At 39.2% G+C, this 141,500-nt stretch overlaps 11 protein-coding genes and 2 long non-coding RNA genes across 24 annotated transcripts in view; 4 read left to right on the top strand and 9 right to left on the bottom strand.

Moving 5' to 3' along the window:
- Nucleotides 1-2,014, bottom strand: part of LOC126409697 (uncharacterized) — a 3,639-nt gene extending 1,625 nt beyond the window's left edge. The window contains exon 1 of the long non-coding RNA XR_007572271.1: nt 1,833-2,014. This is a non-coding gene — a long non-coding RNA (uncharacterized LOC126409697). The remainder of the gene's footprint in view (nt 1-1,832) is intronic.
- A 544-nt stretch (nt 2,015-2,558) lies between these two features.
- Nucleotides 2,559-3,865, top strand: LOC126410471 (uncharacterized). Its single transcript, XR_007574521.1, has 2 exons — nt 2,559-3,422; nt 3,503-3,865. It is a non-coding gene; the product is annotated as an uncharacterized LOC126410471 (long non-coding RNA).
- Nucleotides 3,866-6,218: 2,353 nt separating this feature from the next.
- On the top strand, nt 6,219-13,457 carry LOC116263283 (uncharacterized). 4 transcript variants are annotated; one of them, XM_031642971.2, is made up of 14 exons: nt 6,223-6,517; nt 6,787-7,438; nt 8,023-8,101; nt 8,305-8,361; nt 8,874-8,929; nt 9,753-9,984; nt 10,599-10,685; nt 10,766-10,840; nt 11,102-11,185; nt 11,695-11,759; nt 11,845-12,034; nt 12,103-12,191; nt 12,622-12,736; nt 13,122-13,457. In XM_031642971.2, exons 2-14 carry the CDS (start codon nt 6,804-6,806, stop codon nt 13,161-13,163), a joined length of 1,806 nt encoding a protein of 601 aa, XP_031498831.1. In that variant the 5' UTR covers nt 6,223-6,517; nt 6,787-6,803; the 3' UTR covers nt 13,164-13,457. The 4 variants fall into 4 exon arrangements, 3 of the variants coding, with proteins under 3 accessions (XP_031498839.1, XP_031498831.1, XP_031498825.1); XM_031642979.2 differs by having other exon boundaries at nt 6,221-7,438; nt 11,695-11,746; nt 11,892-12,034; XM_031642965.2 differs by having other exon boundaries at nt 6,223-7,438.
- A 33,012-nt stretch (nt 13,458-46,469) lies between these two features.
- LOC116245894 (probable helicase MAGATAMA 3) lies at nt 46,470-57,579 on the top strand. 3 transcript variants are annotated; one of them, XM_031617498.1, is made up of 20 exons: nt 46,470-46,681; nt 46,777-46,924; nt 47,043-47,176; nt 47,348-47,548; nt 48,321-48,518; nt 48,675-48,710; nt 49,536-49,621; nt 51,628-51,678; nt 52,149-52,260; nt 52,376-52,481; nt 52,607-52,704; nt 52,796-52,912; nt 53,214-53,306; nt 53,385-53,438; nt 55,274-55,332; nt 55,423-55,507; nt 55,585-55,950; nt 56,037-56,159; nt 56,235-56,321; nt 57,107-57,579. In XM_031617498.1, the coding sequence occupies exons 1-20, from the start codon at nt 46,511-46,513 to the stop codon at nt 57,332-57,334; spliced, it is 2,553 nt and encodes an 850-aa protein (XP_031473358.1). In that variant the 5' UTR covers nt 46,470-46,510; the 3' UTR covers nt 57,335-57,579. The 3 variants fall into 3 exon arrangements, with proteins under 3 accessions (XP_031473358.1, XP_031473357.1, XP_031473359.1); XM_031617497.1 differs by having other exon boundaries at nt 52,119-52,260; XM_031617499.2 differs by having other exon boundaries at nt 52,119-52,260; nt 57,136-57,274.
- A 1,653-nt stretch (nt 57,580-59,232) lies between these two features.
- Nucleotides 59,233-67,625, bottom strand: LOC116250074 (cellulose synthase A catalytic subunit 5 [UDP-forming]-like). The gene is made up of 14 exons (XM_031623447.2): nt 66,700-67,625; nt 65,482-65,677; nt 64,877-65,094; nt 64,676-64,778; nt 64,408-64,591; nt 63,815-64,081; nt 63,364-63,709; nt 62,498-62,635; nt 61,791-61,916; nt 61,499-61,711; nt 61,135-61,411; nt 60,785-60,981; nt 60,340-60,690; nt 59,233-60,232 (listed from the first exon to the last, which is right to left on the bottom strand). Exons 1-14 carry the CDS (start codon nt 66,778-66,780, stop codon nt 59,642-59,644), a joined length of 3,288 nt encoding a protein of 1,095 aa, XP_031479307.1. The 5' UTR covers nt 66,781-67,625; the 3' UTR covers nt 59,233-59,641.
- A 9,354-nt stretch (nt 67,626-76,979) lies between these two features.
- On the bottom strand, nt 76,980-81,478 carry LOC116246487 (uncharacterized). Of its 4 annotated transcripts, XR_004170687.2 has the most exons (10): nt 81,040-81,478; nt 80,817-80,919; nt 79,311-79,418; nt 79,099-79,208; nt 78,842-78,949; nt 78,715-78,760; nt 78,058-78,189; nt 77,300-77,547; nt 77,118-77,173; nt 76,980-77,008 (listed from the first exon to the last, which is right to left on the bottom strand). XR_004170687.2 is itself a non-coding variant. In XM_031618391.2 (8 exons), the coding sequence occupies exons 1-8, from the start codon at nt 81,258-81,260 to the stop codon at nt 77,464-77,466; spliced, it is 912 nt and encodes a 303-aa protein (XP_031474251.1). In that variant the 5' UTR covers nt 81,261-81,478; the 3' UTR covers nt 76,980-77,463. The 4 variants fall into 4 exon arrangements, 1 of the variants encoding a protein (XP_031474251.1); XR_007572349.1 differs by having other exon boundaries at nt 77,118-77,547; XR_004170686.2 differs by having other exon boundaries at nt 76,980-77,173.
- A 478-nt stretch (nt 81,479-81,956) lies between these two features.
- LOC116244843 (acyl-coenzyme A oxidase 2, peroxisomal) lies at nt 81,957-86,394 on the bottom strand. Its single transcript, XM_031616683.2, has 7 exons — nt 85,892-86,394; nt 84,225-84,340; nt 83,213-84,093; nt 82,954-83,133; nt 82,679-82,845; nt 82,477-82,600; nt 81,957-82,357 (listed from the first exon to the last, which is right to left on the bottom strand). The coding sequence occupies exons 1-7, from the start codon at nt 86,329-86,331 to the stop codon at nt 82,202-82,204; spliced, it is 2,064 nt and encodes a 687-aa protein (XP_031472543.1). The 5' UTR covers nt 86,332-86,394; the 3' UTR covers nt 81,957-82,201.
- A 2,093-nt stretch (nt 86,395-88,487) lies between these two features.
- LOC116261406 (abscisic stress-ripening protein 2-like) lies at nt 88,488-89,693 on the top strand. Its single transcript, XM_031640145.2, has 2 exons — nt 88,488-88,819; nt 89,297-89,693. Exons 1-2 carry the CDS (start codon nt 88,574-88,576, stop codon nt 89,477-89,479), a joined length of 429 nt encoding a protein of 142 aa, XP_031496005.1. The 5' UTR covers nt 88,488-88,573; the 3' UTR covers nt 89,480-89,693.
- Nucleotides 89,694-93,165: 3,472 nt separating this feature from the next.
- On the bottom strand, nt 93,166-94,293 carry LOC116261415 (egg cell-secreted protein 1.4-like). Its single transcript, XM_031640154.2, has one exon. It carries the CDS (start codon nt 93,740-93,742, stop codon nt 93,365-93,367), a length of 378 nt encoding a protein of 125 aa, XP_031496014.1. The 5' UTR covers nt 93,743-94,293; the 3' UTR covers nt 93,166-93,364.
- A 1,090-nt stretch (nt 94,294-95,383) lies between these two features.
- LOC116261396 (uncharacterized) lies at nt 95,384-99,873 on the bottom strand. The gene is made up of 4 exons (XM_031640135.2): nt 99,607-99,873; nt 97,439-97,527; nt 96,052-96,229; nt 95,384-95,645 (listed from the first exon to the last, which is right to left on the bottom strand). The coding sequence occupies exons 1-4, from the start codon at nt 99,787-99,789 to the stop codon at nt 95,577-95,579; spliced, it is 519 nt and encodes a 172-aa protein (XP_031495995.1). The 5' UTR covers nt 99,790-99,873; the 3' UTR covers nt 95,384-95,576.
- Nucleotides 99,874-103,534: 3,661 nt separating this feature from the next.
- LOC116246438 (protein PHLOEM UNLOADING MODULATOR) lies at nt 103,535-107,609 on the bottom strand. The gene is given in 5 exon segments (XM_031618312.2): nt 103,535-104,058; nt 105,297-105,493; nt 105,607-106,001; nt 107,252-107,423; nt 107,426-107,609. Coding segments are annotated over 5 exon segments (1,290 nt in total). The 5' UTR covers nt 107,556-107,609; the 3' UTR covers nt 103,535-103,662.
- A 1,400-nt stretch (nt 107,610-109,009) lies between these two features.
- LOC116246923 (chaperone protein dnaJ 10-like) lies at nt 109,010-114,331 on the bottom strand. Its single transcript, XM_031618874.2, has 11 exons — nt 113,954-114,331; nt 113,111-113,170; nt 112,899-112,981; nt 112,445-112,604; nt 111,779-111,908; nt 111,540-111,698; nt 111,204-111,382; nt 110,455-110,535; nt 109,994-110,107; nt 109,415-109,609; nt 109,010-109,292 (listed from the first exon to the last, which is right to left on the bottom strand). Exons 1-11 carry the CDS (start codon nt 114,041-114,043, stop codon nt 109,200-109,202), a joined length of 1,344 nt encoding a protein of 447 aa, XP_031474734.1. The 5' UTR covers nt 114,044-114,331; the 3' UTR covers nt 109,010-109,199.
- Nucleotides 114,332-120,694: 6,363 nt separating this feature from the next.
- On the bottom strand, nt 120,695-138,101 carry LOC116253158 (sterol 3-beta-glucosyltransferase UGT80B1). 4 transcript variants are annotated; one of them, XM_031627936.2, is made up of 15 exons: nt 137,812-138,099; nt 136,568-137,045; nt 135,735-135,889; nt 134,810-135,049; nt 133,719-133,830; nt 133,393-133,563; nt 129,465-129,528; nt 128,076-128,133; nt 127,712-127,889; nt 124,878-125,008; nt 123,995-124,097; nt 122,164-122,240; nt 121,870-121,917; nt 121,213-121,362; nt 120,695-121,139 (listed from the first exon to the last, which is right to left on the bottom strand). In XM_031627936.2, exons 2-15 carry the CDS (start codon nt 136,779-136,781, stop codon nt 120,945-120,947), a joined length of 1,896 nt encoding a protein of 631 aa, XP_031483796.1. In that variant the 5' UTR covers nt 136,782-137,045; nt 137,812-138,099; the 3' UTR covers nt 120,695-120,944. The 4 variants fall into 4 exon arrangements, 3 of the variants coding, with proteins under 3 accessions (XP_031483796.1, XP_031483800.1, XP_049933460.1); XM_050077503.1 differs by lacking the exons at nt 120,695-121,139; nt 121,213-121,362; nt 121,870-121,917; nt 122,164-122,240 and adding an exon at nt 122,247-122,742 and having other exon boundaries at nt 137,812-138,100; XM_031627940.2 differs by lacking the exons at nt 134,810-135,049; nt 135,735-135,889; nt 136,568-137,045; nt 137,812-138,099 and having other exon boundaries at nt 133,719-133,836.
- Between the last annotated feature and the right edge of the window lie 3,399 nt (nt 138,102-141,500).

Genomic DNA, 141,500 nt, shown 5'->3' with positions numbered 1-141,500 from the left:
TCTGCCATTTAGACAACACCAAAATTGACCGTCTTGTAGTTGCGGAGAGTCTCATGGAGTGACATGATAGGAGGCCCCTTTGTGAGGCCCCTTTGTCTACAACCCCATCTAGATCCTAGCATATACAAATACAAGGTTTTTTGTTAATTGGCAAAATAATCAAATTCGAACTAATAATCCTTTATTGTTTGTTTTATATGCTTTTACCTCTTTCTCCTTTCATCTGGCTTTTCTTTGATGGCTCTCTGTATTGATTTTTGAAGTGCACTTGCTTACCGCAGTTAAAAGTAAGTACTGGCTTCTTTTGGTTTTACTTCCTACCTTTTTGGTCATCTTTTCTGATATCTACAAAAGGATGTCGTCACTACCAACCGCTCAGTGCTCACCTTTATCATCGAGTGATGATCTCCTCCTAATCTCATTCAAAATGAAAGTGTTCGTAATTTTGATCTTTCTAGTCCCTTTCTCGTAAGTAGTGTGTCCATCAAATGCTCATTTGTTGGAGGCAATGAAGTTAGCAACGTAGCGGCAAAAGAGCTTTGTTCTTGTCTTTAAGCTTAACATCCATACAAGTTAGCAACAATTTGTTCCACACACCAAGGTGGTCAAGAATGGTAGTACCTTCACGCTAAGACCATAAAGTTGCTTCTTCAAATGCAACTTGTTGGATACATTCTTAATCATGTCCAAGCTCTCTAGGCGTAGCCACGACCCTGCCATAATCTTTTCTTCTGTCGCATTGCACGTTACTTCATTTGATAGGCACAATTTCAATCATCGTCTGATATTATCTTAGGCTTCTTTGACTTTCCTACAAAGGATTTTTTGCAAACCTTGTTGTGCTAGCAGAGCTTTGAACTTTCTTTGCCATATAAAAAAGTTCACCTTTCTATCAAATTTTTTAATATCAAACCTAGGGCTACAGTCTTAAAACCCATGTAAATTTTCTAACCACAACTCTGATACCACTTTCTTGAGAATGAATCCCCTCACAAACAGTAACCACCATATTTCTTTCCCATATTACATATATGAAGTCAAGCGTTTATATGCTCATCCTGCAACAACATCTGTAAACGAAAACCTAAAAAAATATCAAGTATTTCCAAACTATACTTGAGGGCTCAGATTCCTGGTATTGAAATGTGAACCATCACTGCAACATCAAATGGCATGTTCTTATAACAGATTCAATGTCATTTTTGTGGACGCCAAGAGCAACTCCCGTTAGCATATGCTGCGGCTCTAGATAATTTTTGCATCAAACTCAACTCTGAAGAGGTATGACTTCTCCAGCGTTTTAAAGCCAAAATAATCGCAAGCAAAGCCCCCACCATGTATGATTTCATTGCCGAGAAGAGACCCATTCTAAAATAAGAATGGTATAATAGCGATGAGCATCTTAATCAATAAACCACGAAAATTATATTTACTTTTCAAAATCATGAAGCAACCCGTGCCGGATTTATTAAAGTATAAATGATGTCAGAGGAGCAATAGAATTATTGAATCCACAGTCTCCATCTATCATATTACAAGAGAATAGGTGATTGGATTTAGGAAGCAGTGTGAAGTTGGAAAGTGAAGTCTAGAAAAGGAAGCAGGTTTCCTGAATAATTCATGATAGATAACCCATGTGATTAAATTCTTTCAAATTCATAAACTCATCAAACCCTTTCTTGTTTTACTAATAATATTGATGGGAGACGAATCAAGTGCACCCATCCAATATGGAGGGAGTCAAAAAGCTAAGCAGTGTGGGAAATACGTCAAATTGAACTAAAAAGTGAAGAAAAGCGACACAAAGGCACGCATAAATTGAACCAACCAACCTTTTTAACGTTCTCATATACGCAATTAGCAATCAAAGGAGCCGTTCCCAGATCTTGGACTCCCACGATTGTACATCTCAAGATCCTGAACAGATGCAAACCAACGAACCGCTATCAGGAGTCCCAATTCCAGCATTTTAAAAAAAGAAGACGAAGTGTAGAATTATACAAGAAACTCACGTCTCCGGAAAAGATTTCCTCGTATTCGTCTGCAGAATGGAAACGGTAACAAATTGTTGGCGGATCGAGAGAGAGAGAGGCGCGGGAAACGCAACGCTCTTTTCAAATTTTTGCTCTTCTTCAATTTCCCGCCACCTCTCCGTGGATTTTGATTGGACCGGATATCTCCACATTTATTCAGTTTATGGGTTTTTCTAGATAAATCCAATTGAATGAACTTAGCTACTAAGGTTGCAAATGGTCCGGGTCTGCACCGTTGCCTGGTCTCACATCGATTTAGATCTCATTCATTCAAGCCCCACCCTATGGATCTAGGATATCCTTGACTCGGATTTGGACCCGGAAATGGTTGGCGTCAGCTAAATTGGTTCCCAGATCCAATAGGGTTATGGCGCGTATACTTGATGTATATACGGTTCATATTTCAGCGGATCTGAATCAGATTACAGAAACTTGGAACTGGCTCCAAGTCCAACTAATCCGATCTGATTGTGGTTTAGCAGGTCCATTTAAATGATTTGGAATGGTTTTGGTTTCCCGCGGGGATAGGGTCGTCATTCGTCAAGCGCACTGGAGATCTTCGGAAACCCTAGCTCTCTCTCTCTCTCTCTCTCTTGTGTGGCGGCGGCTGACGGAAATGGGTTGTTCCCGGCTGACGGAAAACCCTAGCATCTGATCGCTCGACTAGGCCCATTCGTTCCTCTCTCTCTTTTATTTCTCTGCCGTTTCCTTTTCTGCTTTTCGTCCATGGTTGCTTCGCCGTCTTCCTGCTTTTCAGCGGCCTTGGAGGAATGCGGAAATTTGTTTCCTTCTTCTTTTGTTTTTTTCTCTTGATGAATTTTTTTGTGGTGTTTGTTGTATTTGGAAAGTACTAGCTCTAAGGCGTGAGCTCTTTTTTTTTTTTTTCTTGTATCTTCCTTTGCGTTTCAATTGGTTTTCTCAGTGTTAACTCCACCATTATAATTTTTGTGGTTTACAAAAATTTGTTTTAGTTCTTTTTGGCTTCATTTTTTTCCCCTATCGGCGTTCAATTATGATTGGCGATGATTAGAAAGAGAGAGGCTCGAATGGTACTTGACGAATGCATCTTGTGATTGGAGGTGCCGCCCTTTTGGGCTTTTGGTATCTTCTTTCCCTCGACGCCTTCTTCAACCATGATGTTGGAGTCACCCAAAATTACACTTGATATGAGCCATGTTGTTGTGGAGAATACGGCAATTTTCTTCTTCTTTTTGTTTTGTTTTTCTTTTCTTCTCCATTTTCTTCCCTTTCTTTCCTTGATGTTTTAATTCCGACTAGGAAATTGTTTGGAATCATGCGCTTTAACCGAAGCAGAGGGCCAAAGCCAGCCTATCTGAAATAAAATATGATATATTTACTAGACGATCTTGGCGACATCAGGTTAAAACGGTGTATAATCGATCTGAATCTGCTATCTTCTAATTCTTTTGTTAGGTAACAAACACTAACATCTAGGTTGTTATAAACAGGGTCTTTTCGTCACCATTAAGCCAAGTTCTGCAAGGTCGCCATTTACAAAAAGCACCTAGAACGAGGTGTATTACATATTGCAGGTGGCTGCAAGGTAAAGGCAAAGGATCATCTGCAGCTGCTACTTGCTACTATTTTATGTGTCCATCTTCTATTAATATGGCCCTGTCTAAACTTATTTTAGTTATTCAAAGGCAATTGTGATTGCAGGTTATGCCCAGTCAAGTTTATTTTATGACTAATTTGTTCTTTTATAAAGTCATGTGCATTTTGTTGAACCACTTTGATTTATTTCAAGGGGTTAGTCTTTTAAATTCAGTGATGTATATACATTTGTAAACACGGGATTATGTTCGGTCCAACTCTTTCGTGTGCCCCTCATCTCTTTTATGGCAATGTTCCATTGGATTCATTGCAACTCTACGAACGATTGAGCATCTTCCTAACAGCAGGCTTTGTTGCTTTTCTAAGTTTACACACAGCATGGTTGGCATTGGAAATTATACCAACCGCAGCTCCGTATCAACCACATAAAACAGTGAGGCGTTGGTTCAGTTATTGTTTCAAAAAGTTCTTGTGGTTTAGGTCACACACATTCTATATCGTGTACAACTATACCCTATCAAATTAGAGGAGCATGTGTTAGAAACAGCTTGCTGATTGCCTCTCCTTCAACTCAGCCTTTATTCAGTGTGAATCAAAGTTCGAACTTCATGTGCTCTCACCTTCATGTAAGCCAAATTGTATTATTTGCAGAAGAGTGGGGAAATCATTGAAGTTGTGGTTTTCGTGTACAAAATTTAGAAAGGAAAAAAGTTCTTCTGCTGGTGTAACCCAAGAATGCACAGTCCCATAAGTCTGCATTTTTCTTTCCCTTAGAAGTAAGCTTTGCTAAGACAATCTGTGCCTGAAACGTATGAAAATAAATGATATGTTCAAATATATCATACGAGCTGAGAGCTATCCAAGGGCCCGTTGTATCAACTCGCAACCAGTGCTGCAATCAAATTGCGGTGGTATAATCGCCATTGGCAGTTCTATGTCATAACAGACTTTATCATCTGAACAGCTTTCCGACTAAGTCAAAATCGTGAATAAGATTTCAAGTAGAATCTCTAAATGCATCTTATGGCCTGGGTGGTCTTCCGGGCGGGGGAAGTTAAGCAGGGAGACTTGTAGCACGCAGGATTGCTCGAGTCTTCTGCCCAATTTTCAGAGATAGACAGCTGTTCTTTGGGCCAATTTTCAGAGGGAGGCAGCTTGAATACTCTTAACTGTGGAGGACGAAGTGTAGGCAATCTTTTGTTGTTGTCAGGCATTCGAAGGGCGCGGTTGTCTTCTCCATCATCATCTCATTTTTATCAAGTCTTGCTGATGTTTATGAATGTCTTGAACTAACGTGATCGCCTCCCAACTTGGGTTCAATTCAGTAGGTGGAAATAGAGTTGAAGGAGTAGCCTTCTTCGTGGAGGCTATTTTGTTTATTAACAATAAATTGATAGGGATGACCTAGCCGCAGGCCCTTATCTGGCAATCCTCCTGGGCAGCCCAAAGTAAGAAAAAGTGCATCTTAGAGTGGCTTGGTGACTGGCACACCAGTAGAGTCATCCTTCTTTGACCATCTAGGACAAGAAGTTCGGACCTCAATTACTCATAGGCTAACTCCGGCAACTTATTTTTGTCGAAGTACCGTTTGATTTATTGGAACGCTATAATGATAATAAAGCATATGCATGATATGTCTCACGTATGTAGTTTTAAGTGCATGCAATCGATATAATGTACAACTACAATATGTATAAATTGCATGTGAACGAGAGAATAGGCAACGGGTTGAATTTTCCATGCAAAACGAGTTTGGCAATGAAGAGTGAGTTTTCATCACCAGTTGAGCCTAGATGAAGTGGACACACAGCCTTTAACTATGAGCCGTGGCGATTAGGGCTGAAAAATAAGCTTAACGAATTGAACAAGCCAAGGTGAGGCTCATTCAGCAACTTATTTGAGCAGGCTAAGCATCAACCATATGTATGACGAGCAATTAATAACAAAGTTAAGTTATCCAAGCTTATCTCTTGAATTATTTGATTAATAAAATGCTTGGTTTAAACGTGATTTATACTGTAGATTAAAGTCGCAAGGTGATTATATGTGCACAATTTAATCTTAGAATTAAAAGTTGATTTTCGTTCATGGATTTATGCAAATTGGTGTAAACTTAAACGCCGTAAATAAAAATAAACTAACTTATATATATATATATATATATATATATATATATATATATATATATATATATATATATATATATATATATATATATATATATATATATATATATATATATATATATATATATATATATATATATGTGTGTGTGTATATATGTATCTATATATATATATATATATTGTTTAAAAGTATTTTACATACAATATAAACATCTTAATATATTTATAAAGACTATTTTGATAACAAACATGCTTTGTCCAAGTTGTTTTAATGAAAATGTTGATTTTTTTGGGGGCCGTTTATTTTTTCTTAGTATAAAGACACAATGAAAGTCTAACAAATGATCAACTTAGTATATGTTTTACTTCAACTCATCTGTAAAACTCAAAATCAAAAGGTTTTTTATTCCTGACTTAGGTATCCGGTTTATATATATATATACTCGTCCATTCGGTGAAGGAGGAGACGTAAACAAGAGAAATCGGGTGGAGCAGGGCGCGATGAGCCGGGTTCCGCCGGGAAGTTCCCTGTGTTTATTAATTTATTTGGTTCTTAGTGGATCTTCGCTCCGTCCATGTCCAACCCAACCCCCATGGATAAAAGAGAGGTCGTGCTCCCGTCCATGCGACCCTTCCCGCTTGCCCCTTTCCAACGGCCAAGTACCGGGAAGTGAAGCGCAGCAGCCGCAATCCAGGAGGTGAACTATCCACCATCTGCTCCTCTCCTTCATCCTCTCAGTCGCTTGCTTGCGCCCCACACCGACACGCCCAGAAGGAGATAAGGTGTGTGCCAGGCGGGAAAGAGGGTTTCCGTCTGCGAGCTCTTTAACGGACTCTCTTTCTCTTTCCATTATTTGCCGCAATCTTCTTATAGGGTTTAGTTTGCATGGTTGTCGGCGATCGTCTTGGCTTTTTACTGGACACAGATAGCAGCAGTTCGTTTTGCGTCGCATTTTCTAGGGATTTTAGCTGACGACCGGGTTTATTTGGAGTCGATTCGGTGATTTTGCTGGATTCAGCAACGCTTTCCCTTTTCTTCTGTTTCTTTTCAGACAGAAGCGTGAGATAGATGGATTTTGATGAGTATGATTACTTAGAGCAGACCGTTGAGAACCCTGGATTGCATAAGGCGTCCACGGAGGGCGGGAGTGGGAATTCGGGGAAGCGGCAGCAATCGGAGAAGGGTTCCAAGGATAGGGATGATGGGGATGGGGAGATCAAGGAGAGTAGGTTGAAGAAGGAAAGATCAGATAAGCACAATGGAGAGAGGAGCGACAAGAGCGAGAGTCGGCACGCATCAAGACATGGGCAGCCCCGGCATTCTGAGAGGAGCTCGGCACACCGTCGAGGTTTGCCAAGAGGGAGCGAGAAGGATGACCGCAGGAGCAGTAGGAGCAATTATGAACGCGGGTCTCGGTATGGTGAACAAAAGAAGGAGAACAATAAGTCGGACAAGGGGAGGGAGACGCAGCGTGAAAGAGCGAGTGTACAGGAGCGTGATGGTGAAAGAGAGAGGGAAAGAGAGAAGGAGAAGGGCCGTGATAGGTCCCCTGGAAGCGGCAGCCGTTCGGGAAAGCATAGGAGCGAGCAGGAGAGGGATGTCGAGAGACAGATGGAAAGGAGAAACAGGGAAGGAGAGGCAACGGAAAAAGGAGAGAAGCAAAGAGAAAGAGAACCGGAGAGTGAAATTAGAGACAGTAACAGGTACGTTGGTATTTTCTTGGTTTTCTGTTAGATAGAAGCTCCATTCGTAGACTCACAATTTGATTGTCACGCATAGTGGGTCAAGAGTTCCTTTTTTCTTTGTAACTTTTTTTAACATCGTCCCAGAATGTGTGCTTCTATTGAAACCGTCGCTGCATAAGTTCTGCTTGTTAAAAGATGATGTTCTTTGTTCTCTTCGAACACAGAGAGCATATTGTGCTGGATGTCATAGCTTCATCTTTTTCCTAGCGTGCATTTAAAACGTACTTTTATCCATCCTGTAAAGCAAAAGACATTTTTTGAGTTCAATTAGTGAGACGACTCTGCTGTAAGATTGGTTGGGTTTACTTCTACAAGTTTTTCGACAAAGAAAGTTTAGAGTATCTGACGTAAATTCTGTTGCTTTGGCTGTTACAAGTTTCAAGTACTGGAACTTTCTGTTTTTGCTTTTGGATGACTGAGATAAGCGAACTAACCTGTGCTTATCAACATGCAAAAAGTTTCTGAATTTTTGAAGTACTGCTGAATTGTCGAAGATCTGTATCTTTTTTACCAACTGCAAACATCTTTTTGTCTTGATGCAGGAGGCCGAAAGGGAAAAAGGAAGCAGTGGAATCTGAAGCTGATCCTGAGAGGGACCAAAGAACTGTGTTTGCTTACCAGGTATGACTTGTCTATGTGACAATAAGTCCATTCCGATTGCTCATTATGGAAATATTCAAGCGATATCTTATTTGCACTTCCTTAGGTTGTTTCACTGTTGTTCTTTGTATGCTAGTCCTTCGCTTCCATCCTGCATTATAATGTAACACATAGTTTGAGGGTGAATCCTCACAATTATCTGAACTTGTTTCCATTTATTGCAGATGTCTTTGAAGGCAACTGAGAAAGATGTTTATGAGTTTTTCTCGAGAGCTGGCAAGGTCAGTGTGATGATTGTGTGCAGTGTTCATGCTATGATTTTAGGGTCGTGTACATATTGTTTTCTTTCTGACATAAATTACTTTTACTTCTGTGTGTTATTTTCGGAGTTGATTTCATTTAAATCATCCTTGTCAGTTCTTCTGTTACCTATCTATCACTTGTCTAGGATATTCAATAGGACTGTGCATTCCTAATGCATAAAAGGAAATTCAAACTAGTGTGGGTGAAAATCATTGAGATGTATTTGCTTGTTATTGCAGCAAATGCTCCACTGGGTTCAATGATGCGTTTTATAGTGATTTTTTGTGGGCATCGGCATTCTTTGCATGTGGTGAGTGTAAATATGCTCAGCTCATAAAAAGTTAGTCGGTAACACTGCTAAGTGCTAACCATCACTCAAGGTGTTGACATGTGCAGGCACATTATTAAAAGATAAAATAAATTTTTTTCTTGCTTTGAGAATTTCTCCCAATGCGTTGCATATGCTAATGTATCCTTTTGAAATTTTCAGGTGAGGGATGTTCGCCTGATTATGGATCGAAATTCAAGACGATCAAAAGGAGTTGGGTATGTAATTTGTGTTACTTGTGTTTGGAACAGTTGGTTTTTTTAATGCAAGATATTCCTATCAGGGAGTCGTCAATGGGACCAAACGTGTCTCACATTGCCCATAAGGCCATAACAGGCCAGCTGAACCATGCAACCTAATGGCTTCTCTGCACAGAATAGCTTGCTTGATGTTTCAAGGATGCCTAACTGGTCCCTAATGCTCTTTAATGTAGAACCGCAAAGTCTTGTCATGTTTGAGAGCGTTCATGTACAAAGATGCCTTGCAATATCTCATATTTTGTTTAATATGTTAACAAATGCAAAGGACAAGGTTATGACAGCTGAGAAGGGTGATGAAGAGGGGGAACTGAGGGATGAAGCAGCAACATTTACAGCTGATAGTGATCTAGCTGACTCTTTTTCAACAATTACTCATATAATCAATTAGTTTTCTGTGTTTATTTAAAACATGTTTTGGATTATGAATTCTCGGAATCTGCATGCACTCTGCTGGTATTAAAATCCCACATTCCACGCTGCTTTATTTATATTGTTCTTCATGTGTTATAGGCTTTCATATTTCAGGTTTAAAAAATACATATATAAATGCTGAAACATCATGAATCTGAAATATGTGTCTTACCAAGTATATGGTGGAGACAAAATGAATATGCTCCAATCTATAACATACTTAATCGCTACTAAATCGAAAGCTGTTGGTCAAAATGAACTTTTACCCAAGTCCTTGACACTGTTAAATTTGATTACACAATATATTCTTTCTGGAAAACCTTCTGCTCCATTACTCAGAAGTAAACTTATGTTCCTCCTCCCCTTGCAGGTATGTTGAGTTCTATGATGCAATGTCTGTGCCCATGGCAATTGCTCTGTCAGGACAGCCACTTTTTGGTCAGCCTGTAATGGTTAAACCTTCAGAAGCCGAGAAAAATCTTGTTCAATCAACTGCATCTGCTGCAGGAGCAGGTGGTCTTGCAGGACCATATTCAGCTTTCGCTCGGAAACTTTATGTTGGGAACTTACATTTTAATATGACTGAAGATCAACTTAGACAGGTGTGTATGACATTTATTTACATTCCTCTTTCTTTTTGCGACTAGCTTCATTGTAATTTCTCGTATTTTCCTCTTTTGGGATCAGAAGAAACTTTACATGACAGTCAATCATCACATTGAAGGCTACTTTAGAACTTTGTTTGTCTTATGTGCTTCAGAATCTCAAATAAATCCTATCTTTGTTCTATGAGGTTTCTTGTAGGGCACTGTTTACTGATTGCTGCATTTATTGCAAGTTACTTGCCGAATTATGATGCATGTGTAATGTTGTTTGTGAGGAGTGAGGACATGGAAATGCAGCTGGATTCTGGATCCAAATTTGAAGTACTGATGCTTTAAAGTAGAATTGAGAAAAAATTTTCAATAATTCATGTCAAAGTTTTGTCTTTGTGTGTTGTTCTTGAGTAGCTTCTCTTGATCTACATTGCATGTTGATATCAAAGCTTAATCCTAATGGTTTGGACTGGTTGAAACATTCAAGTTTTTGTGATTTTTTGAGACATTGTGTAATTCATTAATCTCTTTTGGACAATCACACCGCTCATCAGAATCTTAGAAGCTCTGTAAATCTTTCACTATGAAGGTTTCATACTGTTCTTTGTTGTAACTTACAGGTATTTGAAGCTTTTGGACCTGTTGAGCTTGTTCAACTGCATGTTGATCAAGATACTGGACATTGCAAAGGCTTTGGATTTGTTCAAGTGCGTGCATTGTCTGACTGTTTGCTTTTATTTTTTTGTTAGTCTTGGCTAATTTTTACCTTTATTCTTTTCTTTAATAGTTTGCCCAATTGGAACATGCAAAAGCAGCTCAGTGTCTAAACGGCAAACTTGAAATTGCAGGGAGGACCATCAAGGTACTGGCTGGGGTTGACTTGTTTTACTGTCGATGTCTGTTGAACTCATTAATGCTACTATTTAACTCATCTCTCTGAGTGGGGAAGAGAAGGCAGAGAGGAAAGGGAACAAGGAAGCGTCAGTATGCATATTGGCATTTTAATTCTCTACTAAAATACTACAACTTGTTCTTTTAAGAAACTTACTTTTTGTTTTCCAGCAGTATTTGTTCTACCCAAAGAAACATCTGAACTTTGATTCCTAATGATCTTATGGTATAGGTTTCTGCAGTCACAGATCATGCTGGATCGCAAGACAATGGGGCAAATGCTGCTGATTTCGATGATGATGATGGAGGTGGTTTGGTAAGTGATAGTATCATGTGGCTGTGGCATCCTATCTGCCATGATCATATGGTGTAGACTGGTACGATATAGTGGATGCTTTATAGGCTAGTTAGTCATTAAATGGGATTTTTACCCAGATACGGAAGGTGGCTATTCATGGAAAGGATAAGAAGGAAAATACATGTCTGTCCTTCATGCTGGAGGGCCAGAGTCCTAATGACGTTGTTGTGATTGAAGCCCTTTCTGATATGGCTCAATGGTGTTAAACTGTTTGGATCACAGATGCCTTGCGGTGAATCCTGTCTGAAAATTCAGGAATTTCATTTATTAATAAAGCATGTGAGCTTTGTGAGTGATTGCACAAAGGATAATCATAATAGCTATACTCTTGGCTGCAACTTTATATAATTTTTCATGGCTTAAAGTAAAATTTTCTCATATTATGTTGACATTCTACTCTCTGTACCATATGTTGTGAGTGAACTTATTGATCGTGTTACTTATGCAATTTAGTTCTTCTCATGCAGTCTCTTAATGCTAGATCAAGGGCAATGCTAATGCAGAAACTGGATCGAACTGGTACAGCTACGAGGTTCATTCTTGGGCTAGCACCAACTTTTCCTATATTTGTTTCCTTCTGATTTTCTTAACAGCAAAATGATATGCATCTGTTATAGTATTGTGGGTTCACTTCGTACTTCCTTGCTCAATGGCACCACTCCAGTGCAACCTCCAATTCTTCCTTTTCAAGAGCTGTCTGCTTTGCCTACCTCTGGAGCGTCTAGTGTGGCTCTCCCTGCAGCTGAACCTATTGGCCTTCCCAGTGAATGCTTGTTGTTGAAGAACATGTTTGATCCAACCAGTGAGGTGTGTGGTCCTTTTTTATATTAATTACATATTCAAATGAGATGACATCGAAAATGTCTGTGTTACAGGCTGATCCTGAATTTGATTTGGACATTAAAGAGGATGTCCAAGAAGAGTGTTCTAATTTTGGTGTGGTGAAGCATATCTTTGTAGACAAGTGAGTATTTCGGTTTTTATCTGGCATTGTGTATCTCTTGTTTTAGAATCATGTTATTTGGACATGCTTGCATAGGCAAGTGAGTTCCTAATTTTGTTTTTGTCCCTCCCTCCCTGTGGCATTGTTATGGTTCAAAGCTGTTGTTTCTGATTGTAAATGGGAGTCAGTTTCCCATAAATTTTTGCCTTTTCTTAGTGGTGCAAAACAAAGGCCAAATTCCAGGTTGCTCGAATTGCAAGTTCCATCTTTGGGGCAACCTTTCATACAGGATTATCATGATCTAATTGCTAGTCTGTATTTTTGCCCCTTTCCTTGTGTGCGCATGAAAATGGTTGCGGCCTACATGCGCAATTCTACCATCATGTTTTCCTACGAACAACTAGCTCTCATCCTTGGTTGCATTCTTCTGTGTTTGGAATTTCTTTTGCAGAAGAAGTCTTGGTCATGTTTATTTGAAGTTTGACAGTGTGGCAGCAGCGTCTAGTGCCCAACGTGCCATGCATGGGAGGTGGTTTGCAGGGAGAATGATAACAGCAATGTTCATGGTAGGTTTTGCTTATGTGCAGTATGTCTATTTATCATTATCATTAATGTTCATGTTCTAGATACATAGGTATATGATCCTTCAGATGTATCCATGTTGGGCACTTTGGTTATTTTTTCGGCCACCTGGTTTCAAAGACTTTTATTGGCTACCGTCCATCTTATTTCCGTTTGCATTTTTACTTCTTTTCGGCAACTTTCACTAGTACATGGTTTGTTGGTTTGTAACGTTGACTTAGTGCAAGCATCTTACATAGTCTACAGTGACGTTTGAATAGATTTACTTTGTGGTAATGAAAGTTTTGTTTTCATAATTTGTTTCTTGTTGCATCCTTCGAGTTTCTCTTTCGTTTTTTCTTCACATTTTATTACTCGGTTTTGCCACAGCCCCCACAACAGTACGATGCAAAATTTGAAGATGGAGCTTAAGTGGTGAGAGGACGGGCTTTGGGCTGCCATCAACTGCGGTATTTGTGTACCTTGTTGCTTCATCGTCGAGCTTTTACGTGCTCATGGCTGAGAACATTGTACTTTTGTCCCTGCACTTGATTAGGACGAGTGGCATAGAAATTTAATTGTAAAAGATCAAATGGTGCCTAACCTAATTGCCATAGGTTAATAGGAAAAGGTATGCTTGTAGAATTTCAGATTGCCAGCTTATTTTTTTGCCAAAGATGCTGACTGTTGATCTGTTGGTGGAATTTACTCTTTGCTTAAGTTGTATCTTGCTCTCACATATGCATGCATGTGTGTGTGTGTGTGTGTGTGTGCGAGACAGAGGGAGAGAGCCTTCCCTGTCAACACTATTGGCTGACCTATTGCAGTAACTGGGTTTTGCGTTTTGTTTTGGCAAATTCTAATCTACGGAGTGTGAAGATGGGGATGGCATCAGAAGCAAAAGAATTTGAACAGCCGAGATGTTTCAATTACGTTTGAAGTCGGTCGTCTATTTCCGATATGGAGTATTGATGGGAAGTAGACGTTGGTCTGTTTGGCAATTTTGAAAATGCTCAATTTCGCTCCACTTTGCTTTGTTCCTAGTACTAGATTCAAGTACTAAATCCGTGTTGAATGATTTCATGAAACTACTTTAAACAGTCTGACACAACGATTAGAATTGCCTCTCTCTCTCTCTATATATATATATATGTGTGTGTGTGTGTGTGTGTGTGTGTGTGTGTGTGTGGATAAATAAATGAGAATTACGTATATTACTAGTTTGAATTCATGTTTTTCCTTTCACTTTTTACACGCTTATCAGAGCAAACTTGTGGGAATCTGAAAATATGTCAGTGTGCCTTATTGAACTCGTCATATGTAGGCCTGTTTTGTTAGAAAGATTGTCCTACATCTCATATGTAGGCCCGTTTAGGTACTTGAGTAGGTTTACAGACCAGTTTCTCGCGGCAAAAATATCTATATATAGTCGTTTTAGTCTGAAGATAATTCATTCTGATGTTTAGGTACTTGAGTAGGTTCACAGGCCAGTTTCGTAGGTGAATAGGCTGTTGTGCAGCTTGAAGTCACCATCTCTGCCCGAGCTCTACACTGCGCCTTATGAGTAGCAAGTTTCAATACCTCTAGTGGTTTTTAAAGCTAACGTGTTTAATGCATATGTAACGTCTTCAAATAAGCCTTCACCCATCTATTATATGATATTGTTGATGTCAATCAAATTGGGCTCCGAATCTGAACGAGTGTTATATCAATCAGCTTAAATGGGCCTATTCAGATAAAATCGATTCGAGACAGCTTCATTTGTCACCGAGTTGGGTTCAGTAGCTGATACAAAAGTACCGTTCGTTAATTTCTTTTTTTTTTTAAAAAAAACTTTTGCATGTTATAAGATTACTTGGTTTTAATTTTTTTATAGTTTAAAAAATAAATAGCTTAATAATTTTGCTGATTTGCCTAATCGTGTGCTGTCAATTCAATTTTAAGACTGATTTTATACCATCATCTCCACAAACTAATTAAATACGAGGTCAGATGATACACTTGTTTGGCTTCAATTTTCATCTTTGATTTCATATTAGGAATAATGGGTGAGGCAATTCGTTTCGTTTCCAGAACCACCACCCCACTCCCCCTCCTCCACTCAACGATTGGAGTTCCGACCCAGTTCAGGAGGACATCAAACTCATTGTCCTGTCTAAGCCGTTCATGTTTTGTTCTAGTTTTGAAACAGATTCATTCTTACATGGCTAATGGCGATGGGAAAAGTTTGAGGTGAGGATGATAGGAGCCAGTCCCATTGAGGCCGGTGAGTGGAATATGCACTTCATCATCCATGTCCTCATCTCCCACAACTACTTCCTTGATGAGCCTTCCTTGTCGTGAAGAGAATAAAAAGTATCAGCATCAGTTTAGTAGCAAATGATATTGGAACTAGGATGGCCTTGTCCTTGTATCTATGCTTCCTGCCTCTTGTCTTAGGATGTTTGTTGTAAAGTAGATGTCTTAATACTCGGCCTGCAGGCAAGAAATCCCCAACTTTCATCACTTTGACATTTTTTTCGTGAAGCAAGTTACTGAGAACGGCGTAATCTGAATGCCTTTTAACTGCAGTTTATCAGTAACCCTCAGTGCTGCTAGGTGCCGGTTAGGTTCGTCTGTTCCGATTAGTCCTGGTGGCTGCGCAGTGAAAACTGACGTATTATTTGACTTGTAAATCGGTCGGATCTGGTTTTCTGGCCCTGCCAAGTAGAATTCTAGTTTGCCCTCAAACGTAGTTTGCTGTCTGGGATTGTGGCGATTTGCATGTAGATCAATGTGTTGACGTTAGCGCTTATGACTTCTGTCTTCTTTGGCAAAGATGGTAGGGATTGATTCCTTTCTTGACAATGTAGTAGCTAGCTTGATTCCTTTCTTTACTATTGGAGCGAAACTTTATGTGCTAGATCCTTTTAGCCGTTTGTTTGCACGTTTTATCTTCCTTTTCTCAAAATTCCATTTCGGAGCTAAGTTCGTTTTGCTGATCTTAAAAATGCACTATTCCGAATTTCCTGATATGAACAATCCTCATGTCAATGTCATCTCACATCAAGTGATTTCCTATAGTTTTCTGCGTCTTCTGTAATTGCTACACAGGTACTGCTAAAGATGCATGTCCTTGTCTGGCAATTTTCCTCAACCGACGGCCTGTATTAAGAAATTATGAAAGGTGAGCCTTCCCTCCCTCTAAAGAATATAACTTTTTAAAAATTTGTGAAGTAGGTAGAGAAAGCTATTTGAGATATGTGCGTGCTAACAAAACCAGTTACCCCTGCAAGCAACAACCTCAGTATAAGTAAGGCTTGCGGCCAACCTTTTGCCTGCAACTTTGCTCCTTCCGAGGGCCCTTCCTCTCTAGGCAACCCTTCGGAAAAATGAGTCTTGCCAAAGCCATTTTCGCCATCATCTTGGCAATTGCCTTGTGCGCGTACTCTGTGCATGGAGCGCAGAGCTTGGTGTCTTACCACCACAAGCTGGATGTTCACCATCCCCACCACCACCACCACCACCATCATCCTCATTATGTTCCCAGACATCCACATGACCATCATCACTACCAGCCTCATCCTCACTATCATGCTGGCAAGCACCATCAACCCAAAGGAAAGCACCACAAGTAATTGCAGCTGCACTGCCGTCATGTAATGTGATAAGAGACATTCCCGACGTTTATATTTTGATCAAATCTCACCGGTTTCCAATAAGAGGAAACAGTTTCGTTGTTTGTGATGTTTCTCAAACTGTTGCTGTTGTATTGATTGTGTATTTTTCGTCACGTTTAGCAATGAATCAGTAGCTTATTGCTTTGCTCAACGAGGAGTAATTAAATGCACTTCTAGAGTTAAAACTAGAGTAGTTGGATGCACATTTCAGAATGAGGTGAGAAGAGGGAGAATTGAACCCAGATCTCGTTAGCTTAACTGCTACTTCTGAGTTCAGATTCTCTGCTCGATCCGAGTTCGAAACAATCAGATTCACTATGTTCTGTGATAAATATGTTAATTGGGTCCAGGTTTGGTGGAAGATTAGATTCTCACCTAAACCATCCACATCTTCACCCAGCACCAGTGGGGCAGTTAGCAAATTTAAATTAGGTCGGGAGCACAAATATGTAAATTTTTAATTGAAGGGGGCAAAAGTATGCACTTATCTGTACATTTTTCTTAAAAAAAAAAAGCCGAGGGATGCATAGGCATGGAGGAGGTTTTCAGAATTTATAGCCAATGTCAGGATGTAAGTAGAAATATTCCATTTTTCTGTGGAAATTCATGATCACCACCACGAGCATCGCGGCCATCGGACGGCCGTGATAATGGCAACAAAGGGCATAACGGAAGCATTGCGTAGAATCTATTCATGTCATTTTTTATTTTTGTGCATAATGTTTTTGTTTGTGCTTATCAGTTTTAGAGTTACCTAGCCATTTAATGGAGATCGATTTAACATGATGAACGATTAAAAGAAAAAGAAAAAAAAACAAAGAAAATGATAGACATTTTCATCATTTAACATTAGACATTAGTTCACTTTTTTTTTTTTGTTCTTTTAACCATATATCTGCATCAGATGGATCGCCTTGGTTTGATGGTTAGGTAACTCTGGATAGTTTGAGTCCACCATTCACTCACTATGCTCTAGCTTTAAAAAGTCATCCAACCATACCATGTTTGTATGATCCAACATGATAGATGGTTAAGAGAAAATATATGAGAAATAGGTGATAAGAATTTCGGTCATCTATTATTAATTCACACCTTTTTCCTATTTTAATGCGTACAGATATAAAATTTGAACTATCCAAAATCTAGTCGAGTATTGAATCTGTTAATTTATCCTCCATCAGAATGTTGATGCAGTCAATTGAGTCGTTGCGTTTTGATGCAAATTGAAATGTCCAAATGAAGAAAAAACCAGAACAGATCCCAATCTGATTTTTAAAACTGCAATCCAGTCCAAGCTGACATGCGATTTTGAAGGTAGACCCGCTACAATGTTTGAACTTAATCATGCATTTTTGTTAATGAACTGGACTGAAGATGCGAAAGGGGGAACTTGGCATACTACATTAAAGATGATAGCCGTTGTTCATTCAAGTACTTGTGAGGAATCAAATCCCAATGCTAGTCTGATTAAATATCGTTTCTCAAATCTAAATCTGCTCCATTGACATCATAAGCGCACGCGCGCGTGTGTCTGTATATATATAATTGAAGAAAGGCAGATCTTGTGGTTCCATGCCCAAATGACAATAACTGGCTAGTAATGGTTATTATGTTAAATATAAAATTTTGTTATATAAACTGGTGACTCTAGCATTTTACAAACATCTGCAGACATTAAATCTGAGACAGAAGATCGGATGACCCAAATCTGTTCACTCCCTCTCCACTTTCTCTCCTCCCTCTCCCGTCTCTCTCAATCCCCCCTCTCTCACATCTTTTGAGGGAGAAGCATGCTGCCGGAAGAGTCCACCGGGGAGCCGCCGCGTGGCTCCTCCCTGCCGTTGCTGGTGGGCTGACTAGTGACTCCTTGATGCCATCCAGCGGGCCCGCCGGCGCTCCTTGCTTGCAAGCTTAGGGACAGAGAGAGATGGGGATGAGGAGCGGGATTCAGGGAAAAGAGAGAGAGAGAGAGATAGAGATTTGAGTCATCTGATTTTAGATCGGATGGCTCAGATTTGATATCCTTAGACTTAAGCTAGAGTCAGCATTCAAGGACTTATAAACTTTGTTTCATAATTTAAAATCATGATGTTTTCGTATCAAATTTTATAGCATTGTGAGCAGTTGGTTTTTTTGGGCGCCGTTGATTTTTCCTTATGTACATTTAAATAATTGCATCAAAATACTTTACATTTGATTATTCAATCAAATGGTCTGAAGGCAGGAAAGTGGAGCACATAAAACGTGATCAGTTCGTAACTTTGGAATATATCCCGATAACAGCTCTGACTTCTCTCTCTCTCTCTCTCCATATATATATATATAAAAGAGTCGGTGGTGTCTATCCTTCTGAGGTCATCATAGGGGAAAAATGAATTACCTGCAGATTAGAAAATGCAAGGTACGTACGTACTACGTACGCAGCCGCATGCTTGGGAGTACTTTTCCGGCCAGAAATTGTGGCAGATAGCATAATGAGAAGAAGTCTAAAAGTGTATATGTTCACACGCTGTGTCTCCATTCTGAAGTAACAATAATTTGCGAGTTTAGATCGATATAACTCTTACTTTTGACGAGTTCGTTCCCATATCTCATGTTGACGTATCCATTCTCAATCTCTTACTTGAGCATCCCCAAGACCATTTCCCTGCTAACTCTCATCTTTGACGGAGCATTCCAAAGATCATTTCCCTCTCAACTCCAGAGATACGGTCTAAAGATCGCGAGGAAAAAGACTTCCAGCCTAAGCTCTCGCGTTTCATTGGAGTCAGATTCCCACACCAAGATCCATGCCTCAAACATGAGAAAGGAAGAAAACAAGTCTCCTCTCATCAACCGCAGAGTGCGATTTGTTCTAACCAAGGCTTTGACTCAGGAGCTTGAGCCAGTGTAACAGTGGATTGAGTTGTTACACTTTTAATATCTGATGAGAGAAATACACTGAAATGTGAAGTTGAGTCAAATTATTATAAGATCCCCATCTGCATGCCTACACACCAAAGGTCCTTGTTCTAAGAAGTGACTGACCAGAAAAAATCCTCACCTAATACGTCGTTTCCAATTGGTGATTGGCTTTCGTGTCGACGGTTCGAATTGGGTCCTTCAATTTAAGATATGGTCGGTCTTCATCAATCTTCTTTATAATAAGATTAGTTAACCCAAACAGTTTGGTGTGTCCCCTCTTTGAGTAGAACAACGTCACAAGAAAAACTCATGATGCTTGACAAATTAATCGCTTATGTCATTGCGGAAAAGCTTTGCCTTTAACGAAGACCTTGGCGCACAGATATTTCGTCAGGCTTGCAAAAGAAAAATGTTCAAATTATGTTTGGTTAGACAGAGTCCACCATTGGATAGTTATGCTGCCACAACGGTGTTTGAGGAGTGTAGACAATGAGTCAGTCATGAGACATACCATATGGGGACAATGCACTGTCAAGTTAGTGTTTTGCTTCATACCAGAATTGAACTAATGAGTTACAGTACGTATACCCGCTTGCCCACAAGATATTACACTCTTTGAGGCGCCGATCCGAAAGAGGGGCAGTAGAGGTTTCATCTGTTGTCCAAAGCCATTGTGTGTAGGTAAAATTTTCTGGAAATTGTGATTTATGAACGTTTCCAAATCTAGAGGGGGATAAATTATTCAACCACTTACATCGACTAAGTAGATAATCACCATCACAAACCCCAAGCCCCTCTATACCAAAGACTCATTTGATTGCAGAAAGACTAACATTTGGATAATGTCATTGTTTCCAACAACTGCGTATAAGGTCGAGTTGGGTTGTGTACACGTAACAAATATACACTGAAGTAAAAAAGAAGAGGGCAGCGACACTCAGATTTTTTGGGAAAGACTTGAAGATTTCAGCTCCTCTTGGTTTGAATTTTTCTTTTTTCCGGGAGAGAAAAGGGGTGGTTATGACTCATGACAGTGACATGCATGGCCCTTGGCGGTGCTTCTTCATTACATTAACTACTCATTCAACGCGTGATTCCTTCATAAATATAATTCATCTCAAAAGTTGCCTGTCTGTCTCCCGTTGAATTGGCCAAACCAAACTTTAAAAGAAAGAATATACTGCTGCTTACTTTAACTTGCCATCTTCAAATTACGTACCACCAGGGCCTTCCCGTGCGTGCGAAATTTCTATATAAGGAGAGGCAATTACCTCCCAACTCCAATCAAGGTCATCTCCAGGATCCCTTAGCTTTCTTGCCACCGGTTTCCTTCTTGTGAGAGAATCAATCACCATGTCCGCTAAGGTCTTCTTTGTTCTCCTGCTGGTAGCGGTTCTCTCCATGTATGCTGTGCACGGATCAAGAGTGCTGCTCAGTGAGACGCAGGGTGGTGGCCATGGCTACCACCATGGACATGGCCACTACTACCATGGCGGCCACGGAGGCCATGGCGGCCACGGAGGCCATGGTGGCCATGGCCACCACTGAAGGGTGGTAGATGGCATGGAAATAAAGCACGGGTCAACTCTCATGGCATCGTTTTCTTCACTACGTTGTTGCTGTTGTCTACTTCTTTTCTGTCCTTTGTTTATGTGTCGATTAATCGCAAGTTATAAAGCAGCGGCAGGAGTTCTCACAGGGAGCCCCACGCTGCCATACACCATCTATTTCCTTAGTTCCATGTATCGTGGATGTACGTTTAAAATAAAATAAAGCCATGAGAAACAGCTCCTATTGATCTCTCGCTCTTTCTCTCTCTCTACTGTGTGGAAGTTAATGAAAAGTGCAGCTCTGTTTGTTGCAATTTCCGGCAGAAGCACAGACGAGCACCTTTAAACAGTGAAGTACATCTTTCGTCTCTTGCCGTGGGGTTTAATGTCATGAATGGGAACAGATGGACAGATATACCTCTTGTGTACTGATCCGATTCAAATCCAATATACCATTAACTACATCCGTTTTTCTCGGGAATCTAACGCATATTTGAAAACCAACAAATAAGTCATATCCGATTCCAAAATCCAAATCAAATCCGAATGGCCATTCATCCATGGTTTTTTAAACCTAAGAGCATTGAATATATGATATTTATTTAAAACTAAATCTAGTTTGAATCCGAACCAATATCTGAATCTGAGTATGCGAATGTCATTTCTCTGAATCTGATTTCTTGATCAAATATATATATATATATATATTTTTAATATCAAATTTATTCGGCAGGGTTCAGTTACAAATCCAATTCAAAATTAGAACATCCTCAAAGGGATACGGGCATCCTAGTAGTAGGTTGAACCAGTGTTTGACGCGATTGCTATGAAACAGATGACTGTGTTCTTCAAAATTCGAAGACGTTTATAAAACTAGTAAAAAGTGATTAGTGGTTGAGTGGAAGAGAACGTTGAAGAGTAAAGATGAATTTAAAAACCAAAACAGGGAGATCGAACATCTCTTTTTCTCTCATATATATCTCGTTTGCACGTGTATGTACAGTCTCCAACTTGTAAAAAGGCGAATCATCTTTCCAATGTAGAAGAAGCATTATAACTTAAGAATAAATACATAGTTCAAACTTTACCTCTGACAATTGAGATCATATATATCTAGAAATTGGGAAAAGAAAAAGGAAATTTTGTTCCTGATACTATACGTAAGTGCTGAAATTGTTGATACATGGATTACATTTTATGAGCCACCGTTAAAAAAAATAGCATTTTATAAGGCTTAAATTTGCAAGTAAACTTTTGTAATTTTTTTCAATCTTATGGTTTCGGACATACTAAGTACATCCAGAAAGAACTTTAAGGGTGGGGCAGAAGGGCAAGAAGACACTCTATAGTCTATACAGCATATCCTACATTGTTTTCATTATCGTTATACAAAGTAAACTAAGTGCAGTTTTCTTGATGGTTTCAAAGCATTTTTTCAAACACACGGCTCAGGTACTGCGGTATCTGCCTCATTATCTTAACTTTTCATTAAAGTTAAGAGGGCGTGACTTTCTCATCTTAACTTAATTGTGTGAGTTGGTTTTTTGAGGCAAAACCAACTTTTGATATTGTAATCTAATCATCCCCTAAGCATAATTTGATGCCTATGTTACCTTTTAAATTCATAATTTGAGTCCAAATCTAAATGTAATAATATTGGCAAATCGTTAAATCCTACATAGATGAAAGGGGCACTCATTAACAGGAAAATTGTGTTCGTTGAGGAGTTGTTTTGATAAGAGACACTTTTTATGTGTTTCGTCGTAAAAATTGAAGTAGATTCATTGAACACCTGAACTATCTATTGTTTCACAAACCTGTTTCAATCTTTCTACCCATAAGCATTGCATTTTTGTTGTCAAACGCTAATGTATCATGCAAATGTCAAGCCCCACATGAAAATCATGTCATGATGATAAGAACCAGCATAAATTTCCTCAAGTCCAACCATGACGAAATTATTATTTGAACAATTTTTAAGCTCGAAACAAGCGGTTGCACGCATACATCAAGCCCATACCCGCCAAGCACGAGCGCCGGTTAGTGTACCATGAGACGACATCAACATGGGTAGGGATGATGATGCCCTTTGGAGGGGATTACGGCCTGGTGGAGATCACGGCCACAAGGGTCATGCTGACCTTCGCTGTGGTCGCCATGATCGTACCAACAGTCATGGTGGTCATCATGGTCTAGCCAATGGTCGCGGTCACCATGGTCGAGCCACCGGTCATGGTAGCCATCATTATGGTCGAACCAGCCGTGGCGGTCATCATCATGGCGGCTCCATTCATCATCATCATGATCATAATGGAGGACGTGATCGGCTGCAGAGAGGGGAGCGGTAGGATTGATCCCATCCTTGACCACTTTGACGTCCATATCTTGGACCTTGGTTGCTTCAACAAGCAGCCTTGCACTTTCCGCAGGGAAGAAGAAACACATGGAAATGGCTGCAATGAGAGTCAAAAACAACAGGACGGACTTCATCTTTCCTGGAAATTGAGAAGTGAAGAGTGACAGAAGAAGACGATGGATGGATCATGGAAGAAGGGACGGAGAGCATGATTGATTATATAATGGGAAAGAGAGCACACAAAAAAGTTGACATCCGATAAACATTTCAACGGTTGGTGTAACCATCTTCACTAGCAGTCTTGACTCTTGAACTCATTCTAAATGAAGGGAATTTTTCATTTAGACCAGTAAGAAATTGCTAAATAGGGAACTGCCCAGCTGGGTTGAAGTTCCTCATATTGGAGGGCCTATTTTTCTTTTAAATCTTGTAGACATGAAAAATAGTATTTTATTATTTTTTATATTGGCACATCATTTTTTTTTTTCACTTTAACCGCGGTTACCAACTTAACTAGTCATCAGTTTGCCGCATTATGATCCTGTAAGAATTTTTTGGGTGCAGTCTTAAATGATCTTATTCCCCTTTTCTTTTTAGTTACTTATCATGATGTACGTTTTCATTAATGATTGGAAGAAAAATAGTCTTCTTGGCAGCTGTACTTCACATGATTAAGTTTGTAAGGTCAGAGTAAATTAACAAGCTTATAAGGTGAAAAGAACCTTCATTCATACTACCGGCGGAATGTCCGGCAGGGATTTCCGGGCGCCTGGTTCGGTTTATTTGAGACTAATTAACTTATTAGTAGACAATAAGTTTACATCTTTGATTGGTAGTTTAGCAAAAATAGAAAATATTGAAGCCGTATGAATGAAAGTTTCTCAGAAAGAGGGAGAAAGAAAAAATATTGGTCACTATGTATCGATGACTGAAAAGGATGAAGATTGATTTTGTATATAACGTGGAAACTGTGGGCGTGAGAATGCATGAAGACTATTCTGCATGCATGAAGACTATTCTGCCTGATTTGCTATATAAATATATGAACTTGACATATATGCAGAGCAAATCTCTTTTTATCTTCCCTTCTATCCAAGTGACGGCCAAGAAGATACCAAAAGGGCCTCGGCGTTCAGTTCTATAAAAAAGCCACAGTGAGCTCTAAACTCTTGACGTGAGCAAGCTTTGTCTTAAAAATTTTATCTATATACCTGCTTTTTGAATTTATAATAAACCATTCGTACTGATTATGGTAGCTGATTTAGTTTCTTTAGTCAAGATGGACCATCACGAATCCATTTGTATGGTTTGACTTAATTGAAATTGATACAATTATTAGATTATAATATAAGCGGAGGTGCTAAAATCTTTTGGGGATGTCAATGAATGAAACTCAATACAATGCCCACTCAAGCCTATAGCTGATTGCTTGGGCATTTTTGTATATGAGTAAAGACAAAGTTTTGAGCTAAACCAAAATTCTGCCCTGATTGCATATAAATAGATTTAATACTGGTTGGATCCAGATTGGGGTTTGGATTGACAGAGGCTTTTATCTAACTTTATTGCTGGCAGACGGAACTCTTTCATATGAGTGGGGTTGATCCACCCCTCAACAAAGAGTCAAATCTTCTACTCAATCTTTTATTTTTTTGAGGTGCTTTTTGTTTATGTAAAAAAACTAAAAATATATAAAAAAAATAAAAAAGAATGATTATTTTCCACTGTTTCCATTTTTAAAGTGTCTCCGCCCATCAAATGTTGGATATTGGTTCCAATAAAGCTCAACCGGCTAAAACAAATAAGTGATCATTTTAGAAAATAGCATCCTAGTCCCAGTTTCAGCTTAAGATTCTGGAATTCGCATTACATTCCATCGTCTTGATTCTAGGGGAGATATTGTCCACAAACGGCCCTTCCGTGTTGAAAAATGTGTGCTATTCGTATTTTCCAAATCGCTAGAGAGAATTCACTTACAAAACTGCATGATGGAATTGTCACCAAGTACAAATGCCCAAAAAAGAAAAACAAAGAAAGGAAAGAGCGAGGTGAACACTGCTCCCCAGCAAATGGATGGCAGCTAGTTTCAAGAATCATCCTCTGTTATTTCGCTCTTCCCAGACTCCCCGCCTGTAACTAACGAGTCAAGAAAGCCAAAGGGGATGGCAAGAAGAGGAGTAACCGGCGGGGGGTGGTAGATAGGCCGGCGGTGACGGGGAGGAGGGAAGGACCATAAGACAAAAAGGTGGAGATGGGTTTCTGCGGCAGAAAGACGGAGAGCAAGCAATGTGAGTCAGAGAGAGAGAGATGGTACACCTTGGATACTTTAAATTTTGATGAAGCTCATCTCCTTTGATCTGAAAAGTGAATAAATTAAGAGATTTCAGCCGGTACTACATAGAGTCTCGAGGCTTTTCTTTTATTCATGCATGAACTTCGAAAGGGGCATCTTCTGATTTTGATTGTCTGAATATAATTGAAAAGAAGTAAACAAAGAAAGAACAAAACAAAAGTGTTTTCTTTTTTCGGTTTTGTCCAACCAACATGCACCAGAAGTATTTATCTATCTCTGCAATTTATTATGCATTGCATGCTTTGAATTTTGATCGGCATTGCTTCATGAACATACGTAAGAGTAGTAGGTAAGGATTGTCTCGAACAAGCCTGACAATTTGTCTCATTAGTCCACTTGGCTTATCCCCCCCTTATGTCACGTTTGCATTGCTTAATGGAGAAGGGAAATGTCATTTTTCCTTTACTTAATTTTCATCTAAGAGTAGTATGCAGGGAAGAAACAACTGGGAAATAGATTGGTGCATTCTTGAGAAATATATAAATATAAATCCCATCTTCTCTTTGCTCATGAAGTAAATGGAGTTAGTGGTGATAATGCACCAACTTCTAGTTGAATAATCTATTAATATTAGCCAGTGCCTTCGGCTATATTACATTACATGATTGAGAACTCACACCCGATGGCCATTTTGTAGTGCCTTTTTTTTTTCTTCTTATATTCAATGCCTTGTTCGAGTAAATGCGTGCATTAGAGGTTAACTAAGGAAGCATGAAGAAGGATCGATCGTCGAAATCCAACTTGGAGCGTTGCCATTGTTCTAAGGAGTTTCTCTTCACCAAGTCCAGCTAATCAGATATGGATTCTGCAGGTTAATTTGGACTTGGATCTCACGCTAGGACGGACCGGCTTAAGACATGTAAATGAATCATCATATCATTGTGGGATTTCAGACCGAAACCTGAAGCTGCATGCTGAATATGAATCCAATTAATAACTAGATCTTGCAGTTGCTCCTCTTAACTAGTTCACCAGCAGATGGCGCATTAACGGGTTAGATTCATTCCAAAATAGTCATTGTTATATTCGCTTAATTGGACAGAGAATCAGCTTCAGGTTTGAATGCAAACAGATTTCAGTGCAAAAGAGACAAATTTGGATCCGGTTTCAAGAATGAGAATGATAATTCTAAAATTCCACTGGTGCCAAGCAAATCAAACGCCCCAAAGATAAATTCTCAAGTTTTCATATACATGGATTTCTTCAAAGATGTCAGTTCTCTTGTTAACCAGAATATGCAATCCATGCATCTTTAATTCATCAGCCCGCCAACCTTTCTTTACAGATCTATATGTGGATCCGGGGACAAAATTAGGGATTCCAAATTCATGGTTCTAAAATCTATAGTGTTGTATAGGACGAGACCATACCATCTATAAGGGATTCTGCATTAAATCTGGTTTACCGGTTCTCATATTTGAGGTAATTTAATCAAACGCCCTTTTGTAGTTCTAGAGCAGAATCCTCTCATGGAGCCTCCTCAACGCATATATTCTCACTTATCTCCTCCTTAGCTTGAGAAGGCAGCGCGTGCCAACCTGAGATTCTATTAGGTGTGTCCAGGAAGCCTCAGCTATTATTAATCATGTTCATGTTCACCTTCTACTCAGCAAGACAAATGGGCCGATCCTAGGCTCACCCTGCCCTAGTTGATACCAAGAATTTTTCACAAGTGGGAGTTTTTAATCAGGGCCGTAAGTTTCTTGAGAACTTAACATGCATTAATATTGTTTGTCACTTTGCTTGTTTAATTAGTAATCATTATCAATGTCACGGGTTCATTTCTTCGGCACGTGCGGCCCGGCGATAGCTCCTTCGTTGTAAGCCTAAAGGGGCTCAAGAGTGTGCGGACGACTTGAAAATAGCGAGGGCGCATGGAAATCAAAGATTGCAACAAAATGGAGGGATGCTCTTCCACCGAGCATAAATTGCATTTATCACAATAAGCAAAAAAGATTTGAAAAGAAATCTCAACTTTGCTCATATAAGACGGCCGAGGCCTCTTACAATAATTCAAATGTCGATCACTCCAAACACAGAATCCCCAACATACACTGGGGTCGGTGTGTGGGTGCTCAGTTGTAAGTAAACAAAAGCATAAACCAAAGACATCATAAGCAAAAAAAGAAAGTAAGGAATACAGATTCAGAAACAAGGGAACAAACAATACATGTACAGTACTTTGGGGTTTGTGTGCTACTAATTAAACTTTTTTATAGCTATGTCACAGGGGCCTTAGCCTCCTAAAGGACATGCTGTTTGTTCCCGACTTTGGGATGCGACACATGATTGTATGTAGATTGAAGTGTCCATGTGATATAAAGTCCATCGTCACGGCACCAAGGCCACGGTCGCCCACACAACCTGACCCAGATGAAGACTAAAAGAAAGTTTGGAGACTAGCTCCTTAGAGAAACGTTGCCTTTACAATGTATGTTCAAAAGCAAAGGTTAAGTGCAACACTTGGCGAGAAATTTTGCATGCATCATTGATGAAATCAGCGTCCATTTTCATATTGATGGTCATTATTTTGTGCATAATCCTTTGCCTTGCTTATGTGAACTGATAATGACATGCACAATTTGGTTTATTGCATCAACATCAAGGCCCGCACATACCCAACTAAAAAACTGCCAATTTGGTTTGTGCTGCCGACCCAGATTACGTGGGGCCAGTAAAATGGATCTTCCATCCATCTTAAACCTTAATCAAAGCTTATTTTAAGATAAATGAAACTATCTTAATTCGGAGTCGGTCAGATCATGAAGCAGCGTCTGCAATAATGTGCAAAAACTTTCGTCTGTTTGTTCTTAGAATTAGGCTAATTGCTTTACATTTACTCGTATCGGTTTCAGTGGCAGAACTAGAAATTTTTAGCTAAAGGACAATTTAAATTTTAAACTTCAACAAGTACTCATATATAAAAAACTGAAAATTAATAAAGTTTATATATGTAAGTAAAATAAATTTTAAGGACTAATGTGGGCAATTACTCACACCAGCTACAATGTGGCTCCGCCGGCTGATTGGTTCACTTGAGTTAGCTAGCAAGTTGAGCCAAGCCGTAGCTAAAGGGATGTCACACTACTCGAGTTGAGCCAAGCCTTGTGAGGGGTGTTTTTGTCTTTTACAAAAAAAAAATTTATTCCCAATTTTGTTCCCATAATAAGGAGAACTTCAGTTTTTGGAAGTTCAATAAAAGGGCATTTTAGTCATTTGATCACCAAACACGTTATTCCCCGATCATTTAATCTCTCACAGCAAATGGGTAGTCATAGATGAACTTCCAATTAATTAGAATATATCACTCCTTACAAAAGCTATCAGTATAAAGGATGAGAAGTTATATAAGGAATTTACGATTGTTCCTTAGAAGGCTCAGGTCTGGTTTTTGTCCTTTTAAAGTTTTTTTAATATTGAGGAATGACAAAATGAAGAGATAGCCTACTAACACCTAGTGCACCATGGTATATAGTTATTTTTTTAGTTTGTGTCATTAAAAACCATCAGGAAAGGTGCACTTTATCGTTAAAAGCTATGACTAAACAATTTGCTGTCATGAATACACTTTTTTCAACCGTGTTTAGTAGCATCACAAATTGGAAAAAATAACCTTTCGGCCTAAAGATAGGAGGCAGCTGATCTCAATTCTGATATATATCATGTTGTTAGTACCAGTGTTGGTAGTATTGTATGGAATAGACAGTCGCCAAAACATTGCATAGTACTGTCGGAAAGAACAGTGGGAAAGAAGGCAAAATTTATACAAGGGGCGGAGGCCCAGAAAAAAAAAATTATATGTAAAAAATCAAATTTTTTTAGTTTATTCCGACCAGTCGCTCTTCTTGACCTTACCGTCGCTCCCGCGGATGGTTTGGCCTGACCCGTGGATGGTTTGGCCCATTCCTAAAAAAAATCCTGGCTCTGCCATACGCTGTACCATTCGGCAAACTGATACGGAGATTGACAACACTCGTTCAAACAGAGAATCGTTACCATTCGGCAAACTGATACGGAGATTGACAACACTGGTTCAAACAGACAATGTTAGAGTGCAGCTGCAGGCTGGAGCCGCCACTAAATCCGTCTTTGCAGGAAATATTTTACTTGGCTTCTCAAAGAAGTTTTTCTGGTACCTTTGTATTGCGACAATGAAAATCAGTTTTGAGGGCAATAGGTCGAGTGTCGTCCTTCCTTTCATCAATGGCAACAATTTTGACAAGGACTTCGACATCCATTAATGGTGATCAACTTATTTTATATTTACTCAGTCAACAATTCATACATAATTTGCCATTTTCTATTGCATTTTTATTGGCTACCAGTATTGCAACAGTAAAGCAAAAGAAAACCAACAAGTTTAGTTTCTTCCTATAAAACCAAGCAAACTCCTCTGGTCTCTTCACTCGTGCTTGTTCATACCTTCCATTAGTGAAACAATGAAGTCCTCTGTGCTTCTTTTCTCTCTTCTTCTAGCCATCTCCTTCCTAAGTGTGGTGAATGGAGGGAGAGAACTGAAGGAGACACAAGTGCCCACTGCACATGTGAACCTCACCAACATGACCAAGACCGCTCACGTGGCTAAAGATGGCAAGCCTCTGCTGCATCCAAATGAAGGGCATTATGAAGAGGGCGATGACTTCGAGCATGAAGAACACCACCACTATGAATGCGAAGACGACTGCGACGACGACGACCATGGCGATCGCTGTGATGACTGCGACGAAGGTGAGCACGACCATGACTGCGACGACTGCGAGGAACACGAGCACGATCATGACTGTGATGACTGCGACGAGAAGTTGCAACACGGGGACAAGCATGCTCTCAAGAATCAAAAAATGCGTAAGAGCAAGAATCAAACAGTTGCAAAACCATGAACGAAAACGTAGCAACGATCTCCGTCGCCAAATTCCTGCCACGAATAAGACTCCACGGAGTCTTTACCAATGACCTTCTTCCCTGCAGAACGGAAGTCTTGATTAGGTTCTTTCTTTCTTGGTTTTTCTGGTCTTCTGTGTTGCTAATGCATGTGATGGATGCGAGTGTGTGATGGTATTATGTATGTGGAGTGGTTTATGGACTTGCATATTACTTATGTACTGTTTGTAATATGGTATTATGTATGTGGAATCGTTTATGAACTTACATGTTACTTATGTACTATTCATAATAAAGTGAAATTAAATTAAATCTGTTCTATGTCTTGTTCTACGAATGTGGTTGTTTGGTCTGTTGGGGCTCACTCGAGAGTCGAGAGGTAGAGAGTCGATCGGCTATCGCTATTGATAGGGGCTGAATGAGCTTCCAGATCATATGGACATTAACAAATTACATGAAAAATGCAAATTTTTATTTTTTTTAAACACTGCCAGTTGAATAACATAAAAATATAATGAAGAACCAAGCAATGAAGAAAAGCGAGAGAAGTTGATCCCATTCTGGTTTAAGACGGGCCGACTTTTAGAGAGAGATGTGCAATCAAATTACTGAAGTGAGATGTCCAAGTCCGACCAAACTATTATAGTTAATAAATAAAATCATTCAAGAGAGAGATGTATATCCAAGTTCTAATCTAAGACTATATATATATATACATAAATGAGAGAAAGAGAGATCTATGTTCAATCAAAATTAGCGGTGCATGTCAGAAGCATTATTAATTGTAGACAAATAGAAATTGATCTTTTATTTTCTTTCATTTGTATAGTTAGACAAATATTTCTTTTCTTTTCCTTCTTATGTAAACAAGCTTTTATAATAGTTTCTTTCATTTTATTTCTTTTCTCATTTTTCTGTATCCATCACTAATCATTCATTTTCTTTTCATTTTTATCTCTTTCATCCTTTTATCCTTTCCTTTCCTCTATTCAAATAGAATGTTGACTTTTACTTGGGAGTTCATTTTTCTTGTTTGCTTTCAAAGTGGTCATGTCTAAGATACCTAGTTATGTGTGCCACTCTCGCGTACCTAACGAGCGTACGACCCTACTACCAACATATACATTTACTTTCATGCTCAAACATTACATATGCATGTGTGTGAGATAACAAATAGTATGAAGTAAAAAATAAGTATGACTTGGTGTTTATGAGATAACAAAAGATTTATGAGATAATGAGATAACAAACGGACGGATGTATGAGATAATGTCAAACATAAGTATGAGATAATAATGTTTACGATATAACAAAAAGTTATGAGATAATGAGTTAACAGACAGATGCATGAGATGATGCTAAATATACGTATGAGATAATACAATATTTATGAGGTAATGGAAAAATGTATAAGAGAACACTGAGTATAAATATGAGATAATAAAATATCTATGAGATATTGAGATAATGTTATAAGCAGGGCAAAAAAAAAAACAAAAACATTTTTTTACTACTTAAAGGGATATATTGGTTATAACGATATGCATATACGGACTGACAAATTTTACCTTTATTGAATCCCAAAAACTTCTTTTTGTGGTTCTTTTTTTTATCCATACAATTTTTTTTATTCATCATGGGCTTTTTTTGTCATTCTTAAAATAGCACAAAAAAATTACATACGTGGAGGTGGCGTATATAACCAGCTTTACATGTATAAGGGCACTAAAACTCGAGATCCAAATTAAACCTACAATTTCTAAAGCAGTGTGATGAAATTCTTTGAGATTTAGCAGTATTTTTTGAGGGGCACTAAAACTTGAGATCCAAATTAAACCTACAAATTCTAGAAGAGCGTGATGAAATTCTTTGAGATTTAACAGTATTTTTTGAGGTGCTTCTCCTTATCGGGATTCCTTCATGAATAAAGAGATAATCTACTGTTCATGTATAAATTGTGGATTAAGTTTGTGGATCTGATCAGGCATATATTCTGTCGAAAGAAGAAAGACAAAAGATATTTTCTGCCTTTTCGTACAAAGTGTGCATTCTAAAATTATGGTGCGTACATATTCCGCCATATGTATGGCAATTCAACTCATTTTATACAATGAAAAAATCTACTCACCTATAGTGGTTGTGGAGGTTATGTCAAAAACCGGAACGCCGGGTATGGAAAGCAACGATACGGCACATCGGCAACTAAGGACCAGCCCGTATCGGTGCCATGATAAACATAAATCCCTCCTTTTTTTTCAAGTTTATTTCTTCAATTCTGTATATGAGAACATTAATGAGGCGACCATCATCCCAAAAAATGTGAAAAAAAGTGCCCCACCCATGAATATTTGCTCAAATCAATTTTAAACGAATAGCACATACATAATTAGGTATAATGTTTGGGATTTTTTGAAATGGTACCAGATTAGACCAAATCTTACTTCTCAACATTTTTTTTGTAATATTTAATTTTGTATGTATCTGAATCATTTAAGTTTCATCAATGAATGAAGTATCTGCCTGGCCGATGCCCGTCTACTTTTTAGCGTATGAAACACTCATGTCTTGTATGGTGTCATCCTGGTAGGAAATCATGCATGTTGCATGCTATATATTGTCAAAATCTTTATCATAATTAGTTAATGTTCTTGCGTTATTTGAAGAACTGGCAAAAAGATTACATTAGATTTTGTTTTATCAAAAAATATTTACGGCTTGTCAACAAGAGTTCCATGTTCTACCTATTATAGTCTCGTAGTTAAGATGCAGAATGTGAAGAGTTCAATGCTGATGAGGGTGTCTCTATCGATCGGCATTATCTCATGACAGTTATTCTTTTAAAGGGCCTTCATTCATTCATTCATATATATATATACTCACGATTTCACCTCCTATAAGTACACGTTTCCTCCTCATTCTTCTATGTGGCTGCAGTGCACTAGACTACAACACTACACCCTACCTTAGATAACACCAAAAAAATACTTTATTAAATTACACAATGACCGCTTGTTAAACAAACTTTATCAGCATTATAGAATGTTTTGTGTTTATGGGTGAGACGTATGTTGAGTGTTGCATCTTCTTTTTATCTCCAATGCAATGCAATTCCTTGAGAGCGGCCTCGTCATCCATTATATTAGTAAATCTACCAATCCTCCCCTGCCCAATTGTCAGTAAAATACAAAATAATATACATTTCTCAGTTGCACTCATATGGAAAACCAGTGCAACAACCATTGACAAATGACAACCACAAGGAAGAACACCAACTCGGCCACAGATTCCTATAAAACCAGGCTCTATCCCTTTTCCTTTCCCCACTCATTTCCTTGATCAGTACAGCTTAGCTCTTGCAGTGAACAATGAAGTTCCTTGTGCCTCTTCTTTCTCTCTTGCTAGCTATTGCCTGCTTCTTTTGTGCAGTGGATGGAGGCAGAGAAATGAAGCATCCCCAAGTGCACATGGCTCATGTTAACATTACCAACATGACGGAAACCGTCGATGGTACTGCCGGAGTTGGTGATCCCATTCACCCTGATAAACTTCATTTTGAAGCTGATAAGAAGTGCGAAGAAGAGGAGGAGGAGGAGGAGGAGGAGGAAGAAGAGGAGTGTGAAGAATGCGAGGAAGAAGATCATGAGTGCGAGGAATGCGATGAAGAGAAGCTTGTGCTGGAGCATGGCTTGGTCGGACATCATCTGCTTCATGGCGAGCCAAAAGGCCTCCACAAGAACAACGTCCCTCTGAAGAAGGTGCCATAGATTAGTGTTACCACTGGATGGCCTTTCCACCTCCCTTTCACTTCTATCTTAATTGATGCTTTGATATTTCATATATGGAGAGTATGTATCTCTGGCACCACATACACACACACACACACACATGTGTGTGTGTGTGTGTGTGTGAGGTGAAATATTTAAAGAATCCATTTTATATAATTTGTTGTTTGAGCATGTCTGGTTGGCTCTAGTTTCAAAACTACCAACTTTTTGGAATTACTTATATTGCCAAGGATCTTGTCAAAATTGAACCAGAACTTCCAAGAAGCAGCTCCAAATGCATCGAGATCTTCTTTCCTGCCTAAGACCAAATTAATAAATTTTTTGCCCGTCCTTCCAAGGAAAGTGGGTCTCGTTTCCTTGAAGACCCCATAAATTGATAGTGCTCAAGTCATGGAACTATTAAAGTAGTATAAATCTCATGTGCGTTTGCGTTTTTTTGTTCCTTGCAGATTATAGTTTATGTAATTTATTCAATATGGAATAGTTTTTAAAGTATAACTTAAGATGTGGTCCGTCCTTAAGAGGAGGTGTAACGGGAAAGATGGGGCAACATCTTCCATTCTCAACCCAATAGAGATCGTTTGACAATGTAATAATTTGTCAATTTTTCATGACAACTAGTTCTACTATTTCATGAATTTGCTTCAAAATTCATAAAAATGATAACAAAGTATTTTGGTGACAAACATATCTCCCCAAATAAGTTTGGGCATCCGGCCAGGCCAACCCGATGTTAGAAACTCAAACTTGGCCCCATTATAATAAAAAATATTTTTAAAAATATAAAATGTTTTTTTAATATAAAGTATATTTTTAATAATAAAATATATATTATTAATAAAATAATATAATATTTAAATTTTATGGGCTGAATCGGGCCACCATCGAACCGATCAAAACCGGTTTTTTTGGGCCCAAACTAGAATGAGGACCCGATCGAGCCGAATATTGGGTACTCGTTGGGTACTCGACCTGATGCCCACCTCTATTGCCAACCCTCACGGTGAGCGTGTGTGACATAAGAAGGAGGCTTGGTTTAGTGACTCCCTCCCTCACTCACCCCCTAGAATTTGAAAACGGCAAAAAAAAAAAAGCTATAATTTTTAAAAATTTTAAGTTGGCTTTTGCAAAAAGTTTTGAAAATTATCGTTTGGCCCCTGTAAAAAAAATTGAAAAATATAAGAAAGAATTTCAAAAATAACATATACCAAAGTTTTTAGAGGGTTTTCAAAAAAAAAAAAAAAAGAAAGGGCATCATTTTGTAGCTCAATAGTTCCACACTTTGGACATCACCGAACGTGGGCGGCCATCTGGGCGAATTCCATTAATTTATAAAGTGCAAACTTCAATAGCTAAAGAGTCAACATTTAAATGAAAATTGCATTGAAAATTAACAATATGATCATCTTGCTATATTGCTTCTTAGAGAACATATCTTAAAAACAGGGGGCTGACCTTGTTCAAGTCTGGGCCCTATGTTTTCAACAAGGTCCGAGTTCGAGTTAGATCAGCTTGGGCACTTTACGAACTCTGCTAGTATGCCACCAAGTAAGCCCGGGCAATGAGCTCCGACGTGTACTCTGTACTCGCCTCGGGTCGACTCGATCAGATCCAAACCTGAAAAAACCAAGCCGGTTCGACTCGATGCGGCCGATTCCTCCGAGCCGGACCGATGCCCGCGCCAAGGGACAAAGTTCGAAAATAGGCATATTGTGGAGGGCAAATGACGACTTTTGCCCTTACTAGGGTTTCTTTATTAAAGCGTTTTAAATCGAGGTCTTCCAGGACGCGACGCAGAACGGCAGAAAAGCAGGGAGAGAGAGAGAGGAGAGATTTCTTGGGTCTTGTTTTCTGGTTCTGGAATGGGAAAAGGTGAGGGCGGGTTCTTCTTCTTCTTTGATCGTTGATTCGTGGTTGAGTTTCATCGAGTCGGTTCTTCAATGGGTCTCTTCTTGGGCCAATCTCCTTCATTCTTGCCATCATTGCATTTGTCTTGGCCGAGTCGTGTAACTGGGTGATGAAAATCCTTTCTGGAGGCACAGCGTCCCTCTTCTGGTTGGGGCGCGATGAGTGTCATATTCCACACACGAGATTTCTGACTGTTACCGACTCGGGAACCAGCTAACGTATACAAGTGGCGTTGATCTCAGGGGTTCAGTTCTACTGAGACTCGATGGAGAAATTTGGTCTTCAGATTTGAGGATTGTTTATGGATCTCGCTCATGAGTTTCTAAAGCGGCTCCCGATTTTTGCAGGGGAAAAAGAGAGGTGAAAATATTTTCTAAGTGTTGAACTACATTAGAAAATAATTCATTCACTATATTTTACAATCAGATTTAAGCTCGCACGGTGGTAGTACTGTTGCCTTGGATTCAATTTGGGAGCTTCAGTGACTCTTTTTCATGGTTTTACAACTGATTCCAGGTGAAATCTGACCGGTTACCAATCTTGCCTTTTATTTCTTCCTTCAATCTACGGATTTGAAGTTCTAAAGCCAATGTTCCATATCGTTCTGCAAAATGGTAGAAAAATGGGTTGTACCAAATTGCTTCATTGTACAAAAACGCTCTGTTTTAATGTTTAATCATTATAAAACCAATCTTAAAGTGACTTGTAGCTGCCTTTTCAACATAGTGAAACGCCCAAGTGAAGGCCCCTAAACTCCAGAAATTTTTGAGAGGGTACAATGAGATTGAAACTCATCAGCAATCATCTAACAGATTGTGTTTGTTGGTAGCTCTGTGCTTTAATTTGAAGTTAAAGGGAACCAACTTTTTATGTTACTCATAATTTTGGGAAGCAAGAAATACAAAGATTAGTTGAGAGTATGATTGCTGAAATGGATTCTCGTGGCAATGTCCACGGATTCAGACCAACAATATTTACAATTGTAAATTTTGTACATGGAGCCTCCTTTTGTCTCTGTTTTAGAAGAAGTTGGCAAGTGCAGCTTATATGCATGTATAGTTCATACATCGTGCAAGGCAGTCCCTTAGTTGTTGTTCGCTTAAACGTTCGGCAACTTTTTGTAATTCTTTCTTATAAATTATTTGCATGACCAAAAGTTCACGCATCATAATTACTCAAAATTAAAGGATAAAACCTGCTTTAAATAAATTTGAAATAATATCCGATCGAGCACCAACAATGTAAAAGAAAGCAATCTGAAAACCGGAAACCAGGCAAACTCAAAAGTTTAATTCAATTTGAGTCGATTTTAAAATAAATGCCTCGTAGTTTTCGTTTTCTTCCTCTTCTTGAAGATCTATGACCAGGGATGTCAACACAACTATTCCACGAGTCAATCATAAGGATTAGAGATTCATGAAGTCATGTGTTAATATTCATCGTCCTAACCCCAAATGCATGAAGTCCTGTGTTAATATTCCTCGTCCTAACCCCAAATGACGCATCTCAATCCGTGACGATATATTCATTCTTTTATCTTCAGTTCAGCCCAATAAACTGGGGGAGAACCCACTTATTGTACGTTAATGCCTGTTACTGTATCCTTGAAATTTTTTTATGATTGCATAGAAGTTTTTAAAAAATAATTAATTATCATGTATACTGAAATAATTGTGACAAGACAAGATAAAACCCTTGTTTTGTTTTGAGTCAAAGTTAGGACTTCTAGATTAATACAAATAAGCGTACATTGGGCACAAGTTGTAAGGTCACGTGATGCTTAATCATGCATATGCTGGTAGTCACTCAGACTCGACTAGAAAATAAACTGCCTCAAAATTATAAAAAGCTTAAATGTCATAGGATCCCTATTTTTTCTCCCAAATCATCAACTTATAAATTGAGTTGAGAGATCTGACCACCTTCACTTGGGTAGTAGTTTTGGTTGGTTTTGTGTAGAAAAGGAAACTTCCTTCTCCTTAGTTGTTGGGCCATTCGTCCCGAATTCATTTACAATGTTAAACGTGAGCATATCATGCTTGAAAATGTCATTTTCAACGTTACTCGTGCCAAAATGATGATCATATAAGCCTACAATCTCAGTTTTTTTTTCTCCAGCACCTTTGTATTAGTTTAGCTAAACAATGTCTCATTTATCTCATCGTGGCTAAGTCTCGAATTCACATTTTTACTTTTTGTCAAATTTTTTATAATGTTTTTGCCTATGCATTGTCTTTGTTACTAGTCTTTCTGACCTGCCTTCCATTCACTTTTTTTTCCTCTATTGTCTTTCTCCCATCTGTTCTTTTATTGGGGTCATGTCTGGAGGTTGTGACTCATATCCTCTTAGTGGTGTATTTGGGAGGAGCACAACAATAGTGTCTTCAAGAGCACCTTCTCATCGTCTGATTCTGTGGCATGCCTTGTGCAGAGGGAAGTCCACTTTGATATTTGGCTACAGCGCTATCCTTCGTTTGTGGTTGGGTGCCTCTCCGCTCCGCCTATCCACACTCTCTCCACCCCTCTTATTTTGTTTTGTTGGGCTGTTGTCTTGTGTAATTTATTCTTTTTATTTTATTTTTGTGGTTTGTTCTTGTACGTAGGAGACTCCTTGTTATGCATTTTCATTTTATATATATATAGTGGTGATACCCTCTCCTTTCACCCGCCTCATGAGTTGCACTGGGATGCAATCTTCAGCTTCATCGAGTTACATTGCATTGGGCGGTATATGAGAGAGAGAGAGTCTGCAGCAAGCTGCGTAGAGAGAGAAGGGGAGGCTTGCATTTTAAAAGTTTGACGTGGAACCTTGACGAGCAAATGCCATCGCATGTTTCATCTTTAAAAAATATATATATCAAAAAGATGATCATGCGCTTCTTTTTGGGTAGGGTACGGAAAGCATGGATAAGCATGGAGTCCTGCTATAAGGAGGGAATTCCTCTCTTTGATGGCTGTCATTTTAATTGCTGAAAGAGAAAGTACTCTTTTTAACACCCTGAATCAGCAAGCGATCTCAATGGACTCTTTTCCCTGCTAAATCACGATTGAGCAAGAAAATTCATTAAGAAATGGCTCGTGGGGGCATCATGGGGAGCCAAGCTGAGCTCAGTTTCAGCCTCTACGAATGCAGCATGAGCCCAGTTGTTATATCAAAACGTTCAATTTTTAAATTTTCTTTTCTAGATTTTGATATCATCTGCATAAAAGCTTATTGCGTGCATGTATATAATATGCGTATTATTCTTACATGCTGTGCACAATGTACGTAGGAAATACAGAACATTATATTAACAGCACAACATCCTAACATGGGCCTAGTGCCCAATGTGCTGGTAAATGTTCGCTTATGACAATCGTGTCTCTTTTTTCTTTTTCTTTTTTTTACACAAGGAAACCACGCCTTGAAATATGATCCGGCTCATCGGTCGTATCATCGTGCAGGTGCTTGTGTCGATGAGATTTTGAACTCTGACTGCTTTGCTAAAATCTGACTCCCTGAACCAAGAACATGTGGAGATTTATGATTACTACTCTGATTATTTGTGGAAGGAATCAACCAAGTGGAGCCTTTACAGTATTCGTGTTGAGTACAGTTGTGATTAAAGAGATGGCTCTGTTTATTCTCTTATCTTTGAGCACTATCATAGTGCAATTTGACATAGCCATTCCCAGCCTCTCCTCCTTCTGTGTGGTTGGCAATAACTGTGTCGAAGGTGGCAAGCTTTTGATGGGCAGGAACTTGTTTGATACGCACGATTAAGCAGATGGGTCTATTGAGTAGAGATTGCTTTCTTCTTTTAGCTTTTGTAAATTGCACAGTTGTACTTGGTCATGATCAAGGAAATTAATTTGCGCAGTAGGAATTCCGCATGTTTCAGTTATATGATTCCAACACCAAACCATCAGTTGCTTCGAGTAGATGAAATTGGTTGCTGCAATGCATGAAACTTAATTGGTAGCTCATAAGTTCAGTTAACATTTCATGAAAATACACAGTAAAAGGTTTGTTTTTTTCTAAAAAGCAGAGAGACCTCTCTTAGATCAGTGAAAGAACTGGTGTTTTGGTTTAACCAGAAGCTGTGCTTTTGAACTTTTGTAGGATTCAGTCCACATGATTTTCGCCTTGCTTTTGATTCAAAAATGTTTTGCAGGCCTAATATTTTATCTACATAAAATGTATAGTCTAAACAGCTTCTAGAGTTAGGATACTATTCAATTACGTCCAGCACCAAACTTTCCTCCCAATGCCAAATGGTTTGGTCCTTCGAACACGCACAGATAAACCTCACTAATACCTTTACTTCCTGCAGATGTGCTTTGTATGAACATGTGGATGCATTTATTATTTCTTTTCTTCGTGTTTTCATTTTCAAATGCAGCAAATTTATGTTGCGGTGAGACAAATTAAAATGTGTAGTGGATACTGTTATGGATTTTATTACTTCACGAAGCATTCGTCGTTTGTATATATTAGAAACATATCAAACATGGGTTTTATAGAACCGAAAAGGATTAACATTGACCTATTTTCCTTTTTTTTTAAGATTATTTCCAGTCATTTTCTTTAAGAAATTGAAACAAGAAAAAATGCTAGGCACTCTGCTGCAGGAAATTGTACATTGAGAAGTTGAAAATATGAGATAAAGGAGTTGAGAAAGGTTTGGATGTTATTAGTGGCACTATATTGCTAATCTACACCCTGAAATCTTTACAAGATTGAGATTAGCATCATAAGGCATGAGATTCAGCGGTCGTACAGGGTTCTCAAGGACTAAGCTTGAAGGTTAATTTCCTAAGCATGGTTTTTGTTTTTTCAGAAAAAAGAAGGATAGAAAAAAAATTAATACAGTTACGTACTCTAAATGGCTAAGCATGCGGAATCATATTACAAGCTTTCAGAGCCATCATGCACAACGCTATCGCAACTTTTTGCACCAACTTTATATGCAGAATCAAAAAAAAAAAAAAAAGGAAGAAGAAAGCACGCAGAAAAAAATGGAAATTATCATGTAAAGCTAAACGGAGAATCTTCGAGAGCCTTCTTTTTGACCAAGCATAGCAGGCTGCTGGTTAATTAGTTCTCTCCACGCTCAGATATCCAATTTTTTGGTTTTTTCTTTTTTCCATCAACTTATTCTTGTATTATGTTCGACGGAGTTTGGTGGTCCACAAGATGGCGAAGCCACCCATTTCTCTCCTGCCTTCTAGACCATGCGGCAAATCATCATTTAATTAAATTAAAGTGTCATGCATGTCACTATTTGCAGCTCAAATCAATAATTGTTAGCACTTAAACCAAACCAACTATGCTTCGCCCCTCAAAGCAAAGGAATTTTGTGTAGTGGGTCATGCAAACAACAAAACAACAACATGGGTAATTCAAATCTTCATATTGCCACCACCTTTTGCCACATTTTCCCAGATATAGCAAATAAGGGATATATATATATATATATATATATTGCTATATCTGGGAAAATGTGAGGTTTAGTCGCAAAAGGTGGTGGCAATATGAAGAGAGAGAGAGATCAACTATTAAAAGCCATAAGATGGAGACAATGTTGTTTGCTAGAATATTATGCAAGAAATAGAATCAGAAGCTACTCTCCAAGCTGGTGGCCACGCCCACGTGTAGCATTTTCTTCCCTAAACTGAAAGGACCTGATATGAATGTCCACGTGGAATACGGCTATAGCTGCGTCTCCAAATTCCCTTGGACGCCATCGCTGCCGTCGCTCCTAAATTAATGTTGCTGAATCTTGATAATGGCGAGGTTCAATTAAGTGCAAGCCCCCTCCTCAGCAAGCTAACTCCACGAGAATATATATAATGTATAAAATCGTTACTGTTCATTTGGATTCTCGATAATCAAGAAATGCTTAACTTTTCAGCATATTCCACCAATTTGTTTGATTTCACAGGGGCGCCTTGAGACCCGGTGTTTGGAAGCATGGGAAACGATTTCCAATGGGAACTCAATTCACCAAACAGACGTGGAGTCGAGAGAGAGAGAGAGATCAGACGTTGTTGGGTCATAACATGGAGGCTTTGGTACCAACTCAGAGGGAACAAATTCTTCCCGACGTGGAGTTCTACGGCAGCGGACAGGGCGCTTGTGACCCTGAAAAGGCGTAAAATCCAAAAAGAACGGTTATTTTTCCGCTGCAGAAGTTTTGGTGGAGAGGGCGGAGCAGGAAAACCAAATCCCCATGAGGAAATCTCTCGTCTCGCTCCACCAAACGGGCAGCTTGGTGCCTGGTGGAAATCAAAGTTTATTTGCAGAAGATATCGACATGATCTATGCCCCTCATCTTTATTCGCCATGAAAGAGAGAAAGAGATTTCTATCGAATATGGAGACTGATGGCTATTCGATCATTCTTCAGAGAACAAGAGGGAGAAAGCTATTTCCATCAAATATGAACAACAGATGGCTACACGATCATTCTTCAGAGAACAAGAGGGAGAAACCTATTTCCATCAAATATGAACACAGATGGCTACACGATCATTGTCAGAGAGAGAGGGAGATAAAGAGAGCAACGACGAATATGTTTTGCATTCTGTATACGACGGCTTGGGTTCTATACAAAAAGGAGGAAGATCAAACGGCAGGGTGAGCTTACTTGCCGGAATCCGGAGGAGAAAACCTGAGAGCGTGCGGCTGAAGGGCGGAAAATTGCTTCTCTTCTCTTCGATGCTTGCGCGTTGAGAAAGGGAGGACGGGGGAGAGGGGACCGAGAAGTTCAACGCGGACTACCTCCCCGGACCTTCAAGGGCTTGGTCCGAGCGTAGATGGAGGAGATCGACGCGAACCGGCGTTTCCGGCGAGGAGCGAGCGCTGGGGCAGCGGCATCGGACTCGTCGCCCTTCGGCGTGCCGCCGGCTAACGCGGTACTGCCGTTGGTTGTGGCGGTGGTTGTGGGTGCCTCCTCTCGTTCCCTCTGGAGTTGGTCTTGATGATCGGGAGGCAGGAGGGTGGCACCGTCCGCGTCGCCTTCGCTGCTCAGCTGGACCAGTTGTTGTGCCGCGGCCACGTCCGGGTCCGACGGAGAGACGGTCGGTTTGGCCGCCTGCGAGGCGGAGGGAAGGTGGCGGCGGTGGCCGCCTGTGATGGTGGTGAAGATCATGGGAGGGTTTTGAACGACTTGCGTCGGTAGCTGCTTCATTGGATCCGCTGACACCAAAGCTCCTAGCGCCATCACACTCATTCAGACGCACAGAAGGGGGCGCGGCGCAGAGCTTTATGCTAAAAACGGAGGGACGCCAGGAAAGATGATTCCTAACTAACGGCGAAGATGGAATTCAAGGAATAGGGAGAGAAAGAGGAGTACTCAGAGAGGGAGAGAGAGATGCGTTTCTCAGAGGCAAGGAGGATGAAGGAGAAACGAAGAGGGCGTGTTTCTGCCGCTCTAATGGAGGAGGAGGAAGGATACGGCTGCCCTTGGAGGAGATTCTAAACCAATACAATAAAATAATATGAAATGTTCTAGTGAGAGAAAGAGGGAGAGAGCATTTGGAGTACGACCATTCTAGAGAGAGAACCCATTCAGATCTCATATAATGGACATGGACACATGGAAGCTGACGTTAAGCGTTTTGGGAGGGAAAACTGGAGAGAGAGAGAGAGAGAGAAATGCCTGGTGGTTGCCAGGAAACAGCTAGGAAATTTAGAGAGAGAAAGGGATGACTAAGAAGAACTGGGCTGCGACATGAAGAAGTTCCATGGATTGATAAAAACGAAAGAAAGAAAGAAAGAAAGAAAAGAAGAGGACCCTCTTTCTGTCTCTTCTAAGGAGTACCATTCTTACCGAGTTTAGGCGCTTCCACGCGGAAGACTCAGACCCGACGGTTTCCAAACGAACCGGTCAACCAACTGGACCGTATGTCCTTTCAGATCTCTTTCACTTAACATTATCAATCGATTATACATGTATTGCATCCAAAACCAATCTATGGAACATTCTTGTATGTATATATATATATATATATATCTCACACATGCAGCCTAAATACAATGTCTCTTATGTGTGAGAAGCCGCAGGATTTGTATGGTTATAAATTTTTAGAAAGTTGATGTTTCTGATCACTTGAATTCTTTATTGTTACTAGAAATCACATCTGGATCTCAAATTACAAAAGAACACTCTTTGCTGTTAATAGTTTTGCTAATCCCAACTAAAGAATGTTAGAGTATATATAATGCTAAAAAGAGTTTTCCACTGGATAGCCATAGGAGGATCATAGTTCTTGGCTGGTATCATGAAGCAAATCCATGGTTTAGATACAAACCCAACTTAGATCCGATGTTTCAAAATCCATCCACGTCCGTATTTGATCACTAGACCACCCGAACCCGATCCAAAGATACTCTAAAACGACTCAACCGAGTTTTTCTTCATTAACCAAACTACTGGGAGTGTTTGACGGAATAAACTAAAAGTTATGTTTTCTTCTAAATATTGAAATTTTGCAGTTACAACAAATTATCTCTTTCTGGTTTTACCCGTGTTTGTTTTGGAAAAAACAATTAACCCATTATGTTCACACAATAAAACATCCTTCTTGTAGAAAATATATTTGCTTTTCAAGATTGAATGTCCGTAGACTTACTTTCCACTTTTCTAAGTTCTTTTGGGAATTCTTGTGAAGAAAAGGGCGCAAGTTTGACTCGAATTGGTGTAAGGGTTTTGTCATTTCTTATTGTTTGTTACGCTAAAACCGATTCGGTCTTGACCTCTGATGTATTTAGTTGTCTCAAATCCAACTCATTTGCCACCTTGATGTGAACCATTGAAGCCTGATTTAGAGTCCCTAAATTCATGGTTCTAACAAACTTTTGATTTTAAAAACAGTAGACTAATTATGATTTTCGTCAAGTCAAATATTCATGGATCTCATAGAGAAATGGAAGGGGTTGTTACCTTCAGATCCATAAATTGTAAGATTCATGATAAAATTCATTCATCTTGCCAAGAAAAAACTTTGATCTTCACTTTTATTGCTTCGTAAGAATTAAGATCTATGGATCTGATGTGGTATTCTTTTTGTTAATGCGATAAAAGATCTATAGTAGAATCCATGGTTCGTCAAACTAAATATTTCAGGTCAAACCTAAGATCCACACTTGAAATCCATATTTTTCCTCTAAAAAATGTAGAAAAAGTCCAATTCAAGGGTCCGAACTAAATCTCAAAATCTAGAGGATCTTTGATCAGAGGCAATCAAACATAGCAAAGTGGTATAGATCATTTGGGTTTCAAATGGAAATATATATACATAAAATGTATAAGAAATTAAAATTTTAAGTAAAATTGCAAAATATTCGAAAATAAAGAAAAATAAACGGTGCACCACAGACAGTAGCCTTGGATAATCCGATCAATCAAATTAATTTGCCAAAATCGCTTAGTTCGTGTTGCTTTTTTTTGCAACATCAGATACAGGTCGGTTTTCTCTTATCCTTTCCCGGGAAGGATTCTCCTGACAACATTGGTGGCTGCCATTAAACCTTCCAAGAATCAAGCACCGCTGGTTTGTCTTTTCAGATTCTGTCAGTGTCTGCTGAGCTCACTTTCAGGCTTCCTGCATGGCCTTCTTCTTAAGAATGGTTCTAGTCCATGGGAGGGAAAACTAAATCATTTTACGCGTTTGAAAAGACGATAAAATTATTCTCATCTGCTGCAAAACAGGACGGGACGGAGGGAAAAGAAAATTGATACGTCAATCTTGGGGAAAGAACGGTGATTGTGTTCGGTTTCATGACTTTCTTCAAACACTCTTTCAACTTATAGTAGTTTGAATATAACTCCATCTAAAAGGGTGACGTATTTTTGTTTTAGAGTTAACATTTGCTTTTATATTCTTTCTTTAATAAACATATGAGCACTGAGATTGGAACCTACGTCCAGTTATCTTCTACCCAAAACCTGGGGACTTGTTTACGTCGGATTTGAGATCTAAAATGACATGATATCACTGAGAGGATCTCAGATCGAAGGATATGAAGTCAGACCCATCCAAAAAAAAGAAAGAAAAAAAAAGGAAAACCTTTGAATGAATGAGAAAATAGTCCCAATTTGAGGTTCAATTAAAATAAATACGCCTTGCCCCTACTAGGGCTTGTTGGATTGGATCCGGATTTATTTAAATCCAAAAGGTTGGTCAGTAGTCTTAAATGGTCATGAGCGATACAAGTCAATGACAATATGACTAAAAGTGGTTCGGGTTGGGTTCCACAACGACCCGGACCATATGAGACCCGCCCGCTTCGTCCTCATGCCATGGGTAGAAACAAGAAGCAAGAAATAGAATGCTTCCCCTCGCGATCTCCCTCCATTTCTCGCCTCACTTGCTCACTCGTAGTTTGAGAGAGAGCGAGATGGTGGCGGTGGCGGGAGGAGGCGGAGGAGGGCTTGGGGGAGAGAGCGAGAGGGAGAAGGCGGCGTTGGAGAAGGTCGTACAGGGAGCCTTCCATATCTCCCGCTTCCACAAGATCGTCCTCTCCTGGGACTTCATCCAACTCCTCTCCGAATCCTCAGATGCCTCCTCTGTAACCCCTCCCTCAAATCTCCGTTTCACTTCTTCTTCGTCTGTGTCTTGCTGCATGTGTTGAAAATTTATGCGTTTGTCATGATGGGATTGCAGAAGAAGAGGAAGAAGGGGGACGGGGGCGGTTTGGTGCTCCAGAAGGTAAAACATACTTTCAGGGACGTTGACGAGTACATGCGCATCTTCGAGCCTCTCCTTTTCGAGGAAGTTAAGGCCCAGATCACCCAAGGGTCCGATGAAGAAGGTGAGATGAGTTTTTTCTATAAAAAGTTGTCGTCAATCTCTTATCGGTTTGTTTTTCTTTCCCCCGTTCGAGTTGTAGAATGTGTACTGATTGAGCGATTTCGGTCGTCTTGAGGCAGCGGGAGGATGGGACGTCGGTGTCGTGGTGGCCATTGAGGAGTCGAATGGGTTCCATATTTTGTCGTTCGTCGTCAAGCCTGAATTCGGCGAAGACGTGTCTGACAATGATCTCGTTCTTCTCTCGAGGGAGAAGGTGCTCTTTTGCATTTCTATGTTTCTGATTTCGAACATAGGAGCGTATGATTCTTCATGTTGACTCTTGCGAATTGCGACAGTTTGCCTATGGTTGATTGTTCTGCGACAGTTTTCATGTTAGCCCTCTCTCTCTCTCTCTCTCTCATTTTCTTTAAATGTTTGTTTCAAGTTTGAAGGTGCAAAAACATTGCCCGCCACTTATGCTTTTGCAATTGTGGATGGCCGTGATGGTGGAACCAAGCTCAAGCTAAGAACGTTTCTCGGTGGAGAGGTCAAACAACTAAACGTTGAGGAGGTTGAGAGCAATCCTAGGCTCTCGAGAATGCTCTCTGTATTTCAGATGAAGAACATTCCTATCAACATACGAAAGGTAAAATGCGTTTCCTTCTCATTGATGTCCGTTTCCCATCCCTTTAAGTGAACAGATATTTCTTCCCTTAAAATAAATATGGACTAGGATGATCACTGACCGGATATGTCCTTTTTATCCATTGGTAATCTTACATTCGTCTAAGGTAATTTTGGTTTAAAAATTAAAATTTGTAAATTGTTTGAATGGATGGTGATCATTATATCTTAAATGTAATCAGCAAGTGAACTTTTTCAATATTTTACAGGGTGCACCCGTAGTACTTATTTCCTCCATGTGCTATTTGGTGTTACATTACGTATACCTTATTCTGCGTGGATTCATGTGTAGTTTTGGTCACTTTGAACCTGAGAATCCTGATTTAAAGTGTTATGATTTCCTTAACAAGGTCTAATTTATATTGTTCACATTTGCAGAGGTAACAGTTGAAGACACTGAGAATTATTGTGTCTTTTACTATTTATGCTAGCAATTTAGTATTAACTTAATGGTGGCACACAAATTCATATCAGAAATGCATGTAGGATCTGTATCAATGTGCTTCTGAATTTTTGTAACAATTTTGGTTTGTTACAATTGGCCTTCCTTGTATACAGGCAAGTTTATAATGACCAGAAAATGTAGCCAATTCCAAAACATTAATTTGAGTTCATACACTCCTATTTCATGTTGAATGGAGGGAATATCAAAACATCTTGTGTAGATAGCCACATAAGTCATTACACACTACATGGTTTCCAACTTTCCATTTAAATTTGCCAAAGCATTACAGGTATGCAGTTTATCAACTATCATGCGTGAATATGCTGCTCTCCATGCTGTTGGTACCCTTCCCTTCTCAGATCTGATATTATCTGCGACGGCAAAGATGCAAAATGGTGATCTTAGAGATCATGCATGGAATGTTCCAAGACCTCTCATGGAGTTTTTAGAGAATAATCATAACAAGTCACAGTTAGAAGCCATACAGGTTAGATTTTGGCATTAGTTAAGTTTTCTGTCCATATGAACATAAGAACATACACGTATGTGTGTGTTTAAAAAATATGACTGCAGTATCAATCTCACTTTCTCTTTTAATAGTTTAATACAAATGACGTAATACTTTTCCTTGTGTATGCTGCAGGCTGGTCTTTCGCGTCAACCTGTCACCTTAATACAGGTATGTTTGAGAGCTGAACCATGCTGTCTGATAGAGTTCTGGAGGTGATTTTCTTTGGATTTTGATTGTTTGTATGCTCAGTGCTCGTCAGAAAACCTATTTGTGTCCTGTCTGAATTTTCAGCATCAGAGTTCTTAAATTAGTCAATATCTTAAGTATTCAAATTTGTCAAATGCACACTATGAAGTATGAACTACTCTTTTTAGAGATCATTTTTCACAAAATATGACTCGCAACTGCCTCTCTTACACACACATAAAAATAGGTCTCGTTATGCTGCAGTTTACCTCTTCCCGTGTTTTGGATTAATAGGTGCGTGATCTTGGTACCAGTTACATGTGTGCAGTTTGAAGTTTGAATCCTTGATTTTTCGCATAGTATTTCTTGTTATTCATGCTTGAGGGTGGTAGGTGGATGAAACCATCTAGGAAGAAAATCCAGGGTACTTTATACAATCTAAGTATGCTAATTATTTGTTGGCTGGACCAGGATCTTGTTGAATTGTTTTATGATTACAAAAATAAGTATAAGCTTATATTCAGTAATTTGTACTATCAGTGGGAAACAGTAGAACTAGATTACTTATGTTGCTGTTATAATGGTAAAAGTTCTAAACTTCAACCTCCTAGATAGTCATGGCTGAAACTACATAGGGAGAACTTTTTCCCCTTCTGATTACCTGGAAATATGCTGGTGTATTCTAACTTTTTCTTTTCAGGCAACACAAAATGACTTGCACATATTTGTTTTCCAAATTGCACATTTGCTTCTTAAACTATTAGGATCTTACTGCCTAACTCATGCATGCAGACAATTGTTCTGTAGGGCCCTCCTGGAACAGGAAAGACACAAACAATTCTTGGACTGCTTAGCGCAATTCTGCATTCAACTCCTTTAAGGGTCCAGGCAAAGTATGTAATTTTTATGTCTTTTTGTTGTTCGCTGTTTTAATAGTGATTTTTGATAAAAAGGTTTGACTAGTATATGACACTTTTTTTTCCTTATAAAGAAATATAGTAAACAAAATTAACATCAGTTTGTGATGCAAACTTGGAGCCAGATCCTTCTCCCAAATTAGAGGTCTAGATCCAGCTAGTCATGGGGGTTGAAGAGGTTGATGAAACTAAATTTTCATTGACTATGATGTTTCCTCAGTCACTACGTTGATAGGCATTTCAGTTTTTTTTTTCCTTGTATCATTTAGATCAATTGGGCAGACTAAGGTTTTACATCCAATTATTCGATCATAAGGTTTTGCATCTCAATCATAACACCAAAGAACTAAAGGTTAAAACCTGTACAAGTAAGATCTATTTTGAAGTGCACAAATATGCAATGATTGTAATAATAACCACATCCACATACAACACATGCACATGCCCCTGCAGAGAAAAACAAATGGGAAATCTATGCAGGGTGATTCCATTTGCCTGAAGTGATTCTCAATATGCCATGACCCTTGAGAGAACCCTGCTGGAAATGTTTTTGGTCTTTATCTGAGTGCAGGAATACTTGTATACTTCTGAGGAAGTACTTGGAAGTGGAAGCCAAAGCCAGGATATTAGATTTTCCCACGTGTAAAAATATAAATGTTTAGACTTTAGAGTTTTCATAGTTCAGTATTTCAACCTCATTGCTTAACCAAATTCAGCAGGCAAAGCATAAACCAGTGGTTGGACCTTATACCAGTTGGAAACTTTCCCAGCTCTTCCATTTTCTTCATCCATAGGTTGTGGCTTCTGCAAACCCTCTCATTCATTCTCACTCCAACACTTGTCCCATTGTGGATGGACAATTGTTGGTGGGGTTGGAACTGATCCAACTTGGAATCAGCTTTGCTGTGTTAATCTTGCCAAGTGTTGAATTGTGTCATCGTCCCAACTCCCTATCATTTCCATCTGAAGGCCCTATGATGGAACCTGAATTGACATTGTTTGCTATAGTATGATCCAAACCCACTCAGCTATTGCTATCAGAATTAAATTGACCTAAAAGCAATTCTGGAGCCAACATGAGTTTCAAGCACTTTTTACTCCATGTTCTTGTTCATCTGCATGGAGAGCATCAGATACTACTGAATCACCAAGAGTCTCAACCCATGTCTCAAATCCTTGGTGCAAATGCAACAGGCCAGAATTCCATGAAAATCCGATCCTGTTTCTGCTTAACTCAAAATGAGCATTAACTGACATTGCTTTTATAATGAGCAGGCCTAATAAAAATTAGCAACTGACAAAGTATGCTGCATTTGATTTATAGTCTTCAATATGAGGTCATGCAAGACTGGCTAATTGGAGCAAGGTCGACATGCTTACCATGCCTAGCATTGATTAAGAACATTGGACCCACCAAATTTTGATATACAAAAATTAGTTCAATATGAACTGCTGAACATTTAGAGAGTTTTTGACGTGATCTTTATAGCTTATCAAAATTTTAGGATATCTTCCAACGTGAGAAGCACATGGCCAACATCTCTCTGTTATCATGTCATCCTTTTCCAATTGAAGGTGTATAACAGAATGGAATATAGATCCAGCTATATATAGTGCATTACGTTATATCCTTTGTATCTGCTCTTCCTATAGTGGGATCTTTGCAAGGAACATCTGACCAAGCATATTCGGTGTCTATTTTCCAGATTCTGTATATGGTAAGACCATAGCCATATTTCATGTCTTCTGAAAATATTTAATTGTAGTTGGAGATCAGTTGAAAGTTAAACCAATTGGAACTGTTTCTGTTTTCCAGCTTTTGGCTCAAATTTACATTCTTCAGAGCTAGACAATGTTCAACTAGTTCATTAACTTTAGTTTCTGAGATACCATTGATATGCATGGATTAGTTGAAAAAGCTCTAATTCATCAATGTAAATCTGATTTGCTCTTTAATTGCTGTTGTCTATTATTTTATGCAGGGGCGTGTCATTTGCTTTACAGAGCAGACCAGTATTGTCTTTCACAGACAAGTATGCCCAACTCTACTGTTTATTCTTGACATTTCTTGCAGTTTTATTTGATCAATTTCATGTTCTGAATGAAAGTTCACCATATTTTTACTGTAGTTATTTTGTTAAAGTTGATTTCCATCACTTTGCGCTTAAGAAATGGATGCCCGGTCTGGTCAGAAAAGCAACAATTTATGTTAGCTTGCCCTCGTAGTTCTTACTGAACCGGCTTCACTTTTTTTTCCTTTGTTCCTCAACATACTGTCCATGAGTAATGTGGTATGGTTTGTGGATCATGACTCATGATAAATATGTGGTGCCATATTCATTAAATATGATATTCTCTTCTTTGCATTTGCTTGTCATCTTAAAGTCATTTAACCTTTTTTTTTTTTTACTTTGAAGCAAGTCTCAATCGGTTCATTTATGCAATATTTTCCTGAGTTGTTTTTCTTTCATAGATATGTCAATTGGCTTGTTTTCTTTCATAGATATGTCAATTGGGTGAAAGCATCACCATGGTTAACTGGAACAAATCCAAGAGATGCAATCATGCCAGAAGATGGTGATGATGGTTTCTTTCCATTAACAGGAAATGAATTAGTAAGTTTATACCAGATAAGTAGCTCATTGTTTGTATGCTGGTTTTGTTAGACATAAGTTGAAAATGAAACTGTTTCCCTTATGGATTTTAGTTTCTTTGTTAATTTTCTCACAGAAACCTGAAGTTGTTGCTAGCAAGCGAAAATACCGTGCCCATGTGTTGGTATGTGCTCCATCAAATTCTGCACTAGATGAGATTGTTGTCCGCTTGTTGAACACAGGTGCTTCATGTCTTTGAGGTTATGTCAACCTAACAATTGGATATTAAGAACTTATGTGTTGAAACTTAAAGCCTTTTTGTTTCTGAAATCTACTAATCTCTGTGATGTGTTGAACTGTGTTGCAGGTATTGTGGACGAAAATAGCCATCAGTATCATCCAAAAATTGTCAGAATTGGTTTGAATCCTCACCATTCTATTCAAGCAGTCTCAATGGATTACCTGGTATGTATTTTGACCATAAAAAGACAGCAAATGGAACTGATTATTCCATTAGTTGTGGTATCCAATTATCTGCGTCTTTTCATGCTGGCAGGTGGATCAAAGGCTTGCAAGTATGGATTTTTCAACAGGTGGTGCAGGAAAAAATATGGGTCCTTCATCATTGCAGCGGGATCATATACGTGCTTCAATAATTGATGAATCAGCCATTGTATAAAATGCTTCTCAGAGACTTAAGTGCTTTAATAGTTGATGAATCAGCTAATCTGTAAAAAAAAATATATCTTTCTTTTCTAGAAACAGCGAAAGTGCTAATTTGTCCTTTCCTGTACCATGTGATTGTTGCCAACAAGAGCTGTGTACATCTGGGTGGACAATTAGCTTAAAACTTTCAAGTTGGAAGTCAAAAGTTCAAAAATTAGGGTGCATCTTGAAGCATAATCTGATAAAGGACCAGTGTTTTGTTGTGTCAAATGAAGTAATGGTTGTCTTAATAGTTCTTTGAATTGCAGGTTTTCTCAACCTTAAGTTTTAGCGGATCAGGCCTTTTCAGTCGAATGAACCGTATATTTGATGTTGTTGTCATTGATGAAGCTGCTCAAGCTGTAAGCAACAATCTTTTCTGGTTTCTATACGTCTCATGCCAACTGTATATTTAATATTCTGTTTGTGTTGTATTTCAGGTAGAACCAGCAACTCTTATACCATTGGCTCATGGATGCAAGCAGTTGTTTCTGGTACATTGTCTGGCTTTTTGGCTCTTCTTTACATGTAAATCCTTATTAGCTTTTGAATCACTAAATTTGCATTTAACGCAAATATGTTTGTTACACTTCCTGTGAAGAATGCAACTTGCCATAATGTTTGAACACTGAAGAAGTTTAACTGCAAACATCCATTGTAAACAATCTCTCTTGCAATTGCAATGGCTAGTATCTGGTTTAGGCAGAAACATCAAATGGACATGCATGTGTCCTTCTATGGTTTGTTAGTCATAAAGGTGCCCCTCCTACATACTGTGAATGTACCAACCTCTTCAGGTAAGCAAGTCAAAGGCTTTTGCTTTTCAATTGGTTGAGAGACCAAATATGTACCTTGGGTTACCTCATCTAGCATATCACCTACTGTAGTAAACTGATTTAAAAACCAAGAAGCGTCCAACCATTCTAGCCATCTAGGTTAAGGTTTGTTACAGACTTCAATCAAGCACATCATTTCGAGGAAACTGCTTAAGGATCTTTATCTACTGAAGACATGTTGGAGAATTTCTTTAGAAGGCGATGCATGATTAGATTAACTTGCTCAAATTATGCAAAAGGCACCAGATTCAACTACATAATGTTAATTAGGAAGTCTAGGATGTAGATTAGCTATGGTACATTTGCATGTTGATTACATGGGTTGCCTTGCAAGGGGGGAACTATGTATCTCATTTCTCTTGGTCTTTACAGTTGAACTCCCTTTATGGATGCATAGCCTGATACTTACCTGAGGAATATAATATGATTTTGAGGTGTGAAGAGGCCATGTTGTCGTGTATTGTTCCTGGTATCTGTCTCAGTAGATAAGCTGTCAGTATCATTATCAACCTAAAATATGCAAGATCATGGACCTTTGTGAGTGCCCTTGTGCTTTAGACATTCGGAAGTCTAGAATAGGAGAAACCACCTCTTAGCATCATGCGATCTTGTTTTTGCACATGTGAAGCCTTTATTCAACTCCTAATTCTGTTTGTGTATATCTTGCTTGGTTAACTTCTAGAATTACCATGGCCTTCATCATATATTCTTTTCTATTGATTTTTGCCTCCCACGAGAAATCACAAGAAGAGACATCCAAATGGACATCAATATTTGAAGAATTATGGTTGATGACTTTTCTTCTTTGGGTTGCTATCTAATTCTGGAATTTGCAAGGGAATAATGTGGAGATCTTCTTTGTGTCACTTTCTTTTTCCAAAAAAGAAAAAAAAAGGGTGGGGGGAGGGGGTGTTGGCTGGTTTGGGTTTTTTGAGTTATTGTGCCAAAATTTCCCTTCTTTTCCAAGTTAATGTCTCAAACATACCATGGTTCATTGCTCCTAGAAATAGTGTTTAATGTTTGCACCTCAATGATCCATACTTCTAATACAGTGATACATAGCATAAAGGTGATTCTATACTAATACTTTCTAGTAAAAGGTTGGGGTGCTCCATTTTCTGTTGCTAAAGTATCAAGTTTTTCCTGCACATTCAGCCTCTACTTGTCAGCTGCTGACTTGCTTTAATAGGGAATGGCAGTTATTTCATGGAGATGGCCATATTTACATTTCTGTTCTTGGATTTAACTAATGTTTCTTCTAGAGATTTCAATACGTAACAATTCTTTTCTCTATAATGTTCAGTTGGAGTTTTTTCTGATTTGCAGAAGATTCTTCTACTGGATATTTTATGAGATTAATTTATCTACTGTTGCTAATGGGACTACAGTTGAATGGAATTTGAATTGTGCTATTAAGTTGAGATATGTGTTGATTCTGTTGCTTGAGTTGGTGAAGTTACTTATCCATGGATTCCACCACTATGTTAACTCAGGTTGGTGACCCCCTTCAGTTGCCTGCCACTGTGATTTCTTCGACTGCTGAGAGATTTGGGTGAACATAATGTCCTCTCAATGCTATTTTTCTTATGGTATTCTTTTGTCTTATGATCTATATAAGGAAGCTATGTTCTGCACCTGCCAGGTATGGGATGAGCCTATTTAAAAGATTTCAGCTGGCTGGCTATCCGGTGCATATGCTAAAGACCCAGTATCGCATGCACCCTGAGGTTGAACTAACTCCTGCAGCTAGACTTCAACAAGTGAAGTTCATAGTTGTGATTTGTAATTTTGATTGTATGTGCAGATACGAAGCTTTCCATCAAAAGAATTTTATGCTGAATCCTTGGATGATGGCCCCAATGTTCTACTTGGTACAATGCGTGCATGGCATGTGTACCGTTGCTTTGGGCCATTTTGTTTTTTTGATATAGATGGCATTGAGTCCCAGCCCTCTGGAAGTGGCTCATGGGTAAACATTGAAGAAGTGGAATTTATCCTCCTTATGTTTCATAATTTGGTCTCCAGATATCCTGAACTCAACTCGAGTTCCCAAATAGCAGTCATTTCTCCTTATAGACACCAAGTGAAACTTATTCGTGAGCGCTTTCGTGCTGAACTTGGAGCACAGGCTGGTCAGTTAATAGATGTAAATACAGTAGATGGTTTCCAGGTAAGTCTTTTTTGCTGGTATTTGAGCTGGAGTTATCAATGTGATTGTAAAGTGTTGTAAGTTTTAAATGTTCTGATGTTGGTTAGGGGCGAGAAAAGGATGTAGCAATTTTTTCATGTGTGCGTTCCAACACTGAAAAAAGGATTGGTTTTGTAGCTGACTTCCGGCGGATGAATGTGGGAATTACAAGAGCGAGATCATCAATCCTGGTATCTTTGTGTAACTTTTTTTGTGCAAGGGGTTATATTTCTCTATGTAATAGCTAACGTTGTGAGGATTGGTAGGTGGTTGGCTCCGCATCTACACTAGCACACGACAAGCATTGGCACGGCCTTGTGGAAAATGCTAAAGAAAGAAAATGTTATTTTAAGGTATGGGACGAATGGCTGCTCTAATCAACGGACAGCTTTGCTCTGCATGGGTTGACATTATAGTGGCTTGTTGGTTGGTTTCATCCACCTGATTGCGATGGAATGAAATGGTTTAATAGCCATTTTACCCAAAGTTTGATCTCTAGAGTCCAACTCTCTCTTTTCAAATCTACAATTGCCGAAGTTGTAAAGTTATGTACTTATTTTTTGGTTGATTTGATAATTCTCTATCCTAACGAGAGAGCATTTCATTGGTAAATTTAGAAATTGTTTTATATAAACTTGTTTATGAAATCTTAGCATGTTAATGGGGTTATGAAAAGCTCAAAAAAAGCAGAAATGACCAATTGATTGGGTCTAATAATGTTGTCATCATCCACTCCACTAGTGCAGTTTACAGTTGACTGGCAACACTTGATTATGCAACTTGTGGACTAGATGATGCCTATAATTTCAAGTTTGTGGAAAATGGTGTATGTGTTATGGATGGTTTTACAGTCGGGTTAGTGCATGGGAGATTCCTAAAGCTAGGACCAAGCACACCTGATGGATTGTGCTTTCATTTGTTCAGATACGAACTAATGTGTACCACTTGTTCTGGTGTATTGTTATGTCTGTGGAAATTGTTGAATCTTGTGCTATTCTGGAATCAAGGAAAGTAGATGTCCATCATTGTCAACTGAAAGACTGGAAATATCATGTTTCTAGCACTTGAAAGTTTGAATCTACTTTATTCATTTGTTGGGATTTACGAGGTTGTTGGTTTTCCTTTTTTTTTCTCCCAGGTGTCGAAACCCTACTCTTCATTTTTCAGTGAAGCGAACTTAAAGTCTATGAGGACGTCTGCGGAGAGAGTAGGATATTCGGATGAAGACAGCAAGGAAATTCTTAAAAGGCCTGTAGTGGATCTGGCTGCAGGCTATAAAGAAGAGACTGAAATGGATGCTGCAGTTTACGAGGCGGATGCTGATGATGGTACCATCGATGAAGATTACGGTGGTTTTGATGATTAAAATTTTTCTTTTTTTCGACCCCCAGGCTGCAGTAACAAGTCCTGAGATAGGCATCATGTATTTATTATGTATTAGAAGAGTGTAGGTAAATGTTACGGGATTCTTATACCATGTAATAGAATCTGCAGGGCCGTTGTCAACTAGTTTTTAAGGCAATATATCTTTTCCACATTATTTTTGTATCCAGTGTACTCGTTTTTGCGGCAAATGTTAATGTAAAAAGTTTTTAGTGTTTTTCTTACTCGTATCTTTCTTGTTGATCAGTGATCTAACCTACTAGATTAAATGACAGCTTTAATAGTTGATTCCATTTCTTGAATTCATGCACTTCCTCCTTGGACACTTCCTCTTTAGGGGCGTCACCCCGCCAACGTTGGAAAGGAGAGATCGTGAATCCGAAGAGGCATCCTCTTATTGCACGAACCGTGTGAATGTAATGATCTAAATGACGTAAAAGGCCATCTAGTGGTCGTGCAGGAGGTTCTTGACGCTACTTGGATTGTGCTTCACAGTCGCCGGAGATGATGGATATTATATTGTTTACGTTGGGGTAAGGTGATGGATCCGCAATAATGGTAAGACGAAGAACAATGTGCTCCTACGTTGGTTTTCAGCATCCTTCGGCGACAGATCACAGGATACGCTAGATGTTTAAATTTTTAATAATGCACAGGTATGAAGCCGCATGTTTCATTTGCAGTCGTATTGGCTTTACCGCCAAAGAATAGGGGAAGAGAGAGAAATGAGGGAAGGAGAGCGTGAGAGAAAGCATGTGGCCGGTCTTCTTTGCGATAGGCCAGCTACTTAAAGGGGGAAAAAAGAAGGGGGGCGGCAGAAATCTTGCGGCTGACTGATTCTTTATCGTAGAATAAAAAACTTATCGGCCAACATTCAAAACTGGAAGGTTCTGGTCCATTGTTCGAGATTCGTGTAAGTATATGCTCCAATTCCTTCAATCTTTGGACTGAACATATGTTTGTAAGGCCATTCTAGCAAGCGGGAATTCCTGCGACTAGCAACTCGAGCCTTTGTTGTCAATTTCGATGTACTTTGGCAAATAGCCGTGTGGAGGCCGATATGGACCCCCTAGAATTCGGCTGGTATGAGGCTGGTGGCCGATACACATCGATATATCAATATTATATTGATTAAAAAATTCATTTACATTTTTTAGAACCGGTGATATGCGTCGACTTTCTCAGATTCTGATACAAGACGGAAACTAAAATCACGAATGATCAATAAAGTAGTATGTTTCGGGACTTGGCTAGAGATGCACAAAATCATGTGGAAAATGATGATATCTTCCCAAACTTGTAAGGCCAAACTTTGGACAAAAATTCTAATCTTCCTACCCTAGAAAAGGCTACGAATTAGATTCATTCTCAACCGAACCGTCTGATTCAAAATCTATAGATCACATTAAGCTCCATTTGCTCATAATCTTTGGATCGATAATCATGTTGGGAACAATGTAGGTCTTTGCACCATGAGACTTCAGGTCCACATACTTGACGGGCAAGCTGATATTAGTGCAGTGTCTGAAATACCAAACAAAACTGCTCAGTGTTCTCTACCAAAAGCATATGATGGGTAACCTTGTCATTCTTTTTTATTATTTGGCCAGAGAATGGGTCAGAAGCCATATCAGATATCTGCCGTAAAAGGAGATCTACCTTCCAATTTCTCTCAAACAGATCGGATCTGGCCTTGCCAAGTTAGGAATAGATTCGAAACACTAAAAGAACTGTGAAAATCCTCGAATCAGATCTGAACCACTTGCAACCCTGTTGTTTGCGTTTGGGCATCTTGTAGGGCCTCATGCAATTTGGCAATCCCGTCACTTTCGATAAAGTCGGCAGGGAATTACTTTGGATCAAACATGCGGAGCAGAAAAATACCATCGAATCAAAACAGAGATCATGAAATAGATATAAGCCACCCCTTCAGTGGAAGGGGGAAAAATGACATGGTCCGACACAAGTTTTATCTAGTCCAACAACTCTTTTGAATACATACTCCCCTGAAACCAACAATAACAGGAAGATAAAAATTTGAAAAATGAAAAGAGATTTTAACACGTATGCATGGAAAGAATGGATAAACAGCGGGTAATCATAAAAAATATGGCAGACCAGATTTTTTTTTTTTTTTTTATCTACAAAGGTCTCCATGGCTCCCTTCAGTCAGCACACGGCTTATGATAAAAAATAAACCATTGGTCAATTCAGCATCCTGAGGAAGTAGCATTCTTCTGCAGGCTCCCCACATGCCCCATAATCGTCCCATCCAACGCAGAGCTGTAGCTTAGCTATAATCACAGTCCAACCCACAGAGTTCTAGTACAGGTCCAGTTGATTTGCTCACAAATGGATTGACTCGTACCCATACAAGTGAAAAAATCGAGGCCAGGAGAATAGACCAAACAATTATTATGGTTGGCGTTCTGTTCTGCTTGCCCATCAAGCCTTTGAGGAATGGATAGAGATGAACAATGACCCAGAAGGCAAAGAAGAACTTCCCAAAGAGGGGACCCCATGAGTCGTAACCATTGTTGATGGCGTTGGCTATCCCCGAGACAACACCAATTATGTTGATGATCAGTAGCGTCAATGGAGCAATTAACAGTGATGTCCACTTGAAAACGTAGAGCTCTGAGAATTCACCATCATCCCCACTCTTTGATGTAACCGTGAAACTAGTATCGACTCCTGCGAGCACTTTCAGCAGGCCTTGGAAAAGAGCAAAGAGATGAGCAGAAACACCACCAATCACCCAAAACTGCTCGTTTCTCCACCAGTCATCAATGCCGACTTTACCCCACTGCATCTCAAGCACACCAGTTGCTATAATACACACAAATAGTGCGATAAATATGATGCTCGCGTAGTTGCTAATCTGTAGCATAAAAGGACATGGGCAGGCATCAGTAATAGAAGAACAAGCAACAAAGAACCGAATATAAGACAGTTTTACGAATTGGGCATATATTGGGTTTAGTATACCTCAGGAACGATGAATTTCCCAGACAGAAGGCAAATTGCTGGCAATGTACAGTATGCAACCAGTGGCACAGCAGTCAATGGATAAACGACAGAGTTGATATAGGAAAATCTCTCGAGCCACTTTAGGCCACCTCCATAGCCGTACCAGATTGGACAATGCTTGCTTAAAAGAATCTCTACAGAACCAAGTGCCCACCGCAAAACTTGGTGAAGACGGTCGGAGAGGTTGATGGGAGCAGACCCCTTAAATGCTGGTCGTTTGGGCATGCAGTAGACAGAGCGCCAACCATGGCAGTGCATCTTGAACCCGGTCAAAATATCCTCAGTTACAGAGCCATATATCCAGCCAACCTGCCAAAAGAGACAAAGCTTTGCTACATTAACATAAAGGCCAGGTAAGGTCAACAAATTCAGAACGGGTAAACTGCAAGCAAGACTTGTTCACCTCTTTTCCCCATTCTGTTTTGTCTTCATAGCCACAGCTTATAACATGAATGGCTTCTTTCAGAAGTGACGCACTATCAGCAGCATGGATTGTTCCACCGTTTTCCCTGAGAGTTGATGCTACAAAAACAGGTGATTGTCCAAACCTTTTCTCCAGCTTCGTCTGAGGTAATAGGGAATTTTTGACACCACTGCTTGCTGAAGAGGAAATAGAAGAATCAAAGAATACTTGCCGTCAGTCATCGACACACTAAACAACAATCTGAAATTCTTCGTATGTTAAAAATGATCCTTGTTTCCTGCATATAATTACATTAGAATTTAGACTTTACAGTATACAAGAAGCATCACCTTCAAGTCCATCCCCACTATCATCTAATGCATGTATCTGCGAAGAAGCCTCTCTTGTCTTCAACTTTTTGTTCTTCTTCTCCTTAGTCTTTGCTTTCCTGTTCTTTCGTCTTGCGCCACAACATAAGCAGCACCACTTTGGCCAACAGTTGCACGTCTTTCCTGGAGGTTTCTCTCTTACGGGAGCATTGTATCCATAAAGGGCTCGCCTTCTGAAGACGCAGCCTGTTCCGACATATATTGGCCCTTGAATGCCATCCAAACCTTTCATGTTAATCTGTTAAAGATATACGGGATGAAAGGGTTAAACTCCAAGAAACAATAAAGGTCACATCATTGTACAAACAAGAATTCTATGACATACATCAAAGAAAACGATATTTCTATTTGCATATCTGTCATGACGATCAATCCCATCAAATCTTTGAGGAAATTGCACATAGCACACTTTGTGACCAGACGTAGGATCCATCATGAAGCACATGGCTTCTCGCAGAGCTTTGCTGTTGTTTATGTAGTGATCACAATCGACATTAAGAAGATAGGGTGCATTTGAGAGAACGGCAGACACTCGCACCTTGAGTCACAAAAAACAATTCAGTAAGTGCATTTGATCCAGTAGCTGCACAAAGTCCAGATAAGGAAGTGTTACTTACAAGAGCGTTCATAGCACCAGCTTTCTTGTGATGATCAAATCCAGGTCTTTTCTCACGAGAAACATACACTAAGCGGGGTAGCTCACAACCCTCCACATCAAGCACACCATCAGGCCCAAGAAAAACCTGTCAGGCAATCAACATCAGGTGACTCGAGTCCTATGAAGGTCATAAAACAGGTTAATCCTTAAGTGACAGTACATCCAACATCAGAACCAATCAAGAAACTGGTTCACCTAAAACCTGTAGCATGCAGTAACATGAACCAAAGAGACGTAGTAGCAACATATCTCTATGGCATAAGCTTAATCAAAGATTTTCAATCCAAACCAACATAAAAATCCAGAATAAACAACTCGGATATTATAAATTATGCCAACTCTAGTGCAGCCATCCCATTAAAATCATTTGGAAGAGACAAGAAACATGGACAGGCAGCTAAAAGTCGGAGCAGAAGATTATTATACATATATAGATATAAACTTCAGTTGAAGTGCGATATACAGCTATAGCATGTGCAAGACCTTCAGACAAAGTGAAGAAAATCTATATATTTGTAAGACAAAAAAGAATGAGACACTCGTTTAGAGTAACATAATTGTGAAGGGCAACCTGACTAGGATACACCCAATGATTCACATATAATAAGAAATCAGATATAAGACATACTTTTCCTGAACCAACTACCAACTGTGGCAAACTCTTACCTGTATCATTCCTGGATGATCCCGTACATTGTTTCCAGGCCATGGAGTCCCGTCTTGCATGGTCCAACCCTCTTCAGGGACCTTCTGTGCTTGTGCAACTAGCCCATTTATGCGAACCTTAAACTCCTCATATTCTCTCTGAAAAACAAACAAAATGCTGACACAACTTTACTTCTGGGATTAACAGTATCTACACACTGACAAGCCAAAAGAGCAAAGACTACTAATTGAGGAAGTACTTCAAGCCTTCAAATGTGTTTAGAAAAGGATGATATGCAAGATACCCACCATGCAAAAAGTTTGAAGTTTGAACTACAGTTCAAATTCTCATATTTTCTTCAGCCAGAAGCAAGCCAATTAACACTATACATGCTCAACCACTGTCCAAGTAATGCAACATAAAGACCTAATCTTAAATACAACTAAATGAATTACTTCACCACTAAGTCACATGGATAGGGCACAGGAACAGCGATTTTAAAAAATTTGGGTACGGGGGTACGGCAGAGTGTATGTGTAATTATATACATTATATATATAATAATCCACAAGAATTCTCAAAATTAAAGAAAGATGAGAGGAAAATGGAGAATCTTGGTGGAAGGGAAATAGAAAAGAAAGGAATATCAAAATTAAAGAAAAAAATTATGTTTGAAAATATAAACTTTTGAGTTTTAAATACAACCATACTCCTATATGATGTACCCATGTTGCCATACATGCATACCAACACGGGTACTTGGGCAGATCACATGTACCCGTGTGACTTAGCTTCACAGACTTATGTCATCTGAAATTAACTTACTTATCGGATGGCGGACAAAATCTTAAGAGTAATAAATATGTAATACAGCAAAAAGACATACCTTCATTGCACGTCGTTCGCGGATAAAATCTGGATGAATTTTGTCCTTAAGATAATCAATTTTCTGAGCAAAGTACCATTCTGGAGCCCGAGGTTCGATGTTGAATTTTTTGCAGAAAGGGACCCATTTTCTAGCAAACTCAGATGTTTCAGAAAGTGCTTCAAATGTAAGCATGGCTGCACCATCATCCGAGACATAACAAGCAACCTTCTCAACAGGGTAATCGACAGCCAGAATGGACAAAACAGTATTTGCAGTAATTAGTGGAGGTTCCTTCATGGGATCCACTGTGCTGACAAAGATGTCAATATCAGCAAGTTCTGACGGTTTGCCATCTCTCTCATACCTAAAGAAAAGTTACCATTTAATAGAGGGAAACCATCCATATGCTGATGATGGCATAAGAGAAAAAAAAGTGTGAAAAATTTAGAGAAGTTAATGTATACACTACCTCAATGACAGTCGATCCAAGTATGTCTCTCGTTCGATAGGGTACCATTTTGGAAATTGATCCAGAATCCAAGAGAGAGCAAACCATATCTCACAAATAACTGAAGTAAGCCACAGCCCATATGCATTTTCGACAGGATGAAGTAGTCTGTAATGGAAAAAGAAGCCAAGGACCACAAGCCGCAACACAATGATCAATCTGTATGGACTGATTTTGCTTGAAGGAATGGGAACTTTCCTAGACAATGGCTGCCTTCCTTCATCATTCCTGAAAAATTAGAACGCCACAGTTTTTCAAATGATTGAAAAAAAATGTAAATCATAGTTAACACAAGAACAAGTCAACATACTTTATTGACTATTTATATTTGATCACTCAAACAGTATAATTAAAGTGTAAAATTATATGAGATACGACAATGAATTTTATGCTTTCATGCAAATTGCAGGATTATTTATCAAACCAAATGGGTAAGACTAGTTACCGAACTAAATGTATGTCAATATGAATCACCTTTATTGCTCGTTATAATGAAATGCAAATATAGAATTTCACAAAACATAAGTCAACAATGTGTTATAACAACTACATACGTGGGCAAATCTGGATCACCAGGTCCATCACCATCTGGATTTCCACCATTTTCACCCTGATGTTTAACCATCTGCAGTTTATTCTGCCGCTTTTTCCACTCGTCAACTCTATCTTTCCATGCCACACTTCCGTATCCATAGACAGCCAAGTCTTTCTTGGGATCCAGTGGTCTAGGCTGCACGGCTGCAATCCAGAAACTTTACTATAAGAAAAGAAACATCGAAAAACATAAATAAATAGCACTAGTCCACCCTCCAAGCAGCTTACAAGACAATGAAGAATCTGGAAATGGCATTGGATGAACACGCTTGCCACCCCCCATAAATGGAGGTACAATAAGAGCATGGCTATCAGGAGAAACCCCAACATCCTGCAAGTGCAGAAAACAAAATGAAAACTGAACATAGATAGAATTCTGTCAAGATGGGTCCAAGAAAACACGTGAGGATAATCAGTACAATTGAGCACCTCGCCTCTATATGTGAGAAGTGGAATGTCAGAGATGGATGAGCCCTGAGTTCCAAGGACTTCTCTAGAATCCTCGTGACCAACATGAAGATGGCCATTCAACATTGACTCCACAAGATGGTGAGAACCTCGTTGATCTCCATGATTTGTAAAACCAAATTCATTCTCCAAATCATCAACATCATCTTCCTCCTCATCCCCTTCAACTCTAGGGCTGCCTGAAAAGGACACGTTCATGAAATCTCAATAATTATTCAGCAAACAAGGGAGAAAACAACATTGTTTTTAAATAATCCATAACTTTTACAAGGACAAAAGGCTATTTCTTCTGGTTATGCAAGTAAACTTTCTAAACAATCTTCCGCAATTGCCTACTATTCTTATTTTTCTTAGGCAAAGTGAAACACTCAGGGCCTTGTATCATCCTACACCTCTGCATTTCCAGCAGCAAAGGGAACTGATTTTTCTCATTAACTTTGCTTACTGGACTTACGCATGTTCTTCGAGGATCAGAATAACATATAAATCAGTGAAACTTATTTCAAGAAGGCAACATATCAGAAGAACATATAAGCTGAAGAAAAGGCAAACTAATAGAAACTTACCCTTATGACGTTTGTATCTAGTCCTGCACTGCGGGCACGCCTGAGTACCCTCTCTCCTTTCATACTCATAGCAAGTCCTACAGACGGGGAAGGCACATTCATTACAGGCCACAAAAGGCTCTCCATCCACTGTTTTCTCAATCCCATCACCACATATCTGACATATTTGCCCACTCAATTCTTTCCCTTCATTGTGCTGCAAAACGAAAAGAAAAACACAATCCAGGTCATCGAAGGTGGAAAATAATAAGAAGAAAAGATTAGCTGCAGAAATATGTCCGCACGATCCAAATGAGAACCCAATGTATCACTACGATTTGGCAAATACTGTGTGAGGCAGAGAAATCGACTATTAAACCCACTGAATAAGTAATCAGATGGGAAAATTCTCAACAATGGTTCACCTTATATTATTGACAGATAATGATTACGGATGAAGACAGAAACATCCATCCACACCACAGAGACAAACATATCTATCCAATACTGGATGAGAAGACGTGATTAAGGTCATGAATGAAAGAAGGCCACCAGAAAACAACATTTAAAACAAGAGAAAAATCATAAACTAAGAGTAACCTGATATATCAGAGAGAGAAAATGAGATGAAAATACAAAGAGAAAAAAGAGAATCTACTGACCTTCGAAATAAATAAAAAAAACAGAATAACAAGAAGGAAAAAGTTTCAGAAAACTAAAATATGCTAATTAAAAGGAGGAAAAGTAAGCTCGACACGCTTGAAAACAACTCCTAAGCAATAGGGAGCAGGAACGAACATTTTACAAATAAAGCAGGATTATCGAAGAATACAGCAGTTAACACAACGCTGGATCCACTGCAGAGAATGATGATCGCAAAAATATCAAATGGGTACCCTTCAGGGATCGTGTAGAAACAGGGAAAAAACACAATTTTTACCATTACAAGAACGGAAAGCAAACGGGAAAACTAAAAGCACCTAAATGCGTGGAACAGGAAGAGCAGAAGCAGAGGAGCTTCAAAAGGACAATCGATCAGAAAGCAACAGGAGGAGGAGAGGAAAAGAAGTCATCGACTGAAGAAGCAAAAAACAGTCAAACCAGATAGGCATTCGATCAACAGCAGAAGAAACAAGATCAGATGTGAGAGTGTGTCGTGTGTGTGTGTGTGAGAGAGAGAGAGAGAGAGAAACGAAGGGGCAGGGAGAGAGAGAGAAGATGGAATTTTGATGCGCATACCCTGCTTAGTTCCTCGGCATTGATCAAGATGAACTCGTTCCTGTTGTGAGAGCCAGCAATAAGCCGGCCATTGGTAGCCATAAACCCTAGAGAAGAAACCAGCGGAGGAGGAACGGAGCAATCTCTCTCTCCTCTTTCTCCCCCTCCCTCCTCCCCTAAATGTTGAAATCCCAACACCCACTTAAAAATGATTGTACAGAAACCTTAATCTTGAGAGATAATCAATAACCCCAAAAAGATGAACCATTAAAAAACCCACATTGAAGTAAATATTAAAAAACAAGGTAAAGAAGACCCAAGAAACCCAAAAAGAAAACGAAAAAATCAATGTTAGCCTGCCATTCCCTCCTCTTTTCTCCCCTCTTGCTTCCTCCTTCCTTCCTTCCTCCACGGCTGGTCCCCTCTGTTTTGACTCCACCGACACCGGATGAATCGATTTCAGAGATGGGGAATCGGCTCAGCGAGAGTCTGGTAGTGGGCAGTGGACAATGGGTAATGGTGAAGTCGAGGGAGGAGTAAACGAGGCGAGGGACGGGCCCATGTGGGGAGGACGGACCGCAGGAATATGGGAAATTATTAAAATATATATGCACCTTTCTATACACGCCGCGCAGATAGAAAGAGAGGGAAGGAGAGGCTGGCTGGCTGCACTTGCACCAATTTTCACGCGTAAACGAATCAGAAAATGGGGGTTTGTTTTACCCTGTGGGCCCTCGATTCCCTTTCTTATTTGTTAAACAAGCGACAGTCACCGTCGGCTTTCGGCACACAGACAGCGCAGAGAGAACCGAGAGAGAGGGGCAGAGAGGTCGACCGGTAAAAATCCACCTTCTTCCCCCCTCCTCCCCCCTGGCTGAGTGTATGAGCGAAGTCTACACGTTAGATCCACAGAGATTGAGAGAACCATCCAAGTCTGAATCCATGTGAGGAAAGGAGAGAGAAGATACGGGTAGATTTGGCCTAAGCCTCCGATCTCTCTCTCCCTGCACCACAATGAGACAGACAGGTGTGCTCAATCAAAAACAAGGTGAGGATCTAGAGATACGACTGTAAATGGGCAGACTTTGCAGTGATGGAGGTGGGGACTCGTAGGAAGAGAATGCACCTCCTTCTCGTGATCATAGCAGGGAAGTAATCACATGAGGCATGTGTTCATTCACTTGAGGGTGCCTCCAAAGATCCGGGCGTCCATCTCCAGATCATCTCCTTCTTAATCCTCGCCTTTCAGATCACGTCAGAGCAGCCACACAACCCTTAGGTGCGGCCCTCACCGCAAGGACACTGTATACAAGAAAAAGACGAAACTATCCTTCCAGAGTCCAGACCCTTCTTCACGAAGCCCCCCCCCACCGTCCACCAACCCGCCGGTGGCCCTTGGTCCCCACCATACGGATCGGGTCCCCAGGCTTGACCCGTTTTCTTCTCCTATTTTATAATTTGGCGCCCGTAGATGCCAGCCAGTAAGATGAAGACCAAACCAAAAGGGGACAAAGTTGAGTAGAACTAGAAGAGCCCACATTCCTCTGTACTCCACTAATGCAACACCGCCTTCACATTCATCTCAGATCTTTGTTCAACCCTTGATGATTATGCGGATGAGTTTATGAAATTGGTATTTGCTAATAGTTTTGTGTTTTAGATCTTATATATCATTTTTAGGATTTTTTTTCTTATTGATCTTTTTTTGTCGTATTTTTAGTTCGTAGCATTTTCGATAATGAAAACCAAAAGCTGGCTGTAGATCAAGTTAGAATGACCAGACACTTTAGTTGTTGTATTATAATTGAGTTCAAAATTTGGACCTATTCAAACATGAGATCTCACATCATATTAGAAGAATTATGCCATTTGCTGTGTGGTTCAAAAGGAGGTGATTGAGACACATAGTTTTATGTCCAAGATTTTTTCAAACGTTCCAAAAAGTCTTTATAAGTTAGAGTGAGCTAAGGGGCATCTGCATCAACCCCTAATACTAAGTCAGTTTGGACCGGGTCGTTCTATTACCCAAAAAAAACCAGATCTGGTCCGTCTTCCACGAGACCGTGACCACAACCCTTGAAAAGGACGCCAGAGGCCGTCATTCTCCTGTGGTTCGCCACTAAAGTTAAAGAGTACGGCGTCGTCCGTGGTGTTTAAAGTGGGCACAAAATGTGAACGAGTTCTTGATTTCCTGATTTTTAAGTCTTGGAAATACTAAAGTTCAGGAACACGGATCGCAGCCAAACGGGCATCTTGTGCCGTGAGGTGGAACTTGTTCTGATGGGGGAAGTTTTTTGGTTTCCACTGGATTGCATGTGACGTGAAATTATATCTCAAAGGACGTCGATGACATTTCTGCCTTGAATTTATTTCTCCTCCTTCACTGCGATCGGTTTGCGTAGGACATGGACCACATGCTACTCGGCACTCGCAATAAAACCTATTAAAAGACCAAGCAAAAGAAAATCACCACCGATGATGTCACGGTAAAATTTTGGCGGTAACTTATCATCTATCTATCTATACATATATTTTTTAATGTTTTACAATGACAGAAGGAAGGCAGATCCGATCACCCGGTGGCTGCCACTTCTAAGGTGAAGCACCAAGCGAAACTCTTATTTTTCCCCTGAGAAATGTATCAAGAGAAACGAAAACTAGTGAAAGGCCGCATGAATGATCAAACATAACATAGCTGGTCGAACTGACAAACACGTAAAAGCTCAATGATCAGCTTGACTAAGTTGTGGAAGGCGCCACACTAAGCTGAAGGTTACACTGTCTTTACATCGGCCCTGGCGCGATCCTGGACACTAGGAACAACACTACTTTACTTTGTAGGTTTAGTATAGACAGACTTAACAGATCCACTATTTCTACAGTTAGGAACAAATTCATGTGCGTCCATGTCAGGCCATTAACAAGCATGATATAAGTCCCTTTCAATGTGGAAGAGGGGAACTATAAAAGAAGCGCTAATATTTTCCGCTTTGATTTTGCCTGCAAAACAAAAAGTCTATATAGCGGTAGGGACACGATGCTGCCCGACCCATGTTTGGAATTGACTTTTCATGATTTTGATATTAACTAGCCGTTGGCAAAGGAGGGGGCAAAGTTTCTACAACGCATCGGATCCCCTCATCAACTTGACCTTGACAATACCATAATTTTTAATTCATGCAGTTGCTGCTGCAATTCTCAAATCATTATTTATAAATAATAGGATCTCCCAGGTCAATCCTCTCTACTCTTCACATATATATATATATATATATAAGAGAGAGAGAGAGAGAGAGGAAGAGATAGTTGTGTCATCGTAGAAGTTCAGTATTTTTGCTTAGAACCAGATCTAAGTTCATGAAATTGGCCATGTTTTATGAGAAGTGTCTGCCTTACGCATGAAATAAACAACCGAAGAGGGAGAAATAGAAACCGTTCGGTGTTGTACAGAACACACAACCTTCCAATTTTAAAGGGATTTTATCACTGTTCCTAATGAAGAGTTCAAACTTGGGTTGCCTTCTAAAATGATGTAAAAAATTACCCACTTTATTTTTATTCATTTACTCTCGCGGTGACATTGAGGCAAAAATAGCCAAAGAATAAAATAATGAAATGAACAAAGTAAGTAAGATTCAATCGCCCAGGACAGCCAATTGGGAAATTTTGTATAATAAATGAAAAAAAAAAAAAAAAAACTACTGTTTGTAAAAATCAAGAGGCGATATTTTCCGGGGCATGCAGTTTTTGCGTGGAAAGGAAATAAAAAAAAAGGGTTTGCCTTTTCCGTCTCCCTACGCTTCCAGAAAAGGTACAAGAAGAATCATTCTCTTTTGCTTGGACTTGGGCCACCTCTGCCCAGATTGACTTGCATTTATTAGGTGTATGGACCACCGCTTTTCTCTTTCTTTTCTTTTTTTTTGGTATTTTTTTGCTTCCATAATAAAAAAATATATCAACATATCAAAACATTATTATAAATTTTCTTTCAGGAGACTTTCTAGCCCTTCTTGAATTTACAAACTCATGCAAACTAACAATAAGAACATAAAAGATATTTTGAGGGGCTGGTGTCGGCAATTGCATGCACTCGCTAATATATAATAGCTCTGCCATTGGCTTTCAGCATTCCAGGATATTATGATTCAACTTATATATCGGTATTTTTTTTTTAAGCTTCTTATACATGTATAGAAAGAAACGCTTCCTCAACATGTTCATTAACAAATGATATACTTGAAAAATCAACGATGCGAATCGATGGCGAATGGCTGTCGGCAAGAGAATTGACATCAAATTAAGACTTCAAATCAAACAAGAGTTGTTGTAGCAAGCTCGTTTAAGCTAGCCATTTCCCCATCTACAGTCATAGTCTTGGACTGATTTTCCTCGCCATCGGCTTCTTTCACACGGGCGTGGGAATATTCCTTGTGACCCATCCACACCTTGTGGAAAGCAATCGGAAAATGGTGCTTTCCAACCAAACAAACAAGAAAACAAAAGCATTTTTCTTTGGCTCCACGTGCCGGCTCGCTGGCGTGGAAAAAATTTCCTATGACAAGCAAACACGGATTACAGGGTGCCATTTTCCACCTGGCCTTGGGCCATGGTGATGATGATAGTTGGATAATGGAATGTCTTGCATCAGACTCAATTGCACTTGTAACCTTTTCCTTACCACAAATGGATAGTATCTTCATTGATAGTTACCATCACTAATTTAAATTTTAAAAACAAGGGTATCAGTAATAATGGTGATTATAAAAGATGGTCTATGAATCATTCTTTGCCTTTTGAGTCATGCATCTCATGAATGAGTCCCATGTGTGCCTACAGACCTAAGTCTTAGAGTGAACATAAATGGGCAGGTTAATAAGGTGCTTCTTAAATATTTGGTGTAGCTGCCACTAAAATGTACCAATTTTGGATTAACAAAATTAGTAACAATGTGAGCAAAACAGTTGCCTTTTCATATAAAAAGTAGCGGCAAAATGAGATGCAACACGAGGACTTTTTTAAGATCACTAATAATACGAAAAACGCTTGTGTAACCAACTTAATCTATAATTACAAAATAACTTATTTCAACAAAAAAACATAGAGATTGAATTTGAAACTTTTTTTTTATTACTTATTGGTGTCCTTTCAATATTTTCATATGTATATACGAAAGAAATTTGAAGGGTCCTAAATCAAATTACCATGCCCCCTTAACAAAAAATTTCTGACTCTGCTACTTAGAGTGTTGCGGCTTGTTTGATTATGAAGATGATATTTAGATAAAAATGTCTCAAAAACACATCTTGAGACACCACTCACCTAATCAGCTAGCAAGTAGCAGCGAGGTAGCTCACATTCAAAGGGTCAAACATTTGAATTCTATGGGATGTTATGCTTCATGATGTTTACTCATTTAGACTGCTGCAAATAAGAGCAAGTGCGACGTATGAGTTAATTTAAATGACATATCAATAGAAAATGTGTATAACTACCCGTATTCTAGTAGCGGTTCTAGAACTCAGAACATGTCATAAAAAAATGACAAATGAGGCAGTAATTTGTGCCAATAAAAGCTAGGCAGCTCGTATCGTCTCGTGTTCGTATTCTAAAAACGTAGCGTACCGTCCATATCAATTAACTAGCAAACAAATTTTTGTTGGTGGGCATTTCTTCTTAATAATATTTTATGTGCTACCAGCTCAACTAAACCATCACGATCATCCGAATCTCATGAAAGCCAAAACTCGCAAGGAACGGATTTTTTTTTTTTTTCTTCCTTCGTCGCGCTATAGTTATGTTTCTAATATATATAACTCGAATTAGGTCTAAATTTTATGTGTGCACGTTCCGTCCGGTTTAGTCAAAGTCCTCAATGCACGTTAGACCTAATTAACGCACCAACTTCTTGAGTCCATAATTAAAGGCTCAAGGGAGCACTAAGTTCTGGAATGAACACCAAAATATGAGTGTATTGAACGCGTTTGTTAAGCATAACAAGCCGCATTATCTCTAGCTACGAACTTGTGACGTCATCGTCAAACAAATTATGATTTCGCCCTTATATTTAATCACAAGTACAGTGAATATTATCGCGTCAATAATAGTGATTGCATCCTTAAAACGACATCAAGAGTCATAATCACAGCCCATTATGGATCCGAAGGAAAAAAAACCGAAAATCCAAAGGACCCACCACGAGCTGCGGCCCGCTCGATCCGCTGGGACCCACTATAATTTCAGGGTGCTACCTAAGGTGCTCGTGCCACGTCAGCCTCAAACGGCGCCGACGAGCCTTCCCGGGTAGTGAACTGATGATCTTGGCCACGAAGACACGTGTTGGATGACGTGGCAGGCCGACTGAGGCCAGCTGGAGAGCACTTGTTCCTTGACGTGAAAGAAACGCGGATTTGTGGGGCCCGCCGTGGTACCGAACTGGACATTTATTTTGATCCGACGGTCCATATGAGTCCATGTGGCGATTCTCATGTCCTTTGATGAGTTCATCATGTGCCAGCTCAGCAGAGGAGACGCGTTTCTGGGGCAGCGTGCCAGGCTGTACATCACTCAGGCGTCATCTCAACGTGCTACGTTCGACGAGCCACGTGGGATGTCAGGTGGAGAAATTAGTTGCCTGACGTCGCTTTCACCTAAGCATCAAGCCCCGCTTGTAAGTTGGAAAATATCGGCATCCAAAATAACGGGATATTTCGACGACTTTTTTGGTTGAGAAACGTTGAATACGATCTATTTTGTTATTATATAAGTAAAAGCTTTCTTAAACTTCTTGTTTGTTGTAGTTCAAGAAAACACATGCAGTCAGAGTGCATTGGGATATATAAGTTTTTAAATAATGGACGACTATAAACTTTTCATGATTTTTTTACACTAATATAAAACTATGTGGCTATTTAGTATGATGGGACACAATAGTGGACGTGAAATTTGAAGTTTTATGTAATTGTCATGCAATCAGAGCTAACAAGCTCCTTATTGAGCTGAAAGGTAGCTTTGCTTGTAATGTAGACAATACATAAGAGTTATTAGATTTAGGTATAATTAAATATCCATATAGTGACCCCTAAAAATAGCCTTGTCAAATTGGACTATATAAATGTGTGCAACTGCTTCTTCTAATGAGCCAAAATAAGAGAAATTGGTTCCACCAACCATTCATACACTGCGTGACAGTTGTGAAATTTTAATGCCTCTTATTCAAATAAGGGTTTGTAGTTGTATTTAGCATGATCACTTTTCCAGGAACCAGCTATTACATTTTGTCTTCTTTGGATGAACAACAACAACTTTTAAAGTATTGAAAATATAGAAAACTGTAAGATGTTGAATTTCAAGTTCTGCTCTCAAACAATTGGCTTGGATCACACACATATGATCAAAATCAACAAGGAAAAAAAAAAAAAAGTACAACACTAAGATGGGCCATTCCTTGCCTACAGTTGAAACCAAATTCATATCCCATATAATTTCAAAGTTTTTTTTTTTTTTTTTTTAAAGTTGTGTTCATTGGTAACGTGGTTGTAATCTACATGTTTCAGTTTATTGAGATTGAGTCAACCAATGAATTACGTTACTTAATAAAAATATGTATTTTTGGTTAAGAAAATCACATCTTATTTTGTGTTTCAATATCTGATGAACTCAAAGCTTTTGAATGCTATCAGTTCTTACCATTTGAGGCTCGAATCTATTAAAATCCACAAGATGGGAGACAAAAGGTGAAATTTATTCCAAGACAAGTTGCAGTGGAAGGCTCTAATGGCACCTGCACTGCACATGAAGTCCTTGTCATTCATCAACTGCAGCCAACGCTTTTGCTTGCTTAGCTTGGGCGGTTGTTGGAACCCATTTAATGAATCCAAATGCGCCTTAAAAGAAGTATGCGCAGGAGAAGTTTTATTTATCCCAGACTTTTTATCATGGTATGCAACTCAGTTTTCAAGGCCAAGCTTTTACACGTGGCAAGGAGGCGTTGGTGGAACTTGTTGTTTAGATTCACCTGCAAGGTGAAGCTCTGATATGAAAGCGAGGACAATGGATCGTGTCGTTTCTGTTGGCTGAAAATACGGACCCTACCGTAATGTTTCGGAAAGGAGAGGGAAGAGAGAAAAAGGCGGGGGAGGGAACTCAGATTCCCGGAAAATTTTCACTAGAAAAAAGAACCCTTTTCAAATCTCCCGCCCCTTAAGAGTTAAGATAAGAAACAAGGAAAAAGGAAAAGAAAAGGGTTACCATCGATCGGATCTGGCGCTAACGTTGGTTTGGAAAGGTCGGATCTAATCCACTTCCTCCCCTCAGTTATATCTATGTAAGGTTTTTATATCTATACTCGTCTTGAAAGTGGGTACTTGGACATCGAAACTAATCAAAACTACATAATTCTATTTATTTGATTGAGTTTGTTTGCAATTATGTTTTTTAGAATTATTATCCATTACCATACCCCTCATTTTGTAAAGTTATATCATATCTACATATAAATATTGGTATCCAAACTCCTACGCGTGCCCATTTAACTACTTGTTATCGGAACCAGGACGGCACTTGGTTGGAATTTGGAAGCGATAAAAGCAATGACAGCAATTGAGAACGTCTTCCAAAGTTGGTGCTTTCTCAAGACAGCTGGCCGAAAATGTTTCTTCAGACGCCAAACTGAACGGTCATGTTTGACGTGACGCGTGACGTTAAGGCCTCATTAATTCATCTTTTAAATGTGCCAATACATGCATGCAATATTTACTCGTATTCCAGTTTTTTTTTTCTGGCATAAGTGTTCAATATTTGCAAAGGAAAGGCCTCTGTTATAATTTAGAAGTTTTTTTTTTTTTTAAAAAAAACCCATAGAAAATATTGAAAGTTTTCAACGTAAAGCTGTCAACAGTTCAGCAGGTTTGCCTGCCTTCAATCGTCTTCATGATGAACAAAACTCAATGGCGCAACAGCCTTTCCCATTTGTTAGCCCATTCCGAAGTGTAAGTTTCTTCTTACATGAATTTGTATTGCAAAAAGACCGACCTACACTTGCAGAACAAAACTAAATAAATGGGGTCGGATTGTTGGTTGGATCTATTTGGGTGGAGATTTAACATATGCTGATACAGGGGCAATTAGTCAATATATGTGTTTAATGTATTAAGGAGAGAGACAGAGAGAAATGAATGCATAGCATCTAGCAAAGTTGGAGGAGAAAGAGAGAGATGATTGTAACAGCTAGCAATTAAGTGCCATCACTCTCTAAGGCTTTGAATAATGGAAACTGTGGTCAATATGCATTTAGAAGTGTTTATGGACGGTAATGCAAGATGACATCATGCTAGCCCATTCTTTGAAATGGGGATGTGAACAGTTTTAACACTGACGAAATCTAGCCTTAAATAAATTCGACAAGTTGATCAAGATTTGAACTTTTTTTTTTATTAAAAAAAAAGCGGTATTCAACTTTAGCTATCATAACATCCGAGAGTTGCTTGTAATTGAGTAGCATGTTCATCAAAACCTAATCCATTATGAAACTGCATACCCGATCCAAATATAATCAGTAACCAGCTCTACCTCTACTTGTTGGGTTCGACTAAACAGATTTGAAATCGAATTAGTAGTTGGGCACCTCTGATCCATGCCCCCACTATGAAACCTTATTTTAAGTTCACATGCCAAAAGAAGATGAAAAAAGGTTAGAAAAAGTTAAATTATGATTAAGGCCACACACAAGCAAGATTATCGTGTTCAAACTTTGCGTTAGCTGGGTTAGTGCGTTCAAACTCTCTTTTCGAGATAAACGATCTTGGAGATCCATTCAGGCCTGCGATCATTTAAGTAGGTGAGGGAGCTCAACCTGAGACACCAAGAAGCAGACGACTCCCTCAACACTCATAATCAGTAACCACTTCAATGCAAAAGGGAAGCAAAGCACTGGACGAACAATAATCTCTGTCTTAAATTTGAATACAGCGTATTCAAGTTTATCAGGTTTGGACTCACGGATCCTTCTTAACCACTACCAAGTTGAACGCATCGGCAGTTCAAACCCTCATAGAAGGCATCAGTTGCTGCAAGCCACCTAAGCTCAGCGTTCTCCCTGCTGCGGTGGGCACTAGGCTGGAAAAACTGAGGTCTGTGAGACGCGCAACCACGAACAACATGCACACACATATACACAAACAAACAGAGATGCTGTATGTTACATACACACAAACAACAAAGGTGCTGAACGTGGCCCAGTTCGTTAAACCACTTAACCAGGAAAAATCCAGAATGATGTAACGTGCATTATGTCCTGTTCCAGATTGTCAATGCAGTGTCCTGAGATGAATTCCTGAGAAAATTTAAACGCATGTTCATTTTGGACGCATATCTGACTAGTCAGACTATCTTCAGATTCAAATTAAATCAACATCAGCATTTTCTGTTGGAGCCATGTCTACCTTTAGGTGAAATATAATCTGTTGCATATTTTCATGTCAGAGGGACAGTGAACCTTCTGAGAACAAAAAGAGATTCCATTAATGAGCATCGCATCAATGAACATGGGGACACGTTCTTGTTTTCTGCTTGCCGTGGCCACGCGTGATGGATCCTTTGAATAGAAACAAAAACCACAGCTCACCAGTTAAGCGCTTCTGTGGACGGTTGCAGACTAGTAGGATCATATGAGTGCTTCACTGTCTACTGAATGTAGCCTCAGTTGATGGACACCAGCGGTTGAATGCATCGATCTGTCTTTGAATAGGAATGTTCCTTCGCTGGTGAAGAAACAGAGGCATGTTGCAGTTAAGCTTTCCAAACACGAACAGTGCCATCAATGGATGATGTTATCATACAAGCATCCTTTGGATGATAACTCACACTTGTCACCTAATTAAATAAGAAAAGACAAAGTAAATGTACTCGCATTGTTTCAAATACCAAAATGCAACGGGTAACGCGCCAATATCGATTCACAGTTCTAAAAATCTACATCACTTTTAAGGCTACTGCTGCTGTTGTTGGTAACAGCAAACAACTATTTTAGTAGATAAAATTTTATTACCCGCAAGGGCACATATATTGTTTCAAGGGAAAAAGAGGCCTTCCATGGCAGACAAGAGAGGAACAGGACAGAGTAATAAAAAATGCCACCTGGAGTGGCAAGTTTCACTTTCCTGTTTCTCAAACACTTGATTTTGTTTTATAACCAAGTTTTAACTACATTATCTGCAACTAACTGAAAGGGGAACAAACTGAGAATAATCCCTTGCAAAAGGCAAGAGGACGGCAAAGGCCGTGTCCCCTTCTCGCAAGCACCTCATCACTAAGCATCATCAGAGATAAAGACATGAAAAAGAAAAAATAGATTTAATATGAAATACACAAAAGCTCATTTACCACTGAGGCATGTGCTCGAAAGCTTGAAACAACAGATGCCTCAACCAAATCCCAAAGGAAGACCTTGCCATCTTCAGATCCTCCAGCTACATGTGCATCAGTGTTGGTAAGGCAACAATCCAACTTGTAAGACTGATTCAAATAAAACATAATCACGTTAAAATCACATCATGCACAGAAATATTCTGGATGCAAGACATAAGACATGAAGTAGGTGCATTGATATATGAGAAGGATGTGTTATCTGTAATCCTGCCACTACTAATCTATCATACTGTCATTATCTTAAGATGAAGACATGACATAGCAATATAGTAAACACCACTGTAACTGGCAACAAGGGTGACATAATCTGTACGATCCCATTCGATCCTTGTATCGATATTGTATACAATGTATTTCATGTGTACATAAGCATATGTGTGATTATGAGTTTCCAAGTCAAGCATCATCAGACCTAAGGTTACATTTACAGGTAATGCTTGTAATATCACACTTGGACATGTTTGAAGGTTGATGTGATTGTTGTAAAAGATTTTCTTGACTATAACAACTAAAATTGCATGATCAGATACCCTTCTTCATTGCAATCCCCACAGGAGTAGCTCATTAATTGGGTATTTGATGAAAAGCCAACATGATGTTCTCAACACCCACCTTACAAGTATGACCCTTGTATTCTTGCAAAAGTTCGCCTGTTGACCTGTCGTGCGAGCAGCATGAGAAACAAACAGGAACAACTAAAAGATTCAGCAACAAAAGTGTTTCTATTTCGTGATGCTACCTGTCTAGGAGGCGCAAAGACGAATCCAAGCAACTAGCTAGCACACAGTTACCATCATTTGATACTGCAATACAGTTCACAGGCTGTCCGAGTTCATCAACGATCTCCCTGGTTTACAATCAAATGAGAATTATTTGGAAGAGTTACTAGGGAAAACTAAAGGGAAGGACAAATCATTAGCAACTTGTGTTTATTTGCAAGTGCAACAAAAGGCAAGCAAGCAAGTTAATGATAATCACCAACAAGATGCTACATACCTACCAATGCGAATGTCAAACGTGCGCACAGTTCCGTCAACACTTCCAGCAATGATTTCAGTCTTAGTTAACCATAGGGACATCACACTGTCTGAAAATGTGTCAATAATCTGCCAAACAATTAATGAGGACAAAATAGAGCTGATAACCAGAGAAGAATGAGAAGTTTGGGCATCAATTTTCATGCTTCAACTGCTAAAGCAGCTTTCTACCTGAACTGGCTCAGTGCTTTGTGATCTGCAATCCCATGCCCTCACTGAACGATCATTACCAGCTGATATTAGTGCAGCACCATACTCATTGAACTTGACAGCATTTACCTGTGATTCATAAATGTCAAGATTTCTTTGTGAGACTGGAAACTATATGCGGACATGAAGTAGTTGACTTTCAGTATTCACAGAGCTTTACTATTTCAGGTTTAAACATGTAGAAATGTGTCATTCTCCGCAATCTATTAGAAAGAAAGCATCTGAGGAGATTTTCTCAATAACTTGCTTTTTGATCAAGCTTATTTGAGTAAAAAGAATTTTACTTTTCAGTTTCTATTTTTTCCTGAGCAAAATGTGATATTAAAGACATATAGTTTCAGTCATGACGTCCGAGACATCTAACGCATGATTCTATTTCAGACACGACAAAGGACTCTAGTGTCTAGACAGATATCATCATGCTACTGGAATCAAAACCCAATTTCTTTTTCTCTGAATAGAATTATTCCCTTAAATTTGCTTTTTTAATTCCAGAAACCATCCAGATGAGAATGCCCCTAATATTGAAACTATGTAAAATCTAAATTTAAAGAAGTCCAACATTATTAAATAGTATCCAGAAAAAGATTCAGATTCTGACTCAGAAGTTCGTTTCAAGTTTTGTCCTCTCAAAACCTTAATCATGTCTTTGCTATCTGAAGTTACCCAGGGCCCTTGCCCCTCCATTCGTTTAACTTTTGGGTGCATCAAAACACGTCAAGAAACTCATTCTTTTACTGGTTCTCAGAAGTGCAGGTATTTTTTCTTTTTCACATTTTTTGGCGGAAATAAATTACCAGTTGTGCTTCTCGCATTAGAAGCTTCCAAGTACTCCCCAATTGTTTAAATTGCATGACATCACATGCTCCCTAAAAGTTATTATCTACGGTTTGGAGGCTTAGATTACATCATACATGAGCTGATGATAGATTATTTATACATTAGCAAATTCAGTGACACGAACAAACTAAATTCTGAATGATCCTGGGGCAGTATTTCAAAACATTCGGTAACTCAAAGTACCATACTAACCCCTTTTTACTCTATCTCCAAGCGTTCCAACCAGAACTATTGGCTTACAACAATCGCGGCAAAAGAGATACATGAACAAGAATGTGCACCATCAAAATGACAAACATGAACTTCGTTCAAACACAACTTAACGCATTGACCCACGAAAAGTAAAAGCATGTAATTCCTAAATTTATTCATTGCGAAACTCATACGATAATCAATTCTAACGGCAAGCAGTGTGGAAACACAATCAATGCATGCCTATCCCCAATCAAATTATTATATCAAACGACCAGTAATCCCAGCCGCATCACAGATCAAGAAGACCTTGCAACTAATAAAATCACATATATAAGCTGATCCTCAACCCTAATTTCCTCATCGAACAACAAGAACAAGCAGAAGAAACTGAAAAGAACCATTACACTAAAGAAGAAACAAACAGCCGCATACATCACTATCGTGGCCTCGAAATTTCCGGATTACGCGACCTGTTGCTACATCCCAATAGAATACCTGCCGATCGCCACCACATGAACACAATTTCGCGTTATCCCTGAACGTAATAACACAACAGCAAGAATTACAACAATCATAAGAAGAAATAATAACGACGACAATGGAACGAAGAAGAAGGGCGTCATATTCGGATCAGGGTTTAGTGGGGAGACCATACAGAGTGACATGGACGTCGCGGACGTCGCGAGCGTGGGCCTTGTAGGTCTTGATGTGGAGGGAGCGGTGAGGGTTCCACAGCCGAATGGTCCGGTCCTTGCCGCAGCTCAGGCAGTAGTTGCCGTCGGAGTTGAAGCGCGCGGCCAGCACCGCCCCTTCATGACCCTTCAGCACCGCAACCTCCTTCCTGGGCAACTGCTCTCCACCTCCAGACGTCGCCATCCCCTCCTTGATTTTCTGCTTCTTTCCCTTCGCCCTCTCTTTCAGAATGAATGGGAGCGATCAGCAACAAAAAACAACGCAGAGAAACACCGGAGGAGGCTTCCCGCTACCGCCGTCGGTTCGAATGGGAGGAAAACGTGGCGTGGAAAGTTTGAGAATCAACAAATAAACTTCCGGCCATTTATTGAAAAATCGACTGCCTTTGGGAGAGGAGCTATCATGTAATTGGATTCAGGATGCCTCTGAAAATCTGATATGGATCGGATTTGATAAGAAAACTCTCCATCAAACTCAGTTTATTATTATTTTTCGTTTTATGAACAACCCGCTTTGGTTGTTTTTTCCTCTTCTTGGATCGATTGAGGTTTGAATTAAATATGGAATTGTCCCACCAACCATTTAAGTTGTATATACCGTAAAACTAAAGTTCCGGCATGCTGGTTGGTTTTAACTCCAAGATCTGATTTCAATCCGATCTCTGAACATATTTTTCTGTCCCCAAACCAATCCGTTTGCAACCATAGGATCGGAGTCCAATCGGTAACTGGGTATGGATTTAAGAATACACATTTGCTTCCCAATCCAAACTGTAAAGCATCAACATACCAAACATCGAACATCGGGTTTGCACCAGAATATTGGAATTTGTGAATATCGTTGCATGAAATGACTAATGCAATCCAAGAAGAAAGAAGAAACCACACAACATAGTAAGGCCATAATTATATTATACTTATTAGATGAAAGTTGTCACCTAGTTTGTACAGTCAATGTACAGCCAAGAGGCAAAGAAGGGAGGCATTTGAAGCTCTTGGATCAAACTTCCAAGCGTCTAAAAGCAATCGCCTGAATGTAAGCGTGCTTCCGGTTTATACTGGTGCACTCCACAAATTATTTACAGTAGAAATTTCTCCACAACTTGTACGTCTGCTTTGATCTGCTTAAAATCCTACAAACTGTGTATATTGGTTGTATGGCTCAGACTGCAAAGCAATTGGTGCGCGAACGACCTCATCAGGAATATCAAATGCTCCCACGAGTTCTTTGGCGACATTCTTCACTTGGAAACTCAGGTATTCTGTGAGCTTGTGGATTGCCTGCAAACAATCCCAGATGTGCAACATTAGAGGCAATAAACAGTACTTGTATAGGCATAGTGACAGAATGTTTGTGGGCATCAGTCATCCTACTACAAGTAGGCCATGTTCGTTCTTACCTTTGCCTTATTAGGAGCCACATAGTCTACATTACGAAAAGTACCAATGTCCTTCCATATGCGATCCAAGGCGTAAAGGTCACAGACAAGCTTCAGAACAGATCGGGTGCTGCTGTCCTTGCAGCTGCAACATAACTTAATTCAGCAAATTGTAATTGTAATTTATATTCAGAGAACAGCAGCCATCCATATTGAACCTTACCTTTCAACAGCTTCTATAAATTTTGCCAAAATGACCGATTCAATGTGGGACTCTGCAAGAGTCAACAAATGATTTAAACACCTGTTCCATGCACCAAAGCCTCCAAGGGTCTTAGAATGCTTGCGCAGGCGGATTGCGACCGTGTGAAGCAACCGAGATGTTCGGTACTGCAAGAAAATAATGAATAGTGAAATTTCATTGGACTACCAAACGGTGATAGTAACTAATGGACAGTTAAAATATGGCTATGGCTAAAACTGTGCCTTTTCACCTACCCTGAAAGCATCCAACTGGAAGCTAGGATCCCTCAGGTGCTCTTCTCCTTCACGGCGAATAGTTACAGGATTTGGTTGAGAGAGGTAAGCACCCATTGATTCCCTTAAATAGTTCCATGTTACAGTTAATGTTCCACCTTTGAATTTTTCTTGGTATTGCTTCAAAAGATATGCTGATACCTGTATACAAGGATTACTAGGTTATATCATGGATAAACAGTGAAGAGAACAAAAGAAAGAGGCTATATTCATGCATTACCTGCTGAAGAAGCACAGTGTTATCTCCTTCAAAGGTTTGAAATATATCATGGTCATTACGTAAATCACCAAACCTATTGACAGCAGCATATCCATGTCCACCACAAGCTTCCCGGCATGTGCTCAAGGACCTGGCAGTATATGATGTAATATATGCTTTGAGACCAGAAGAAAGAGTATGAACATCACCAATCACCTCTTCATCCTGAGTCTTCTTCATCTCAGCATACTCATCAACCAGACACTTTGATGCAAAGTGGAAGGCATATGCAGATGCAAGCATTGGCATGAGTTTATGTTGCTGGGATTGATAATCCAGTATACTGATTTCTGGCTGCTTTGGGGGTCCGAATTGCTGCCGAAGGAGAGAATATCGTATTGCTATGGTCAATGACAACTTAAGTACCGCGACAGAAGAATAAGCAATGGCCACTCTCCCACCAACTAGCTCCCCCAGAGTTGCAGCGAATCTTTTATTAATTGTAGGTAGGCTGCTTGTATATTTTCCATCACGTGAAACATCACCAAACCGATTAAGCAGATTATCACGTGGGATCCTCACATTTGTGAATTTTAGTGCCCCATTGTCAACCCCATTAAGGCCAATCTTATGTCCACAATCACGGATTTCGATGCCAGGAAGGACACAGTGTGTCTCCACATCTCTTATTGGAACAATGAATGCATGGACTCCCATATCGGCACCATCTTTTGATTCAGGCGATGGCAAGATCAGTTTGGCGAAGACAGTTGCAAACTTCCCATGAAGCGCAGCATTTCCAATCCACCACTTTATTGCTCCATCATTAGGTGTGTTAATGACAAATTCATCAGTTGCAGGATCAAAGATTGCTACAGTTTGAATGCCTTGAACATTTGAACCTTGTGGCAGAAAGATGAAGAAATGCAATTAGATCTTCAGCTATAAAAGAAACTTCCCACAAGACAGAAGTATAATCACAAACAAAAGAAAAGTCCTAATCTAGCTGATTCAAAGGATATAGAGTACCTACCATGATGGAGTTCTGTCATTGCGAAACAACCGGGATAATTTAAATTGTCTATCTCATTAAAGTACTTGTCTCTGTGCTTTTTGGTCCCCAGATTGATCACTGAGCCACCCCAAAGGCTGCCAAAAGCACAAAAAATAGTTCACTAACTGAATAAAAAATTAGATATACTGATCAATAGAAAATGCAAAATAATTGAAAACTTCTAAAAGCATGATCCATGCAACTAAGAAAACTCCGACATCAGACAAAGCTTAAGGGCTGCTAGAAAACTATAAGGATAGAATGTGAAGACAGATAAGGCATGTAATTAGCTTCAAATCACAACCCATTTCACCAAGACATAGACTCGAGGCATGCTAGATATCCACCGGCTTAGCAAAAGGAAAAAGAACTAAATGTCTTAAGTGACAGGCCCAGTAATAGTTGATCATCCACCTGCTTTTGGAGTAGCCAGCCTTTGTGGCTAATTAAAGAGATTATTCAATTTAGCAGGTCAAGGTTGGGGACTGCACTTCAACCTTTTTTTACCCTTCAGCTGCCCGTTGAGAGTGAACAGATGGGAACCTACTCTGCGGAGCTATTGCTGTTAGAGAGTCCGTACTTTAGTTTCTAAATCTAAAAGCCTGTTAAGCATTAGCATTTCTGCCAAACTGCTACGGCTTCTTAGGAAGCAAATAATAGTGGAGATCATTAGTTTAACGTTGTTTGTATGTCCTCATTCTCTATTTTAGCGCTTCTTTACTCTACACAGTTTTACCACAGTTCTGCGTAAACTTTGTGACAGCATAGCATTGTCACCTAGCCGGATCGTTTGAGCAGCCTCCACTACTACCTCTCTTAACTGCAAACTGATCACTTGTCTCCTTCCACTTGAACCATTAAAGTGCACCATCATTCTATTGAATGCCAATACGCCATATCGAAATTTTCATTACTTACAAATTTGCATTTTGAGCTGCAAATCAATGCCTCAGTTCAAAACTACAGCTACCGATCACGACAAAAAAGAAACATGAACACGTCTCAAACGGAGTTGCTTTCACACACAAGCTACCTCCGTACACGATGCCTCTGATGAACAAAACTTGTTCCGGGACCAAATCTTTCAATTACAGGAAACGGGGTTCTAAATGCACAAACCAAGCACGCCGCAAGAAAGAAGACAAAATAAAACGAACAGGAAGCAAAAAGGCTAAAAGACAGGCAACAACCAGTACATCGGAATAATTCCACACTAAAAAGCAAAAACCCTTAGTTCCTCAAACACGTCAAGCGGTCGTTACGTACAGCCGCTTATCCGATAATCCAGGATGTTCCTTGCTTGTCCTCCGTTTCTAGATAATTGGGTGCGTCCAAACAATGTATCTTCGAGCACTCTATTCGTCCGGATAGGAAATGAATAGATATATTGGGCAGAATATCCCAAATTATCCTTACTTTTCCAGACAACTTTCCGCCCTTAAACATAATCGAAGGAAAAATAGAAAATGGGGAAAAATTCTCCGGTCCCACCAAAACGTGCTTACAGTGCCAGAAGACCAGAGAGAATCCTAAACTGAAACTTCGCAATTCGAAAACCAAACATGCTCACAATCCTCATTTCCAGGAAAAGGAAAAAGCAGGGCAAGTGAATAAATAAAAGGGGAGGAGAAAGCCAGGGCGATGACCTGTACTGGACGCCAAATTTGACTCCGAGAGACATGTCGACAGCACCGGCGGCCTCCACCACGGCAAAGTACTGAGCAGGATCGTCGGAGATGAGTCGGAGAGGCTTGATCCCGACTCCGCGGACCAGGCCAATAAGCTGCTTCATGCAGAGCTCCCGGTGGTCGTCCCTCCCGATCTCAAGCGGCGTATGCAGCTCCGGCCGGGAGATGAAGTATCGAAACACGCGCTCCTGCACGTCCCGATGCCTCCCGCGGAGGTACGCGGAGAGAAGGGAGGGGTCCGGCAGCGCGGGCATCACTCTGGCGCAGGGTGACCGGTAGAGGAGGAGCTGACTATCCGTCGCCGGCGCCGGGGCGAGGTGTGACCTCAGCCGTTGAATCCGGCGGGTAGACACGTCAATGGAGTCCTCATCACCGTCGATTCGAGGGTTCGCTGCCATCTTCCGGTGGAGAAAAGACGGGGGAGGAAGAAGAAGGATCGAAACCGACGGCTTTACGGATTGGAGAGGCCTTCCATAAAAACGTGAAGAGGTTCCCGCGTCACGCAATTACACGTGGCAACAGATAAGATCACCACGTCGGAATATTGGGCTGCATTGACTTCTTATTGGGTCCCACTTATTGCGTGCAAATCGGGTCCGCCCTAATCAGATTCCGCGGCTCCCCGCTTGCGTCTCGCAATACTTGCCTTTAAATAAATAGGTTTTTATCGGGAAATTATCGGACATACAGCGGTAAGCAAGTATATTTACGAGAAACGGCGTTCACGTTTAATGATGATAACGTGAAACATTCTTCAAAAATTTTTAGTCGCTTAATGTATTTTTTAGATTTGGGTTTGTCCTCCACGAATAAGTTCGTAAGAACGTTTGACCCGCCCCTAAAAACAGTCTTGGCTTCGCCCCTATGCTTAGGAATTGGAGCCGAGAGTAGAACGTGGTCAGATCAAAAACGGAAAGAGTCATTGTTGAGGTGCGGATAAGGGTTCAAGTTATCATCTTTAAATTAAATAGGCATAAGATAAAATCGCTTTATCACCAAAAAAACTAAAAAAAAAAAAAGTGAACCTGATCTTAAGTAAAAAAAACACGTTCATGATCTTAAAAATCAGTTATTACACAACATGTTTAAAAAAATGTGTGATACTATGTTTTTATTAAAAGAACATGAATTTAATAAGAGGACATTGTGTTTCGAAAAAAAAAAAAAAAAACTACTACGTTCTTATTTCAAACTCGGACTTTGATTTTTGAATTAAAAGAAACTTACACATGTACACCACAATTCCTAAAACAAAAACTTGATGTTTCTAAAACATGTAGTTCTAAAACACAATGTTACTTTTTTTCTCTCTCTCTCTCTTTATATATATATATATATATATATATATAATATCCATTAATTTCATGTAATTTTTGTTGTTGATTGTAATTGGATGAATGGGTGCAATGAAATTTTACTAATAGAAAAGAAAGCAGACCGAACCGGTATCATCAATACGCCGACGGCGAGACGGAGTGCATCATAATGTGACGACGTAGACGAATCTACCTTTTCCTTTCCGTGGTGTCTCATTTTCCTATCCTTTACTTCTCCCATTTGCCATCACCCATACATATCAAACTGAAAGAAAAAAGATTTTTTTTTTTTTGGGGTTAAAATTTGTTATAGAAATTGACCCGATCTTAGCCCAAAAAGGATGATAAAACCGGTTCAATTCAACGGCTAATAGAAAGGTGCCGTCTATTGGCTTTTTAAACTAAAAACGTGTATGACTAAAATGTGACTTCAAATTAATATTCTTCTAGAAAAAAGGTGGCCTAAAAATAAATAAATAAAATGAATAAATTGATAAAAAAAATAAAAGGAGAATTGTGGGATCCACGTAAAGAAGATAATAAGATCTGGATTGGGCCCTCCCCTCGTGCTGCCGACACCGAACAAGTTCTCAACTGCTAGCCAACGATCCCAATTCTTATTTTTGCCCTCATGTTGTTGTGAATCTTACATACAATGTCTACCATCACATATAACACAAAACACAATATTTTGCTTTTTTTTCCTTTTTTTTTTTTTTTAACATTGAGAGTAGGATGTCAACAGATTATATTCAAATTAGATATATCTTTAATCATATTTATTTTTTTGGATATTAACATATTCAGATTCAAATTCAAATAAAAAAAAGTCATATCTGAATCTGAATCTAAAATCCAATTTATAAGTAATTTTTCCTTTTCAATCTGCGCCCTAACAGGCTGCCAGATATCTGTCCCTAACAGGTATTTAAGTCTTCATAAAATCCCAAATATTAGGAGGACGTGATTATTTCGTCAACAAGGTTAACTTTGTAAAGATCCGCATAGTGGCAAATTCAGTAAAATTTGTGCAATGTCGGGCCAGATTCATAACCCTAAATTTATCTCATCTGGGCCAGCATGTTTGGGATATCTTGATGATTAATAAATGGTCCAAAGCTATGATACCGACTAAGGATTGATCTCAACCGTCCATGTCATCCTTCATCTAAGGCTTAATTGAACCCTCCCACCACTTCTCCTCCCTCCTTCTTGGCCTATAAATGACTCCCTTCTTCTCCATCCTTCTCCATCATCTCCTCTACTCTTCCTTCCTGAACTAACCAGCAGTTTCCCTACATCCTTCTGTTTTTTTGCTATAAACATGGCTGAGGAGCACCACCACCGCCACCACCTCTTCCACCACAAGGAGGAGAACGAGCGGCCCTCCGAGGTCGTCTACTCTGAATCTGGCTATGTTCAGTCTGGGGAGGGGTTCGGCGCCTACTCGCAGACCGCTGAGGTCTTCGAGAGCGAGCCGCCCGTCGACTATGAGAAAGAGGAGAAGGAGCACAAGCACAAGGAGCACCTCGGCGAGATGGGAGCCATCGCCGCTGGTGCTTTTGCTCTGGTAATTATCAACCATGCATACTTGACCTATGCCTCCTTCATCTTTTTTAGTTTGGGTCCCATGCAAACCACATCCAGGTCGAGAGACTTTGTCGCTAACCCGATAACATAGTACCTTTATAAATTGAAAGACAAACTAATTAACCTTTTTCATATAATTATTGATACAACTAATTATTATAAGTATTGACATAAGTATAGCCATAATCATCACTGGTTATTTTGCATTATCATAATCTAGATCACAAATTGATGGATCACAAAAGGTACTAACCACACATCAGCAAAAAGCCTGAGCCTAGCGATGCTTCATGTGATGCGATTAATGGGCTATGACTTGAATCAAATCTTGTCCTTGCCTGGCCTAGACTTGGTCCACTGGGCTCGAGCCTAGTCTGCAAATTAGCCCACTTCCATGGGTATTTAGAATTCTCAAAGGCGTACCTAGATTTGAAGCTTCTAATTTGACTTTATGCAGCACGAGAAGCACAAGGCAAAGAAGGACCCAGAGCATGCTCACAGGCACAAGCTGGAAGAGGAGATCGCCGCGGCGGCCGCAGTTGGTGCCGGCGGGTATGCCTTCCATGAGCACCACGAGAAGAAGGAGGCGAAGCATGAGGCTGAGGAGGCGGAAGGAAAGAAGCACCACCATCTCTTTTAAGTTATTAGTCTTGGGTTTTCATGTGAACTAATAACAGTTGTTGGTGTGTTCTGGTTGTCATGTGTGTCCCGGTGCTGCTGCTGCTTTAGGGTTCTGCTTCTAATAAGCAAGTTCCGGTGTTCTCTCTTTTTGTTTTTTTTCCTTTGCCTCTCTTACTCTTATCTTTGTTGCCTTGGTGCAAGTGAATAATATAAATGATGCATTTCATAACTAATTTCTCACTTGAAAACGCGATCCATTTATGTATATATATATATATATATTGCATCCCAGTTCTACTTTGCTTTTTATGCGTTTTGGAGCTAAAAAAAGGATGTCAAAACTGCTTTTGTAAATCCAATCATGTACAAATGGAATCAAAATGTGCAAACTTTAATAAAAGATCATAAAAGAAATCAAAAGCAATAGTTTTTTTTTTTATTTATAAAATTCAATTTAGATATCATATTTATTTTAACGGCTTAACAACACTGATAAGGTGGCATTTAATGTATAAAATGGTGCAGATCGTCATAACAGGTCTGGTAAACGGTGGCATTTATGAATATGATTAGATTATTACTTTGCTGTTAATGAGATCATAGGTTCGAGCCTGGAGGTAGTTGCTATTAGTACCTTCCCCAGTACGCCCCTCCCCAGTAACGTGAAAATTTGGGGCCACAAATGAGTATGATCCGATGCACGAGAGGCACGTTGAAACGTAACTGAGTCTTTAAATATTAATCATGTTCTTGGCAATTGTACAGTGTGGACAAGTTCATGAAATTGTCCATTTTGTTCTAGTTCAAGAACTTTGAAGTTCTGCCTGCACAAGGCGATGTTTGGCATCGGTTAGATGTGGACGAATTCAGTAAAATCTTGATCGTATTAAAAGATCGTGAAGATGTGGCCAAGTTCATGAAATCCGAACTCTCCATTATGCAGTTCGTTTTAGTTCAAGAATTTTTCTAGCTCTGCCTGCACAAAGGGACCTTTTCGCATCAGTTAGTTTGCGAACAAGCAAAGTAAAATCTAGATCACAAGAAACATGTCCCATTCCACGAACCACGATCATTTTTTTGAACACATAAATCTATCGAAGTTCATGAAAATATTCTCGGAAGGGATCGTGATATTCTTCTTGAAGGCAACCAAGTTCATGAACTAGGACACGTTTCGATTGCTTGGAAGAACTCAGGATAAACCATCCAATTGATCCCCAAAGATGTTTTGGACATGGAACAAGACATTTTTTTTTTTTTTTACTGAAAGTAACATAAATCAAGAACCTGGTCATGTTTGGGTTCTTTATGCCATCCTTGGCTCAATATCATGAACTTTGTCCCGTTCTTCACATGAATGCCATCCATAAAGGAAGGGTCGTATAATGGATCATGTGGTGGCGCCCACATTAAAGGTTGACCACAAGAATCGATTTACTCAAATCTGAAAGTGAAACCAGAAGCTTTTCAATTAATTGTTCAATATGTAGATATATGAACTGATTCCCCTAATATTCCTTGAGATATTCTAATGCGTAATGCCAGTGCAATTATGATATAATGTTGACAAGCCCATGGGTCCAAGGCATTGATTCCAAAGTCTATCAACATCACTCTCACCTAAATATTTGTAAATATCAGTTAAGAATTAATGCTAGTTACAAACAATTTAGAAATACCCATATCCCTGTCTGTGTTTTGTGTAATTTGTACATTGAATTTACTCAAATTCTTTTGAATCCTGCCCTGATCTTACTTACATCTATGAAGATCTTTTTTGGTGATTCAGATGGTTATCTAAATTTATAGTACAGATCGCTAAAGAAACTAGATAGTGAATTCTGCTAAATGGTGGCAAAAGTGGTTATCACTCTCTCATCAATGAAGAGAGAGGTAAAAAGTCAAATATTAGGATGGTCGACATTGAATTGGTAAAAATTATGATCAAATTTTTGTGTGTGCGTAAGAGGTATAAGCCAAAAGATAGTTATATATATATATATTTATTGAGTGAACCAATGACTATGATTAAATAGAGTTACTCAACTATCTAAATAAAGTCATTCATCTAAATATGATTAAATAGAGTTACTCAACTATCTAAATAAAGTCATTCATCTAAAGCAGATAGATGATTGAAGAAAAAACCAACAGAAAAATGTGTAAACAAATATTAGATGATAAAAATGTTATCTTCATTTTTCTCTTCTCTTAACCGTTCATCATGTTGAATCGATTGGATCGAACAATGCAGATTAAATGGTCTTAGAGTTACAATTCAATTTTTTTTATATATATATATTTGAAATATGAAATATATTTGGCATCGTTTAGCTTGCCTTGAACCATTGTCGGCAACAAACGATCAACGAATAGCAACGTTGGCATATTTGTTGGTTAGCTTTATTATGAAAAAATAGGTAACGTGGGGAAAGGGTGGTCGCTTTTCTGGAATTCTATGAAGTCTATCAGCTTGCCTTTAAAAACTGTTTTATTGGATCGAACAGTGCACCGACTTTTTACAGGTGTCTCCTTAAAGACCTCATATTTTTATATCTTTCAAACACGAATTGGTAAGCTTATTATATTTATATGAATAAATGAAAATGTGATTGCACGTTAAACAAGATTTAATTTTTGGTCTCGTTGATTGAAAAGGTGGTTACCACTAATTCCTAATTTAAGCAACAAAGTGACTAAAGGAGTCCAACTCGAACTTGCTCGGTAAGTTTGGCTCGAGCTGGACTAGTTTAGTAAACGACTTGAGAGTTCGAGTTGAGAAATGAACTTAGTTAAAAGTTGAGTTCGAGCTAGGCAAGATCGAGTAATTTGAACATGTTATAATATGTTTTACAATATTTTCTGAAAAGAAATGTAAGTCATAAAATCTATACTTGCTTCATTGTGCAAGTATAATTGATGCTTTTAACTGTCCCGATTAATGAGGCAGATGAAGAGAAAGATGGTAGTGATTGGTAACCAATATCAATCTTTAGTACTTTCTGATTGAGAAAAAGTTTATTGCAGTAGGTTTCCATCGTTGTCCATATGAGAAAGGCAAAATACAAGCTTGTTAGGTGGGGTTGCTCAAACTCTGACGATTGAAGGACAAATGAAAGTCCGATGCTGGTTTCCAACTCGTATCGGAAACCTAAACAAGAGACCGTATCAGCCGATACACATCGTCTTTTCACGTTTGTTTTTCTTCCTGTAAAATTTTTTGACAAATTCTAGGGGCCCTTTTGAAAACTGAACTTTATTTATTTGTGAAGAATATCTTCTAAGCATATGCCTTGACAGGTTGCAAGATGCCCTATATTGCCTTTGGAAGGCCAAGTCTGACAACTTGAAACCCAAGTCTGAAACTTTTTTCTCTATTATTATTTCTTTAGGGCCCTAAAACGCTGTTGCCATCTTCTTCATTCATCGACTTTTCTTTGTATGTCAACATGTCAAATGCGGAAATTTATTAAAAGCTAATCTTTAAAGTGAATGAGTGGTAGGGGAAACGCGTATAAGCTACGGCCTACTGGTGTCGGCTCCCTCTAACTTTCCAAAAAATATTTTAGATATAATATCGAGACACCCCACAACCTAAAGCAACGTCTCTGTTCATGCTATTTATCGGAATGTATAGAGATGCGTCCACAAAATGCCACTCTTCTTATCGCTAGAGATCATTTAGAGGGAGAGAGAGATGGAAGATCGAAACAACCATAAAATCTCAACACAGTGACGAGACAAACAGCGACAAGTAAGATCTCGACGCACCAAGAAAGCGGACAAATGTACGTAGATACTTAAGACACGCAGACGCGACATAACCCACACAAGAGCACAGACTCAAGACACCGAACGTGAATCCCAAGAAGCATAGAGATTGCAACTTTAAGAAAACAACCACTTAGATGCCACCGTCACCAACGTGAGGCGGGGCCGCCCCTTCGTCGCCTGATTCCGGCGGTTCCGCGACCACGGCGTCGCAGAAGCCCCTGAGTATGTCGCCCTCCTGGGCGGTGAAGCCGAAGGCAGTGAGGAGGGAGGGCCAGCACTCGTGGGTGATGATCTGAATGGCGTTGCAGCAGCCCGGGCCGAGGTAGGCCTCCCCATTGAGGAAGAAGAGGATGATCTCCCCGCTGCAGGCCTTCAGCTCCGCCAGCGCGTCCCAGCATTGCATGAGGCCGCCGTCCTTTTGGACAACCGCCAGCCGGAATGGCGATTCTCGGCCGGACGCAGCTGACATGATGCTGGCAATCAGCAGGATGACGGTGAACTTAGCCATGGTCAATTGATCGGCGATGTCTTCTTATCTCCTCTATCTCTTACGAATCAGGTACTGGTTTAGGGGTGGTGGTGGTGGCGGTATTTGTAGGATGGTAGAGGCGGGCGAACCATGGACGTTATGCATGCGTTATTTGGGGGGAAGCCCATGAGGTAGATGGTACAAACGCAATTGCCATTGATGGCTTCCGTTCGTTATAATGCTCATCTCTCTCCGCGTGGCGGCGGCGGCGGTGGTGGTAGAAGTGGTGGAGGAAGTGGGGAAGGAGTGTTGTAGCGACGGATTAGTCGTGAGGGAGGCCATGCGGCAAAGGTTCATCGGATTTAATTTGGATGCGGACAGAATTTCGACATTTCTATAAAGTTGGAATCGGTTTAAAATATGGAACGATATCCAGTTCAAAGATAACCTTCCCATGTGAACTACGTTCTCCTTACTTATTTCAGGCATATATTGTTCAGTTTTTTTTATTAGTGCATGAAGAATTTCAGATTATAATTTGGGTGATAATAGTCAAGACAGTTTCGGATACCGATGCGGTACCCGATTTACTAGTCGCGTTCAGCATCCGGGTATAGATAAAGTAAACCGTAAGAATATGATCCATTTACACCCTCAGATGACGCCCAGAAAAAATTAGTTATTTAAAAAATAAATTATTTATTTTCAAAATAGCGGTACCAAGTATTATTTTCACGTTACATAAACAGCAACAAAGTATTGGTTTCTTATGCTATACATGAAAACGTTGGTTTATTCTTGAGATTTTCTTTGGTAACAAAGATAAACATAAATAAAATCTCCACCCAACCCAATTTAAGTTTTTCCTTGTTTTTCTTACATAGAAAAAATTTATGATTCAACCCGAGTGTAGTGTTTGCTATAAGCTAAAAATACCCCACCGTGGTACTTTTATGCTTTTAAGTTTTTCTTCTTTTTTTCCTTTTTTTTGCGTTAAATAGATTTATGCGTTAAGTTAAATAGATTTATGATACACTTTTCAACCGGAGTGCACGCTATAACTTGTAGGAGTAATGCACTATAAGAGTGAGTAATGCACTGGTGCAATGATAGGATATTAGAGCTACCAGATTCAAACCTCAAAACCCCTTTGATATGAACCACTATGCTATGCCCTCGACGCGACCATGAGTATCAAATCAATTTGAGTTAATTCTAGTGTCTTAGGTAAGGTCAATACTCACAAGAAATCAGCCAAACAAAGATTGTTTACCGAATGACCCATCACTGCCCTTTATTTTTGTTGATGAGATATACTTTATTTTAAATTTGGATAACCAATATGAACATCAATATCGCTGATTATGTGTTTCTCATTCTAGCCTAACACAGTGGTCCCTTTCAGCTTCAAGAAGCATAGCCAGCTGGTGGCGCCGTTGACACCGTTGATGCCGACAACCCAAAACCAGGGCGCTCAGTGTCTTGCTGAGCTCCCGTCCAGCAAGGGATCTCTGTGCAAAGCAACAAGACGGGGAGCCTGAAGGCCTATCCTTGCAGGTGATTTCCGGAACTTTAGAAACCCAAACCCAGAAAGGGAACCAACATCAGCCCGTTTGATCTCTACAAGGATATCAATGTTCACCATGACAAACTATTAAAAAGGCATGCAAAAGAATGTGATTGAACAAAATTTGCTTAAAGTTTATCATAATCATAAAGAAAAGAACAGACTGAAAGTTTATAACAGTAGAAGCCTTCATAGATTTTATTCATCTGTATTTTCCAAATGAAAAAATTGCCCCTGGTGAGCTATATACTACAAACTGATACTATACACTGGTTGCCCGAAGTCATAATCAATTTCAAAAAGGCATCAAACAGCAACAGTGTCAAGTGCATTGTTTATCCACTGCATCAGCTGATCAGCAGGCAGTGCACCTTCCTGTTTGAGAACAACAGTTAGTATGGTGCATATTTTGAAATAACTTTAGCATATAACAAAATCAAATTTTGGAGCTATGTAGAGAGGGAGAGAGAGATTTTCCCAAGTAAAGCCAATATCCAGAAATTCCACCAGAAGAAGAATGTATTTAGATGTTAGTCGCATCAGGTAGATCAAGATCCACCAATTGAAGGTGGTCAGAAATTGAGGAATCATTTTCCAATTTTGACACCTAGACCAAATTGTTTCCGAATTTCATGGTTGCTAATCCCAAAAGGCACTTCTTGGGTTATAGAAGCCTTTCAGTGACCAGGATCAAGGACGACAGGCAAAAATGGCCGTCTCTCTCTCACACACACAGGTGCGCATGAATTGTAATGGAAGGTAGAGAACAGATGTGACTTACAAATCTAGCTGATGGCTTTCCGTCCCTGAAAATGATTAAAGTAGGCAACGCCTCGACCCTGTAGCGATTGGCAATGCTCGGATATTTTTCAGTATCAACTTTCACCACATCGATGGCATCCTTCATTGCATGGCCAACTTCATTGAGAACAGAAACCATATATTGGCATGGACCGCACCTGGTAAAGGAATAACCAATTATGCTGCTAGGAATAGAAAAGGTCATAGGAACCAATTTCAACAATATGTAGAAGTGGTACCCTCCTCTTATTCTGTTCATGATTAAAAGTAGAAGAACAAACGAGGTGGCAGAAGGGAGCAGTGTGAATGCCGATGAATATCTACATGTATATAAGAGCATGGATGCTAATGACTGAGATGATGGGTGCAAGCGATTTTCAGTTATGAAAGAACACGATATAACATCTTCTATCACAATATTCACATAATTTACTTTCAATTTTCAAAAGGATAACCAAACTGTCCAAGAAAAGCCATCGCTGATGGTGGTTAAAGGTCCTTGTGGATGAAAGAAGCAAATGAAGAACTTGTCAACTAATTAGCATCCTGAAACACTTGTTCTGAACCACTAGGACTGTAAAATCAAATGTGACAGAGATCAATCTTTTCATTATTGTTGAACTTTTAAAAAACATTTGATGACAAAGAAGTAAACACACCCAACGCTCGGGTTACCGGTCTTGATAGAATACCCATAGGAGTCATTGAGATCAATGAATTCCTAGACATTGTCAAGTAGTCAGTTTACCCTTCCAAAATCTTCAAAGCATAAATACAGACTACTACTAGAATATCGGGAACCTTGAAAATTCATTAAGAAAGTTCCGCCTTGTTTCATTGACAATAACTTAAACTGACAGCCCTTACAGTTTCCCATTGGACATTGTAAAATAGTGAATTTCCCTTCCCAGAACCTTGAAAAGAATAAATACAAACCGATTCTAGAAATCTGGAGCCTTGAAAATGCATTAACAACTGTTTCATTCACTTTGAAAATCCATTAACAATTGTTTCACCGCCAATCACTATAAAAGGACAGTGATTTCCTTTAGACCAATGGTTGGACAGAGCACAACCAGCTTATGCTAAAGTTGCATTCGCATCCCCATAACTGAACTCTTGACTCCCTTCAAATGGAAGATCTTTAAGTGGGCCCACAAAGGATATAACGTCAATACTGTAAGAAATAATAGAATGAACCAACAATGGCCAACCTCGGACACAATTTAAAGCATTAGAAACAAAATGGCAGACAGCATGCACTCAAAAAGAAAATTGCCCAAGATTTTGTTAAATGCAAGGTAAGGAGCAAGAAATGACACTTAAAATGAACAATGATTACTGACAGAGAAAGCATCACAACTTACCAAGTCGCATAGAAGTCAACCAATACAGGCTTGTCGGACCCTGCTATCAAATCATCAAATGAAGAAAATGTCTGCTTCTTCGCATTAATCTGAAAAGGAAATGAAGAAACAAATCTAGCCTATGAGACAACTAACAAGAACTAAAGTGAAAGCCAAAGACTAAGACAAGTGCCAAAAACTGATGGGCTATAAGGATGAAAATATGAAAGCACAATTCATACTCTCATGCTGAATGTTCAAAGTGAGATATGTCTTGAACATTTATTAAGACAGCTCAAAGCAGCAAGACAAAGGAATTGTTGAAAAAGAAAACACCAGCATGTACATCTACACAATTGTCATTCTTTTACACAATCAAGTAATTAATATAATTTTTTTACTACTTACTAAGACTACTGTGCCATTCTAACCCTTACTAATTTATTGGAACCATTACGGCTCTGAACCATGATACCCTAAGGCGCTACTCTATTTCATTAGATGATGCATGCTGCTCACCTAAACATTGACTTAATCTCGTGGATGTATTCAACACGGTCTAGGTCTGACTATTATTGGTATATCAAAAGAATATTTACAAGTTAGTGGAACATCAAAAGCGTATGGTTTATGGGGACAAGATATGCCAAGCATGGTTGACGGATTTTTTTTCTCTCTTTTCTGTTGCCTTTGGAAATTAAATTATAGCATTAAGATGCGCACCAGAATAGCAGACATCAAATTTTGGTTCTAAGCACTCGTCTAGCACCTGGGTGTTAGAGTCTACAACACTTAAGAATGTTTCTAACCATGCCATGTTCACCAGTGCTGTTTTCTGAAAAGCTTTCACTCGAGCTTTTTCTTCGAAAGAGTTGCCCGTTTCTAGGAAAATTGCAGGAACTTATGGAAGAAACAAATAAAGAAAAAAACAATATCGAAGAAACAAAAACAGGCTTCGTGGCATTTTCTTGTAAAGGCTCCTTGTCTGGTTGAACGCTAATATTTTGCCATGACAAAACTTTTATCAAGCACTTGCTTTTTGCCTTCAACAAGAAGGAAAAACTTTAGCCTAGACGTTTACTTGGGAAAGTTATCAGATAGATTTGCCTAGGAACGTATGCTCAACACATAAATGGAATCATTCTCAAAACCATGAAAACAGGTATTGCAATATCATCACCAACTTTTTTCTCTCTTTGTGCAAATCTTGTGCATTTAACAACTCCTGCCTTCAAAACAGCAAGGAAAACACATTAAGGAAATTGCTAAGATCGCTATAAGCCAAATCGCATGGTTCTTTCATGGCTTGAATGTGGACAGTGTTCTTCTGCCGAGCTAATCTTTAACGAAACAGCGTGCTACTACACACAATGCAGATGATTCAAGAGATACCTCCATCATTCCTTCCAATCAAAGTCATATAATAAGAGACATCAAATTCAATCCGTCCCCTTCACCACTTACCATCTTACTCTTGCTCCTCTTTGATTTTCAATAATAACGTGGTTTATATACTTTCCAGACTGCGAGCCCTCGCACCTCCCCACTATCTTCTGTCATCTGTCGTCCATTGGGAACATTAGTGACCAGGAAACAGAAGTGGAAAATCTGTTGATATCTTGAGATGTTTCCGTTTGTTGATACCTTGAGTTGTTTCCGTTTGTTGATCTTGAGATGTTTCCTTTTGCTTCAATTTTCACTAGTTCAATAGCTCACGCATTAGGAAGACCAATATTGACAGAGATTGCTATGGATTGGAGATTGTAAACCATCGAAGACAGACTCCTTTGCTAGGAAACGGAAAGACCCGCATGGCTCCCCAGAACTCCAAAGACTACAGCTTCTTCCATAGATTCTTCCACGAAGTTATACACTTAAAAACTATCCATCTGTTCTCCTACCTAACCAGGCTCACCTGCCGGAATCCAACGACCGTTTCATCGCCTATTCACCACACACAGCAGAAGGACCTGATAAATCTTATATCTAGATGGAAATTACCATCAATAAGGCCCTCAAATTCGACACACCAAACCTAAAATCTCGCGACAAATAGCTAACGATTTTATCATAATCAATCCGAGGCAAATCCATAAAGAAAAAAACACATCCGAAGCAACCAAAAATGGAAAAAACAACATAAGAAAGAAAACACGAATCCAAAAGCGAGAAAAGGTAGACGGAGTTACCCGACGGACAGTGCGACGGCGGTGCGGCAGGACCGTCCGAGAAATGAGCGGGAAACCTCGAGTTCTGCCGCGGGAGGACAAGAAAGAGACAGAGGAAGAAGCAGAGAGCTTCGTTGGAGCCAGAACAGAGGAAGGATTGGGGTTAGCTGAAACAGAAGCAGAGACGCCGAAGATTGTCGCCATCTTTTAACGATGTCCTCCTTCGAACTCCGGGACCAGGAAGCCGAGAGAAAGAGGGCGTGTGCTTCGCAACGGAAACGAGGACGATAGTCGATATATATACAATCTTCCTCTTCTTTTTATTTATTTTTAACGTCCGAACGATGTTTCTTTTCCTATTCTTGAACATGCGGCTGCTTTGGTTCCCTCGTCGTTCCTTTTGCAAATGAAAAATACTTTGGTACTAAAGAAAATCTCTTCCTAAAAAAAAATAGAACTAACTAACGTTTTAGGACAATATATACAAACCTAATAAAATCCGAAAAGTTTAGATAGATACGTTATGGTCCAAAAACAACTGAAGGATTTGTTGGAAAAAATTGCAAAGCGATAACAAAAGATGCCAACCACAGACTAATTATTGTCTTTTTTGAAAAATATGGCAAATCATTCATGAGATTAAAAGATTCAAGAGGTGTTCATGGGATTAAAAGAAAAAAGTAGGTGAACGAACACTTTTGTTAATGCAGAAACAAACAAGTTGGAAAGGGACGGTATTGTGAATATGTGAGAAATTGGGAGGTCGGCTGCAATTAGATTCTTTTCCAATTATCAAAAGGTAAAGGTTCTCCAGATTTCTGGGGCCGCGTGGAGCATAATCCGCCACCTAACCACACATGCTCCTCCTCGTCTTGTTCTGTTTCGGTGGAGATCGTGTTTGATGTTTTCTGAGTTCGAGATATTTGTTCCCCTTGAAAGCAGATCGGCGTAGGTCCGGATCCATTTTCAAATCTAAGCACTCTCGACTTCTACCGGATCAGAGTCCGATGAATTGAATGAGCACTAAATCTAGAACACTAAAGAGTTTACTCGGATCTGTCATCACTTCAGACTTTAGTTGGATTTGAATTCGAAACCGGATTTGCTGGATCTGCCACCCATTTTGGTAACCAAAACCAACTGAAGTGAATCAGATATTTCTACATGAATCCAAGATTCGCGTCTTCACCGTTCCATTGAGTAAGCGACACGTCGTGGTCTTTATCCACAGATTCTGTCCTGGCCCAGCCTACTCTAGTTGGATAAGGTCCAATGAAAAGCTTGGGCCTGTTCAGAATGCTTGCACATATATGAACTAGTAGAAGGAGCAAATTCAGTGAGTGTCCAAGAATTCTACAAGAACACACTCAACTTTTTTGAAGTGCAACAAAAAGACACGCTTGAATTTGAATAACTTTCATGTTTGAATTTCTGGATTAGATATAAAACTAAGTGGAAGAAGGTTAAACTTAAACACATGGGTTACACCATGTTCAAAACTTCACATTTTTGAATGGATCTCAAGTCATTTCTAAAATATTTCGTTGAACGAACTCCAAAATCTAAACTTAAAACACATTTGGTGAGCGGCCAATCCTTTCATCATGGTTTCTGAAGGCCAAAAAATATGGCCAAGATTCATGCATAAGCTTGAGAAAAACAAACGGACATTCGTTTAGGATATACTGACAGAAACTGGTCGCTAATGTTTCTTGGATTTAAATCGATAGTGTTGGTTCCACTGAAGGCTGCCTGCCCAAGATAGCTGAACCTGAAAGGCAAGGTAGCTGCCACTACCGTTCTCTACTGTATCGTTGAATTGTAGCTAATACCAAACTTTATAAATAGCCATGCTTCCTGCAACCCTTGAAGGTTAGACGGGCCTTTTCTTTCAGGCTTTGTCTGTGGGCAAACGATTATGAAGCTATCTAACAGTCATGGTCACTCCATTAATGGCACCTTTCAGTCACCTTGTATGAGAATCGTCGGTTGATGGGCAGCAGCTTGGGTATTAACTTTTATTAAGCAACTCTTATTCACTCATTTTCCTTGAAGCAATTTCAAGAAACTGCACTTCAGTCGAGTAAGGAAGCAAAGTTCTTCCCACTCGATTCCTGATCATTTCCTATGAATTGGATTTCTTTTTTTGTGAAAAAAGATTAATTGGTTTCAAGGAAGAGAAACTTATGACAAGTTATTTACGTTTTTTTATTTTATGTTTCCGAGCGCGGACCGAAGTAAGGTCCTTTTACTTCGTCACCATCTATTTACTGGTCTATGTTTGGACAGCCAACACGTTTATTTATTGAAAAAGTCTACGACGGCCATGGAAATGTTGAACGTGGATTTATTCTGACGACATTTTTATGTTTCCGTCTCCCACATGGCTTCTATCTACCACTCTTCTATGCTTAGAATATTGATTGTTGATTGTTCAAAGCATAATTTCTTTCGATGCGTAGAACAACTCAGATGCCAATTGGGCTTTCTCTTGGTGTCGTCTCTTCTTATCAGAATTCACCCTCAATTCAAAAGGGAAAAAAATTGTTTTAAGGTAGAGTTTGGATGACACCTTGCAAAAGTGGATTTTGTTAAAACCTGGTTTTGTAAAAACCAATTCGTTTAAACAAAAAATGATCTGTATGTTTGGTTGGGCACGACAAAAACCAGGTTTTGAGTGCCCGGAAGCAGGTCAAACTCAAACCTTACAGCTCGAGCTCAGCTTGGTCAAGCTCAACAAAACTCGAACTCGTCTCAACCGAGCTCCAGCCAAGCCAGCTATGAGTTGAATAGTTTTTTGGGAGACATCCGATAAAATTGGAACGATACAGCTATGAATTGAATACAAAAAAGCACATTCGAAACGGAGAACATGGTGAGATCTCAAGCCGAATACCCAAGAGAATGCTCGTTAGACCAGAAAAAATTTCTGTTATCATTCTGTAATATATATCTGATGTTCATATCAATTCTAATCGAGCTCACACGAGTTGCGTAATACAACTTATGCTCAACCCATTTAATATGTCAACTTAACCTAATTGGCTTGAACTCAACTTGCTTAATAAACGAATCGTCTATGCTCATGGTGAAGGCCTGAACTAATGCCGGTCGACCTAAGTGCTAATCTAGTATCTATTTTAGTGCAAAAGACGTAAAAAAAAAGGCGATAGAGAGCAGCGGAGGTGGATACGTGTTCAAGTTATCACCTTGTCTTAGTTTTCTCACGGTTTCGTCTTACTAAGGCGGAGCATTGTCTTCAAAAAGCTATAACAGAAAATAATAGTTCCCTACAAGCCTGATTTGGCCTACCATTTTCTTGCATACAGGACCCAATTATGAGGAGAACTGTGCCCATATAATAAAAATTTCTCGACCAGAAAGGCCTGTATGGCAATGGGAACAGTAACACAATGTTTCATATATCTGCCCTGAAAATTAAGGCAGATTCACGAAACACTACTCCATGAATCTGTTCAAATTTATTGGGTAAAACCATGGGACGGTAAGTTCGTGTTCTCATTAACAAATGGGCCCTACAGTTTGACAGAATGCAGCCTAACCTTCATTGGGAAGAGAAAAAAGCACTCGACATTTCAAAAGTTTTCATTAAGATGCCATTTTGGGTGACATGTACCTTCATTTTAAGCAACTAAATGTAAAATATTCAAACAATATGACCGATTTTGCTGTTCCTTCAAAAGTTCGGAATGTCTTAGTGAAATACTATTTTATGTTAATGCAATTAACAGTATTTCCCACCATGGTGATTTAAGGTTTAAACCTTTTCATTTTCGTTGTTCACGCGTGCTGATAATATGATTGATTTGCGCAAGCATTCCAAACTGATAGTGGGATTCGAGCATCTTCCTGCCATGCAACATAGCTGCAGGTGGGGAGTCTGCAGGCGGTCTTTTATAATATCTAAAGCAAAACAATGGAAACGATATACTGCAAAAGCATGACATACGAATCCTTCAATTTTGAAGCTTTTTAAAAGAGAAGATGATCAACAATACATAAGGGTAACTAGAACAAGCGATTCTCTTTCCGCAAGTATACAGTAGTGGTAATTTCTTACCCATCTGTTGTCCATGTGAAGGCAAGGAGGCCAAGTCCAAGGGAGATGATGATGGTGAAAGAGGCAAAAGCCCATATCATCCGCTTGGAAGATTTTCTTCCATCCTGACCCGCACGCTCAACCTCTTCTATTAACTCCCTGATCTCACCCAAGTCTGCATCCTTGGCAGCTTGAATCAGCCTACCTTGGACCTCGTCAAGCTTAGCCAATCTTTTCAGTCTCGCTGCATCTTTGGCAGACCAGATAAATCCTGTCAACCTCCATAAGAGAACACCCACATAGATGGCAACGATACAATCAACACTATAGTGATGTCGCTCTCGAATTTCTCTTTGTGCGCTGTGCAGCACTAGCATCCAGATAATGGCAGATGTCCATCCTCCATATGCTTCCTGTCAATAAGAGTAGCAACACCAGACAAAATATATAGTTACCAATAAACCTTAGATAGATGTCCAAAGCACAAAGTAAATGTATCCGTTCGACTCCAACGACTGCTGCAATTTTGTTACGAATACTACAAGAAGAAAACACTCCACAGTTGGACGCAAATCACACTTATCTGATTTAAAATTTCAAATGCAACATTGAAATTTGCAAATGCTTGTGGATATGCTATGCCCTGAATATGATTTGTCAAAAGGCTTATCATATCAGGTTAAATCAAGAGGAAGCAATTAAGCATCTTTCAGAATGAGAAGAATAAACTAATGCAGCAGGAGAAATGACCCCTTTGACATCGAAACATCTTTTCCACCTCATCAAAATTTTCTTTCAGACACATGAACAACCATAGCATAAAAAATTTCTATGTTATACTGGACCCTTCTTTCAATGGATAAAGCCGATTGTTCAAGTGAAACCATTGTCACAAATATCATTTTCGGAAAAAAATCGCCAGAGCTTTCTTTAGTAATTTTCAGTGAAGTTACTCTTCTCGGGAAAGTCTCAGCAAAATCTTGGCAAATTTTTAAAAATTAAAAAATCCTAAAAATCATTAAAAAAATCCTAAAAATTAAAAAACCTCGAAACACTTGGAAAAATCATGAAAAAATTGCTAGATTTTTCCTTCGGCGAAGATTTTGCCATTCTCCTCGTAAATATCATGAGATTATCGAAAATCTCGCGATATCTACGACAGTGAGTGAAACTCAAATCATAAAGTTTAGCTTGACTAGAAGATGCTTATAACCCCAATGCAGATAGAAATCCATATTCATGGAAAATTCCTTGGACACCGTCTACCAGTATATTTTAATCTTAACACACCTCAGATTCTTCTTTTTTTTTTTTTTTTTCTTTTGGGCATGACAAAGGGATCACTTTTATGTTTAATCTTTAAATAAAAAGAACGAACTCTACCTTGCCAAACAAAACAGAAATGCGGGAAACAAAAAATCATGTCACCACGGCATGATACTGAAGGGGGCCTCAATCATACAAACTAGGGTTTTGGACACTTCAGTTGACCAAGTGTAGTTTGGGCTACATTCACAAGAACTTGGTGACTGAACATCGTATTACTATTACATACATGATATCACAATCACCAGCCCTTGGCACGCCAAATTGCTTAGCTACATCAGCTTTAGAAATTAAAATTTGCAGAAGTAATGAACAAAATACGTACTGTCCATGTCATTGCAGTCAGCACGGCAATAAACATGTGGCCACTATAAACAAGGTCATTGCAGCCACCTCCTGCTCTCTTGAGGGTGCTGAACCATGATGTGCCTTCCGCAGCAGCAGTTGGCCTCAATATATCAATCAGGAAGCTCATTGATCCCCAATTTGGTCGGTAATCGGGCGGGTACTCACCAGCTTGTGCTGAGAAAGGAAATGCAAGGAGGCAAAGGAAGAGAAAGAACATGCATCATCGTCTGAAAGGAAGAAAAAGAAAAGAACCGTCTGTAAAACCTATGGTCAACTCTCAAGCTTACCCTGGTTTGTGTCAGTATACAGTAGTTGACGAATAGCATTTGCGTCAGAGGCATATGGTACATAATATTTTTGGGCCCACGGATGAGGATGACGAGGGACTCTGAAGCGAGCGGAAGCACACCAAGGGCGTGCTGAAGGAAGAATTGTGGAGATAAATGTCAACACACGTATAAGCCGACCGACAGCCATCGTGAACATATATCTAGCACCAATTCCCAGGCCAGGAGCTTTAACAGATTCAAATAAGACAGAGAATGCTAGCATCAAGAACAGCATCAAGTAATGGTGTAGACCAATGATGTGAGCTCTTAATATTTCCACAACAAAAGGAGGAAGCTTCTCATTCAGTGCCAGAAACAGCCACTGGCCTGTGTCAGGAAGAGGAGCGGCAGTCCTGTCAATTGAGAAAATCTATGTCACTGTCGTCACCTTCTATTTTTTCACATCAAGAACGGAAACAAAAAATGTTTAGGCCTACAGTACATACAATATTTTCAAATTCACAGTTCAGAGAAAAAAATGAACATGATGTCTTCGATCACAAGCAAGATTGATTCATGATCCACAAAAGTCAAGCTCGGGACTTCAACTCAGATCATTAGGCTTACATTCTGGCTCAAGCACAAGCAGGATAAAATGAGCTCAGACTGGCTTGTTGAAAAGAAAGTTCAACGAGCCTCTGTTTCAACCAAGAACCTGAATGACGTGTCAGATTACTGCTAATCTCCCATCACCAACGCCTGTCAAACAACTGATATTGGGCGTTTATGAGCCGGACCCGAGGTGTACGTGTGTCATGTGTGGTGATCAATAATTCAAGACCGCCGTTGACCAACGCCATAACCATTAATACCACTTCTAAGTGTATGTCTGTGTTGGTGTACTGGAAATCTGTAGAATGATTCGAAGGTCAATGTGATGATTTAAAGAGATGAAGACCGTAGCTCCAACTTGTGAACCACGCTCTGAATACTTAACAAGTGAGGTTTCTGGTTTCATCCTAACCAACCAACCTCGGCCAGGATCAAAAGGAAAGGCGGGAAGCAAAAGGATAGAAGGGCAAAAGGCAGATCTAACATGGTCATGAACTGAAGATTGCCAGCTCGAATATGAATCCTGTCCTCGCCTAAGAAAAAATCTGTGACCTATTGTCATCTAATTATACGAAGTTTGCCCAGAAATCGTCCATTTTCGAGTTCTCATTAACACCCGCACTTAAGTTAGCTCGCATCTAGATCGACGGGCAAAAAGAAATACGAAGCCCAGTAGAAATCTTGCCTAACTGCACCCACATTTCGAAATCCATTACAAGCAATGACAGGGAACTACCGAAAAGCTCGTCTAACTTTCGAATTCGCCGAACCAAGGAGTTCATTCAATTCATTCCCCAAAATCACGCTTCCTAGAGTCGAGTCTTAGCCAATGACAACCACATTCTGTGAAAAAAGGCCAATTGGAAACCCTAACCCCAGTCCACAAGTATGCTTTTTTGTTTTTTCCATTTCCTATGGTACACAAACTTCTTGCGATTCACAGCACGAAACCTTTTGACCCACGGAGAAGTTCCCATTTCCACTGATGGAACGCGTGATCATCCAATTTTTCCCTGAGCGCGCGCGCGCGAGAGAGAGAGAGAGAGAGAACCTGTGCCAATCAAGGCCGAGGACGGCGGTGACGAACTGCACAGCGAAGGCCTCCACGAGAAGAGATGAGAGCATAAACAGGAGGGACGCGACGAATGGGATCGCCGCCCGGAGCTCTGCGTCCCAGTGACGGTAGAAGGGCACGCGGACCACGGCTGCCAGCGCCAGCGCCCCCATAGCAGCGGCTGCAGCGTCGAGTGCAACGACGGTGACACCTCCCGGAGGTAATCCACCGTCACATACGCAATCGCCGCTAGCCCCAGCCCGTATCCGCCGCCGCGGGGCGACGGTGGCGCTGTCGCCATTTTCGCCGGACAGCGACCCGAGCGATCCCGCGATCTAGGGGATGGAAGGGGCTGGGGCTTTCACTTTTTCCCGCTTCCATGGTTCGGATCCGGGTGTGTAATTTACATGATTCAGAACCGATCTGTTTCTCTTTTCTAACTCAAATGAGTCAGACTCGCCAAGCAATGCCATGGAAAATTGTTGGAGGGGGAAACCCATTAAACTCGAACCAGCACAGAGAATCCAGTGAAGGATCTCCGACCAGCGGGGCAACTCATCTAATATGGCAAGGGGCTATCACAAGAGAGACAGGGTGTGTGTGTGTGTCCCTCACCCATTTTAAGAGAAACTCAAGCTGCGCTTAAAATTTTTCCTCCAAAGGAACATGCCCAATTGCCCATGGACCAGAGTTTTCTGTTATGTTTGTTTTACCGCGAATTTCAGATAGGAGGTGATCTTAGGATCTTAGATCCATGAATTTAAGATCAAACCACCTTTTTATTAGGAAAAACTTGGACGAAATTCTTAGCTTCTCAGACGTATTGGCGTGGTTAGTTTAATGGAGAATACAATTGATTACTAGAGCTAATGAGCTAAAATCTTGATGAGGTCTTTAATGCCCAGAATGTTGATCAGATACATTAAAAGAAAAAAGTCACAAATGTGAGGGTTCGTTAAAAGTTATGGCAAATTTGGAACTTTTAAGGCTTAAACTAAAAATACTTCCTTCACCGATTATTGGGAATGATCAATCTCATGAAGAAATGAACGCGAGAACTTGTTTGGTGAGAAAGCATCTGCAAGAAAAAGTAGGCGCTTTCATCAGATGGAGCTGTCAAATTGCATGCAGAAGATCGAGGTGGGAACCCTGACTGCTTCAAGTGTTAGGCACAAAGTGGCAGTCGCAATTACATGAAATCTCGATGGAGGAACGTAAGCATTTTCGATCGGTAATATGCATATCTATGTAATCTTGTCGGAAAAATATTATCCTTGACGTAAATAAATAAAGCTTAACAATTAATTGGCACTTTAAAAATATGGTTATTTAGTTTAACAGGTTGTTTAACTTTATTATTCACAATCCTCAAACCAAACTTTGCGTTTTCTTGATTTTTTTTTAAGATTTTCCAGAAAAAAGTTAATCTCAACAACCAAAGGCCAGCTTTATTTCCACAGTAGCGGACTCTCCCCAGAAGTGAACAACAGATGATTGAGTCAACGTGATGCATGATGTTGGTGTAGGAATGATAGCAAGTCCCTTCATAGTTGGAATTGGGAAGTTTGAAAAATATTCCATATTTTCTATGTTAGTAATGATCTTGGCATTAATTCTTTATTAACTTGACGAATAAATCATGCCCAAGCAACAAACGTGGATTCTGTCTAGGGAACCAAACTCAACACCTTTACGTTAAAGGAGATCAAAGGTTCAAAGAGAAAAGGTTCCAGTCAAGGTTCAGTAGAAGTCATGAGAAGAAAAGGACAGCTTTCATTTGATTGATGAGAATGTTATAGAATAATAATAGATATACATCTGATTGATAGAACAGCAACTCTACAGACATCTGCGTAAAGAAAAAATTTTAACATGAAGAGGTGCCTCAACAATGGAAAGATGCTGGGTCACCCAGTAGCTTGGACCCATGGTTCTGATTTTATCTTCATGTCATCCACCTTCTTTCAAACTCGAAAGATAACGCCCTCTCATCAAGCACACTCGCTCCACACAAGCAACTTAGAGCTCCACCAAGTTTCTGTTATTTAAAGGCAATTAGTTAAAAGATCCAGTTAATTTATTGAGAGCTTGACTGGGATGTCTGCTTCTCATATATATACAAATGCATGTGTCAACTTAGACAAAGAAGGTAAAATGGACCTGAATGGGGGGATCGCTTCTGGGAGGTGAGGGCTTAGGAGAAGTCTTTGGACTCCTGAAACTGCGGAAACACCCAGGGCTTCTGCTGCCTTCAGCATTTACTCTGTCTTCATATGGACTTCTAGTTCCAGGGGAGGTCCAACAATCAGGGCCTGGGGAAGCCCCAGTATCAGATCGAGGAGTCCCAAATTCACTCTAAAAGAAATAAATAAGGTCAGACTTTATATAAAAAAAAGACACAAGATGGACATATTAACTCTAAAATATATCCCAGAATTCCTCAGCATTATATTGCAGACAAATGTATTTCACTACATGGACATATTTAATGAGATGGCAGACTACAGTAACGTTATTCCAGAGTTGACATGGAAAGATGGGACGTAAGTCACGTAACTTAATCAAGCCTTTCAATAAAGCGTCCAAAGGTCCAGCACATATAGGAGTAGATGGAGACAACCATGAAGACCATTTTCATGGGAAATTGTGTACAGTATTTCCATCATTTTCTTAAAGAAACAAACAGAAAATATAATGAGTGTATGAAAAGCATAAATCTGAGCATTAGATGTTACTTACTAATGGACTGTAGCAAGGAGAGTTGAAAACCCTTGGTGGTGTTCTTGATATGGCATAGCCATTGTCGAATTCAAGCCCATGCATGTTTCTGTGCTCGTCAGGACGCCTTGCATTCTACCGAAAGTATCAAAAAGCAAAATGGTTTAATAAATTCAAACATCCACAGTACGTAGTCGAACAAATCACAATGGAATTCCAACTAAAAGAACTGAACATATTAGATAAGTCTAACTACCAACATCTGATGGAACTATATAAGGTCGACTTTCTCAAAAGCTTTTCCGTTTTTAGTTCGTTCAGTATAAAGGCTCATGTAAGGAAGCGCAGCAGCCTTTAACCAGATACAATCAGAACCCCCAAATTATTCACAACACCTTTGCAAATACGATGAAAATGATGGAGTAGTGGAAGTTGGTCAGAAACATTCTGAAAAAAAAACTAAAATAGGACATCTCAAGTACCTGAAATATCTTCCCCAATATCTTTAGTCCCTTAGCTCTTGCTCTTGATTCATCCTTCCGTATGGAATTATCTTGTAAAACCTTCCATAGGAAAATAGGTCAGAGAATAGATTTGACTTTATAAAAAAAAAATAGTTATCAACTTAGACGAACACAAACCATCATGTAAAGTATGCACAATCAGAAATTATATATGACGTCATCAATCTTGTTTCATGAAAAAAAAAAATTAAGGTGTTGGGACTTATGCTCTTAAAACAGATAGCACATCGAGGAATATTAGCGAAAGCATTCTTGCTGTTCAACTGTATGTAGTACCTCTTACCATAACAAAGCATTTGACAATGTGATTTTGTTCCTCCATGCATTGTACCTTCTATATTTGGATCTTAGTTTAACTAGTGAGATTAGCTTTGCTGACCGTGCTATCTTTAAGAGGATATATGCCGTGCTATCTTTAAGAGGATATGTGCTTAACAGTTTATTAAAAGCAATGGTCTTCGATAGAGTGACTAAATGAAACCGCAAATTACTGTTGCACTTGAGCCCATATTGCCCATTTTTTGCCAAATAGATATGTATTTCCATCCTTCCCAATGGTGTAAGTGCAACGCAACCATTTCTTTTGTGTTACATTTCATTCCTATCCATGGTATTAGCAGTAAGTTTACATTATGCTGAAAGGTGCACAGGAATTCCCACCATACAGATTCCTTAAAAATGGAAATTTGAGAGATGGGAAACCATACCATTTCACATACGTGTGTTAATGTAGCTTCAATGTCAATAACATTAAGCTTCCAAAGTGAGCTGATCATCAGTCCCTTCTTAGACATAAGAAAAGCTTGAATATCATCCTCAGTACAGTTCTCTTCAGTACTAAATTGCTTTTTGATGTCTTCTTGCAGTTTAAACAATGCAAAAGCACCTGACGAGAAAATTCAGTTATAATAGGCTATCAAGTTATTACAACAAAGGGCAATCAAAATCAACTGATTGTGTGTGTGTGTGTGAGAGAGAGAGAGAGAGAGAGAGAGAGAGATTAGCAAAGTGCATCTAAAGAATCTCGTGAAAATCAAATATACCACTCGCTGCTGTGACCTGTGACTTCAAAAGATGACCTTTGTTCCTGAACCATTCAGCCAAAAATGGAACCCCAAGATAAATTGCTTTCTTGCCTAGCTCTTTCGCTGCTTGTCTTACATATATATAGCCAATTGTACGCAGTATCTCGATACCAAAGGCTGCAAAAGTAAATAAATAAGTAATCAGTGATCACAAGTAATCAACCTTCATGCTAAATGTTATAAAGATGGACTCTTACCAGCAAATTTCAACCTTTCAACTTCGGACTCTGCATGATTGATGAAACTTTCTATATCACCATTCACATATGGACGAAGAAAGTCTATTAATGCACATGCAAGTTTTTCTTCCCTTTCGCCTTGGATAGCCTGAAATAAGCAAAAACTCAACTTGATACAAGGAGAAGTACATCGAGGTATCAGGTAAGTACCCTTTTTTTTTTTGGTGGGCGGTGGGGGTTGGTGGGGAGGGGAGGGGATGGGGGATCAAAGTTGACATAAAACAACATATATACCAGAAAAAACAGGATTTAATCAATGTCAGGTGTAAACAGACAAAGGTACAATACAAACATGAGATGTGAATGCAAAATTTAAATGAAAAAAGTGTAATAGAAACACTCAATACAATTTAATATTTAATTTATAAATTATTATTGGATGACAATTATATAGGAAAAGTATGCTAGACTCAAGTTCCTCACTAACAACACCCAAAAGGAAACATTTAAGAAAAACTTTAATGATGCTATGCAACAATCAGCACAACAATTAGTCCATCATTATATAGGAAAAGTATGCTAGACTCAAGTTCCTCACTAACAACACCCAAAAGGAAACATTTAAGAAAAACTTTAATGATGCTATGCAACAATCAGCACAACAATTAGTCCATCATCATATACCTTCATTTGCTCCTGAATTTTCTTGATATCAATATTTTCTCCTTCATCGAACATCTCAAATGATGCCATTGAAGCCATTGCAAGCTGTCCAATGTAATCATGGAATTCTTCACTCCCAAATAGTACAGTAAATATTGTTGCTGGATCAAGCATACCCTCCCTAATAGGAAAATAATCTCATTTAAAATGTGATCTTGAAACAACCACAGAATGTAAGCTTCCCTTGTACTTAGCACAATATTTGAAACTATATAAAATACACAATTATGATAACAGCCTAACTGACAAAGGATATGCACGTGTATGTTATCAAGATTTGCAACAATGGGCCATTGGTTTTTTCCAACTTCAATCTGTGCGACTGTCACATATTTGAACATACAAAGCTGTGGGTGTTTGCGAGTGTAAGTATGCAAAAGAAACATAGTCTTAGTTACCCGAGTACGGATCTTACTTGGATATGCTAGACTTTCCAAAGCTATCATATATATCTCGTTTCGTTGGATCACTCAAGACTTGATAAGCTTCTCCTAGTGCCTGAATGCAGAAAGGTTCCAAAACATGAACCACAGTTGCTACACAATAATATGATAGCAGTACTATTACAAAATTCAACTGATAATTCAAGTCCTTAGGACAAGCCAGGCGGTTGTAACTACAACTTACCTGGAACTTCTCAGCTGCCTCAGGATCGTTTGGATTTTTGTCCGGATGGACTTTCCTTGCCTGCTTTCATAGGCAAATACAACTTTTAGTAAGTCGAGCAAAGACTTGTCCAATTAAAGCAATATCTATAGAATCAACCAAACAATGTACGAAACGGGCATAACCCATTCTTTCGGTGCTGGAAAAAATTGCAGATGAAAAATTGAGGACTGCTATAAACTAAAAGAGGTGCAGGATAGCTGCTTTTGCCTAATTTCTCAATCCCCCAATAAACAAGTAAAAATTGTCAAACAACAGAAAGACCTCGCAGAGAATGATTAAATTTCTCCAGACAGTGAATTTCTCAATACTTTTACATTTCTCAATCGTAGCATGAGTAATCTTATAAACAGACTCTAGCCTTATAGCATTCAACATGGTGCTGGAGTAACAGTAGTTTGGACCTTGCAAATCATTTTCGAAGAAGGAAATTCAGAAAACCAGCCGAGTTCATCCATACTGTATTCTCCTCCTTTAAATAACAATAGTTGATGGAGCTCAGATCCATGTTAAATTTCCAAAATTCAAGTTACACCTACAGTAAAGAATTTGACGAATAATTCCACACAACGTCGCATCTCCATCAAAACCAAAAACTCAACAACAGTCCCTCAGAATATTTGTTACCCAGAAATCCAAGCCAGGTTTGTGGTCTCCGGGCCATAAAGCAACGGAGAAAAAGAAGGCCAACAACTCAAAGTAGCAAGAAACGCCAGAACGCCAAACTGAAATTACAAAAACCAACCGCCACTGAATCGAAGAAAGGGCAGGGGTGAAAAACAATAAATAAGAAGCCCCCTTCACCTTGATGTAGTATGCCTTCTTGATCTCCGCCTCCGTGGCGGTTCTTGAGACGCCGAGAATTTCATAGTAGTCGAGCTCCTTTGCTACCATCTCGCAGGTGTCTTCTTAGTTAGGAAGAAAGCAAGAAGGATTTAGTTTCTCTCTTTCTTCCCCCACGGTTGAACAAGGAAAATAAAGACGTGTGGAGGCGAAAGGAGGAGAGAGAGAGAGAGCGAGAGAGAGAAATATTTCGAAATTTGATGGTACCGCGGGGTTTGGTGAATGGGAGTGAAAAGTCCAGGAAAGGTGCCCTTCGAAGCAAGGACATCGATGATGACGTCCTCGACCTCCTCAGACATCGTCACCATGGTGGGGTGGGAGAAAGAGGGAGAGCAAGCAACGATCGGTGTCGAGGACGTGGTCAGGAAAATGTTCCTTCAGAAATTCATTTAGATATGTGCCTCACATTCTCAAATTTCTATAGCACTGGAATTTTAGTAATTTACTGTAAACTTCCAAGGAAGAACTTTATAAAATAACTACATAATAGTCCCAGTTTGAAAAAATTAAGAAAACCAGATACCCATTATTAGTTTATCGTAAAAAAGACTAATAAGTATTTTCGAAGAACGTTTTCTTCCTCTAAGCAACAGCATGCTTTTATAGTTAAATGACATGTTCTTTCATTAAAATGCAATAAAGACACCGGAATTCTTTAGTTAAAAATTGAAAAAAGAAAGGTCCGCATATGATGGCTGAGTCGGCAAGGAATCAAAAGTTTGCAAGCCACATAAGACTCATGGTGTGTATATATATATATCTATATATATATATATATATATATATAGAGAGAGAGAGAGAGAGAGAGAGAGAGAGAGAGAAAAAGGGGTGCCCTTTTATCTTAAAGAGAGGTATTATTTGTCCTTTAAGTTGTAACAAAAAAGTAGCAAATGCACCGGAAAACAACATAGATGAATGGGGCCATCAGCAAATGGTTTTAGACTCACCGGAAAACAACATGGACGAATGGGTCCATCGGCAAAGAGGACGGTGCCAACAATGGTGGCATTTTTCTGATTCATTTCTTTTAGGATTTGGGGTTGAATTTAGCTTTGAATAAAGATGGGCAGTTAAGAATATAAATGTTATGAATCCGAATTGGGAACCATTTGGCTGTGCCTCATAAAGAAATTCATATTTATTTATTAATCAGAATTGAGATGCAGTACCTTATCTGAATTTGAATTTGTGTCGAATATTCAATTGGATTCCTATAAAGCTCCACTTCTACCTGGTCAAATATAAGCTTCGGATCTTACGTTCTGATACAGCGTGTTGACCGATACAGCGCCAATACCAATACTTTTAACATTGAATGGCGACATGGCTGGTTAATTCCAGTTTCAATATAAATAACCATGTATTTTAATGTATATGCTTAAAATTTAAAGTGTAAGCTTGAGTCTGACTGCATTCGTGTATAGTTTATCTCACGTTATAAGAGTTATACTATAAGTTCTTAATATATTAATGTGGGACTCAAGAAAGCAACTACAGACAATTTGACCTTTTAAAGTAGAAATGGTGGTGAGGAACCTGACCACGTCCAATTTGACCATTTTTTAACTATTCAAACTATGTTGGCAATAATGACGAACTCAAAATAGCGCGTATATGTATAATATAGTTTTTAAAGTTTTGTGGGTTGAGGGGAAGATGGTGATATCTCAGTGAGGCTAAACTTCAGCACCCTCGAAGTTGAAAACTGCAGTGCGACCTGAGTAGGAAGTGAGACACTCTTTAACTAAGCGTTGAAAACTGCGACCTGGTAGGAAGTGAGACACTCTTTAACTAAGCGTACTGCGACCTGAGTAGGAAGTGAGACACTCTTTAACTAAGCGTCATGCTCACTGTTTTCAATTTAATGAACGTAGTTCCCATGAGAATAAAACCGACGACCAGCCTTATATTACTTCCCCAGTTCGAGTTCAACCAGCTACTATGCTTCTTGACATAGTTTTTTAAAGTGAAAATGGATCACACTACTTCATTCATAGAGGTAATGGCGCTCAAGATATGAGACTTGGAACCATTTTGAGAGTCAAAAGTAAGACCTTCGTTGGGGATTAAAGAAAGACCTGCAATAAAATGCACCTTTTCCCCACTTCTGTAATCTTTTTTGTTCCAACTAAAAAGCAGATGACAAAAAGGAAGCAAGCGGAAAAAGTGATATTTCTTTTATAATTCTTTCTTAGTCATGATGATGTGTTAAAGAACGAAGAACACCTCGGAAACAAGTAAGCAGTTGCTCAATTATGATGCTCTAAAGTTGAAATAGTATAAAAGAAGAACTGGGTAGCAATGGAGTCAGCCAATTAGTGATGAACGATGATCTGGCTCACCTAACAGTCTAACCAAAACCCTAGTTTTTTTTTTTTTTCCTTCTTCTCACTGAAGAAGAGAAGGACTTCGCTTTATATGTGGGGTCTAATGGCGACTCGACCAAAGCTTACATTATTCTCCTTTTTCCCTTTCGGTAAGCAAGCTGAACGAATGACAAAGCTGGATTGCTTCAAGTTGCATTATCATAAGAAGTGCTGCTAAAATCAATTTGAATTGACCCAATTAGGCGGGTCGGAGATTGAAGCGATGGAATGCTTCCATTGATTAAGCCTGGTAGTTTCTCATTTATCTCAAAGTAAACTGTTATTTTTCTTATATTTTTCTCGCGTTACCGTGTGCATTTTTTAATTCAATCTTTTGAATTGTTCTGATCTGAGACAGTTTCTGATTTGTTATGGGGCAGTTTTACGCCTTTGAGGGACAATAAAACTAGAAAGCAAACAAGCATTTCCAGCATCGATGACAACCAAAGATTTTAGGTCGAATTTTGTAATTTTAAAAGGTTTTAATATGTCTATTAAACTAATTATAGATATATTTTCTGTATCTTAAAATGTTAAACTTCTTAAAACGGTCTCCATATATTGGAAATCTCCATATGTAGAAACCTGTGCTGCCTAAGTCCATAAGCCATCTTGGTCCAATTTTAGCTTGAACAGCAGATTTTTTCATGGCTTTTTTCTAGCAGGAATTCAAACACTAGGTATGTGGTTTTCAGATTTTTTTGGTTTTCCCTCTACCAAGTTCGATTTCCCACGTAATTAAACAGTCTGAATCCAAATTGTTCACATCTTTCTCTTCCCTCTCTCTCTCTTTCTTTCTTGCGGCATTTGGATGTTGGGTTTATCTGCATATGCTTCAAGTTTCATGAATGATGCCAAAAAATGGTCTTTCTTGTTCCGTTTTTTTTTTTTTTCTTTTTGACAGAAAATTTGAAGTTTTTATCTTTTGACCAAGTTTGGTTTGTCAATTTTGCTGAATCAATCTGGAAAAGGTTTCAACAAAGCCGCTCATTTTCCATTGGAGTTGCCAGCGAATTTGGTCTTTGTAACTGCACAAGCAAACAACTTGAAGTTGCATTGTGAATTTGAATTCCATACTGCAGCTACCAACATTGGATTTAGATCGATGTCGTAGATCTGGAAATGTGGCAGCTGCGGCACTGAAGATATCTTTTAAGTTTGAAGTGGAAAATGTTGAGTCTGAGGACTTCTTTATTCAATTATGGGACCGATTGTGACAAGGTTATAATCCGATACATGTTTCAATATTATACCAAATTACCTATATGCAGAAAAATGTATCGGTTCCATTTCAGACTTGGTATAAAACATATCACTTTTAGTTTTTGCACCTCCAAAATGACGATCGAGAAAAAATACATGCTGGTCGATACATGCTTATATTTGTTTTCATTATTTAGGCAATTTAAAATGCTTTTAACTAATTTTTAAATCAATAACGTGGACTGTGCATATCATTGAGCAAACGGATATGGTGCTGATTATCGATATTTAACATTTTGGTCAACCATATGTAGGTGACTTAGCCTGATCATTCATGGTCTCTTCAATATTTGAGCAAATTGAAATCAAATGTTTTTATAAAACAACCGAATAGTTTGGTAAAGTTGGACCTAAGATGCCAGCAATCACTGGAAGTATGTTTGAAAATGTGTCTTTGCCTCAATAGAATAAGATAAAATGAAGCTCAAATTATTGAAGTTCAAAGGAAATAAGCCGGAATCTCCCGCAAGTTTTGGAAATCTGATGACATCTGCATGGGTGCAAGAAAGTCAAGTTTGCTCGTACAATTCAATTTTTTTTGGGTCTGGTCTTCGCTTGACCGAGTATTTAAGTTCACAATCTTAGCTTGGAATTTGCAGTGCTAGTGCTAATTAGGTCAAAGGAATACAGGGCAGCCAAGGGGCTAGCCTAACCCGGACTCGAACCCGAATGGCAGTCCGCATCTGAGTCCTTACTCACCAACAGCCTGACCTGAGCTATTTGGGTTCGGTTTCAGCTAGGGACTGAGTGAGTCCAGATCAGGACTACCCAGAGCGAACCTGGTCAGGCTTCAGTTGGCCTATAGGTTAGTCCCTACTGATGGGTGCGGTCAAGTTTATCTTCCTGGTTGCTCTGAGCCGGGCCTTATTGGGTTCCGAGCTGCGGACCCGTCTAAAAGAAATCCATTGAGACATACCAGACCTATTGCCCTCTCCTACACAGTGCCCATGATGATCTAATAGCATCATCAGATTGGTTCATTTGAAATTCAAATCCCTCACAAAATAACCAGACTGTAAGCCATTTCAATGCATTTTTCTTGTGAATCTTGTGGAACCCGCAAGTACCAACCTCGCAGATTCATAACCACCGCAGGTCCAGATCCAGATCTGGCTAACTGCCTCAAAAAATTTTGACCAGTACTGGTCAATCGAGATCCAGCTGACTCGCAGATCCCCAGTGGATAAGCAGGTAGACATGAAAGAAAACCTCAAGACTTAACCGAAATCTCTCACTTATAAATCAACGATGGTAGTTAAGCGTTCACGAATTTCAAACATGAAGAACATTATATATATATATATATAGCATTATAATGTTAGGAAAATGCACCGTGCAGCATTCTGTAACAATTCAAGAGAAACTCAAAAATAATAATAAAAAAAAAAATCAAGCTTAAAGATAACAAATATTTTCAGCTTCACAACGAAATTGTCGTGCATTGGTAGGTGATACACCGTCAAATTTCAAAGGGGAGCTCCTTTCGGAGCCGCTATGTTGAAAAATTTAGGAGAAAGTCATCATCATATAGGCCACTTGCTAAGGCCGCATTCATGGCCAAGATAGGATCTGATGTATTGTTTTCTCTTGAACTTATTATAAAACATTAAGGGACTTTAATTTTCAGAAACATGATCAAGAGGCATTCAAAGTATGTTTGAAATCTAAATATGACTAACTTTGGTCTAATTATATCTCTACAGTACTAAGGCTATAGAAAATAATAACAATTAAAAGCTTTTTGACGGTTTTATTCTACTAGCCTATTAGCTTGTAAATTTCATTTATTGAGGCATTTCAAATGTCGGAACGATATTTTGAAGGCATGACCAACTTCAAGTTTGGTTATGATATTAAGAGCGCAAAGATATTTTAAAACATTTTATTTATTTCTTTTAGCAGACAGAGGTTACGCGGATCCAAACTACAAAGAGAAGGCTAATGACAATTGATCTTTGCTTTCTTACTCAATATTTTCTAAAGAGTAGTATTAAGACTTTTGTTGTAGAAATTTCTTAGTTACCTTAGCCTTTTTTATTAATAAGCTGAGATTAGGCATATCAGTTTATTCCAAGAAATGCACTTCAAAATTTGAATACGACCTCCATTACATGGAAAATCTTACGTCCAAGCACCCAGCCAGGTAGTTATATTGGTTCATTAATTTACCATTATATGGAGCGTTCGGGCCTGAAGTACTTTTTATTGTTCTTGTTAAGGATGCCTAATGGATCGGATTGAATTCAAATGTCTTCTTAACCATATCGAGCTCCGATCCAACTATGAACGAAGAAAAGTTTATACCCATCAAAATCCGAAATCACACAATATGAATCATATCCGAATCGAATTTTTAAATTCACATCTGATTCTGAATCCGACATTTACACCAAACCAATACTGCAGTAAAACATATTGTGAGTGGACTTTCAAAATGTAGACATTGAATATGGGGCAATTATTTAAAATGAAATTTCATTTAAATGAAATCGAATCGCGTGTAATTTCTCAAATCCAAATCATATCCCATTTCTTAATTGGATGTTAAAATTTTTTCTACATTTGACTTTTTTCTTAAAGCTATCGAATATTGGATCTAAACAATATTTATTGACATCCCTAATTTATGTGCAAGCTTGAAAAGCTCCTTGATTAAACACCTCCCAATGCCAACACAGTCCATAACCAAAAGGAGGACAATTCTTCTGCCACCAAATTGTATTTGCAAACTAAAGAGAGAGGCAAAAAGGGACACGGCAAAAGCAATGCTGGCCGGTACTAAAGTTAACTTCTGCCACCAAATTGTATTTGCAAACTAAAGAGAGAGGCAAAAAGAGACACAGCAAAAGCAATGCTGGCCGGTACTAAAGTTAACTACCAAGCAGTTTTTCTTTCGTTCTATTAGGTGTTTCATAAATAAAATAAAGGGAGGATAACCCTCATAATTATAGGCAACAATTCCATATCAATCAGCAACCCCTGCAATGTCCATACTCATTCGGACAATGATGCTTGCGCCAACTACTGACATCGAATATGAAATTCAATAAAAATTTGAAACCCACCCCAGAAGTGACACAACTTTCAATAGCGGAAACAATATCATGAATCATTTTCAGGCCAGTATCTACATTCTTTTACATCATAGCAGAAACAAAAGGAGAAATTTTTCTATAATTGAAATTCTTGACAAGAAGCACCTAGGAGCTTCCATGTTTATTGTGACAAACTCCATACAAATACATATACAAAAAACCTTCAAAACCAGGTGATGAAAGAACAACAAAAGAATACATACCAAATTCTTCAAATCAAGAACACAGCTAAGAGATACAAGGCAGGCAACACCACTTCTCCAAGGCCAGCATTATCGACTGTAAGGGATTTCCCGTTTCCTCCAAGGCAACGGGTGGCAATGGCAATTCTGGTGGCAAATGATGGTGAAAAGCATTTACGGCTTCGGCAACACCATCTTCATTTCCAATGTCTTTTGCCAGTTCCAATGCTAGTTGTTTTACCTGCAACACAACACCGAGGTCAACATAAATAAGGTGCAGCAACCAAGATAGGGAGAGTGTCCTCTTATATTACCTCCGGATCAAGCATAAATTTGATTGCACTTGACAGCCGTTCCACAGAAAGCTCAAAAATAGGTATTGGTGCAGGTCCGACTCCTTTCTCATGGACTCTATCAGCCCAGAAGTACTGGTCACCAAAAAATGGCACAATAGTTGTAGGGCACTGTAAAGAAAATAAACTAGGTGAAATAAATGGCCCATCATATAAACTATCAAATCCAGTACTGAAAGCTAGACAGAATATTTTGAGTGTATATTGACACAGCATTCTAGAGAATGAATGAAAAGGTTCCAATCATGGGATGATTAAACAGATAAAAGTCCAACTCCGTTACCAAGATGATATCACCACATTGGAAAGTTTTTTGATAGAATGAAGCTTGCTAGAGAAAATGAAAAATAGCACGTGTGGAGATCATGAGTTTGAAGTGATTTATCCTGTCCTCAGTCATAATCTCCAATACTTGGTGTAGTGAATTTTAATAATTAATCGATCATATGTTTATGTTTGTCATGTTCTTTGTGATCTCTCTGCCTTCATAATCGGTTCAAGCTTTCTCATTTGGATTACATTCAATTAACAGTTTTTGAACTTTGGCTTGAAACACCTCAGTTAGATGCATTTCAGCAGGCTCAAAAGTCAAAACAAAGTTCTTAAAGTTGCTCTCACCCCTGCTCTTAATCCTGCAGCTGTCGTGCCTGCACCTCCATGATGGACCTACAAGTTTAAATGAACAGATTTCAGAAAACAGGAAGGTGTAAATGTTGTTTGAGGTAAATGGATAGTATTTCACAAGATCATAGGACAACTAAAGACTAATGTCATAGATGGTGAACCTCAATACGTACAGGTCATGCATCTATCTTAACAATAAATAACAGGACTTCACTGCACGTGTTTTCCTTAATCACAGTTGCAAATTGCAACTTATCTGAAAGTGAACGTGAAAGCAAAGCATCTCACCACTGCAGCACACTGAGGGAATAACCAATCATGTGGGCAGTCTTCAAGAAAAAAAACATTGTCTGGAACTTCTGGAGCTGAAAAAAGAGTATAAACGAATATGGATTGATTTAAGGAAACCTCATACAAAACAACATGAATTCATGAAGCATTAAGACCAACATGGAATTTAACAACATGACCATTAAAGTGAATAAATAATTCCATTTGAAATTGATATACGAAAACAGGACAATAAAACACGGTTGCGAAATAGCTTCTTGAACAAAATTGTCCCAGATCAATTATGCTGGCAGTCTGTTCAACAACCATGACCAATTTTTGTTGAGGAAATAATAGAAGACTCAGAACACTAGAAGCAATGTTGTGAACCTCAGTTTCTTGAATCATATCAGACGCCCTCAAAACAGATGTGCATCAGCGATATACATCCGTCCATATCAGCCTTCAACAATTAAGCTATTTTTCAATTATTTTTTCATTAGTTCACCTTTCCCATGCAGGCTTTATTAACTGATATGGGCTGATGGCCTCCTATCAGCTTATCCTGGAAGGGGGCCATATTACTGCATCAACAGCCTGCAAATACAACGCATAATAGCTGATATGGGCCAATATGCACCAATATTAACAACAGCGTCCAGAAGTGTCCAGAAGTGATCTTATCCAAATGCTAACGTTGCTCATAAAATATCTACACCACCAGTAGTTTCAGAAACAGCATGGCAATGTAATGCAACATGAAACTCTGTAAGCAATGCATTTATACTAATGACAGTCCCATGGCTGCATAAAGGTTGAGGTTGGAGTTATTAGCTATCAACTTCAAAACCTAGACGTCAGTCTTTGGTACTCATGAAGCTGGACCCATCAAGTTGAGGATAACGCTTGATCCTGGTGGCTTGATGCATTAATAGCCACAATGTCTAGGTGTTTCAGTTATTCTGTAAGGAGTAAGAAATCAAGGGTTGAAGAGTGTGCATGGATAACGATCAGTCAGAATTGTGTCTAGGATCATATTCTTCCAAACACAATAACTATAATCCTTGTGTCACCTCCCTGGACAATAATCGAAATTCATGAACTCAGGAGGATCACAAGAATCATTCAGATATGATATTTCTATAAAACACTAAAATATCACTACTACACAGCACATTGTCTAGAAATCCATGCTAACATTCTGTTTGTACCTACATCGGACAGAGGATACAGTGCACGTTCAATGTATAGATATATGAATATTCCAACCTTTCAATGTCCAATATCCATCAAAGAACCCAAGTCATAACTTACATATTAGAAAAATATGCAATAAAAGAGGTTCTTGTACATATGAGAACTTACATACAATGCCTTTTGCAGAAATCAAACATGAAACCCTTGAAGCACAATGTACTTTTGTTTCAGAAGAAATGTTTTCAAGGCAATAATATCCATTATGGTATCTATAGGCATTTTCCAGATTTGAAATTAAAGAATGATGCATTAACAAGAAAAACACATAAATGACAAACTAAAGATTTCAATGGTAATTTCTGACTCTTAGATTACGATGCATGGGATGAACAGATGGTGTATCAGTCCATGCAAGTTCTTATGATCAGTAACTGATAAACCTATCTTTTGAACAGCATAACAGTCACACTTAAGTTAGGACTCATTCCGAAATAAGCACCAGCTCAAGCCCTTTAAAGGATTCATGAGAAAGCCATTGCCTCAAAGAAGGCCATTCACAAAGCAAATGTCTCAAAAGAAAATCTATGACTGCTAAATCCACGTAAATCAACAGGGCAACACTTGAGAGACAAAATAACTAAAAAAAACTTACTATTGCCAAGGCCGCCCCATCCTCTATCAATTAATCCCCTTTGTTCTGTATCCTTAAGGGCTTCAAGAATGATACTTGTTGTCTTTGTTGCATCTTCAAGTGGCTTCACAACAGAAACAAACAGTTACAATGCATCTACGAGTTGTTTAATGAATGTGCTATGTAATTTGTTTCACAAGAGCCTCTTATAAGTAAATAGAAAATGACATAAAAGGAAGCAACTTGGGCACACTACACACATTATTGGATATTGTTCTTTAGGGCACGTACATTTGTGCTGGACACGTCTGCGACACCCCCATCAATGCCCTGTACATGACAGGGCATCAACATTTCCCAGAGTTTGTGCAACAGAAATTTTAGAGAATATGTTGTAATTGCTGAAAAAATGGATTAAGGGGCTCCACTCTTTGTAAAAGACACTGTCCTGCCAAAACAACACAACCCTTCTCATGGTTCTCTAATGGTGTTAAGGGATTTCACCTTTTAAATGTGCAATCATGATCTCACTCAATTTTCTTAACCACATAGAAATAAGCATCCCATGTTTTCCTAATTTCTCTCTCTATTTTGTACATGATTATAGATAAACATGCTGAAAATTTTTCCAATATAGTAAGTGTTGGCGGTTTGTACTGTGAACACATTAATCTGTTCTACAATCACATATGATCATGAAATCAAAAATTAAAACACAGTGCACCTGAAAGCAATATCTGGATATCAGACTAATCAAGAAGAAACAGTACCAAAAAAAAAAATCATAATTAGATATTGGGCTACTAATAAAGAACATCATTTCTTGTGACACCATCACAATAGATTCACATTAACTGTACGTGTTCATCTAATGAAATTTGACTTGTTTAAAAAACAATCCTACCATGCTACCAAACCCTATATATATTGGTCTTGTGCCTGCTTGTATCCACTGTAAAAGCTCTTCCCGCGGCTGATAGTTGAGGCTATGATTTAAGAAACAGTATCCAACAACATCCACTTGGGTACCCCAATCTGCACATAGAGTTGAAGCAATAAATGCATAAAATAACAAGAATAAGCTTTAATATTTTGACTAATCACTCACACACACAAATGGTGGGGAAACAATTAATATATAGCAAGCAACCAACCACCAATTGTCTGTAGCAAGGTTCATAAAAACCAGTGAGTAGTTGACTGAATGCATATCAACCGAAAAGCACATGCTGGAACATGCTTCATATGGAATTAAATGGCAACAGTTATGCAGGCTCCATGACTTACACAAGCTAACTCAATCATTTAACTGTGACATGTAGAGGGAAAATCTCTTAGACAGTGTAACAGAACATTTAAACGCCTACTAAACAGAAAGCATGAAGCGAAAGAATTTAAAAGTAATCAACTTTCTTGATCTTCTACTGACAGTGGATATACTGCATTAGTCTTCAACTCAATCTAACCAAGGCAAGCAAATGAAACCTAAGCATTGATGCAGCATGGGTTAGTCACTTAGTGGGCTGGATCCCAGACATGGATCCATTTAGGATCTTAAGGACGACATGAATTAATCTTAGATGTTTTAAACTTTTTTGGGTTTGGACCTCTTTATTTTGAGGATCCAAGATCCAATTCGGATTTAGGGTTTAACCGGATCTTTTTTTTTTTAAGCTAAGTAAAAAATAAGAAAACCCTATTTTCCTTTGCAATTGAATTCTGTTGATTTCTCGTGCATTGTTTTGTTTCCATTTTTTGGTACCCTTCCTGGAACGATTAAAGTCAACCCTCCAATCACTGTGTCAGATTGGTGTGAGAACCAGGTGTCCCCTCAATCTTCGTAACGGCCAACGTTCTGAGGAACAATCTCGTGCATCCAGGAAAAAGGCTCGAAGACCTGGTCTTTCGCCTGATCGAGTCAATGAACAGAATAAACAAAATGCATGATTAACAGGCACGCACCGAGGAAAATATGCTCAACTGGAAAAAGCAAATAAAAAAAATCACGTACGCAGGAACAAAACTCTAGCTGCTCTGACGAGGCAACTGGATGAGTTTGACGATCAGATAAAGAAAAGGGATAAGCAGTCGGCTGGCCTCGAACAAGGAAATCTGAATAACAATGGAGAACGGTTGATTGAATTTGACAAACAACAAAAGCGAAGAGAAACCCAAACTGACAACCCAGGGCAGACGACTGTAATCGAAAGAGGAAAAATCCAACACAGGGCGCCAAGCCCTGAGTCTATCAATGGAAAGAGGGGGTCACCCTTCATTGTCGGCCTATGTCTGCCGCCGGACTCTGACAAGGACGTCCTGGTTGGGGGGTGGCGGGGTTGACTTAGTGTTACACTGGCTTCCTTCATCTCCCGCCGTCAGCAGAAGCGTTGGCCGGCGCCGTTTCACCATCTGCCGCGCCTCCTTCGCTAATCCCTTCCCCTCCGACAGCTCTGCCCGAAGGGAGAACGATCGCCGGAAACAAACAACGCGGAAAACCATTTCTGCCGCTGCTCAGGGGAACTGCTGGCGACATCTTCCAGCCGGTCGACAACCTCCCAGTGGTTGGTGTGGCGCCGCCAGTTGTGCGCAGGTCGGACGGCGACCACCGGTCGCCCCCAACTCTAGCGGAGGGGCCAGGCTGCTGCCCCGATGGCCGCACCGACCCGTTCGCAGCCCTTCGGGCCACCACATAGACCCGGTCCCGCTGGCGGGCCCATTTGGCCAATTCGGGTCCTCTAATGGATCCGAATCGGCTCCTCTTAACCTTACAGCCCCGGCAGATCCAGTTCTAGGTGGCTGCAGACAAATTTTTGGGTCTGCCGCGCCAGGTATGGGTTTGAACCCTGTAGCCTTAACCAACCCAACCAGGAGGATTTGATTTAGAGTTACTCCTAACTCAGATCCAGAACATTTTGTTCAGTCCAATCCCAGATCGCCTCAGACCCAATTCAGATCCACCAAACGATACCTCTGCGTAGTTTCGGACCGATCAAGACCAGACCCTTGCTCATCTGGACAGCTGGTCAAGCTCGTGCCTAGGCCGTCTACCCCGCAACTCGGTTCAGGCCCACACCTATCCCCATTTGGATCCAGCGTCTAGTCTAGCAAATGGCCTCCATATCCAATCGAGCCAAACCTACTTCCTCATGTACCACAGACAATAAATCCATACCCTCCAATGAACCCTCATACCTACCCAGTACCTAAGTCATGCCCCAAATCTGCACTTGCACCCTTCCTGCCAACACCCAACGTGGCTTAGTGGGCTGGATCCTAGATTTGGATCCATTATCCATTCAGAATTTTAGGATAAATATTATTTAATCTTATTTGGGTGTTTTTAATCTTTTTGGGTTTGGATCTATTTGTTTTACAAATCTAAGATTCAATTCAGATCTAGGGTTTTTAGCCTTCTTAAGGGCTCTAATCTTTTGTTTGAGAAATAGAAGATTTAAGACAAGCCCAATTTTCCTTTGCAATGGAATTCCTTTGATTTGTGGAGCATTTTCTTCGTTTAACTCACGCAACCAAGGCAAGCAAATGAAACATAAGAATTCAGGTAGAAAAAGCTCCTGCCATGAATGAAATGCACCAAACGAACATATCAATGAACTTAACAGTCAAGCTTCAGGATAATGGAACACCTTCTGACTCCATGGATACCAACATGCTTGGTGGAATTTGTCATGTTTGACCTACCTAGGTGTCGTTAAAAAACAAGGGAAAAGAGAGACTCACCATTTGGCTTTGGCACAACATGTGGACTCCACATGTATCCAGTCGGCAAATGCGAAATTGATCCATGGTATGTGCTAAAGTATGCAATTGGTGGAAGCTTCAACTTTTTCTTTCTGAAGTCATTTATCATGTCTCTTATAAACCACCATATAAGCACATCCACGACAAGATATGAGAGCTGGGTAAGAGTATAAGCAATAAGCAGACATTAAAATTCTAGAATCAAATAAAGGAGTTCACATACAATTCAGAAGCTCTAGAATCATAAACAATGAATACATGCAGATTATCATGCTAAAAGTTTGGGGAAAGCACAGCATAGGTTTGTAAGTCAAACTGTTCGGATCATGTAAAAAATGCATACCCGATAACCAGCACTTTGAGGTACCCGTGCCAAAGGATGAGAAAACTCGTGTGTTGGCCTGCCTATGAGAAAATACAAGTAAAAGAACATATCAATGCCTTCGAAAAAAGTTTTTCTTCGAGTCTACATAGCGAAAGGCGAACAATCTTAATAATGACATCTAGCACTCAACAACCAATAGATGAGGCAGGAAGCTAAAAGAAAAAAATCGTCAACAACTTCCATCCACCATTGAACTTTTAGAAAAAGCAGAGATCTTCCTGTCATTCATGTAGGAAACACATTATCTGCATTTTCCATTCTTTAAAGTTTAACCTCTTTCTTCTAGTCACTATTTTATTTCGATCAAGAAGATGTTACAGCCATAATATAGTCATCAATTGCAATGTTGTGAAACATGCAACATAACATGAATCTGTTAAAAGTTGTCAAATTATGAACAAATAAGAAATTCAGAACAAATTACCGTAAAAATCAGGGGAAACCAAGGAAAAGCACCATCATATGAAAAATAAACAAAGTAACAAACCATTGTCAATTTCACATGAGTACAAAACATGAATGCCAAATCATCGTTCATCATAGCAGCAAGTTCTTCTTTGGCACATGCATCCAGTATTAACAAAGTGCTCCAAGCTCATAAGGTCAACCTGCATCCAGTATCCTTGGCACTGAAATTTTATAGCCTTCCACAAATCCTAGAGGTGCCCTGCATAACATCTTCATGTGTCGCAAGACTTGCAACTAAATGATGTCTCAATCTAGAGATCCTTGTAGCACTCGGTTGTTTACAAAATTTACATGATTTTCAATCCATTGTCGACTTAAACATACATGTACAATTGCTATGTGCGGTCATTGAAAGTCATTTCTTTTCAAGATAGCATAAATACATGGTAGAAAGGCAATATTATATATTTTTCATGGTGAAAAATACCTCCTATGCACAAAATGAGAAAGCCCTTTCTCTAATGTGAGAACAATCTCGCATGCAAAAATCCGGCCTCAAATTGCAGTTTTTCCCCTCGAAAGGGTGAGAGCTCTCATCCACACAACTCCTAAATATGCATATGACTCAGGGATGGAAGATTTTTAAAACCCAACATGTGATTTTGTGATTTTGCAGAGAACCAGCTAAAACATGCTTTCCATTCCTGTATGCCTCTTTTTTGCAATTCCATGTGCTAGTGATTTTGTTCCACTAGTACCACTCAACCACCAGTGATTGCTACGATGTGGCTTCAGATTGATTCTGGACAAATGGTTCCCAAAAAAATAATTGGGTAACTGGAATTCATTACACCTACTAATGGCCGCACAATATTCAGATGTCTCACAAACTAAAACAATACCAAGAAAAAAAGCAGAATGAATAGAATTTGAACTCACGTCCATGGCATGGTAAAGAAAATGTGAATTGGTACCCCAAGGGCTTCAGCTACATGGACATGCCCTGCATAAATTCATAACGAGATCTTAAGCACAAACATATTAAACTCAGTCTCGTAAAGATGCACCCAGCTATTACACTATTGTCTTAAATAGCTAGGAGCTAAGACCAATATATGTTCCTTTAGAAGATTTATCTTAGTTGTCATCATTTTCTGCAAGTTTTAAGCAAATTTAGCATGTCTTCTCTTTTCTAGACCCCAAAGGCTAAAGCAGAACAAGAAATCGCAAGCCACGAATCTTTCCTTCAGGTTGCAGAACTTTGAAGTTCAACTCTTCAAGCTATAACCTACTTCCTGCTTTTCTTGGTCAATGGCTGCACGATAAAATGAAATTGGAGTAAAATTTTCTTGTGAAAGGCCAGACAATATCTGAAATTTCACTTTAAAGCTTTTGATAACCATGATGCAATATCCAGCATATGGTACATTGCTCAATAAGACAGCCACTTAAGTATGCATGACATATTCTGTCACCATTTTACCCTAAGACAGGCAAACGCTGCCTCCCATAACAGAAACAGTGAAGACTACAGTTACTGTGTTATTGTGGTGGAAGAGGAAACCTCTTCAAACTGTTGATGGTTTCATTCATTCTGTTTATGGACTGAAAAATGAAAACCACGTACATACAGGGACAGAACATGGTAGTTGTAGAATATAGTCCCTCACCAAATAAGGTACAGTGATAATTCACGTATTCTCTTTAAATCTCTCGTCAATCAATGACAGAGGCCTGTAACTTTATTATTTATTCTCTTCTGTTCATCGCAAGACTCTGTGATAGAATAACCTTGACAACTCAGTCAAGCCATTGCTTCTCTAACTCCCTATTTGGATGGAGTGGAACTGATACAAAGGAAAGGAAAGTAGAATCCATCTTGTCTTTGGATAGCTAATTTTAAAGGAGGGAAGGGAAAGGTTTGGATAGGAGAGGGAAAAATAGTGTATCTCCAATCCCTCCAGAAATGGAGAATTTAGGACAGAAAGGAAAAAGGTTTCTAACAAGAGACAATTTTACTCTAACGAGAGATGTTTCAATGTTCACAGTTGGGTGCTTTGCTGAGAAGATTATTGGTGACAACGTGAAAGGGGCTCAGGCAGCCAGTTTTCCATTTCTTCAGTCCGGCTAATGCCTGACGATGTTTTCGTCAGGCAAAGACTCCATTGAGCAACATAAAAAGGGGGATGAAACGCTGCAGTGGTAGCCACTTTTCACGTTATATTGGATGAGACTTGAATGCCCGATGGTAACATCAAAGGGGCTACTGATGCAGCCCCATGCTTTCTATAATCAAACCTCAAGGAAAAAGAGAACAAAAGAAAAAAGAAAAACAGACTCATGTGTCGTTCTGCTTAGAGTTTCTTATGAAATAAGTCAGTAAATGAGGCATTCTTCCTTATACTCTTAATATTTCTTGTTCAATCATCTTGTTCAATATATTCTTAATATTTCAGCTTAGAGTTTCTTATGAAATAAGTCAGTAAATGAGGCATTCTTCCTTATATTCTTAATATTTCTTGTTCAATCATCTTCACATAACTTCTTTTCATGTGCTTTTATTTGTATCTATCATTTTCTCACGTATGTCAAATTTACTAGTTGTGCCTTCGACTGCATGATCAAAGGTTTTGGTCTTAAAAATTAGGACTTTTTTTCACCTAAACACACTTTTGGGCACAGTTTTAGTAAAAAATGTATTAATGATATTGTAACGTAAAGACGTCAAAATATATGTACAATCAGTCATAGTCTCCTTACCACCATATGTACAGGTAAGAAATGTATCTTTTAGCACTATAATTGGTCCACATTCATATCCAATACAGTCATGTGAGAGCTGTGCATTGACCAAATCTCTAGATGTCCTCCTAACGATCCTGGATGGTTGCATTGGCCCACTTATGTAGAGAGAGAGGGAGAGAGAGAAATGTACAATCAAATTATTACAATTAATAAAAAAATTATTTAGGAGAGAGTTATACATATTGTGGAGATGGGGAGATATATATACATATATATATATATATTATTTATTTATTTATTAGGGGCATTATTGTAAACAAATTTAATTGTTTTCCTTCCCTTTCGTTTAAATAGCTACACAAACATGCTATTTGGCAATCCTTTCCTTTCCTCCCCTTCCCTTCTCCATCATTAATTCCCTCCCTTCTTTTCCTTCCCTTTCCATCCTTTAGGGGGCGTTTGGTTGGCAGGAAAAGCACTGTTCAACAGGAAAAAAAATTCAATTTTTTAAAACTTTTCAATTTCATCAAACATGGAAAAAAAATTTGGACCGTTGGAGATGATTCTGGAAAAATATTTCAGGAAAAATTTCTCCAGCCAGAGGGGTGGAGAAATTTTTCCAGAAATTTTTTTGTGACCGTTGGAGGAGGCAGGAAGAATGGATGGGGAGGAAGAAGAAGGGAAGAAGGGAAGGAGGGAGGAAGAAGAAGGGAAGGAGAAGAAGGGAAGGAGGGAAGAGGAAGAAGGGAAGGAAGGAGGAGGAGGGAGGAAAGAAGAAGGGAAGGAGGGAGGAGGAAGAAGAAGGGAAGAACGGATGGGGAGGAAGAACGGGGAGAAGAAGGGAGGAAGAGAAGAACAGACGGGGAGAAGAAGGGAAGGAAGGAGGAGGAGGGAGGAAAGAAGAAGGGAAGGAGGGAGGAGGAGGAAGAAGGGAAGGAAGGAGGAGGAGGGAGGAAAGAAGAAGGGAAGAAGGGAGGAGGAAGAAGAAGGGAAGAACGGACGGGGAGGAAGAAGGGAAGAACCGCCTCAACCGCGTGCTCGCAGACACGGAAAAAGCTAGGGCACATCACCAGGATGGTCGCAAGACTCGGTGACGCTGCCTGAGCGTTTTGGAAGTCGGAGGACGCTTGAGCAGCCACCGTTGCTGCTTGAAGTCGGAGAAAGAGGGCGTCGAGGGTTTCAGATTGTCTGGATCCCTCTTTCGAGAGGCATTCAGACATCAGACTGTTTCAGACGGTCTGAATCCCTTTTCGAGAGGGACTCAAACCGTCTAAAACCCTCTCCGTCAGAAACCCTCAATGAGGGTTCTGGCCATAGCGCGAGAGTGAGAGAGAGTCTCACCATTGTCCACCTCCCTTCTCTTCCCTTCTTCCTCTCTGTCCTTTTCTTCCCTTCTCCCTCCTTCTTCTCTCGCTCCCTTCTTCCTCCTCCCTCCTTCTCTTCTTCCTCCTTCTTCCTCACCATTCCCATCAAACAAAGAAATTTTTTTCTAGAAAAATAATTCCTCCATAACAAACACAAACTGGTTTTGGAAAAACGGAAAAATTTTTCCGTTTCTTCAATTCCAGAAATTTTTTTCTAGAAATTTTTTTCCAGAATTTTTTTTTCTGGCCATCAAACGGCCCCTTAGTAACTTTTTTTGCCTCCATCCAAACAGTGTAAGTTCTTTATTAAACTCCATAACTAGGTGTGTAATGTTGGCAGTTTGAAATGAACATGCAGTCCCCTGATATAGTTATCTGATTCCTTCTCTTCCAGTCACTTGCCATCAATTATCATCATTCCTTGTCCGATTCATTCTTTGTCTATTAGAAAATAATTTTAACTTTTAGCTTATTTGGTTCTCAAAAAGAGAATGAAATAGACCACATGTTCATCGTGAGATGGGAAAGAACACATGGATCCCTAGTTCTTATGGGACAACTAATCCATCTATGAAATCATTATAACCGCTTCATGCCACCACAATTACTGCACCAACCACCAAGCCACATGCTCCAGTGCATGTGCATGCCCCCATTAATTACTTCTTGCTATGATAATGAACAAAAGTAAATCGGAAGACAATATAATCCATAGATGGAAGTTAATTGTCCAGGAGACAGTAGAACTAAGAACTCACCATAAGCAGGAGGATTCGCAATGATCACCTGAGCACTAAAAGGAGTTCCAGAATCAATATCAGGTTCTGTGCAAGCTGGAAGTAATGAATCGATGATAGCCCTGATTTGCTTCCGTTGAAGAGATATATCTGCTGGTCCAGATGGCAAAAAACCTTTATTCTTTGCCATATCTGTGAATATTTCAAAGTTATCATCAATTCAATTATTATCCAGATGAAAAATCTGACCAGTGATATGATGGAAATGTCATGCATCAAAAAAAGAGGCATTGGTTAAAATACATAAATGAACCAACTAACAGATCAGCGTATAAAAGACTGCTTACATCTTGCCAAAATTCGTGCATCACCACCCAAAGGGTGAAAATCAATCCCAGCTGATTTCACAAAGGTTCTGAAATTAGCATGAGTTGCTAGCCTAACATGATGACCGAACTCCTGCATGAAGATCAACTTTCAACTCTTCCTAGAACCACAAGTAATTCATATATAAAACAGCTATCAACCTTGTGAAGATGTGAATACACAGTTATTCAGAAAATATGGCAGAAAAACATTCCTTCATCTGAAGTAACCAGGATTATTGTCACTTATTTGTAGAAAATTGGAAAAGTAATCAGAAAATGACGTGCCTCTGAAGTAACAAGAACATTAATTACATAGCATTTCATCCAACATAAAACTGGACGGAATCATGAAATATACAAAATATCTAACCAAGCCAACAACAAATACATGGAGGCTTAGAGTAGAAAGAAGAATGCATCAGATTGGAGAATTGCAGGCACAATCTGCATGAATAACTTCTTCCTCAGGGAAATATCTTGTATTACCATCAGGCATCAGCATGTTCAGAAGTATATGATGATAAACATGATGAAATAAAAGTTTTTCTCCATGCCAAATCAACCTGCTAACATAATATAACATGCAGTACTAAGCACATTCATATCTCCAAGGGAGGAAATCAGTTGTTCAACAATCGACACACAATCACAAGGGGTTAACTAATAATAAAGTCAAACGCCCAAAAGCAAATGATCAATCACATATACAGTCTCTTGCATCTTTTTCTATTGCTCTGAGCTTGTAAAGTTTCAATTATTTAGTTCATCTCAAGTTATAAGAATAATGGGAATTAAGTAGGCTTCACATTCATGGATACCAAGTTGTTTCAGATGCACTACTTCAAGGGCAGAGTAAGCACAAGAACTACAACAGCTGCACCATTTCACTCATTTAAAAATTTAAACCAAACAATTCGAATCTTAACAAAAAGCAACATCAAACAATTTAGTTCACAGAATGGGAAGAATTTGATAAGTAGTGAAGTTCTAGAAAAAAGAAATCATGTAATTAACATAAGTATTTCATAAGCACAAAAAGAAGGCCATGATATCAAGCAGGGAGAGTGAACCTGAAGACGTTTCGCAATAGCTATAAAAGGCTGCACATCCCCTCTCGTACCAACAACAAGCATGGCAATGTTTAACTTCGGAATTGTTTTGTGGGATTCAGTGGTTCTCCTTCCAACATCAATTGGCGCTGCATCAACAGCATCAAGCTCTAGCAGTTCAGATGCTACAGGTGCATTTTTGGTAACATCAACCTCCACAGTCCCATCCTTCTGAACTTTGACAAGCTCAATAATCTTTTTCTGATAGTCACAGGAAATAAGATTAGCTTGCATATACAAGCACACTTGAATCATTAAACTGCTGATACTAAGAAATTTCTCTTTGGTTCCAAATTTTGTTATTTACTGCTCAAGGGAACTGCCTAAAACTAAGAAAGAAATTCATCACATCAAGCCTTATCCAGAAAAGGAACAGATATTCATCACAAGTGGTTAAAAATGAGACAGATGTCCACAGCTTGAACCTAACTGCCTAAGCATAGATCGTGTGCTACCTCAGTCATTTCAAAGGCTGAAATTGTGAAAGAACAGCATGAACTAAGATGAACATGCACTGAGAACTTACACTAGCTAACATGTAGGAGAGATATTTCTTTGATGAAACCCCAGAAATAAAAACACCAATCTCATCTATGCATTCCTGAACAATTATTTACTATACGAAAGAGAAAAGATGTTGTAAATGGGCCATAAATCCTTCCAAGTGCCAGTGCAGACATGCCACCATTGAAAGGCAAGAACCTTCGAATTCTCTCCCATCTTTGTTCTTCAGAAATTCCAGCTAACAACAGAAACATGCATACATGCCCTACTGCATGTGCCTTGCACATACTCGTGAAGGCATGCACATGCATGTAGTCAAGCACATGCACACTCACAGTGGTAATTCAGATGCTAAAGGGGAAGTACCATATCTGCAACATACCTTTTCACGTTCTAGCAGTCTGTCTAGTCTCAAATCGAGCCTCTGATGGTCTCTTCTCTCTGTCTTAGACCTATATAGAGCAAAGTCATGGGCATCCGACAGTAATGTTCTGGACGGAACAGAGCTTACAGGTGCTGTTTTGCAGTGCTCCAAGCCTTGAAAGATAAATATCAATTGATGAATTATAGTCACCTCAGAGAAGAATATATTACTGATAACTAAGATTTCTTGTGCTTCATCTTGAATGCTAGACATGCGTTTGTATTTTAAATATAATTTTTCACATTACATCATATAGTTTTTTGGTTAGGAGATGCTCCAGAAGGTCATCCCAAGATCGACACCACAACACATGTATTCCATAATCAAGAAACCCATTAATTGGATTTGTTACTCATTGAACACTATTGAAGGGGAAAAAACAGAATTTCTTGATCACAGGGAGAAATCCCTATTTAAACCTATATCAGACATGTACCATGTCTCTTCTTCACATTGTTAAAAAAGAACAGCATTATTTCACACGTTATTAACAGCCTAATGTTTTCCTTTAATTTGTCTTTTAACATGAAGTTTCCAGTTCTTTTGGGTTGCATCCTTTCCTCTTATTGGTCCTCGTTGTTTTTCAGTTAAATCAACTTTGATGTGGGACTCAAGGACCACCATGATAATTCAACCTCTGTGTACAGCAAAAGTAGCTGTCGTGTCTTTTCGCTGGCCATTCAGATAGTTCCATCAGTGCCTCTGACGATATGGAAATACGGAAAGACATCCTTATCCCTTCTGACAAAAAACGCAAAGGCAACAACATTACTACTGAACAAACAACTTACCCTTCGGTGATGATCCCCTTATTGATGAATTCACGAACCCACTTGTTGAATTGAATGACTGGCTGCCTGCCGTTACAAAGGATTTCACCGACTCTCTGCCGGAGCCAAAACTGCCTTCTACTTCAAAACGATCACTGCCTAAACCGCTTGATTTTTCACTTGCTTCGACAATTCCATTCCGCTTGGCTTCCACAGACGCTCCACCTGCTTCCATACCCTTGGAACTTCAGTCTTACTTCCAGAAACCAATTTCACTGGATCTTTTGCGCCCCTTCGATCCCCGTTGCTCGTCGGGGTAAAGAAACAAGTCTGACTCGGCCAAGTGCACAGTCCGAGCGTCTGAATCTTCACACCGTTGTGAAGATTCAGGCCTCGGTTTACTGTGAGGTTCGAAAACCTAGCCGTGATCCTCAATGAACCGTTGATCTTCCTTTCATCCCCCTCCTGCTGTCCTTCTCCCCCTTTTTTTTCTATGCACCTACCGGTCAAAGATCGATCGAGAGGATTTAAAATTAACTAGCCATACCAAATAAACGAGAAAACAGCTGTAATTCAATTGTTTCAATATCGAGAGGGTTTCAGTTAACCCATGCAAAATAAACAGAGAAACAGCCGTAATTCAATCGTTTCCATGAAAGGACAGCAAATATGAAACACTAAGATAGCATCAGAAAATACTTAAAAAGAAAAGCATACGCTTCCGATTAAACCTAGCGTCTTCCAGAAGGAAAACCAACCGCGAAAATGTCCACGCAAAAGAAACACGGAAAATGCAACGACTAAAGAAACTGGAATACTTTCTTTCACGTTAGAGACGGAAGAGAAAATAACCGACGCGATGGGAAAAAAACCATAAAAAAATGACTGGAAAAGAACTCAAAGATTCATAAAATCTGACACCGGAAACAAACACTTCACATGGACATTACGGGACCAAAAAAAAAAACTTCGAAAGAGAAAGAGAAAGATCGAATTCAATTCCTAGAAATCGTTACTGAGCAGCTGATTGAAAATCAAAAAAGGAAACTGCCTGTTCCACTACAGACAGCCCAAATATCAAGAACTCAACTATTTCTCAAGTTCATAAACTTAATCAAGTACCTTGAAACTTGAAATCGTACCTCACGTCTTCAGGAGACCGAAGCAAGCTAATCAAGACTACAAATTCACCACGATTCCAAAGAATATTTCAAAGCAACCCAAAAGAACACATATCCGAACGGAAGAAAAGAAAACAAGGGTACCTAAAGAATCTTGGGAACAAAAATAAGATGGCCCAGAGAAAGCGAAGAAGATGCCTAGTGTGGTTCCGATGAGATCGATTCCGCAGTTGCTCCTCGCCTGACTGATGAATACGGACGGGATGCTCGAGCACCGTCGATGAAGAAAAGGCGGGAAGGACTCGGCAAGATTCCAGAATATGCTAGAGAGTTCTCTCACAGAAGTGAGCTCAATCATAGAGAAAGAGAGAGAGGGAGGGAAACCCTGTTTCTTGTGATTACAGGATTGTTGTCTTTGTAGCGGGACACAGGAGAGATCCTGTTTTTGAGTTTATTCGCGGGAAAATTTCGGTTGCGGACCTTCCGTTTCGTCTATAATCCTAAGAACTGCGCTCTGTGTTTCTGATTTTTTATACACCGCCCAGTTTTATTGACAATTGTGCAAAAGGAAGCCCCAAACCAAACTAAGTGGTCACATGTGGTGAACATTAATGTCCAGATTCCTTTTTTATAAAATAAAAATAATTTTATTTTTTATATGACTCATATTTTAATTATAACTGAAGGCGACAGTAAACTACTATTTTAATGTACAACTGTCGATAGCAAATCAAGAAAATCATAAATGTCAGTTTTTTTAAAAGACAAAGGCTGGTTGACAGCGAAACTGCGTCCAAAAAAACAGTCTTTCGTTATTATTTTGCCGCGTAGAATCTTATAGTGTTGCTTCTCCTGTGTCACCATTTGACAAAATCTGTTTTTGGGGAACCCACTTCTTGTAAACACTAGGTTCTTTTGAACTGAACAAACTAAATTTTGAGGTTTTCAAATGTTTCACATAAAAATAGATTGGATAAAAAGTTCCTTAAGTTAAACTTTGGATGGTGCACTTTTTATATTGTAAACAAACACATCTTTTAAATTCAAAAACTTGAATTGATTAACCTAAAAATAAATTTTTGGAAACTAATTTTGCATATTACATGTATTCCGGGGACTTAATGGTCTTGACCTTGGCGTAGCCTTTGTTGTAACTCATTTACAAGTCAATTCCATGAAATCTGAAAAAAAGCGTCGTTTTCTTGTAATGTCACGTCATTGCATAATGTGCACTAGCTCCCATCAGTTCTTCTTCATGTTGCGGCCAATAAGAAATGTGGGGGAGATACATTCTTCCATTCGTATGGTTCAACACTTATCAGCGTTTAGTCACGTGTAAATTAACCTTTTTAAACCGACACAAGCAACAAAGTTTTATAAATTATATTGATGTAGACATGTTTTATAGTCTTCAGATTTTCTGGCAAGCGTATTTGAAGAACCTCAATTATTGAAGAAAAACAATCTTTTCTTTTTTTGGGGTATACTTTTTTACTTATAATTAAAACTATTTAAATTTTTTTCTAATGGAAGATACCTTTTGAGTGGACGGGCACCATTCAATTGTGATACCACCGCTTATGGCATAGTTGACAAACCTGTGATTCCGACTAAGATCAGTTGATTGAGCCATCAAGTTAACGGATTGACTCGAAAATGGCTAACTATGGACCAAGAATCACTCCTTGGATCAAATAAAAAAATCTGGATGTTATTATTATTGATGGAATGCAGATTTAATTGCTAAGCAACTTCATAATCAATTATGAATCCGAATCCAGCATCCAACTGAAACCCCGTAAACATTCAAACCATTTATGTAATGCCCCGCTTTTGAAATTTAGTTCCAAGATTGTCGGGAGACTTACAAAGACGGTTGTTAAATAGTTGCCATTCATGGTTCCTTGTTTAAGCCGGAAGAGAAAATAACCGATGCGAATGGAAAAAACATTAAAAAAAAAAAGACTGGAAAAGAACTCAAAGATTCATAAAATCTGACACCGGAAACAAACGCTTCACTTGGACATTACGGGACAAAAAGAGAAAAAAAAACTTCGAAAGAGAAACAGAAAGATCGAATTCAATTCCTGGAAATCGTTTACTGAGCAGTCGATTGAAAATAAAAAAGGGAAACTGCCTGTTCCACTACAGACAGCCCAAATATCAAGAATTCAACTATTTCCCTACTTCATAAACTTAATCAAGAACCTTGAAATCGTATCTCACGTCTTCAGGAGACCGACGCAAGCTAATGAAGACTGCAAATTCACCACGATTCCAAAGAATATTTTCAAAGCAACGCAAAAGAACACATGTCCGAACGAAAGAAAAGAAAAGAAAACAAGATGGCGTAGAGAAAGCGAAGAAGATGGCTAGTGTGGTTCCGATGAGGTCGATTCCGCTGTTGGCAGTTGCTCCTCTCCTGACTGATGAATACGGGATGCTCGAGCACCGTCGCTGAAGAAAAGGCGGCAAGGATTTGGCAAGATTCCAGGATATGCTAGAGAGTTCTCTCACAGCAGTGAGCTCAATCGTAAAGAAAGAGAGAGAGGGAAACCAATGAATTTTCTCCCTTAAATATGGAAAGAAAATGACTCATTACTGGCTTATTTTTCAGTTGTCTACCACTGATCTAGAGCTAAGGAGAGGTGGTTCAACTAACTAGTCAATATATAGATACAGCTGAAAGAAACTAGCAGTGAACTATACGAGGGCTTTACTAACTTCTTTGCTCTTACCACCCGGTTTACTAACGTCCGCATTGCTAGTAAGAGCAGTATTCTTTATGTGAATCAGCAAAGAAGTTAGTATAGTTCACTGCTAGTTTCTATCGACTGTATCTATATATTGACTAGTTAGTTGAACCACCTCTCCTTTACCTCTAGATCTGTGGTAGACAACTGAAAAATAAACCAGTAACGAGTCATTTTCTTTCCATATTTAAGGGAGAAAATTCATGAGTCCCACACGGTTGCTCAAGGAACTTACAAGTGAGCACTGCACGCACACACACACACACACACACACACAAGGGATTTATGGAATATACCTGTAGCCAAGGACCAATTTCTCTTTTGATTTTTAAGTAAGATAGAAAATCAAGCAGATAATCCAGCTTAATTGCAAACCCATACCTTTTGCAAGCAATATCTCTACTTTAGCCAACATATCCTTTTATTATTAGTTCACAGCTTTCCTGGACCATGGTTGTTCTTTATTGCAGTCAAGCTTATAGATACCATAGCATCTTTTAAGTCGTAATGCCATTGATGGATAAACTACTTCAGCACCATTATAGGAAATTCAGGCAGAGTATCCATTTATTATCTATTAAAACTAAAAAGAGAAACATGTTCCTCCAGCAACAACATGAATGGAACCATAGGCTTGTATTTCATTTTAAGATGATCTTTTGCATCTTTCATCTCATGCTTTTTTGCCAAGAATATCACACTATTATACGACTGAGCCCCTGAATTGTTCAAGATTTCCTCCTGCCTTGTTAGATGATGTCTAATTTGTTCTCTACTTCTACAACCTAAAGAATGGGGGTAACACACAGTCTTCATCCTGATATGGCTTCCAAGGAATCCAACAGATTGCACCTTTAGGCTTTCATTTTGATTCCAAAATTATGCACATAAAACCTACCAACCATATTTATGTCCTCCGAGTACTTTGCATACTCGCTTCGTATAAGCTACACATGATCTTGCCCGTCGTTGGGAACAAACTGTAAATGCCACAAACAATCCAAGGCTAGCTTCAGGCTGAGTTAAACTCCAACACCGGTTACTACATGAAAGAAACCAGACCCGATTAAACTGGATGGC

The sequence above is a fragment of the Nymphaea colorata genome, chromosome 1, assembly GCF_008831285.2.
Source record: "Nymphaea colorata isolate Beijing-Zhang1983 chromosome 1, ASM883128v2, whole genome shotgun sequence".
Lineage (NCBI taxonomy): Eukaryota > Viridiplantae > Streptophyta > Magnoliopsida > Nymphaeales > Nymphaeaceae > Nymphaea > Nymphaea colorata.
This window is presented reverse-complemented; position numbering and strand designations above follow the sequence as displayed.

Excerpts from the sequence above, each read along its gene's own strand:
- LOC116261396 (XM_031640135.2), bottom strand. The coding sequence starts at position 99,789 with ATGGCGACAATCTTCGGCGTCTCTGCTTCTGTTTCAGCTAACCCCAAT. Across the intron at positions 97,528-99,606 it reads GCCGTCGCACTGTCCGTCGG|ATTAATGCGAAGAAGCAGAC; the intron begins GTAACTCCGTCT and ends TTTCCTTTTCAG. Across the intron at positions 95,646-96,051 it reads GAAAGCCATCAGCTAGATTT|GAAGGTGCACTGCCTGCTGA; the intron begins GTAAGTCACATC and ends GTTCTCAAACAG.
- LOC116246487 (XM_031618391.2), bottom strand. The coding sequence starts at position 81,260 with ATGGCGACGTCTGGAGGTGGAGAGCAGTTGCCCAGGAAGGAGGTTGCG. Across the intron at positions 79,419-80,816 it reads TTCGAGGCCACGATAGTGAT|GTAAATGCTGTCAAGTTCAA; the intron begins GTATGCGGCTGT and ends TATGAATCACAG. Across the intron at positions 78,761-78,841 it reads TCTTTGCGCCTCCTAGACAG|GTCAACAGGCGAACTTTTGC; the intron begins GTAGCATCACGA and ends CTCGCACGACAG.
- LOC116261415 (XM_031640154.2), bottom strand. The coding sequence starts at position 93,742 with ATGGCTAAGTTCACCGTCATCCTGCTGATTGCCAGCATCATGTCAGCT.
- LOC116244843 (XM_031616683.2), bottom strand. The coding sequence starts at position 86,331 with ATGGCAGCGAACCCTCGAATCGACGGTGATGAGGACTCCATTGACGTG. Across the intron at positions 83,134-83,212 it reads ACACTGTGCTTCTTCAGCAG|GTATCAGCATATCTTTTGAA; the intron begins GTAATGCATGAA and ends CCTTGTATACAG. Across the intron at positions 82,358-82,476 it reads TGGCTCCTAATAAGGCAAAG|GCAATCCACAAGCTCACAGA; the intron begins GTAAGAACGAAC and ends GATTGTTTGCAG.
- LOC116253158 (XM_031627936.2), bottom strand. The coding sequence starts at position 136,781 with ATGGAAGCAGGTGGAGCGTCTGTGGAAGCCAAGCGGAATGGAATTGTC. Across the intron at positions 133,564-133,718 it reads TGCACGAATTTTGGCAAGAT|ATATGGCAAAGAATAAAGGT; the intron begins GTAAGCAGTCTT and ends AAATATTCACAG. Across the intron at positions 125,009-127,711 it reads TGTTGTGCCAAAGCCAAATG|ATTGGGGTACCCAAGTGGAT; the intron begins GTGAGTCTCTCT and ends CTCTATGTGCAG.
- LOC116261406 (XM_031640145.2), top strand. The coding sequence starts at position 88,574 with ATGGCTGAGGAGCACCACCACCGCCACCACCTCTTCCACCACAAGGAG. Across the intron at positions 88,820-89,296 it reads CCGCTGGTGCTTTTGCTCTG|CACGAGAAGCACAAGGCAAA; the intron begins GTAATTATCAAC and ends GACTTTATGCAG.
- LOC116250074 (XM_031623447.2), bottom strand. The coding sequence starts at position 66,780 with ATGGCTACCAATGGCCGGCTTATTGCTGGCTCTCACAACAGGAACGAG. Across the intron at positions 61,412-61,498 it reads GAAATATCGTTTTCTTTGAT|ATTAACATGAAAGGTTTGGA; the intron begins GTATGTCATAGA and ends TATCTTTAACAG. Across the intron at positions 60,691-60,784 it reads AAACAGAATGGGGAAAAGAG|GTTGGCTGGATATATGGCTC; the intron begins GTGAACAAGTCT and ends CTCTTTTGGCAG.
- LOC116263283 (XM_031642971.2), top strand. The coding sequence starts at position 6,804 with ATGGATTTTGATGAGTATGATTACTTAGAGCAGACCGTTGAGAACCCT. Across the intron at positions 8,362-8,873 it reads TTTTCTCGAGAGCTGGCAAG|GTGAGGGATGTTCGCCTGAT; the intron begins GTCAGTGTGATG and ends TGAAATTTTCAG. Across the intron at positions 12,192-12,621 it reads AAGCATATCTTTGTAGACAA|AAGAAGTCTTGGTCATGTTT; the intron begins GTGAGTATTTCG and ends TTTCTTTTGCAG.
- LOC116245894 (XM_031617497.1), top strand. The coding sequence starts at position 46,511 with ATGGTGGCGGTGGCGGGAGGAGGCGGAGGAGGGCTTGGGGGAGAGAGC. Across the intron at positions 52,261-52,375 it reads CATTAACAGGAAATGAATTA|AAACCTGAAGTTGTTGCTAG; the intron begins GTAAGTTTATAC and ends ATTTTCTCACAG. Across the intron at positions 53,307-53,384 it reads TTGATGAAGCTGCTCAAGCT|GTAGAACCAGCAACTCTTAT; the intron begins GTAAGCAACAAT and ends GTTGTATTTCAG.
- LOC116246923 (XM_031618874.2), bottom strand. The coding sequence starts at position 114,043 with ATGGTAGCAAAGGAGCTCGACTACTATGAAATTCTCGGCGTCTCAAGA. Across the intron at positions 110,536-111,203 it reads TAACACACGTATGTGAAATG|GTTTTACAAGATAATTCCAT; the intron begins GTATGGTTTCCC and ends TTCCTATGGAAG. Across the intron at positions 110,108-110,454 it reads TATTGGGGAAGATATTTCAG|AATGCAAGGCGTCCTGACGA; the intron begins GTACTTGAGATG and ends TACTTTCGGTAG.